This window comes from Coloeus monedula, assembly GCF_965178545.1.
Source record: "Coloeus monedula genome assembly, chromosome: 4".
Lineage (NCBI taxonomy): Eukaryota > Metazoa > Chordata > Aves > Passeriformes > Corvidae > Coloeus > Coloeus monedula.
In genome coordinates this window covers 15738704-15882155 of record NC_138784.1, presented here as the reverse complement: position 1 = coordinate 15882155, position 143452 = coordinate 15738704, and the positions used below count along the sequence as shown (strand labels likewise).

Below are 143452 nucleotides of genomic sequence, written 5' to 3'. Positions count from 1 at the left end.
GGTTTGTAAAAAAGCCATGGAATTTTATTTTGCTTTACTACATTTTCCATGTAGGGCACAAAGGTATTTTTAGAAATTATTTTTAAAACGTCTCTCAATATTATTTTTTAAAGGAAAGTGTGTAATCTGAGAAGGCAGCAGAAAAAAAGCAGCAGATGAAATGATAGATCAGTCCTTCATTGAGAGAGTGCACGTAAAGGCTCTTGATAACGGGTTTCACTGTTGGGCAATAGGAAAAACTGCATCTATAATTAGTAACCAAACAAAATTGCACAGTACCAGCTGCGGAAGTCTCTGCTCTGCTGTTCCCTTGGGGCTGAGGCTTCACATGCAGCTCAGCATATGTGATCATGTTTCCTGTAGGGAGAGGGAAACGCTGACATTTGTGGCTGTGCAAATCACCAAGGGGAGGAACAATAAAGGCTGACTCTGTATGAAAAGGGGTGTGTGTTTCCAGGGCTGCTTGTTCAGCATTTTCCTTTTCCTAGGCAATGACAGGCAAGATGATGATTTTGCTGTCAGGCAGGAAAAGCCTCCTCCATAAGCTTCGAACTGTTGGGTGCTGCGTGGCTGGAGCAGGAGGCAGGCAAACAGGTGGAAGGATGGGAAAGACCTGGATACTATCCATGGCAAGCATCTCAGCTGTTGCTAAGCCATCTCAGAAGGTACCACAGGGGCTGGAGGGGCACCAGAGCCGTGACTGCTTTGTAGGGCAGAGAGATGCCAAAAGGAAAACCAGCACTCAGAGAAATGCTGCTGCAGCAAGGTAATTCCTGGGGCCATTCCTGACTTGTGAGTGTTTATCCCAGGATATTTCAGGTGGTGCCTGTAGCAGCAGAGGAGTGGACCTGATGATTGAAGACATCCTTTTCCAGAAGCACGTTGCCAAAACAAAACCAAAAATGGCATTAAAATCGCACGGTGTGGGTTAAAAGTGTGTGGTTTCTTTCTGAACATGTTTTCAGTATCATTTACCTGAGTATTTTGCAGAGCTACTGGTTAGTGTTATGGAAGGTGTTTAGACCTTTGGGACACTGCTTTTGGTTCCATAAATGGAGAGATTTTATCCATCTGTACCAAGAATAAGCATCTGGGCTACTGCCTTGGTTTGTGACCACTGGGGCTTTTAAAAAGAACTGTTGAATTAAATTTCACTGATCAGGGAAAAACTTGGCAGAAGAAGAGAGTCTCATTAAGCTAAAATGAGGCATTTCATATGAGAATTGCTGAAGTTTGGAGAGGTTTTACAGTAAAAAAAACCACTGAGCACCTGATTGGCAAATGAGGGTTATTCATATAGGGGAGACAGTCTATGCTTTAGAGAATCTGACCTAATAAAGTGGTTGTTTGCTTTACTTCAATTTATTAGTTTAATGAACTACAGAAAAATTGCGAATTACATTTAATTGTACTCAAATCAAGTGCCCTAAAAGTTTTTCTTCTTAGAATGCAAATAATTTTCCAAAACCACTCAGGACTTTTAAACTGTTAGATCCACTAGCCCTATAAATGGAGGCACTTCTAAAATATGTACTTTAGACAGTCTGCTAGGGTTGTGAAATAATTTGTCTCTCAAATTAACATTCATTCCTTTAAAGAATATCTCTAAGTCTGTAAGAAAAAAAAAATATCCATGCAACCTGAATATTTAAACAAAATGATTCCTTCTATTACAGTGTGTATGGGCACATGATTATTGGAATGTGAAGTCCTCAGAAGTCAGCAGGGGACTTTAAACTACCATATAATCTTCATTGTGCCGGATGCTTTCACACCCTCACCTAATTCAACAACGAGGTGGAGATTTTTGTCAGTCACTAAAACTGAAATTTCATGTCACTTCTCTGTGCCTGCTGTCAGGTGCAGAAAAACATCTCTGCTTATTGGAAGCTTCTGCTTGGTGAATGTGCAGACTGGGAGTGCTCCTTGGGGGTTGTCCATGAGGGAATGTTGTGTCCAGATGTGGGGTGGCCCATCCAGGGATCTGGGGGAAGCTGGAGAGGCTCCAGGTGGACCTGGTCAACACCTGGAGCAGCTCAGAAGGTTAAGGAGGGGAACAAGAAGTTAAGGGCACAACCAATAGCATGCTACAACTACTTGTGGGTTAGTTTGGTGATGGACTTGAACTCTCCTTGGTTTGTTCTTCTCCCAAGGAAAGCTCTGTGTAGCCACTCATGATTCATAATCAGGCAACTCTCAAATTATCTGTGAGGGAACCAGGACACAAAAACTGCCAGAATCTTTCGCTGGAAAATGGATTCCCAGGTGGTATTTATCCTTGCTGGGATTTGGGAACCCTTTTCTACTTTTGAACACCTGTTTCGAAGCACAGGCACAGTAATAGCACCTGCACCTACCAAAGCCTGTGCACAGATAGTGCCATTACTAAATGCTCCTCAACACACTCTGGCAGAGCATCCAAGAATCCCCTCGTCCTTGTTATTCAGAGCCCCTGAGTGACAGCTGAAGTCCACCTGTAAGTTCAAGCCCAATCAAACAAAACGTATTTGAGTATAATCAGACATAGGAGTGGGAGACACTGGGAGCTATAAACAGAGAGGAAAAGATTATTTAAGAGATTTTGGTCCCTGTATAAGTGAGACACCATAACAAAGACACGTAGAAATACTGTGTGAATCTCTGGTGCCCATTTTTTAAAGAAGACGGAAGCACTGGAGTATGAACAGAAGAACATCCACAAAAATGACAAGCATTTTTGAGAAGTTAAGTATTTAAAGACGAAAGAGCATAGAGAAATCACTTAATTACCATGGCCAGTAGCTTCATGTGGGAAAATATCAAGAGTTAAAATCAGTTCAACAAAAAATTAATAAGAACCATCCAGATGTTAATGATAAATTTCATTGGAACTGGCCTGTCCAAAATTGAGCCTTTCCTTTAGGCAGCATGATCAAGGAATAGTTTTGGATGTCTTCTAATCAAGATTTGATGTCCATCTCCCTTCACAAATAAATTTTATCACTTTGGATACTGGCTAAAATTCCAGGCAAGCCTTCTTTGTGTTGCACAGGTTACAGCAGTGCAAACAACATCCATGGGTGCATGAACACACAGTCTAAGGTAGCATTTCATGTCATAGATATAATAAAGTGAAATCACTTTTATCTTTTGGATACCAGCCTTGTAAAAATATAGAAAAGATATTATTTTCTGTCATTTAAGTGGATGGATTCAGAGCATCATCATCATTATTAATCTCCATTGTAAGTAGAACATCTAAAAATGCTCATTACACAATGTTGTTTCCTTAAGGGATTAATTACTAACGAAAGCATGAAAATACCCTTAGTCTGATGCCACAAGCATTTCCTATTTGCTCATAATGAGAAGCTCTCATTCACATTAGCTGTGATCCAGGATTTTGTCCAAAAGCTTTCATGAATGAATTACATTTTTTTTCCAAGTAGTAGAAATGTTACTTCTTCAGAAAATTTAGTTTAAATCATCTCACCCTTAATACTGGCTTAATCCTTTGGGGTTTTTTTACAAATATGTGAAGTGATCACAGATTGATAATTTGGTTCTGGAAAATCACCACTGGAAAATTAAAGAGAAAGAGAAGGAAGTTTTTAGGAGTCATTCAGTACTTCCTTCAGTGACAGCGATTGCACTTTTGACTGCCACTAGTCTTCTGATTTACTGATTAATTTACTACTCCTTTCCCATGAACATAAACATTTATCTGATTTGTGGGCTAGGTAGTAATTCAGTGGAGCATTGTCTTGATCATGAGTCATTTAAAAAGAAATATTATGCTCTTTATCCAAACAAGAAACACTTTTTCTTTCTCGTTCTGTTACTTAAATCCTGGGACCAGACCTGAGCTGCTGCTCCTCGGCTGTTCTGATTTGGGAGCAGCTTGGCTGATTTGTACTGTGAGGATCTCATCCACTATTTCCAACTTCTCACCCTTCCCATACAGCGTTTTATAGCATTCTTCTAGTTTTACCCAATTCAAAAGGTGAGAGAGAAAGAGAGAGAGCACAAGAGAGCCAGCAGTGCGTGCTCAAGATGTTTTACCTGGGTTTGATGTCTCAGAGGGAGCGTGCAGCCTTTCCCTCGGCAGCATCGCCACGGCCGCATAGGTGACATCCCCAGCCATCTGAGAGCCTGTCCCTCAGAGCTATGGAAAGAGCAGCTTTAATGCAGTCATTTGCATCCTGTCTCAGCTTTTCCTGCCTCCAGAGCAGTTACACACTGTGCTATGGCTCTGACGAAGGCTGAGAAACACAACAAAGGAAGTCACTAAGTTACCTCTTTCAGAGCAGCTTCAATGGTGTTTTCAGCCACCATTCTGTCTCTTCTTGCCCTTCAGAATACAGGAGAAAATGAAGATTAAACCCCATCATTTTTACTAATAGAAAAAAACCTTGTTGGTCAAAGCCCAAAAATGGATTTACACAGGTATGAAAGGTTTGCTGGTTCTCATGAGACTAGAGAGTACAATTTGTGTTGTGGCTGTTTTGTACTCCTGTGCATGATCTTGCACAACCAATCCACCTGAAAGAAAGAGAAACAAGAAGCACATGTATCAGTATAAGATGTTTTGGGGTTAATGTAACTGCAACCACACAGCTTCAAAAAGGTAACTCAAATTCTAACCTGCTCCACCCACAAAGTACTTTAATGGTTTAACAGTCAAATTTAGGTGATATTGAGGATGCCTTAACACTAACTAAAACTAAAATTTAAAAAAATGTGATCAATTTTTTTTACAAGAATGTTTCAATACTTTACTGTAACAGTAGTTACAAGGAGCTGCTGTTCCTACATTGCTTGAACTATTCCCTGCTTGAGCCAACAACTCCACAGATGGAAAACCTGAGTTGCCTGTATTACCTTTAACTCCTCTTTCATTACCCACGTGTTTGCTACAGGATAGTTTGATGACAGTGTTTTTGTCCTCTATTTCAGGCCAGGGGGAAGCCTCACAGATTTTAATTGAAACATAAACACCTTCTAAAACCTAAAAATACATTTAGAACACTCAGACATGGAGTCCTGTGCTTGACATTTCCTGCTAAGAACTACGCTCTTGGTTTTGTGCCTTATTCCCACTTAGAAAATTCCCTCCAAGTTCAACACAGAAAACGTCTGCAAACCTACATGGGTCTGTTGAAAATAATGTTTATACAGGCTTTTGCAGGTATTTGTTACATTAAAAGGGACCTGAAAAAAAGTTTGGAGCGGTAAACTTATATTACTGATGTTTTCCCTTCTGATGTTCAATGCTGGTAACGGTATTAAGTGCAGGAACAGAAAGGTTTAGGGGGAAAAAAAAAAGAAGAACCTTTGATAGTAATGGAACAGATTAGTCAGAAGTGCTGCTCGAGTATGATTTATAAGCAACGTATCTAAATCATTATGGGTTTATTATCTGATAATAAATGACAAATCGATACTGTGAACTGGAGCCCGAATAAAGTTTATTTCACGGACACCTACATACCAGCCATATCACCAGGCCTCACATGAAACAGAACTTTGTCCTCTGAATCAGTTTTCCCCTGAACTTCTCAGCATCCTTTACAGCAGGATATTTAGACTCTGAAATGGAAAAAAAAAAAAAAAAAAAAAAGAACAGAAACCAACCCTGAACCAAACCCCGCACTCCTTATTTGGGTTTCTTTTTAAACTTTAGTCCATAAAGGAGAGCTAGAAGGCCAAACTCTCAGTCTCTTTCCATCACTGCACACACACCTCAGCAGTCTTTTCTCTCCTAAAGCAGTCACAACCATCCAGAGGTAACCGTGTACAATCTCGAGGCCGTTTCCTCTCCTCCTGTCCCTTGTTGCCCGGGAGCAGAGCCTGAGTTCCCCTGGCTGCCCCCTCCTGTCAGGGAGTTGTGCAGAGCCAGAAGGTCCTGTCTGAGCCTCCTTTTCTCCAGGCTGAACCCCCCCCCCCCTCCCCCCCAGCTCCCTCAGCTTCCTCTTCACAAACTGTAATCTGGGTTGAGTTTCATTTATTGTGTGACCCACCCTTGCCTTGTGTCTTTCAGGTTCTCCAGGTAGAGCCTTGCCTCAGCCTCCTCTTTCCTCCCAGGAGATATGGATTAATATGCAGAGCTTACAGAACCCTACTGCTGCTGAGGCCCATAAAGCACCAGGGCTTGCTGTGTATCAAACATCCCTATGTCTGGGGAGGGGGGAGTGGTGTTTTAGCCTGGAGTTTTCAGACTTTTTGGCAGAACATGGAGATATCTGAGGGTCCAGACTCTCTCACAGCACCTGCAAGGAAAGACGGTGGGACTGTTGTGTAGGATTTCCCTGCACATCATGTAGAGCTTGGCAGCCTGGAGCTTCAGGGGCTCCGTGGGGGTAGGCAAAGGGATGTGAGCTCATGTCACTCCCCATCCTGACGTGCTCCTGGGTGCACACAGACTCCCCCCTTCTAATTGCCAAGCCTGAGTAATGTCACTTGGTGATGTTCTGGTGCCTGCACAGTTACCAGCCCCAGCTATGCACAGTGGTGACAACTGCAGATGCCACCCCTTCTTGTGGGTGTGACAGCACTGCCTTCATTGCGTGTGGAGGCAAAGGCAGACTGAAAACAGCGACGTGGGCTGCAAAGCAGAACTCAGCCCCTCCTGCCACAGAACAGGCAGCTCAGCCCAGGACTCCAGCTGCCTCATAGTGCACATTTGAAAGAACTTGAACTGCTGGTCTGACAACAAAATGCACTTTCTAAAGGCTGAGCTGCAACACAGAGGCTTCCAGGTTAAACTGAGGGAGTTCCATGAGTAAATCTCCAGCTTAGATTTCAATTCTAAGCCTCTGCTGAGTCACAGCAGAGCCTGTTTGTATGATGAGGTGCAAAAGCAGCACCCAGAAGGCATGATCAGAGCTAGGGCTGAAACAAAGACACCTATTGACATAAATGAATGTCTGTGAGTGGTTATCCCACACTGCAGCAGGAAAAAAGATGTCATTGAAACATTTAAACTCACAGGCTGAAATTTATTTATCTATTTGTTTAGTCCTTCCCTGTTGTGCTCTATTCTGCCATACAGACATAGCCTGCCTTCCTTCAGGTCTAGTAGAGCTCCTGTCTCTTACCCTCATGTCTGAAAAGTCTGAGGTTTTGGGTATCATTTTAAACTATGGGTCTGTGAGCACATAGCAAAGAAGGACACCAATTCCAGGATGCAGTTGGAAGGGTAAAAATAAAAGGACTTGCCCAAGCCCATCAGCAGGCCAGGGGCAGGGGCTGGAAGACTGCTCAGCACTTCTATCCCTCAGCACAACACCGTTTTCTGTAGGTGTGTGGGTTTGGGCTGGGACAGAGCTCATTTCATTCACAGGAGCTACCATGGATTTGTGCTGGAAACAGTGTAGATAACAGGGATGTTTTAGCTATTGCTGAGCAGTGATTACACAGCATCTTTTCTGCTTCTCACCTCATCCCAGCAGCCAGCAGGGTGCACAGGAGTTGGGAGGGGACACAGCTGGGACAGCTGACCCCAATTGACCAAAGGGATTTCCCATATGGCATCATGCTCAGTGTACAAAGCTGGGGGAAGAGGGAAGGGGGGATGTTTGGAGTGCTGGTGTTTCCCAGGTCACAGTTACATGTGATGGAGCCCTGCTCTCCTGGAGATGGCTGAGCACCTGCTGCCCAGGGGAAGCTGTGAGTTAAAGCCTTCTTTTGGCTTTTTGTGTGTGTGCAGCTTTTGCTTTGTCTATTAGAGTGTTGTTATCTCAGCCCACAAGTTTTCTCAGTCTTACTCTTCTGGTTCTCTTCCCCATCCCCCAGGTGTGAGGGAGTGAGTGGCTCTGTGGGGCTGAGCTGCTAATGGGGTTAACCATGACAGCAGGCTGATTGCTGATACCTCATGGATTTGCCGAATGTTGCTTCACAAACTGTCAAACCTGAATCCAGATTCATCAGTTCTCTTTCTTCCATGTATTCCAGAGCTCTTTCTGTAAATACACACACATGTAGAGTTAGGCATCCCTTGGCCATTAATGCATTTATTTAATATCACAGTGCCTTTGGATAAAGATTTTCTTTCTGCTTATGAAATTGGAAGCAAAGCTGTTGTAAAAGTGTGACCATCTGTAAGTTCTGTAGATTGAATGGACAAAAGGTGGCTTTGATCACACTCCTTACAATTCTTCCAGAAGATATTTGAATTAATATGAAATGGCAGGAATAAACTACAATGAGCACTCCCTTCCACAAAACTCCAGTGCTCTCTGGCCTTATTTCTTTACAAGTATGTGACATCTTTATATTTTTCCCCAGGAGGCAGAAATGCAACTATGAATGAATTTTTCTTGAAAATGTCAAGATTCAGAAACTCTTATCACATTGGCCTCAGGACAGATTAGTATAACAATGCAGATGATACAGCCCCTAAATTATGATGTTTGCATAGAAGGGGTGTTAAACTAAAGAAAAGCTTGATGTACAAGGATCCAGCTTGAGCAACAAACAGTGAATCAGAGTGAGCAGTAAGATCAAATATTGCTTGGATGGAATTAACACACTGGAATTAGTCCAGCCTGGAACATTTGCTACCAGTGAACTGCAGCAGTGGAACTGGAGAAGGAGGGTTAAGTGTGAAGCAGGGTGTTAACAGGAGTGCCCTGTGTTGTGTGGATCTTGACTGTGGAAAGACAAGGAAGTGTTCCGGTTTGGCCAAATTTAGAAATATACCCTCTGAGAGAAGGCACAACCACCCCTCCCCCACCAGGTTCGGGAAAAAATAAATTTTCCTCGAAGGAAAGTGAAGAAGATAAAACTATTTATTTAACAAACACACGGGAAAGGAAAATAATGTTAAATGGTAAAATCTTTCACTGTGGAGGAAAAAACCTGGGAAAGTGTTCGAGTCCTCCCTTTGGTCTCCTCGGAGCTGGGGCTTGGCCCAGGGCCAGGCCCTCTGCACTCGGTGGAAAGTCCTCCCAATGTGCTCTGATGTTACAGCAATCAAGCAGTCCAGTAGAAAATGGGAGAAAATCTGAAATTCCAGAGAAGGAAAAGTTCAACTCTCAGTCTCTCTCCGGAGAACAAGAAACTGGAAAAAACTGGCCAAAAGCTGACTGGAAAGCCGCAAGCCGGGTGCTTCCTCGCTCCCCTGCCCCAGCTGGGGAAAAAAAAAAAACCTGCTATCTTTCTGTGTCCTTGAACAAGCTGCAAACTGCTTTGAGAAAGTTTTTGCTCAGGTTTTTTTTTTTTCTTCCCCCTCTCAGGCTCAGTTTAGAGGCATAGAAAGGCCCAAAAATTAATTTCTGGGCATAGGCAGCAATATGGGATACACATCATAAGGTCACCCCAAGACATTCCACCCCTTATCCCATATCGTTGGCTCAATGCCCAAACTCATATATTCTAATCCTACACACACATTAATACATATATATATATATATATATATATATACACACAGCTATATACGAACAGTGACAGTGACACTCAGCAAGCAGGGGTATACTGGCATTTCACACTACAGGTGGTTTTTACACAACAATCAGATCTCCCTGTGGTACACAACGCGCTGTTCCATCTTTCTGCATTACCCACCATGTGCAACCAGGTCCCTGAGCAAAGACAACCCCACGGACGGGTTGGTCTGTACTCAAGGTGGAATTTATCCACACAGTCTTTCCTAACAGACCTCTGACATGCACTGCTGGGACCTTATCTCCATCTGTTGTATGCAGGGATTCAGATTGGGCTGGACCAGCTCTATTGGTGGAACCTCGGGTGTTAACTAACCAGGTGGCCTTTGCTAGATTCTGTTCCCAATTTTTGAAGATTCCCCCACCCAGTGCCTTCAAAGTGGTTTTCAACAATTCATTACACCGTTCCACTTTGCCTGCAGCTGGTGCATGGTAAGGGATGTGGTACACCCACTCAATGCCATGTTCTCTAGCCCAGGTGTTTATAAGGCTGTTCTTGAAATGAGTCCCATTGTCAGACTCGATTCTCTCAGGGGTGCCATGCCTCCAAAGGACTTGCTTTTCCAGGCCCAGGATGGTGTTCCGGGCAGTAGCGTGAGGCACAGGGTAGGTCTCCAGCCATCCAGTGGTGGCTTCTACCATTGTGAGCACATAGCGCTTGCCTTGGCGGGTTTGAGGCAGTGTGATGTAATCAATCTGCCAGGCCTCCCCATACTTGTATTTGGACCATCGCCCACCATACCACAGAGGCTTCACCCGCTTGGCCTGCTTGATCGCAGTGCGTGTCTCACAATCATGGATAACCTGGGAGATACTGTCCATGGTTAGATCCACCCCTCGGTCTCGTGCCCACTTATAGGTGGCATCTCTACCCTGATGACCTGAGGCATCATGGGCCCATCGAGCTAGGAACAACTCTCCCTTGTGTTTCCAGTCCAAGTCTACTTGTGACACTTCTATCTTTGCAGCCTGATCTACCTGCTCATTGTTTTGGTGTTCTACATTAGCCCTACTCTTGGGGACATGGGCATCTACATGGCAGACTTTCACAACCAGCTTTCTTACTCGGGCAGCGATGTTTTTCCACTCTTCAGCAGCCCAGATTGGTTTTCCCCTACGCTGCCAATTAGCTTTTTCCCACTTTTCTAACCATCCCCACAGAGCATTGGCTACCATCCATGAATCAGTGTAGAGGTAGAGCTTTGGCCACTTCTCTCTTTCAGCAATGTCCGGGGCTAGTTGAACAGCTTTGAGTTCAGCGAGTTGGCTCGATCCACCTTCTCCTTCAGTAGCTTCTGCAACCCGTCGTGTGGGACTCCATACGGCTGCTTTCCACTTTCGTTTCATCCCTACGATGCGACAAGAACCGTCGGTGAAAAGAGTGTAGCGTGTGTCTTCTGATGGCAGTTGGTTGTATGGTGGAGCTTCTTCAGCACGTGTCACTTGTTCTACTTCATCAGCGAGACCAAAGTTTTCACCTTCAGGCCAGTTTGTAATTATTTCCAAAATCCCAGGGCGATTCAGTTTTCCGATACGGGCGCGCTGTGTGATGAGAGCAATCCATTTGCTCCATGTGGCATTGGTGGCATGGTGGGTAGAGGGAACCTCTGCTTTGAACATCCACCCCAGCACCAGTAGTCAGGGTGCCAGGAGGAGTTGTGCCTCTGTGCCGATTACCTCTGAGGCAGCTTGGACTCCTTCATAGGCTGCCAAGATTTCCTTCTCTGTTGGGGTGTAGTTGGCTTCAGACCCTCTGTAGCTTCAGCTCCAGAATCCCAGTGGTCGACCTTGAGTCTCACCAGGCACCTTCTGCCAGAGGCTCCAGGACAGACCATTGTTCCCGGCTGCAGAGTAGAGCACGTTCTTCACCTCTGGTCCTGTCCTGACTGGGCCAAGGGCTACAGCATGAGCGATTTCCTGCTTGATTTGGGCAAAAGCTTGTTGCTGTTCGGGGCCCCAATGGAAATCATCCTTCTTGCAGGTAACCAGGTAAAGAGGACTCACAATCTGGCTGTACTCAGGAATATGCATCCTCCAAAAGCCTATGGCACCTAGGAAAGTTTGTGTTTCCTTCTTGTTGGTTGGTGGAGACATTGCTGTGATCTTATTGATGACCTCAGTGGGAATCTGACGCCGTCCATCTTGCCATTTCACTCCCAGGAACTGGATCTCTCGGGCAAGTCCCTTGACTTTGCTCTTCTTGATGGCGAAACCAGCTTCCAGGAGAATCCAGATAACTTTTTCTCCTTTCTTAAACACTTCTGTTGCAGTGTTCCCCCACACAATGATGTCATCAATGTACTGCAGATGTTCTGGAGCCTCACCCTTTTCTAGTGCAGTCTGGATCAGTCCATGACAGATGGTGGGACTGTGCTTCCACCCCTGGGGCAGTCGGTTCCAGGTGTACTGCACGCCCCTCCATGTGAAGGCAAACTGAGGCCTGCACTCTGCTGCCAGAGGAATAGAGAAGAATGCATTGGCAATGTCAATAGTGGCGTACCACTTTGCTGCTTTGGACTCCAGCTCGTACTGGAGCTCCAACATGTCTGGCACAGCAGCGCTCAGGGGTGGAGTCACTTCATTCAGGGCACGATAGTCCACAGTCAGTCTCCATTCCCCAGCAGACTTGCACACAGGCCAGATGGGGCTGTTGAAGGGTGAGTGGGTCTTGCTGACCACCCCTTGGCTCTCCAGCTCACGGATCATCTTGTGGATGGGGATCACAGCATCTCGAGTTGTCCGGTACTGTCGGCGATGCACTGTCGAGGTAGCAATTGGTACTCTTTGTTCTTCCACCTTCAGAAGACCTACTGCAGATGGGTTCTCTGATAGTCCAGGCAAAGTGTTCAATTGCTTAATGCCCTCTGTCTCCACAGCAGCTATTCCAAAAGCCCACCTGAGTCCCTTTGGGTCTCTAAAACACCCGTTCCGGAGGAAGTCTATGCCCAAAATGCACGGGGCCTCTGGATCAGTCACAATGAGATGTCTCTTCCACTCATTTCCAGTCAGGCTCACCTCAGCTTCCACCAAGGTCAAATTTTGTGATCCACCTGTTACACCAGCAATAGAAACAGATTCCACCCCCACATGCTGCGATGGGATTATTGTACGCTGCGCACCAGTGTCAACCAAGGCATCATATTTTTGTGGTTCTGATGTACCAGGCCAACAAATCCACACAGTCCAAAAAACACGGTTTTCCCTGACCTCTACCTGGCTAGAGGCAGGGCTCCTCTATGCCTGGTTATCCTTCTTTCCCTGGGCCTGTATCTTAGAAGTTCCTTCATGGGAATTGGACATGCCATTGTCTTTTCCATCATTTCCGGCAGTTTGGCTACATGCAACTGGAGCTACTTCCTTTTTGGTAGATCCTCCTTTCTGAGACTTGCGCTCCTTCAATTCACGCACTCGTGCTGCCAGAGCAGAAGTGGGTTGTCCACCCCACTTCCTCATGTTTTCCCCACTGTCACACAGGAAATTCCACAGCTCACTTCGTGGGATGTACCTTCTCTCTGGGGAACGTCCGCAGAGAAGGCACTCTTTAATCTCCTGGTGATTCTTCTTCATTTCATCTTCCATTTTCTGCATACGTGTTTCCACAGCTGTGATTCTTGCATGTGTTGGGCCATGCACAGAGTCTGCATATGCTCGGAGCTTCACTGCCATATCCTGCACGGTCTCATTCGCACCATAGTCCGGTTTCATTATTGCTAAAGCAGAAGCGTATTCTGGTGGCCCAAGATGTATGAGTTTTTGCCACATGTATGGAATAACTCTGGCCCGGTCTGGACTCCTCAATCCTGAGTCATTTGTGAAGACAACCTCTACCACCCCTAGTTCTCTCAGGCGTTGGATCCCTTGTTCTATGGTCTTCCATGGGGTTTGCTGCTTGTAGAGATCATCTCCGCACATATATCTTTCAATCACGCCTGTCAAAATCCGTCTCCAGAGACTGGTAGAGTTAGCCTCCCTTTTCATCTCTTGGTCGATCACTGGATCTTGTGACAGGGATCCCAAATGCCTCGCTTCAGCACCGTCCAGCATCACATCATCACCTGCCGCATCCCAAATACGGACCATCCAACTTATTATGGATTCATCGGACCGTCGGGTGTAATCCTTTCTTAGGCTGTGAAGGTCCTTTATGGACATGGACTTAGTAATGGTTTCTGTGCCTGAGTCTGTTGGTGGTTTTGAGGTTCCTTCCCCTGCATCTTTTGAGGTCCCTTCCCTTGCATCATCCTCATCTTTCACTGGGCGATCAGTTTTGGTTGTGTGCTTTTTCCTCGTGACAGGAGCCACTGTCAGTGGCTTAGACTCTCCATCTGTTTTGGGCTGGCTGTCTGGTTTATCTGCAGCCTGAGTGACTGGGGTATCTGCAGGCTTTGCTGATTGATCTTCCTGCCTCTCTACCATTACCTGCTGCAGTGTGCTATAGGCATATGCCAAAGCCCAACATATTGCAAGGAGCTTATTCTCATTAGAATTGTCATTGTATTTCTCTTTCAGATATTTTCCCACCTCAGCTGTTTTCTGAATTTGTTCGGATGGGAAATCCGAAACTATCGGGTCAGAGAATTTCTTTAGGGTTTGGCCAATGTCCTCCCATTCCCCACACCACTCAGGATTTTCCACCTCTGGGTCAGGTGTCTCAGCAGTCACCCTGGAAATCTGAGCTCTTATTCTAGAGAAGCTGTGAATCATATAGAGGAAGATTACCAGATTAAATACCAGGAGGGTGGTCTCTTTAACATCCAGGGGATACTGAACATTCTCAAAAGATAACCTATCAAATTTAAAGGGAAGGGAAACCCCGTCTCCTCCTCCTCTAACAATCTGGGTGCAATTACTAATAAATTCCCAAAACAGGCTACTGAAGCTAGGACTGGGGTTAGGACGGAGAAACCACTTATCATACACACCTCGAACAGCTGCCTGTACCTCTATCAACTTCCTATAAATCATTATCACCGAGCACAGCAAAATAGAAATCCTGATTTGTCTCCCTTCTCTGTAAAATTTACATATCAAGGACAAGATTGGAGCAAGTTGTGGATAGGCAAACAACCCTAGGGACCAAAAAAGCACTAGTACCTCAATGAAGCCTAAGGACCAGAAAGACATGAATACATCGAGCCAGAGAGACATTATGAACTCAACCAGCATGGTGACTACTTTACCCCAACACAGAATAAGTAAATTCAAACCAAAATGTAATTAGCACAAGTTTTTTTTCACTTTCCTTCGAGCCACACAGTTGGGCGCCACTAAATTTGTTCCGGTTTGGCCAAATTTAGAAATATATCCTCTGAGAGAAGGCACAACCACCCCTCCCCCACCAGGTTCGGGAAAAAATAAATTTTCCTCGAAGGAAAGTGAAGAAGATAAAACTATTTATTTAACAAACACACGGGAAAGGAAAATAATGTTAAATGGTAAAATCTTTCGCTGTAGAGGAAAAACCTGGGAAAGTGTTCGAGTCCTCCCTTTGGTCTCCTCGGAGCTGGGGCTTGGCCCAGGGCCAGGCCCTCTGCACTCGGTGGAAAGTCCTCCCAATGTGCTCTGATAATTGAAGCAGTCCAGTAGAAAATGGGAGAAAATCCGAAATTCCAGAGAAGGAAAAGTTCAACTCTCAGTCTCTCTCCGGAGAACAAGAAGCTGGAAAAAACTGGCCAAAAGCTGACTGGAAAGCCGCAAGCCGGGTGCTTCCTCGCTCCCCTGCCCCAGCTGGGGAAAAAAAAAAAACCTGCTATCTTTCTGTGTCCTTGAACAAGCTGCAAACTGCTTTGAGAAAGTTTTTGCTCAGGTTTTTTTTTTTTCTTCCCCCTCTCAGGCTCAGTTTAGAGGCATAGAAAGGCCCAAAAATTAATTTCTGGGCATAGGCAGCGATATGGGATACACATCATAAGGTCACCCCAAGACAGAAGTAGAAATAAGAGCAGTATAGAAGAACAAGAAGTCCTTTTCAATCCTAAGTGTATCATCACTGAGAGGTTTCAGTAAAGAATCCCAGGATGGGTTAGGCTGGAAGGGACCACAGGGGGGCATCCGGTGCCACCTCCCTGCTCCAGCATCCCAGAGTACAGGGCACAGGATTGTGTCCAGACTGGAGTATCTCCCGTGAGGAGACTCCACACCCTCTCTGGACATTCTGTTCAGTGCTCGGTCACTGCACAGGACAGAAGTTCTGCCTCCTGTCCAGGGGGAACTTCCTGGGATCAGTCCCTGCCCGTTCCTCTGGTGCCATGGCTGGGCCCCCCGGAGCAGAGCCTGGGCCCTGCTCGGAGCCCTCCCTGCACACAGGGACACACAGGGCTGAGGGCCCCTCTCAGCTGGGGCTCCTCTCCAGGCTGAACAGCCCCAGCTCCCTCAGCCTTTCCCTGTCAGGGATGTTCCAGGCCCTAAATCATCTTTGCAGCCTCTGCTGGCCCTCCTGTCAGGTAAATTGTAATAATAGACAAACTTGCACCATTTACATCAATAACAGTGCACACAGTTTATCCTGCTATGCTGAGTAATTGACATTGGCTCTTGATTTTTCTTCTGTTAAAAATTGTTCTTACATAAACATGCAGCTAGTATTGCTCATGAACTGAGCGTCAGAGCTAATTAACTATCTGGAAACTGGATGTCTCTGAGGGCTGGGCTTTTATGATCTGAGAAGCTCTTCCCTGGGACATTTCAAAGAAATAGTGTTTAGCAAGAGAAGCTTGAAAGCCTTCCGGCACAAATGTTTGTGCTTTGTCCCTTGCACACACACACACACACACACACGAAACACCCACCCCCCCCCCCCCAAAACCTAAAAGAAAACCCCAACCAAAACTGAGATGGTCTCTAAGAACCCTTCCATCCTAAGGGTTCTAAGTGTGATTTTAAGTGTGCTGAACAAGAAGGGGACAGCAGATGGCCATTGTGCTTTGAACCAAAGCCATGCACTAGCAGGACTAGGAAAGAAACTGAGCAGTGTAAATTACACAGACAACTGAACTGTTTTTCTCTCCCTTCTCTCTTCCTCTGTCTTGCTCTGACAAACCCCAGAGCCTTCTAACAGGTAGTGCTAACACTGCACTTTCTCCTGTGCAAGGTCACAGTCCTCAAAACCACTCTTTCAACACACACACACTCCTTCCCACAGGGAGAACTGATTTGAGCCCCTCAGGCCTCTTTTACTGGATTGATGGACTTATTTTCATTTATCTTACATTAAAATCAGCTGTCTCAACTTCTGGGGTTTTTTTCAAATCCTGAAAATTGCTTCTTACTTTATGAAAAGAAGATGGTGTGCATATGTCTCCTTAAACAGCTGGAAAGGACATTTAAATACATGTATTGATCCTCAGTTCTGCTTTGTTCCTGTCCACTTGAGGAACTGTTGGCACATTTGAGCAGCTAAATGCCATTATTTAAATGGAGACTTGTGTGGCCTGGAACTACGGAAGCAGCTCTGTTGAAACCTTACAGTTTGCAGTATTTCTGTTGCACTCCAACAGGACAAGCCTGGGCTTTTTGTAACAGCAAAGATTTGTTTACTTGGAAATTCACAAGCAAGGTCTTTTCCACATAAGTGAAGTGAGCAGTCTAGCAAGCCCTTGGTGATCTTTTAAGTGCTTATCTGGAATATTTCTTTCTGGAAATTGAGGGTTTAGTAGCTGGTTTTTTTTCTTCATTCTAAAATGGTTCGAATGATTTCTGCCTGCTGTCAGATTCAGCAAGGTTCCACCAGGATTTTTTTGGGGTCAGGATTACATCCTGGCTTCACCTTTAATGTGCCTGCAGAGTGTCTAGTGGTGATTAATGGGAGTGCAGTCCATGGAGGATCAGCCCTGGAGCAGGGGAACAGTGCGGGGTGAAAGAGACACAGAGAGGAGCTGTTATGGGCTGACCCCATTGCCCCCATCACCCTGTGCCTCTGGGGTGGTGGGTGAGGAGAGGACTGAAGCTAGGAATAAAGGAGTGAAATTGAGGGAAGAAGGAGCAGGAGCAAGGTGTTGCTTGGATCTTTTTGTCCTCATTTCTCACTATCCAAATCTATTTTAATTTGCAAAAGTAATTCACTTTCCCTAAGTCAAGTCTGTTTTGTGCATGATGGTAACTGATACGTGATTTATCTGCTTTTATCATGACCCATTACCTTTTCCCTCTTATCTTCTCCCCTGTCCTACTGAAGAGCAGAAATGAGAGAGAGGTTGGATGGGTGTCTGGCTGCCAGCTAAGGTCAATCCATCACAACCATCTTACCAGCCTATATTACTTTACAATTTTCTTTTTTTTTCTTATACATCTTTGCTAAGCTGTGTGAAGTTCTAGTAAAACAAAGGCAGTGGATCCTGTGGTTATCTCAAGAAGCTCTTAAAAATATTAGCAAGAGACCACCCATGAGAATACTGACAGAAATTGACTCCTAAGTGGATTATCCTCCTGAATAGGAACAAACCAGTTTTAAAAAGTCAGGCACCTGGTAAATAAGCTGTTGCACTAAATCCCCTTTACATTCTCAAATTAGTTTTTGCAAGTTTGGAGTAGAAGTGAAAATATTGTCACATAATGACACATAAAGATAGCAGAAAGCCCAGCCTGGGAAAGGAGAACCACTCTTTTAGTCTGGCAAGAGTAACACCCCTCTCTTCTCCCTCCAAGCTAAGCTCAAGGCTGCTCACAGGTTGCCAGCAGAATTTGATACCAATGGTGCAAGGATGGAGGTCAGAGACAGTCCCAAGCCTTGACAATGCAGAGCACTGTCTCAACAGAAGGATGAAGATCCCAAAGGGGAGCAATCCAGGAAAACATAGGCATGCTTACATTTAAACATAATGTTCCCCTGGAATTTTCTGAGAAGGTGTGTACCTGCAGCTGGTGTGCAGTGTTTTTAGAGCACAAACCTTGTTCCTCTTAGTTTTGCACATTCAGAGAACTGGCTTCATTTTCCATCCTGCTTCTTGTTACTCAAACATACTTCACACATCAGATTTTATTTCACCAGAAAGAAAATTTCAAAGCCGTTCACACATATATATAAAATTCTGTATCACTTCCTTTTCTTTTGTGAAGTGCAGTACATGCTTTAACTGAATAAACAGAGAGAAATTCTGATAAATGCAAATCCTTTCTTGGCAACGTGGTGTTGTGGATCCAAGGCAAAAACATTGGGATTTTTCCTTTATTTCAGAAGGATATTCATACTGCTTTTACTGAGATGATACAGCCAGAGAATAATGGTACAGATAAGCAACCAGGCAGGAATAGCAAGAAGCCAGCCTACAAAAAGGCAGGTGTTGAAAGGAAGCAAAAAGAGAGAACTGTAATTTCTATCAGGCTGGCAACCTGTCACTAGTGGGGTTCCACTGGGCTCCATCCTTGGCCCTGTTCTCTTCAACTTCTTCGTAAACAACTTGGGCTCAGGACTGGAAGGGATCCTAAGGAAGTCTGCAGATGATCCTAAATTGGCAGTGTTAGCACAATGTGTAAATGCATTGTTCCTTTTGACATCCTATTTTGTTCTCCTAGCTAGGAAGCATCCAATTCCTAAATGCTATAATATTCTGTTAGGTCAGTGGTGTTCCCCATAAAATATAAAAATGCTATGAAAATCCTGAACCACAAGAACTCAGAGTTTCTGGTCACACAGCTGGTGAAGACTTTTTGCAATGTTTGGGCTCTATGTCTGAGAAATCTCTTTACATGGGTAAAAGCAGCCATGGTTTTAGCAGGTCTCAGTGGTTCGTTATCACTCAAATGTGTTGGGAAAATCAACCTGTTTAACTCTGGAATGTAATAACATTTACTTTCATGAACATCCTTACAGTACAACATGTAATAACACCCCACTTCTCAAAATTCCACTTCCAAACGTGTTTCATGTAAATGGAGATCAAAATTCCTGTACGTGGCTTTGGCACCATGTAAAGAAGCAGGAAGCTGCCTTGAGGTTTTATGATACAGATCAAAGGACACTAAAGGCGCTTTAATAGAATGTAGATACTCTCATATAGTCAGAACAAAAATAAAAGGAACTAAATTTTGCAAACCTTTCACTTTTCTAGTTCCCAGGGAAGCTCTTATCAGGCTACGGATGTTCACAAGTTCAAAAACACTCTTATCTGATATCACTGTACTCACAAAGCTGGCACCCTCTTTTTCCACCCTGTACTCTGCCTTTGGATTTCTTCTGCAACTTCCATCTTAATTTTGCCTTCTGCAGAGCAGCCTAGAGCAATGTGTTATGTTGTAGAATCATGGAATGGTTTGGGTTGGAAGGGACCTTAAAGCTCATCTCGTTCCACCCCCCCTGCCATGGGCAGGGACACCTTCCACTGTCCCAGGCTGTTCCAAGCCCCACCCAACCTGGCCTTGGACACTGCCAGGGATGGGGCAGCCACAGCTTCTCTGGGCAACCTGTGCCAGGGCCTCCCCACCCTCACAGGGAAGAATTTCTTCCTAATATTCAACCTAAATCTACCCTCCTTCAGTTAAAAGCCATTCCCCTTGTCCTGTCACTAACTTTCCCTCTCCAGCTTTCTTGTAGGCCTCCTTCAGGCACTGGAAGGTGTCCAGCTCTGAGGTCTCCACACCTTCTCTTTTCCAGGCTGAACAGCCCCAGTTGTCTCAGCCTGTCCTTGTAGAAGAGATGCTCCAGTACTCAGAGCATCTCCGTGACCTCCTCCAGACCCACCCCCACAGGTCCATGTCCTGTGCAGATCCCCAGAGCTGCACACAGGCTCATTTCCTAAGTACCTCCTTGTAAAGCTCTCTTCCTGGGAAATAGGTCCCCATTCTGCAGACACCTCTTATTCATGGATGATGTTAAGAAAAAGAATGCAAATAAAGTGTGAGGAAGCTCTTGGATGGCCTGATTTGAGCCACCAGCAAATGGTACTGTGCTTTCAGCAACCTTTAAGCCTCTGAGTAATATGAAAACAGTTGCTGCAGGAAGTGGAGGTAACTTCTACACATGGGCAGCTTCTCTTCTCTCCTTGCCAGGGCTGAGGTGAGCCCTGCCTGTCTCATCCATGGTCTTCCAGCTGTATCAAGGCTGGATGGCACATCCATTGGTACAAACTTAGAGGGGAAGCCTTGAGAGCGGAGATAAAAGTGTCTCTAGTCTTGATAAATACCCACCTCTTCTCTATACTCAGACTTTCCATTTGCAGCACCTTCTGTGTCACAGTCAGCACAAGTTCTTTAACTTGCCATTTATTTCCAGTTGGTGCTCTCTTTGTTGCAGGAGGAATCCCTACAAAGGGGATAGGAAGTTGGAATGTGAGACCCCAGGCACAGTTCTCACCGTATTTGTTCCTGCACTGTTATATGACCCCCCACACCCTGGGGGATTGCCAGGGGATCCTCCAGGAATCCTCAGGGGTGTTGGGGTTAACAGGGGAAGGAAGGAAGGTGTTGGTGCAAATAGCCCTGACACAGGGGGAAAAAAGCTGCTGCTTATGTCAGAGCCCTGCCCCAGCAGCCACCACCAGTGTGTTCTGCCATGGGGCAGCCCGGGGTGATACCATACCCAGCCATGGTATCACCCCATGCTGAGGTGATACCCATGAGACAGCTTCTACCTCACCACCTCCCCTTCCCCTCTGTGAATGAGGGACTGGGAGTCCTGGAGACCTACCTGGTCAGGAGGGTTGTGAGGTTCACCCTTTTGGGTTTGAGAGCATCAAAAGCTCAGAGGTTGTGGGCAGCATTCAGCTGCAGTTTCTGCACCCTAAAACCTCTGGACACAGTAGATCCCTAGAACCAAACTTTTAGAGAGTTTTCAGTTAGTGCCAGCAGGAACAGGATTATGTCCAGCTGACACTGAACCATGCCGTAAATCAAGTCCCTCCTGATGGGAGAGAATTTGCTGAAAGTCCTTGCAAGGAGAAAGATAAACTGAGACTTTTCCTTGAGTTTCAATGCTTCCAGATAGTTGTTTATTAAGTCTTATCAGAGGAACAGAGCCACTAGCATGACCCAGGTACAGCATAGAGCACAGAAAAGCAGGAGTGAGCTCTAGTTATCAAGATTTACACAGCTTTTAAAGATATTTTAACCAATAGTTACTAAAAACATACATTATTTTCACTTTCCTACCAATTATTCAGTCACCCTAGGAACTGCGGAATTTTCTATCCAATCATTCCAAACTACTTTTACTGCAGAACATGGAGTAGTAGAAGAAGGACAAGAAGGTTTAGAGAACAACAACAGTCCTCCATTTTTATATTTTTTACTCTTATCTATGTACTACAAAGAGAAGCCCAAAACCTCTAAATTTTTCACCCTGTGACAATCTTACATAGTAGTCTATCACCTAATTCACACCACTGTATTCTCTAGTTCTTGTCTGACTGTTGGTAATTTTTTCCAAGGTTTGAAGCTAAAAACAGTGTTGTTCAGGGGGGTAAGAACCCTTAAAAACAGGCAGAGAAATATTCTCGGCACTCTGGGTTCCTTAATCCAGCGACCTGTGAATAGAAATAACTGGCAACCGAAGACGTAATTTGAATGACTGTGGGCTTTGAGATTGATATCTCTCAGGAGTGAGTTCTATTTTTTAGGTTTACCTTGCATGGCTGGAAAATAGCTGCAATGGGGTATTTGCAAGAAGGAAGGGGTCTGTTTGAGTTCTTATGCAACTTACAAGAAAAATGACAATTCTGCTGGACTTCAAGGAATCGCACATGACTTCCCATCTCCCTTTAGGAATGTTTGGATCAGTTATTGCAATAGTTGCTTATTTAAAGCAGGCTTGTGCCAGTGTGTCACTGCTGCTGTTATCAGTCACTCTTACATAACTCCCTCCCCTTGTAGCTTTCTGTGCACGGCATTCTGTGTCCTCAGCACCTGATCCTGAGCAGCAATTTCAAGCAGAAGGAGAGTGTGTGCAAATATCACTCATGGCCAAACAGCTGCTTGTGCTGCCTGAAAGCTGCTGAGCTCAAGTGAAACCTCTCTTGTAACAATAAAAATGATCCCTGAAAAATGCCAGCATGGGGAAGGTAACAGAAAATAGCTCAGTTTGGCCCAGACAAACACAAACCAAGATCTGTAGTTGTACTTAAGTGCAGTTTACTCAAGACAGTTCTTGACTGTCTTTTTGTCTCAGAATCCCAGAGGGAACATCCAAGGTGCAACAGCTAAAAGCCCCAAACTGCCTTACAGCTCCTCCTCTCTCAAAGAGCCTCTTCCCAGGAACTCAGGGAGCGAGTTTCCACACTGCAAGTCTTTGAGACTCACTGCATTCCTCTTAGCATTCTGTTTGCATCAAAATAAATTATTTACGTACGTCATAAACCACCTGCACAGCTCTTGAAATGCAGAGCATGAGCTCTAATTTCAGCTGCACCAGTGGAAAGCAGGGATAACCTGAGTGCAATTGACTGTGGAAATTCCTGGGGGTGAAGCTGGCATCAGTGCATCAGACATTCAGGACTTTCTCAGCAGGTTCACCTCCAGTGTTTCCTGCCACTAATGGAACACCCCCCACCCTTATCTGAGTGCTCTCCTGTGAGCTATCGGAGCCAGTCAGGCTTTAATTGACTGAAAAACTCCTGAAAAAAAATAGGGGACTTTATTCCTTGTAGAATTACAATTTATATATCTTTCCATTCCTTAATATGCAAATAATATTAGTTCAAAATTATGCAATTATGCAATCAAAAATAAACTTGTAAATGACAGTTTAGGTCAGCTGTGCAAGGGACAGACCAGAATTCAGTAGTTTACTTTTTAAAATCCATATTCAAACTAGGACAGCATGGATTAAGAATAGGAGTAAGGAAAAAAAAAAAAAAAAGAACAAAGTGCTATGATGTTTCCTGCAAGAATATGATGTTTCCTGCAGTGTTAGAACTTCCAGTTTGTCCGCCCAAAATTTCATTAACCTATTTTCACAGGAAATATGTCTGAAGTACCACTGCTTCTAGTACTTCTGCTTCACAACCATTCTGAGTTTATCTTAATGCATTATAAAAATTTTTAAATCAATGTTTTTTGAACACTGTGCATAAAATACTGCATTACTTTTTGGCAGACACAGATGATTATTAATTTCAACCCAGCATCACACCTTGTTATTATTGCTGTTTATGATATACACTATAGATTGATCTGCTCAGACTCAGGAAGATCTTCAAATAGTTGAAATAAGGGTATCAGAGGAAATCTTGAATGTACAGCATCCAGTACTCTTGAATTTGCAGTATTTTTCTATACCTCTTCTAGGAAAACCTACAAGGGAAAAGGTGGTTAATTATCAGATGGGAAGGCCTCCACCCTCCTGAAAATACAGGATTTCTTACCCAGGGATACTAAGCTTGCATCTGTCACCTCACAGAGATTGCTTAATAGGAAAAAAAAAAGGGGGAAAAAAAGAAAATACTTTTTAGATATTATTCTCGGTGGCTTTTATTCTGCTTGTTCAGCTTTAGTCAGCTTGTCAGTTTATGCTCAAAAGCAGAAAATTTAAAGTGAAACAGTGGCCTATATCCATGGAGATTTATAGACATAAATGTGCTTGTATTTTTATTCTCCATAGTGGAGAGTTCAAAACCATGAAGTAAAGAAAGGTTTTCCCCTTCCTACTCTGCCCAGTGCAGGAATAACAACCTGCTATTATCTATTTCAGGGAGGGAAAATGTTGGGTTTTTTAGCCTAAGCCAGAGGATTTCCTTTAACTGGGAGCTATAGCAGAGCTTTAGGTGCTGGGACAGAGCAGGTTTATCTGCAGAACTGAAGGAATCAAACAGGTCAGTGTTATACAACTCATACTTTTGAAGAAAAAGGCTACATAAGCACTTCAAATTTTCATCTGTTTAAATGGAAGAGAAATTCTGATCTATTTAATGGTGAAGTAGAGACATCTAGTGACTATTTCGTGTTATTCACATGCAAAGGATTAATGCAGGAGGGAAAAAACTTCTTCCAAATTCTTGAAATATCCTTCTAATGATAGTACAACTTTATATGCTCTCCTCAATTCCACTGACAAAATAATTTTCCCAATTCTGTGCAATTATTAATACACAGGATGGAATACAGCAAGCCTCCAGAGGTTCTTTCCTCCTTTCCCCACGTGTTTCCAAAAGCTTTGGATGCTGCAATAAATAAATTTAGTCTGGCTTTGCATCACTGGCACTGAGAACCCAGTTTAGTGCCTAAGCACTAATACAAATCCCTTCCTCAGACTGTTTTGTTAAAGTAAAGAATCTTCCTCAGAACAAGTTGGCTGCAAACTCAAGCAAGAAATGTCTTTTTCCATCGAACCATTACCTGCATGCTAAGGGAAGGGAAAAATGCTGGGATTAGAAGGGGAAGGATGCTGGAACTGGAAGTGGGCTGGAATTAGACGGTTTTTAAGGTCTCTTCCAACCCAAACCATTCTGGGATTGATTCTATGCTGCTTTGGACAGAAATGCTTTAACCTTGTGATCTTCTGCTCACCCACTTAGGTGCCTGAATCTCAGGTGTTCACAAATTCTGCTTTCCAGCTGGTACCTCCACAGTCCTCCCACCTCCTCCTGAAAGGTCAGTCAGATACTGCAGCACTGTGGGACACTTCACATTTTCTCATTATATTTCAGGAGCCAAAAAGCACCTTTTTCCAGAGAGGGAGAGTATCACTTTGTCTCTGCTGTCCTTTCCATGAAAGAAAAGGACATTGTGGTTCTGCCCTGCTCTGCTGAGACCCCCCTGCAGGGCTGCATCCAGCCCTGGGATCCCAGCACAGGAAGGACAGGGAGCTGCTGGAGCCAGTCCAGAGCAGGGACACCAAGGGGAGCAGAGGGATGGAGCAGCTCTGCTGGGAGGAAAGGCTGAGGGAACTGGGATTGTTCAGCCTGGAGAAGAGAAGGCTTTGGGGTGACCTCAGTGTGGCCTTGCAGTGCCTGAAGGGAGCCCACAGGAAAGATGGAGAGAGATTCTTGACAAGGGCCTGGAGTGACAGGACAAGGGGCAATGGCTTCACACTGACAGAGAGCAGGTTTAGATTGGATATGAGGCAGAAATTGTTCCCTGTGAGGGTGGGGAGGCCCTGGCACAGGTTGCCCAGAGAAGCTGTGGCTGCCCCATCCCTGGCAGTGTTCAAGGCCAGGCTGGAGGGTGTTTGGAGTCGCTTGGTCTGATGGAATCTGTCCCTGCCCATGGCACGGGGTTGGAACTGGGCGATCTTTATGGTCCCTTCCAACCCAAACCATTCTGGGTCTAATACAGAGCCTTTTAGTTACCAGGATTGTGAAGGTCCAGCCTCAAAACATCTCAATTTTCAGTTGAAAATGCCAAAGTGTTCATCTTTCTTCTATGGCTGGTCCCAAGAGCACAAAACACTGCATTCCTTGACTTACCATCATGATAACTCCAAAGAACCACATTTTCTGCCTTTAATGAGAAAATTTGATTATCAATGTGCAGAGGAATCACGGGTCAAACTCAGCCCTGGTTTAATTCTGAGCTCAATAGTGCCCCAGGGATATGAGGATTAGCATGTGGTGTAGAGCTGGTTGAAGAGCAGAAGTTCCTCTGTGAGAAAAATTCAAAGCTTTGGTATCATTCTAGGTCACCAGAAACCCCAAAAATTTAGAAAAAAACCCCCAAAATTTAGAAATTTCTATGGGAAGGAAAATAAAAAAAAAAAAAAAAGGAAATGGGCCTTATAGTAACATCTTTTAACCCAACTTTTAAAATTAGTTTTATTCTGTGTGAAGTAATTTTTTTTAAAAAGCAGAAAAATTTGTTTCAAAAGTATTTAAATTAGTTTTTTCAGCAATATCAGATATTCTTCTGCTCCTCTCTATTTCGTTGCTTTCTGGTTTCAACTCTGAACTATTGAAGTTTGGGGGAAGTGATCTGATATTCACAAACCAAAGCAATCTAATAATCACAAAATGAGCAGTCTAATAATCATGAACTGAGTTTTCTGTTGAAATACATTTTAATGTGCAGTTGGTTTATGGAGAATATGGACAAAGTGTGGTGCCAGCTCAGGTTCTAAATGAAAATTGTGTGGGCTGGAGGTCACAGTTTATGAGAAAATTGATCAAAATCTCCATTTTTAATAGAACAAACACCAAGAGAAGGCACTAAGAATTAAGGATTGTTTATCAAAAGCTACAGGGTGAGAATTTACATTTGAAAAAAAAGGTTTCTAGTTTCCTTTCATTTTGCAGTCATCTAAACACTTCTTTTGACCTCATGTGGTGTGATGGGGGGAGGTCCAAAATAGGGGCTGTGTTTTCTTCAGTGAGTCCATTTTGATGGCAGATCTGAGAGCTGAAAGCAACTTTTCAAAATGGCCAGTGAGGTGCTCTACGCCGAGGTATCACACAAGGAAAGAGTGAATTTTATTTCAGAAGCTTCAGATACAGGTAAGAAAAGCGGGCATCTTAATATTACCTATTTTCCTTTGCTCATTGACACACTCTTAAAACTTTCACTCTTTCTTAAATCATTTGCAAGCAGCTGAAGTCATGTTGAAAGCCTTTTATATCTATGAATACCCACCTCTGTTTATTATAGATATGTATTGGCTTGGCAAATTACTGTTTATTGACGGAATGAATACTGAATTCTAGCAAAAGTGAAGATTGACCTTTAAAACCCCATTCTGGCTTTCAGTAAGATGGCTGAAACGGGCAGTTTCTGAACCACATTGATGTTCAGACATTGAAGATCTTTATACAGATTATTGGAATCTCATTGACAGTTAAAGTTCACTGAATGGACTTTTCTCTCCTGCAGTCCACTTATATTTTGTATTTTAATTTGATTCACTTTCTCAGACACCAGAAATATTTTTAAATTCTAAAGTGATAGGTCTGTTTCCATTTTTGTTTTTCCTTCTCTTTCTTTTTTCTTTCTCCCTTTCTCTCTCTTTCTCTTTCTCTGTCTCTGTCCCTCTTTCTTTCTCTTCTAAAAGTTCTAGCTTGAGAAAAATACAAGTCAAGATTCAATAGAAGTTTCTATAATTTTGAAAACTGTTAGTCCTACAATTTGTGTATGACCTACTGATGCCTTCAACTATAAAACTTCATTGCTTAAAAAATTTATTTTCAAAAAATAAAGTGCAAAATGTAGCCATTAATGGCTATAGGTAGGAAATTTATGTTTTTAAACCAAAAGAATCAAGTTTTACTTTTTCAATTCTGATCAAAAAACAGATCTTGGCTAGCTGTAAGATGATTTAGCTTGGAACATTTATTTTAAATTATAATATTCAGAGGTTACAATAGGAAAGAAAAATATGTCCTGAGTATGCCAGCAAAGCAATAGTTATTCTTAAAAACTAAGTTTGTATATTCACTCCTTGGAATAGAGTACGAAAAGCACCTGTACAGGTATGAAATCTTTGTCTTTCATTGTTAACTCAGCTTGCCCCTTAAATTATGTGATCAGTTCTCTGCAGAAGAGCTGCACTGCCAGGACAATCCTTGGAGCTCCAGTGTAGAACTATCCCCTAAGGATTTGTTGGAGATGCACCCTCATGCCCAGTACAACTCACTGTGAAAATGTCTCAAACTTTGAGAGCATAAGTCTGTTCCATTGATTTTTATCCTTTTCCTCACCTGTCCCTTAAATTTCCAGTTATATCTTACAGGTTTAAGTGCTTTCACACAGCTTTTAATTCACTTCAGTGAATCATGCTTAGAAATTGCTGTATAAATTATTCTGAGAGTCCCCTAAGCCAAGATCATAGTTCTGAAATTTGCCAGTATAAGGTGCTTGGAAATTCAGAAGCTAAAAAAATTTAATGGCCAATTATGAGGCTAAATAAGTAACCAAATTTCACACAAAATGCTTTTCTTATGTTTTAGAGTATTACAGCATGGTGTTTAACCTGTCATAATCTTTTTGAAAAAAAATATTTTCAACTGCAATATCTATATTCTTGTCACTTCTGTGAATCTTGTACCCCAAGGTGTGTTGGTGTCCCAGTAAATGATTTACTTAAATAGCATCCTAATACAAGGACTTCCACAGGCTGGTAGTGATATCTTACACGAAGAAATACTTTAAATCAATCTTGAATTTGGCACTTATTAATAGCACCAGTGTGTCCTAGTGAGATACAGCAGAAAAAAAATCACCTATCCAGATAACAAATATTTGTTCATGTTCTCATAGATATAAAATCATATCTATACATTCTTACAATCTTCATCTTCGATTCCCTTGTGTGTTGCATTGTTTTCATACTTGAGAGCACAAGTGCAGGAAACTGAGCCCTCATCTTCTGCCACATGCTGTTAAATTGTTCTGACCTCTTGGCTGCTGCCTGAGAAAGATGCTTAGTTCTGAATATGGGTTGGATTTGACTTTTTTTGTAAATCTAAGGTAGATCTCAGCAGCTCTGGCACCTTTAGGAGGTTGATATTCTTCAGGCAAAAAAAAATCTTATTTCATACACTATCAGTGAGCAAATTTTTTGAAAGAAGCTTGTGGGGAATGCGGCAAAACATGCAAAGCAGGCAACCCTGAAGGCGGTGCGTTGCAGTTGATATAAAAATATAGCTCCTTCCTTCCTTCCTTTTGCTGCCACACCTACCAAAAACTGCAGGGGTCAGTGACACATGTCCTGTCTCTCAGCTCTTTCTCTCTCCCTCCTGCTCTGAGAGTTCATCTCTGGATTTAATATCACAAAATGAATGATAAGCTGTGTCACAGTCCTCTGCCCCATTACACCTGCAGTCATTTTTCTACTGGTACCTCTTCCCTGAGCTTTTCTGAGTGTAAAATATTGCCGGTTTGGGCCAGCGGCCCTGTGGAAATCCCCTGGGCAGTGAGATGTCCTCTGGGCATACTTTTATGTATATGAATTTAAAAGCACTTCCTATGGGATGCAGCTCAACTACATCATAGGAGTCAGGTACCTAAACAATTGTCTTTGCCTTCCTTGGGCTTTGCACCCAGCACTGGCCACTGAGAGCCAAAGAATGGGCTGGTTTTGCAGTGAAAGAGATCTCTGCTGTTGCTGACGTGTCCAGTGGAAGCATCCATGCATAATGACAGACAAGCCTCCAAAGATAAGCAGAGCGCTGCTCTCACCAAACCACCCACTTTCTGGGTTGCTGCTCAAAATCCTGTTGCAAATTCCTTTCCCTGTCCTGTTTCCATGATCAAGCACTTCTGACAGCCCAGCAGACTGGAACTCTTCATTAGTGAGGCTGGCAAGGCAGGGAAAGTGCATTTTTCCAGCCAATCCCTCACCTTTGGGGAGGCCCACCCTGATGACGCTTTTTATGCTCTCTGTTGGTCGCAAAAATCTTGTAACACAGGATGAAGTACATTTTGTAATGGTTGTGACCATGAGTTTCACAGCCATAATTGTGGTTTATTAAGGAGTAAATACAGTAAAAAACTTAATTTAGCCAAAAGAAGTTGCCAGTGATCAACTTCTGCTTAAAGATTGACAGAATATATAAATGTGTGTGTAAGATCTGGAATGACAAGAAAAACCCAGAATTAATAATAGAGTTCAGTGTATGGTAACTGAGAGTCACCTAGAAGGATTTTTAAAAATTTTCTAAAATTTAATAAATTAATATTATTTATTTGGAATACTGTGCAGCAGAACAATTATTGCACAAACTCTTCTAGTAATTTCAGCCCTTTTTGTCCCTCCAGGCGATCCAGTCACATATGCTGAGGTGAATGTGAAATGGAGATCTGACAGACCTGACAGCACACCCAAAATTACACATTCAGGTACTGCAACACTGCAGGATATGTCACATTTTCTCGTTATATTTCAGAGCCAAAAATCACATTTTTCCAGAGAATGGGACACCATTACTTTCTCTCTTTGCTGCAGGGGATATCGATCCATTTTTCCCTGCTCCCCATTCCTGAGGGATGCTCAGAACATGCTTAAAATTAATTTTGCAGTGGAGGCACTTGAAAACTCTTCTGTTCATTTTAGCAACAATTTCCATGTATTGTTTTTCACTTCCAAATGAATTTTGGGTGAATGAACAGGCCAGCAATACTATTTAAAGAAAATTGAGTTACTTTTGGAAAGTAATAGCCAGAAAACAAAAATTTTGAACAGCTTTTTGACAATTCCAGAAAAATTGTGTCTATCTTTTCTTAAGTTAAAATTTTAAGATACTTTAAACTGTCTCAAACCGTGTAACCAGCCCTGGAAGAAAACTTTGTTCTGCAAAGTGAAATAATATATTCGATATGAGTTCTGACTCTTGTGTATGAGTGAAAATGAAGAAGAGAATATTGCACTCATGTGATGCATAAGAGCAATTAAGATCTATATGGAAACAAATGTTAGCTGTGGGAAATGCTCATGCAAACGAACATTTCCATTGGGGTTTAATTTGGCCTCACAACAAGGAAAAAGAAACTGAAAACTTCAGATAGTTTTTCTGAATAAAAGTGGCAGTCAGGCAGATAAGGGAGTGAGCCAGGTGGAGACCCTGTTACAAAGACAAAATTAATTTACTGGCTTCATTGAAATGCCCTCTGATTTCATCCCAATGAATCCAGGCTTGGACTGCAGCATGGAAAGTGTTGTCAGTAATGCAGTTTTGATACAGGGCCATCGACCTGTCTGGTTTTTGGCTCCTTTTACATCCCAGTCCTCACTTGCCTCCTTCCTTTCTCTGACTCTGGCTACACTGTCCAGGTTTTTAGAATTTTATTCAAGGAATATCAAAATCCATATATGCTCTACATATGGATAAATGCTACTAGGAGACCTCTGTCCCTTCACATTCTTCACTGGAACCTCTTTGAAACCACAGAAGCTGAATGTTTGTTCTGATTCTTGTTTAAATTGGGGAGCAGTTTAAATGGAAAGTATTAAGGAATGGGGATCAAATGAACACAGTGATCCTAGTCAGGATTAGAGTTGGAGCAGAAAATGATGGAGGCAAGGATTTAAAGACCAATTAAACAAGTGTGTCTTTGTTGTGCTTAAAAATTATGGTAATCTGGAAAGAGTCTCTACAATTTCAAGTTACCTATAAAATCTTTTTTTAAAGCCTGGATGGGACCTTCAAGCTTGCCTTGTAGGTCTTCAGTTGTGTAACCTCAGACAATTAGCACAGGACAGCACAACCACTGCAAGCCATTTTCCAAGGAGAAGGCAGGGTATATTCCAGAGCAGGAAGCACTGGCAGTGCTGTGTGTGCCCATGGCAAAATGCTGGCACAGCAGTGCTGGCAAAGCTGTGCTCTGCCACCGAAAGTAAGAGATTGTATTTTTAGGTATCTTCTCAACAGCTGTGAGGATAGAATCTAGGTCTGGTTTCTTCTGACCCTGAAAGTGTGTTTTTATGCGCACACATAGTCACACACAGGTTTGTATACGTATAAACCTGTAGAGATACACAGGTGCTGTATCTGTAGCAGGCTGTATCTGCAGGCCTAGCTAGGGACAATGATTTTTCACACTCCCATAACTCAGAACAAAAGCTGCCTTGCTTCTGCCCGCGGTGACACTCCTGTCCCTTGTCCCTTTGGCAGTGACCTGCTTGGAGAACTCGCCCTGGTGCTACGTTGTCTTCGCCCTGCTCTTCTCGGCAGTGGTTCTGCTCCTCACGGTCATCCTGCTGGTGGTGAAATGTTACAGCCGCTGAGGAACCCTGCTGACACACACGGTAAGCCCTTCCCAGCCCCGCTGGATTTCCATACAATTCCTTGGCATTTAGCACAGGAGGTGCAAGGAAGCTGCCAAACCGAAGGCTGTGTTGTTCAGGCTGGGATTTTTAGGCAGCCAGGATAACACTCACAGCAGGTTGAGCTTCAGTGAGATACTCTAACTGTCGCAGCTTTTGTCTCTTTTATTTCCAGATAAGTCAGCACAGGAAAGTTCTGCTTCAACAAAACGGGACATAGTGCTTGTTTTATTTTACATTATTTTGGCTGAAGAGACAAAACGAAGACATGCCATCAAGTCTGATCACTCTTCAGTTATGTCACCCCAGATCTCTGTTAAACCTCTAACCTCTCCATATCTGGACAAGACATATATTAATTTTATTTGGAATTTTCTTAATCCTGTAATACCAGCAACCATCCAGCTATATCAGTGCATGTATCAAGACATGGGCTCAAGCTCCTGCATCAAAAGGTGGATTTGGGCCTTGTTTAGACAACAAAAATGACCAGGTGGGGACATACTTTTAATTCACATCTGACTTGATTCTGCACTGATTTGCAATACAGATAATCTTTTAGATTGCATTATATTCAAGTGCAAAAACTCATGGACAAAAGAGGGAATGTGAAAGGTTGCACTGAGCTTTTTTATAAAGCCTAGGCTTGGACTTGATTATTTTTCTTCTGACAGCTGTTAATTGGATTTGTATGAAAGGGATATTGGAGGTTCAAGAAACTAAATGTTGCTAGTAGGGAAGTCTCAGTTTCATCTCCTCATTGGCTTAAATTACATTATTCTGTTCCACTTGTCCAGAAGAGCATCTCACAATATATTGTTTCTGTCTTGGGGCAGTAATTAATTTTTGTATTTGTTTGGGTTTTTCTGGTCCCACGTGCCACAGCTTCAGTTAAAACTGGAACTGAAGCACTTGAAGTCCAAATGCATTTGTTTGTAATTATGAGCTTATTGTCTGTTTTTATATTATTTTTGGATCTTATCCATTATAACTTCTTTGAGGCAGGCTGCAGAGGATTTGCAGACTCTGAGTAGGAGGAGTCTGTACAGCAAATATTTCTAAAATATTCCTTGTATCCAAACTTATCTGTACTTTAGCTGTTGCTGCTGTTGGTAATGTACCCCATCTTTATAATATATGCACAGAAGTCAATAAAGGGATTCAGTAAAGCACTTTTGCTGGTGTTTGTTCTTCTGTTAGTCAGACTGGAGGAAAAATAACATTTAATATTTGCATGAGTGTAACACCTTTGAGCTGTTGTTTTGGAGGTCTTAGCACCTGAAAGGCAACAACTTGCCCTGGGGAGACCACTGGGTAGGCTGCACAATATTGTCTATGCAATGTGAATTGTTTAAACCATGTTTCCTGGCCACTGGTTATATATATATGACATTATGCACATGACATCAAAAAGGTTGTATGTGACTGGAAATCTGGCACTAGGAAGTTGTCTCTCTCCTTTGTTTCTTGACCTTTTGCTTTCCCCTGCAGCTTCCCTGATTTCTTATATTGCAGTCTCTCTCCCGCTGGCTGCAGGCTCATCCTGGAGCTATGAGTGACACTCATTCCTGCTCTTCTGTCTTGGCTGGGTTAGTTTTCCTGGCTGTTTCTTCCTAAAGGTGTAATCTCCAGGACCAGCAGGAGTGGCAGAATCCCTTTCATTTGTCAGTTTTTGTGGGGCAGCCTGTTCATGGCACACCTATTTTATAGATCTTGCTACTTACCCTATTTTTTTTCAGACTTACCCTTGTCCTCCCCTCCTCAAAAATGTAGGACATAAAATCCATAAAGCCAGAAATTAGACCCAAGACACAAGCAAAAGCCTGAGACTAGACATTTGGAAATATTAGAATATTAGAAATATTAGATGGGCAGTGGAAGATAGAACAAGGTGAGGGTACACAAAGCAATCAGTGAGGTGTCAGAACCAAATATGCCAATATTACTTTTAATAATCTTATATTTTTTTAATAGTTGAATATGACTCTATCTCAGAGGAAGGCTACATGACTGGTATGTCCAGAGAGGTCCATTTCTTTTACTCTTCTGCTTGAAAATGTCTTCAGCCAACAGCCTCACAGGTACCCTGGGTCATACACCCCTCAGGTTTTTACGGTGTGTGATGACCTGCAGAGGAAAATTTTATTGATTTTATAGTAATTTCCTGAATATTGGCCTCTTAGCCTATTCCTTTGTGAAGTTTAAGGAGACAGGACAAAAAGGGTCTTATTGTTTCTGGCCTTTTTCATCATGATGTCAGGACTCCTAGTTCAGTCAAAAAAATTTCATGGAGGTCTCAGAGGGGCTGATTCCCATTCCCACATCCCATGACGTGGGACCTGGACAGGCTAGATAAATGGGCTGAGGGTATAGGAATGAGGTTCAACAAGGCCAAGTGCTGGGTCCTGCCCCTGGGTCACAACAACCCCCAGCAGCTCCAGGCTGGGGAAGAGTGGCTGGAAGGAGCCCCAGAGGAAAGGGCCTGGGGCTGCTGGTCCACAGCGTGTGCCCAGGTGGGCAAGAAGGCCAATGGCTCCTGGGCTGGGTCAGCAACAGTGTGGCCAGCAGGAGCAGGGCAGTGGCTGTCCCCCTGTCATGGGCACTGGTGAGGCCTCACGCCAAGTGCTGTGTCCTGTTCTGGGCTTGTCACTGCAAGATGGACACTGAGGGGCTGGAGTGAGTCTGGGGAAGGGAACGGAGCTGGGGAAGGGGCTGGAGCACAAGTCTGATGAGGAGCGGCTCAGGGAGCTGGGGGTGTTTAACCTGGAGGAAAAGAAGCTCGGGGGGGACCCTCTCACTCTCTACAACTCCCTGACAGGAGGGTGCAGCCAGGGGGGTGTCAGGCTCTGCTCCCAGGGAACAAGGGGACAGGACGAGAGGACACAGTCTGAAGCTGTGCCAGGGCAGGTTTAGCTTGGACATAAGTCGGACCTTTTTCATGGAAAGGGTGATTAGATATCGGAACGGGCTGCCCAGGGAGGTGGTGGAGTCCCCATCCCTGGAGCTGTTGGAAAGATGCACGTGGCACTCAGTGCCATGGTGCGGCTGACACGGTGGCGATCGTTCAAGGGTTGGGCTCGCTGATCTCCGGGGTCTTTTCCAACCCGAACGCTCCAGTGACTCTGTGCAGGGCGCAGGCGGTGGGTGCGGGTTTCCCCTCATCGCCAGCAGCCCCCTCGCCCCGCGCACCCCGGGGCCGTCTCGCTCCGCTCCCGTCTCCGCGGCAACCGGGCGGGCCGGGCGGGGCCGCACCGCCCCTTGGCGCCAGGCGCGGGGCCGGCCCGGCCGCGGCGGGCGGAGCGTCCCGGGAGCGGCGGCGCGGGCAGACCCGGCCCTTGTCCCCCGCGGTTCCCCCGGCGGCCCTACCGGCTCCCCCGGCGCCATGTGCGAGCCCAGCAAGCAGGACATCGCCGCCATCTTCAAGCGGCTCCGCTCCGTGCCCACCAACAAGGTAAGGGGCCGGGCCGGGCCGCGGGCAGCGCTCCGCCGCGGTGACACGTCGCACAGCCGGCGGGGCGGGGGAGGCGCGGGGCCCGCAGCCCGGCGCGTCCCTCCCGGGACAGCACGGAAAGGCCCGGCGGGTCCCCGGGGTGGCCGTCCCGAGAGCGGGGAGCCCTTCCCTGCCTGCCCCCCGTCCCTCCGGCCGGGGTCCTGCATCCCGAAGGGATGAGCCCCTGGGGAGGGAGGTGCGGCCCGCACCGGGTGCCTCAGGTCCGCTGCGAGGGTCAGCTCCGCTGGGCACAAAAACAAGTTCCCCACCAGCCACAACGTAGTATTGAGTGAGTGTTTCTTTTTTTTCCCCTCCTTTTTTTTATTATCCAACGGAGGGGCGCAGCCACTTCTGCAGTGATAAAAGTTTGTTGTTCTTTAATCTTAGTGGGCTTGTCCTGTGCTCAGGTGGGTTTTTCCGTGTTGTGAAGGTGTGGGCTGGGAAAGGTGCCTGGCCAGGTGACGCGGCACAAGTGCCTTCAGCTGCTCTGTGCTTCTTGTTTGTGTTGGCTTTGCGATGTACGCTGAGAACATACATGAAATAGACACCCACCAGGAAACTTTGGATTAGCGTTAAGAAGAAACACGTTGGGTTTGTTTCCTGGGAATAGGAATCCAGATGTCTGTCTCTGGTCCAAAACTGACTTCCACTCTTAGAACACAATTCATTACGACTGTACAGGTGTGGTTTCTCAGAAAGCAGAGCTCAGAGGTGAGCTCTCAGTTTCTGACAAAAGTATTCTTAAAACTTGCCTTTGCAATGGGGTAAAAAGTTTATCAAGGAAAGGTCCTAGTCCCAACAACGAGGGTGAGAGAAGATCTCTTACAAGCTCCTGAAATTCACTGGCACTATGTGTGAAAACTGAGTCGTTTAGGGCTATTGTGATGCTTTTTGTGTATTGGGATCATAGGAGAATTAAAAAGTACTGCCCCTGCCTGGCAAGCATGGAGCGCCTCGAGCAGTTCCCCTGTGCTGGTCTCCTTGTTACCCAGCTAGATTTAATCAGGTGGATATGGTACCTGTGGTTGCTCAGGTGTATCTGTCTCCTCATGTCAGATGCCACACAGAAATTCAGTGTTGACAAAGCAATATTAGCACGATGTGTGCTGCCACTCACTGTGGGCCAGTGGCAGAGAAGTGGCTCAGGCACAGAGAACTCGAGAACAATGCGGTGGTGCCCGGTCTGGTTTGACCTGAGAAGGCAGAGAGGGAGAGTGGAAAACAGCAGCTCAGATCTCACAGCTCTCCCATGCCTGTCTGTCTGACCATTCTCCTTAAGTAAAAGTTGTTTCTTCCATCAGTTTCTCCTCTCCTGTTTGATTACATCTTGTTTGTTTCCTTTCTGTTGTGTTCTTCTTAAGCAGTCTGCCTGCCCCTTTTATTTGTAAGTCTTTTTTTGCTGGGGAAGAAAGACATGGGAAAGTGCAAATATTGAAAAGGGTTCTGTATTAAAGGCTTAGTAATTTGCTTTAACTGTGCAGTTTATGTGTAGAGTTCGGGAAGAACTGACTGCTCTAGGCAGGCATGTGCATTTACACTGTTCTGGGTGCTCTGCAGTAGTTCTTAATGCACATGAGCTTAGGAAAAGAATTCTCATTTAAATAAATGCACAGTTTAATTTCTGGGTTATGGTGTGTTGAAAGTGATGTTTGAATAATTGTCTTGAAATTAACATCTGTAGTTTGATGTTAGTTCCCTTTATGAGGAGGTTTTGAGTTCTTGGTGTCTTTGGATGTTACATAATGTAGAGCTGCCTGGTGACAGCAGACTGGTGATCAGCTGCCTGATGACTTAACAAGCATGTTACAGTTATTAAGTAGAATGTATTTTGTACCCATAAAATTGTTCATAGTCCTTAAGCTACTTGATATTGTTAACTGGAGTGTTTGAGCTTTACAGCTCAGCTTTTTTGAAGACTTGCACAGTCAGGCTCTGCTGAAAGTCTCTTTTATTCTGTCATAGATCTGTTCCTCTGAGAATGTTGGTTTTTCATTCTTTTCCACATGGTTCTTTTCTTTGGTTGATGATGGTATTCCTGTCTCTGCTTGGACTCCCAGGTGTGCGTGTTGTGCTGGTGGTTTTTCAGTAGTTGAGTTTTGTTATTATTGTGGGTGTAGTTTGTGTCTGTTGGGTTTTGCCCCAGAATGGACTCTGCTATCTTGTGTCCCTGAAGTCATTTTGAGATCATGACACTTCCAAAGCGGGCAGTCCTCTTGCCTTCCTGCGGCCAGCACTGCAGTTCCCTCCCTGGCGTTGGCATTCCTGGCCAGGTGGCTGTGCTGTGAGGTGGCCCTACCTTTGCTCTGAGTCCTTGTGCCCATGTAGAGCTGCTTCGCAGCAGGATCAGCTGCTGGGATTATTAGTGCTGATGCAAGAGAAGAAGGAAAGCATATCTGGGGACAGTGGCTGGTATCTAAGAGGAGCTGCTTGGATTTAGATCACCTTGGCTTAGTGTGGCACTGCCTCCCGAGTTCCAGCTGGGTTAGTGTTCAGGCAGCTGGATCCACAGCCTGGGAATGGCAAGGTGTGGAACTTCAAAGTGTAGAGGTCTCTGTGTAACCCTGACCTCAGGGATACGTGATCTTGCTGAACCCACTCACCTCTTCTCCTTGTGCCAAAAATAGCATTTCTATCAGCTATTCACTACTGAATTTCCATATCCAATGACAATATTTTATTTATTTATAATGTAGATGTTTTGTGATTTAGTGACTGTTTACTGTGGATTATACCCAAATCTCTGTGCTCTCATACGAACATCTCAGTTAGGTCTTTGGCTGGTTTTTTCCAAAGTGACTCTTACTGAATCCACACTGTCACGAAGTGCTTTGACACAAAATAAACAAAAAGCATGCAAGCGTATTTTGAAAGCACTGGAGTATTTAAGCATATGCTTCAAGTTTATTTTTAATCAGTATTTTGATATTTTAGTCGCTCCTAAATCTCTACATAAAATACACTTTGTTTTTAAAATGGAAACAATTTCATGGGGTGGCTCTGAAATTGATTTTAATTTCTTCCCCCGATTCTTCGTAAAATTTATGTGGTGGGAAGCACTTTAAAAATTGAGAAAACTAAGCAAAATTAATCTAAATGTTAATGAAACATGCATCTATTTCTGTTGCATAACATTGATGGAAACAGCTGTTCCTTCTTTGCTTTCACAAGAAAATTGGATGTTCCTGCTTGCATCTCAATCCTGAAAGGTACATTTTTATAGCTGTGAATAATCTCCACAGGTGTCTGGTAGGGACTCCTGTGTGAGTGAAGATACTGAGCTGTGGCAGCCAACTCCGAGGTGATGCAATTGACTTTAAGATGTTGAAATTACAAGGTGCTTATAATTGGAGGAAAGGAAAGGGAAAGGAGGAGAATCTTCAGGTATGTTTGTGACTGACCTTTTAAAACATGGGTGGTTTTTTTAACCACTCACTCCAGATTCTTGTTTCCCATTTGTACTCCAGGGAATTTCCACAAGACTTACAGCTGTAAGTCAGCTTTGCTCTCCTGTATCAGAAGTGAGACCAGGGCTGCTTTGTTGGCTTTGGTTTCAAGCAGAATCTTCTCCTTTTTTGTTGTCCCCATCCTCCTTTGGCCTTGTAAGAGAAAGCCTGAAAATAGTCAATTTAAAATGAAGATGAGTCTCATGGTTTTTTAAAGGAACTGCTTCAAAGAATTGGGGGAAAAAAGAACAAGTTCTGATTACTTAGGCCGTGTGTTTTCTTAGAATATGGCATGAAGTCTTACTCATTCTTCTTTCTCCCTCACTCGCTCTGTGTCATTCTTCCACACGAGCTTATTTCAGGGACTCCCTCTAAGCCCTCCTGTTGTCACACATTCTGTGTAGCTTTCATTTCTGCTGTATGCCAGTGAATGCCCCATTTCCACCTACAGGAGTGGGATATATAAATAACATTAATGAATGTTGGGTCCCTGTTGAGAGGGAAAGGCAGGACTTGCACATGCAGAAGCTGTGATCTCCATGCTTTCTGTGTGTGTTACCTGTCATTACCTAACTGAAGCTCACCCTTAAAATGTTCAGTTGTTGGAAGAGTTAATGCTGGATCTGCTGGTGGACTGTGCTTGTGCTTGATAAATTTGGACTGCACAAGCTGAATCGACCCATATTAAACTGAGGAGTTTAGCTTCAGACTGCTCCTGGGCATGTAGTTGAAATTAATTTGGGTGGATGATGACTGACATGACTTGAGCCCAGACTCAGGGCTTGTTTGCTGTGGAAGTACAAAAAAAATGAGACAAAAATCTCTATCCACTTGTACAGAGGGAGTTTCTGGCAAGAAGACTTCTTAATTTTATTTTTATTTTGTTGTTCAGCTTGGCAAGGAAGTGCTGGAAGCACTGTGGCCTATTTATGGTGTTCAATATGTCCCCACCTGACTTGGAATAAACTTTGTTTTTTATATCTGCCTGTAGCTAGAACTTCCATTGCTATCTGAGGATGCATTAAGTTTATAGGAGGATGTTAAAGGATAAAGTTGCAGATTGGAATGCTGTCAATTTGTGTGTAAAAGCTTATCTCTCTGTGGAGTTATTTCTTATTAGATGGCTCTGGCTGTACCTATGGGTGGATGCTTTTACTATAAAAATACTTCTGTGCAGCCTTTGCAGATACCTTTGTAAAAGCATTGATCAGATAAAGTCCTGCCATACAGGGAGAGATGTGTACACATGGCATTAACTCAGGATAGCTGTCCCTGTTTGAAGTTGTGGTGTTCCTTGCATTTGATAATTGATTTGTATCAGATAATTTTTTTCTGCTTCTTGCTTTCCTTGGTCAAGGAAGCACAAAACTCAGAATAGCTGAAAAAGGACTTGAAAGTTGTGATCTGCCGACCTGCAGAGTGTGTAAGACATACACAGACACAGCTCTTGTTGTTTTGCTGAGTGTTAGAGGTCCAATGTGCTGGCAGAGGGTAGGGAATTCCTGGGTTTGTCCATGCAGTAGCTGTGGACCTGGTTGCTTTTTAACCAGCATGGCACAGACAGTGGAAAGGCTGATGTGGCAGTTGGTGTGTGATGAATCATGCAAGTGTCTGCAGAGGCTGCCCGGATAAGCAGTGCTCAGAGGCTTTCTTCACACAGCTGGATTGCCATGGCTAGCCCTGAAGGTCAAGGTTTCAATATAGGAAAGTAGATAACGATGGCATTAGTCCTGCTGATACCGTCTGGGGACTCACATGTGCAGCATGAGGAGAGCCTGCCCTCAGGAAGTATTTCTTAAACACTTTCCTATTCCAGCAGTGCTGGAAGTGTTGTGTTAAACATGTGTTTGAACTAGGCTGGTGGGAGTTCTCTGACCTGGTTTCTCAACCTGTGTACACTGGTTATAATTGGAAATGGGGAGGCATGGAGTTGTGTGGGCAGATTGTGTAACTCCTCTTTAGATGTTTAAAATTAGGATGTATGGAGTTGTCATGTCAACAAACGCTGTAAGAATGAGTTAATGAAGTTGGATCACTGCAGGGGTGTTACAGTGGTAGAAGGCCTGGTTATGCTCAAGTCCTGTTCCTGATCTTTGTTTGCTTTAAGGTGTGTTTTGACTGTGGAGCAAAGAACCCCAGCTGGGCAAGCATCACCTATGGAGTGTTTCTCTGTATTGACTGCTCAGGGACCCACCGGTCCCTTGGCGTTCACTTGAGTTTCATTCGGTAAGTACTTGGTGAGCTTTGACAGTAAAAGTCATCTTTTAATAGTTTTGTTTGTTCACATACCTGCTCAGAGAGGAAGACCCATTCTTCCTTCAACTTCTGATTGAAACCTTCTTAGTGTTCGTGTTGCTTTTGCTGTACCTGATAGCTTCTTGTGAATTGTGTTCAATTTGCTGGCTTTGCTTCCTGAAGCAGCTCATTGTGGTGGCACCTGACTTCTACCCTTCCAAGCCAAGCTGTTCTGTGATTCTGGTACTTGGGTAGTGCTCAGGCAGACAGCTGGTGCAGTAAATCTGCACCCTGATCTTGTCCCATTCCAGGTGAGTGTCCCAGCTGCTGACTCAGGGCCTTTTTGGGGTCTGATAAATAACTACAGATTACAAAAGAAAGGGGGGAGGGGAGAAACACTTGGCAAAAAACGAGAGTGATTTTAAATGGCTTTGGAGGTAACACTAAAAACATTTCTTTGTGTTTAGGTCTACAGAACTGGATTCCAATTGGTCCTGGTTCCAGCTGAGATGCATGCAGGTTGGAGGAAATGCAAATGCTGTACGTACTCCCGAGTGTTTGCTTTGCACATTGAAACTTGGTAGGCTTGGAAAATGTTGTCTGTCCTTACTGCCTCTCTTCCTGGGAGTATTCTTATTTTTCAAGTCCTTTTTCTTGGTTACAGCCCCCCCCCCCTTCATTTTTAAAGAATTCCTCTGGATGCTGGTTTCATCCTTCATTCTTGCAGCTTTTCCATTTTGGTATAACCTGAAAATGTTGGGTTTTTTTTCTTAGAAGTCTGTGATGAAAATCTCTGAAAAGGCCAGATCAGATTCCTTGTCAGTACATGTCTAATTTAGACAGCTGCTGAAAGATGGCTTGTAAACCAAGCTTATGGCCCCTTCCTGTGACCATCATTCCTTCCATGGCTCCTGAAAAAACATGCCAAAAGCCATGGAACTGCCAAAAGTCACCCTGGAATCAAGATCTGACTTCAGCTGAGTTAGCACTGAAGATAAGACATGCTGCATTGTTGGAGGGGGACTAGCAGTGTCATGGTTTGGTCCAATTCATATTGGCTGTTGCTTTCAACTTGATTTTTTTTATGTACTTATACAATGTATTTGTAAATTGAAATTCTGTTGACAGCTGTCTTTTCTCAATCTCCCTTTTTGTTTTCTTTTGTAAGCTCTTTGGCAATCTTTTCCCAGTTTTTTCCACAAATAACTGAGAGTGCTTCCCTAAGTTGGCCCACCCAGTGTGGGAACATGCAACTTCCAAAAGCAATTTCTTCTTTTCTTCTAATTAACTGAGTGCTTATCCCTTACCTTTTTTCATTTGTGCTTGGCCCTTAATGTTGTTGCTTTGAGAAGCTTCCCCCAAGCTTGCTTTCCATAGTCTTTTCCTTGACAGTTTTAACAATCTTTCCTTAAGTCTTTAGGGTTTTCATAATTTTTTTTCCTATTTACATACAAAAAATGCTGAGTTCAGGGTCATTATTACTTACTTTCCACTTTTGTATTTTCCAGTCAAATATTTTTCATTGAATTTGGCATGCAGCAAGTCACTGTCCCAGGCTTACAGATCTGAGCAGTTACATGGTGTCTTCTCCCTTTTTTTCTTCTGCCTGTCCTTGCTAAGTTACTCCTTTCCATGTTAGTACTGCTGTTATGAGTGCCCTCATCAAGTGTGTTATGCCATTTAATACATAAAAATCACAGTTTTGACTAATGAGAAGAGGGAGATTTCACATAAAAGTAGTTTCTTTTTTACCCAAATGCTTAAAAGCTTTGATTAAGTTATGTCACTTTTGCTGTGTAAAGGGTTTGAGGCAGTTGGAAAGAAGAGATGGCAAAGTCTGAAAAAGTCATCAGTTAATCTTAGAAAGCCTATTAGCAGAAGAGTAACAAAAAACCTTTGTTGTTTAATTTTGTGGGGTTTTGTCTTCCTGCTTGGATATCACTGTTTCCTATCATACATTGTACCAAGAGGTGCAATATACCCTCAACAACTCCCCAAGTACCTCAAATTCTCTGTGGTCTGGTTTGGATTGCTTCAGAGGATTAATACTCGGAGCTTGAAAAACCGGATTGGTAAATTGGCTGGACATTTGAAGTAAAATCAACACTTTCATTTTAATAGCACTAAAAAGCCATTCCCTTTTGGTTCCAGTTAAATACCAAATTCTAGTTTTACTAACTACTGGCGAGAAGCATTGCTAGGTTAACATCAATAATTTGTGTTCTGTAGTTGCCTGATGGTGCTGAATCCTGGGTAACAGTGGTCCTGAGCTTCCTGCTGTGTTTTAGATAGCTAGAAAATCCAAAGGGTCCTTATTCCTTTTGCTTTCAGATTAAATCTCTACGGTAATTGGAATTAGGGTTCTGAGCACCAAGTTAATAGGTGTATACATTTGCATGCAGAAATGCACACTCTTCATTTATTCATTTTATATAAACACACAAGCCTATAAACATACCTGGCCACATAGATGTGTGCATGAACACACCTTTCTTTTGAAGCAGGACCATTTTTGTTACACTCACTTTGATACTGTTGAACTTACATTGTTCTCTCCAGCCTGCCAGAGATGAAGCCAAGCAATGCCTTTTAGAACATTAGGAATGTGCTGTGAAGCACAGCTACTAGCAATCAATTTTACCTCTTCCTTCCACTTAATCACTTGATTTCAGAGCAAGGATTCTTTGTGTATAATGGAAGCTTGCGTTTGTGTATGCTCTTAAAGCATCTCACTAATGTATTGGGGTTTTTTCTGTTATATATAAAGAAGTTGCCAGAGTGGAGTTTTCTTTGTACTTTGCAGATTACTTAGACTCCATAATTTAAAAGATCAGATTTAGGCAGAGGAGCAGAGTCATTCGCTGCATTGCAATTTACTTTTGTGTCAAATGTCATTAGTTTTTAAACCTGTTCCTCACAGCATTCTCTGTGTTCTGCTTCCCAGTCTGCTTTTTTCCACCAACATGGGTGCACAACCAATGACACCAATGCCAAGTACAACAGTCGTGCTGCTCAGCTGTACAAGGAGAAGATTAAATCTCTTGCGACACAGGCCACGAGAAAGCACGGTACTGATGTGAGTAGTGTGTGTCCTGAGCCCTGGAGATTCCTGAAAAACTTCACCTTCTTTCCCTCTAAAGTCCCTTTAAATTTCTGAACAGTAATACAAAAGATTATCAGTCTTCAGATAACGTGGCCATTTCTCCATGAACCACGTAGTGGTTTTATTTTTGCTTATCTGGAATTGAATATTTAGAGAAGTACAGCATGAAAAATTGTAATAGAAGTAACTACAGAGTGTTTGTGATTTAAGTGGGATTTTTCTTGAACAGGTAAGTATGTATATTTTTGTTTTTTCCCTACAGAAATAATATCTGGGAAAATTAGCAAGTTATGTAGAACTTGATGCTCTCCATCAGAAATGCTGAGGCAGTTCATGCAAGCTGTCAAAACACTGTTAGGTTGTTGACAAGAGTTAAGCAAAGTATCCAGAAGTGATATCTGAAGTGTTAAATAAGTTCAGCAACAATTCTCTTCATACACAGAAAACATGTTTGCATTGCTTAATTCAGGTGGTTAAAATTTGTGACTGGTACACCTGAAGCTGATCAGATGAGTGGAAATTAAAAGCAAGAAGGCATGTTTTTTTATCTCTTACCTGTGCATCAAATAGCATGAAATTTAATGGATCATTCTTTATTATTCATACTATGGACAATGTAGTTCACATTATCAAGTTCAGAGAATATTTCTTTTGACTTAGTAAACAGCTTAAGATGTGAAATCTGTTCAAGTAAATACAATGTGCTGTATCTAAGCTTATGTTCAGTTCCCCAAATGACTCTTTGACAAACTGTGATGATCTTGTTTCAGTTACAGATTCCATGCAATTGTTCGATGCTAATTATTTGAAAAATTCAGTAAATACTTAGTAAATATTTTTAGTTGTGCGCTGCAAACTTAAATGATTGTGTGCTAGTTAAATTACTGAAGTAAATCATTCAGATAATTGCATTTATTACCAACCATCCCCTCCCCTGTTAAAAAATTCCTTTTCTGACTTACTGATAGAGCTGATTGTTGAGTGGTGAGGTGAGCTTGTACCTTCAGTATCCTTTCTGACAGAGGTCATTATTCCTGCATGGAGTAGGAGGAGCCATGAGAAAAGATTTGGATGTGAGTAATGTTGGAGTGCAGATCACAGGTTGGAGTCCTGTCCTGCATTCCTGTGGCACTCTGGAGCCCCCAGCCCTGAGATCTGGCTTTGCTCGAAGCTCTTGGCTGGTCCACCAGGAATACATGAAATATGTATGAATTTAATAAAAAAGGGAATGTCATCTACTGAACCTTGGATAAGGAAAATTATGGACAAGAAAAAAAATCAATGCATTTTTAACCTGAAAACAAAGCAGAGTCGTTTTAAGATTAATGCATTTGAAAAATACACATTCATGCAATTAACCTGTAAAATTCTGTCCCTTAATTTCAGCTGTGGACAGATGGGTGTGGAATGCCACCAGCATCACCTCACAACAAAGAGGAGGAAGATTTTTTTGCATCCCATGTTTCTACCAAGGTACAAATTACCTAATTCTTGTTTCCTTTCTAAACACTTTGGTTGACTGTGAGCTCTATGGTGAAGATTAAACCCTGAAAGAAAACTTTATCGAGGAAAGGTAGGTCAGGGAGTTAATATTTATCTGCTTTTCATTCACTGAGTCTCAGAATCCTTCCTGGATGTGAACCACTTTGTAAGATGATCATTTTAAATGACCCAAATAGTAGCTAAATGTGGAATGAAAACCTATTTTTTTGTAGACATAACAATTCCACTTGGAGCTAGGATTTCTTGCTTGGAAGTGCTCTGATATAAATATACAGTGTTATACCTTGGGTTTTCAGTCAGCAAAGTGTAACAGTTCTTAAAACATTTGTTGTGACCTGGTCACAAACCTGCCTCTTGAGGGGGATGTGGGAGGACTCACCAGGAATGTTGGGACGACTGCTCACAATCAAAAATGAAGTGTGTAGAAAATGGGAAGTGCAAGAGCTTCTGGTGGGGAGAAGGTGTGGTGATTGTATGTAAATAAATGATCCAGCATACAATAAATGAATGTAAAGCACAGTTAAAATGTGTATTATTTGGTTTGATGGTAAACATGTGGTAAACAGAATTCCTGAGAGGGGAAATAAAAGTGCTCAGGAGTGGTTTGAAACCATCTTGTTTTCCGTAAAGGTAGAAATTTCTTGTAATTTTAATAGCTGGCCTTCTGAGTACAGGTTTTAATCCTAAAAGCTGTAATCATAAGAATTCAGTATTAATAAAGCAGTGATGCTTAGGCAGTCTTTAGCTCAGTGCTCATATTTATTTGTTGTATTCTATTTTCTGTGCACTTTTGATTTTGTGGTTTTTTTCCCAAGGCGAAGGATACAGAGTGGGTGTTACCAGAACCAGTTTCTCTCCAGCAGAAAACTTCAGACAACATTCCAGAATCCTGTGAAGGTATGACTGATTCTTTGTTAACAGGAAGTTGCATTTTTCTGATTCTCTTCGTTTAGTCTCTTTTTACCCTGCTTTAACAGCTAAATAACCTAACCATGCTAATAACACAAGAATTTGGGGTGCCTGCTGCTCTTTTAGTGACTGGGAAAGCTGTGATGGAAATACCACACTATGGTGTATCTGCCAGGCACTACCCTGAGTACAGTGAGATGTGTTTGATGTATTTTAGTAACTTCATGCATTCTGAAGAGCCTTCTGATATTCTTACCCTTGTTATTCTTTACCTTTTAGGACCAGAACATGGACCAAGTGTTGATGGCCTTAGCACATCCCCACAGCCTGCATTAGGTAATGAATGAGAGCAGCAAGTGTAGGGAACCCAAATATCCCTTTGGAATGTCTGCCTGGGAAGAGCTGTGGAAACAGATTTTGCTCGCTTTTCAGAAATCTGAACATAAAAACTTGGACTGAAAAAAATCCTGTATTGCTAATGCAATAACTTCAATGCCCACACTCTTATACTTACCACTGAGCAGTTTATCATACTGTGAGTAAGGAAAAAAAGCTGATGGAAATAGAATAGAATCAAGTACATCAGTGATTTGTCACTTTGAGGCTTGTCCTGCAGTGCCAGGTGTCTGAGAATGAAGTGTTGATTCTCAGCAGCACAGGGGTAGTAAAGAAGTGCTGGCTGGGCCTAACTCAGTGCTTTAGGCAGGTATGGTCTTCTTCACTGTTTTTATTTGGGTTTGGGTTTTTTTAGAGCTGGAGACTGCAAAAAAGTTCACTGGATGCACTTCCTGCTTTTCTCATTTGCACCTTTAACACATGTTCTTCTAAAACAAGTGCTTTTCTTAGTTGGTTTGGACATCACAAGTTCTGTCTTATGGGAAGAATCTCTGTTCTGTGTATGCCCCTTTCCTCCCAAGCTCAGAGTAGTTTTTCTGTGTGCACAGGCAGCCAGTAGGAGCTGTTGATAATACTTGTGATATCTAGTGATGCAGGTATGTTTTATGTGTGTCACTGGTGGGTTTGAACACAGCAAATGCCTTTCTAGCCAGGAAAAAATTCATCTTGGAAGTGATATGAGGTCAGGTGGACCTCAAGTCTGACACAGAATAGCAGGTCCTGCTCTCCTGTTCTGTTGACTAGTGGGAATCTGCAACAGACAACTGAGCTGTAATTTTATTTCTGTTGCATATTTTCAAGAGATGCCAATCAAAGGTAGTTCCCCACATTTTCTTGGAGATAGTCACATCTCTATTCTGTAGCTCAGTTGAGTATCTCAGCCCCTCAGTGTGGAAAGACAATTAGAATAATAACTATTTTAAGGTTGATACTGTTGAAATTTTCTTCTGCAGTTCTGGAATTAATAAAAATTGTATGTTAAGTAATGTACATTTAATCTTTGCAGAGAACACCACCTTTATAAAAAAGAAGCCAAATCAAGCTAAGAAGGGGGTAAGTGCATATAAACAATGAGTAATTTTCACTGTATTACAGGTCATTTATTTTGAGATAGTTTAAAGGTAGTTTACAGACTTGCTTCTGTTGGGGTCTTAGCACTTTCTTAGCATCTGCTCTCTGCAAAAAGGCATGAAGAGAGTTGAGTGTCTCAGAATGATGGCTCAAGGAACAGGAAAACTGAGGAAGACAGCTTAAGTTTTGAATGTGTGCCTCTTGCAACTCAAGAAAACAGCCCTGATAGTCACCCTAATGCCACCCCGATTGTGGGCTGTCAGGGTGACAGCATGTTGCAGGGAGTCACTCCTTTTAGGTCTGGGCTACTATAGGACAAAAGATTTTGAAGGTTTATTTGAGCAGATAATTTAGATGAAATCCTGTGATTTTGTGCTGCCACTAGAAGGCCCTAATACCCAAGAGGAATTTTTTATTGAGAGCGGTTTGTGCGGTTCTGTTCCAGTGAGAACAACAGAACTGGGTTCACAGGTGCAGGTACAGTTTGTGATCTGTGTGTGCATGGCCTGGAGCTTTTACATGAAGGCTTTAAAGCAATAAAAGGTGAAGATAAATGCATTGTGAAATGTATTGTTGTTGCAGTTTTGTAGGTGAGGACTTAAACACAGAGGAGACTAAGAGCCGCAGTTTGAGGGCTGTGCCACCGAGTCAGCAACATCGTATCCATATTTGCAGTATTAAGTGGTTTTTAAATCTGATAATGGTTCCATTGCAACAGAATATATTCTATTATTCTTATACAACCAAAGAAACCAAAGTTGTTCAATGTATTATATTTATTTGAGCCTGCCAATCTCTGAACAATTAAAACTGCAATACTTCCATTTTTCTGTGGGACTTCACTGCAAAGCTAACTATAAATTTGTAAGAAGAATTAGTAGAAGCAGAATTTTTAAGTTCAAAACATGAAAAGAAGTATTTTCTCTGCTCCAGATTTTCCTTGCTGTCTGCACATGCTCCCTGACAGGGTGTAGTGTTTGCTGTTGCTTTCACATCTGGCTGTTAGGTCAGCTGAGGTGGTTGTCTCAGTTATAATATTCAGGCTTTTGGTTTTTTGTTTTTCAATAATTCCAGCTTGGTGCCAAAAAAGGTGGTTTGGGAGCCCAAAAAGTGAGCAGCCAAAGCTTTAGTGAGATTGAAAAACAAGCACAAGCTGTAGATAAAATGAAGCAACAAGAGGATCTTCATGGTAGTAAGAAAACTGAGAAGGAAGAGCCACTGTAAGTATGAATTAATTATGCAATGGTAAACCATGAAGCCTAATTTAGTGAGCTAATTGACAGCATTTTAAATACTACCACAGATTAGCATATGCCAATAAAACTTCAGCTCCTACTTTAAAAAAATGCCCAAACAGGTGGGGTTAAGATGAGCCAAGCAGTATTTCCCCCAGTGCCCTTTTTTTGGCTATTAAATATATGTTTCTACAGTTGATGATTTACTGTAGAAAATTAAGTATTAAGAAGACTCTTGAATTTTTTTTACCCTATGCTAGTTACCTAGTTTGTTTTGACGTGGTGAACTCTGTTTAAAACAGTCTTTCCAAGAGCATAGGGAATATTCAGATTAACTTGTACTTACTGGGTAAGAGCAGAGGGAGTTTAAGTATGTCTCGATTTGCCTGAAGCAATTTTCAGCTGATTTATACTGGAACTGCCTTCATTTTCCCCAAACCCCTTTGAATAATTCTGTGTGAGGCCTTGAATCTGTTTGTCCACCTTAATTAATAAATACTCAGCCCTAAAGCTCACATGCTGTTCCTGGTTCCTTCCACATTCCTCTGCTAAGTGCTTTTGGTTTTTAATATTTCATTAGTTGTCATCAAAATTAGACAAATAGATAGTTGGCTAGTGTACACTTCTACACTTCTACTAACGTCCTCTCAAGTGCTAGAGAATCCTTCCTATAACCTTTTAAGAAATTTTCTGAATTATTACATAATTACAGGATCACTTTTTGCTCATGGTACCAAGGCCTTTGATCTATAATCTCCTCCCCATTCCTTTTGCTCACTTTTATGTTGTCCTTGCAGAAATGAATGTTTTGGTTGAACTAAAAATACCAATTGCAAAGGGATCATTTGAAGTATTTTAACCACAAAATCATGGTTCTTGGTGATTGCCAAAAACTACCAGTGGAGAGACTCTGAAGTAACAACTAAATAATAATAAAAAGGATTATTCATGTATTATTATTCTTTATCAGTATTGTCTTTGATTGTATAATTTAGTTTGGAAGAAAGTCCCAAGCAGTGTCTTGGGTTTTGTGTCAGAAATGTATAAATCTAAATAGATCCAAGCCAGCTTTAAATAAAGTTCTGCAACCTTTCTGCAGTAGCCAAAACCATCTGAAAATGCCTGGAAACACAAGGGATGCACATAACACTTGAGTTTATGGATCCAGTCCCAGTGGAGGCAAGAGAACTGTATTTCCCTGAGATTATCATTTGGGAATTTTGACTGTAGGTGGCAGCAGATACCAAACTGAAGGGAAGGGTGAATTCTGCTAAAACTGTATTTGCTTCCAACTATTTTGTGTGGTGGTTTTAATTTTAAAAGCTTGAGTAATAAGCTTTCCTAAATTAATTCAATATGATTTTGTTATGTGGCAGGAATGGAAGTGATTCTTTTGTAGTTTAGTATTTAGAAGGAGGAAGAGTTCTGAGATTTGTAACTTTAAATGTGATTTTAAATTGGTACACAATTTCCTTATCTTCTGCTGTGCACTGACAAGAATAGATAGCTGAAATTACTTGTAAAAACTTGATCAGTATCCCCATTTGTTTTAATCAACAGCAGATAAAATTTTGATGTTCATAAAATAGATTTCCTGAGAAGGGCTGCTGATCTTTCTACTTGAAGTGCTGGGTAGATGTTACCAGTTACTCCTTTCTGCTTTGCAGCACGTCTACCAGCAGCATCCTAAATCTCATTTGCCTTTCCTCTGATAGTTCATTTGTACTTCATGCCAGTTGAGACTTAAGAATTAAAATATTGCTGAGTTGCTCATTAAGATCAATAAAAAATGTATCCCTTTTGACCTGACAAATTAAATTTAGGCAGTATTTCTGCAATTCTGTAACCAAGATGAAAAACCTCAAGTCTCTGCTGCACTGGTATGACTGGAAAATAGTAAGATGGTTTAGAGGTAAGGGATGGAGACATAGCTGGGCTAAGATCTTCCTTAAGGGAAGACTTTAGAAAATGCACTGCTGCAATAAATATTTTTAATATTCTACTAATCTTCCTGGGCTGATCATTCAGTGTAGCATTGGACATTTCTCTGGTAACTGTGTTTTGTTCCAGTGTATCATCTTTAAGGTTGGCCTACAGAGATCTTGATATTAAAGCAAGACAAGAAACCTTAAACCTCTCTGGTAAGAAGAAAGCTGAACTGGAGAGGCTTGGCATGGGATTGGGCAGCAACAGGAGGTATGTGAAGTTCTGGAAACTGTATTTGAAATACTCTGTGGTTTTATGCAGTTATCCCTCATTTTACTCAGGAAATGAAGAAATGGACTAAAGCATGTTATGGAAACTTGAGCAATATCAGCAAAAAACGTTCTCTTTGTCAAGGGAAGCTTCTGATATATTTAAGTTCTAACCTGCCAGACAGAGGTCAACCTAAATTGTGTTTTCCAGCTGTCAGAATGGGCTTTGTGTTCAGAAGTCCTGCCCCTGTTGGAGAGAACAACAGTTTTCCAAGGCTTTCCTTTATTTTGTTTAATTCCTCCTTCCTTAAATGTGTGTATAGCTTGGGCCTTCTCAGCAGGCTTCAGAAACTGGATTTGGGCTTTCATTCCTTTTTTCCTTTTAGGGTGTGAGCTTTGTCATCTCTTTACATGCTTGTTTTCTTCCTGTCCCCAGTGGTATTTCTCACTCAGTCACCTCAGATATGCAAACAATAGAGCAGGAAACACCCACAATTGCGAAGCCGAAGAAGAAGTACATGGATGATGTGGAAGACTCTTATTTCTCTTCTAGCTCAAGGTATTCTGTAAACTTTAGATTTTGGATGGACCTAGAAGCACATGCAGGTTCCATAATAATGTGCACAGTATTTTTGAAAGCTGCATGAAGGCAGTTTGAACCTGTGTACACGCCCAGCATGTTTTCAGGGGACATCTGAACCAGAAACGTTGTGGAAAAGTTGGCTTTGCCTCAGTGACAGATGGATTTGTGAAGAAGGGGAGGTAGCTTTGTTGGGAAGGTGGTCTGAACTACATGTTTGTAGATTTTATCTTGTCCAGAGTCTAGTCTCTGCTTGCACAGACAGTTGCCATATAAACTTTAATTTGCTGTATTCCAAATCCAGTGAATATTTTGTCACAATGACTTGTGTTCATTCCTTTTTTTTTTCTTTCTTGTGCTACTGTCTTCAAATTAAACAAGCATTGAAGTCTGATATTAGAGATACTACAGTTGCATCATTCTGCATGCCAAATGCAAAAACTTCAGTCTTTTCGAGGTGGTGTGTGTTGGGTGTGTAGTGTAGGTGTCTGCAGTCTTATTTCAGATGCTTTTATGTATCTGAACATAAAATGTAAGCAAAAACTAGTTGGAAAAATTTTTATCAGAGGATGAATGCAATGCAAATTATAAAATATTGCTCTTAGAGAAGAAAAATAATTAAATCTTACAGGCACTAATTTCAATGAACCAGCTGTTTCTGGACTGAGAGTATAAACAGGTGTTGCTTTCATGAACTGCCTTTATTGGATGCGTGCCACAGAAACATGAGAAATTGTACCTAATTGCTTGTAGACAGGCAAATAAAAGCACAAAGGCTTTTGTGTCACTACTTTGTAGTGCAATCACTGCAGCAGAAATACAAATGTGGGCCCAAGGAAAGTGGCAGTAGTCTTGTAATAAAACATAGCATTTCAGTGCTTGCCTTGTTTGCTCCCTGAACAGCACAGTTACTGCTCTCAGATTATTCATCAGCTACCAGCAGGCAAAGGATGAATTATGGAGGAGGCTTTTTGATGTGTGGTGGTTCAGTGAATAGAGGATAATTGTAACCTGGCTGTTCCTTGCTCTTCTTGTTCTGGTTAGAGCTGGGAGGATCTAATTGGAGTTGGTACAGAAGTTCATTCTCTTTAAAGAAAGAACAGTCAGATTTGGACTTGTTAAAGGTATTATTATCCTTTATTTCAAGCTGTGGCTTTGAAATAGAGGCGGAGTAGCTTTAGCATCATCTTAGTATGTGCCCAAAAGCAAAATAATCATACTGGATATTAGAGTGCTGATAAGTGAATTAAGCAAGCTAAAGGTCTCAAAGTTTAGACATATAATTGAAGCCTCTGAAAATCCTGAATTTTGATTTTTGCTTTTGCTACAGTTAATAAAATCTTTATTAGTGTCACAATGTAAAATGTTATTTTCTGTTAAATGCAGTTTGTCTTTCTCTCCCCACCCCAAATACTGAAGAAGTATTTTGCAAAGCGACAATAATGAGAGGGAAGGTTAGAGAAAATAAACACTTCTACTCAAATCAGCTCATGCAGCTGCTGCCCAATGCCATGGTTTTGGTGGCCACTGTGAGACTGGAAAGCTTCAAATCCTTAAAAACACCTTGATTGATTGTTATTATGGAATTTATAAAATTGCTGTGGTTTCTTTTTGTCTGTCAGGAGAGAGACTCTTGCTTTTTGGCAAGTTCATTCCAGACCTGTCCCTCATATTTTCTGTGCTCGGTGCTCAGACTTTGCTCCTGCAGGTGTCACATTTCTCACAAACTGCAAAAACCAGTGGCCTGACCATTCCTAGTGCAAACATGGAGAACTTTTCTTTTTTAAAAGTATTTTTCACAAAATGCAGGTGCAGACTTTAATATTCTATCTAGTTCTACTGAGTGATTCCTTTCTCCTATCCCCTCATGGTTTTGATCATCTTTCTCCCCATCCTGGTTATAGCCAAACTTCAGGTAAATTTCTTCAAGCACAAAGGGAAATCTTAATCTTTGGCATTTTAATAGTTCTTGGTGGTTTATTCTTTTTCAAATACTTCCCACACATGCTGAGATATGTGTAGGTAATCAAAAGGGGAGAAGATCAAATAACCTACCAGAACTGACAAACATGCTTCATTTTTTTTTCCTTTACTTTGTTTTGTGTTTTCCCTGCAGTTTTGATGTGCAAGAGAGGATTGTCTTATCAAATTAAGACTCACTTTCAAGAAATACGTTTTTAGCATTTAATTTTAATAAAATGTGCTGCAAAACACACAAGTTATTAATATTTTGATTTTAAAAAATATGGAGAACCAGGAACAAAGTCTTTCTTTCCTGTTCTGAGCTGTTGGATTCAACTGTACAAAGCTGCTAAAGCAGTATTGTGAAATCCAGATTATTCACTGACAATTGTCATTTTGGTGAAAACACACTTGCTAGTGAGCACTTATTATAGCAGTCATTATCTAACAACAAGCAAATACATTCCCACTTTTCAATAAGTAACAAAGCTCTGACTTTTCAATAGGTTTTTCTTTCTTCTTTTGTTCTAGGTACTATGATTCTTCAGATTTGAGGAGCAGCACTTTCTCTAAATGGGATGACAATTCAGATGCTTTTTGGAAGAAAGAAAATAATAGTAGAGACACTGATATATTGTTAACTTCAAAAAGCATGGGATTTTCAGACAGGTACACCAAGAAAACCAAACTGATTTTTGTCCAGAAAGCCCAAGTGTGTTAATGTGATTTGAGTCCTGGTCATAGTAGTTGGATTTTTTTCAGTCCATGGAAGGAGAATTTGGCCAGAACTTCCATCAGCAGTCAAGGGAACTCCTGACTGAACTTCTTTCATAAGCTGAACTTCTTACATTTTAAGCACTGTTTGTTGTGCTCAGAGCTGTTCAGTCCATGTACTGGAGGTAATTCCCAAACACTTCCAGCAAAAAAGGAAGTAGACAAAGCATGGGGAGAGACTCAAATATTTGCCCTGTTCTGAGCACGTACCTGCTTTGTTCATTGTGTGATGAATCAAAGGAAACCTTGTTAACAAATGAATGAAAATCTGGTGTGTTCAGCTCTGAGGATGCAGGTACTGGAGGCACAAACAGCAGGTCGGATTGTGATGATAAAAAATATCTTTCCTCTATGACAACTGTATTTTTATCTTTGTAACCAAGTGGAAAATACAAGAATGGGGGGGTTATGTGCTTGGTTGGTGTTTTCTGCCTCTGTTCCTTTTACTTTAAACCATACTTTTCATTAACCTGTAAAATACAGTTTGAGCACTTTAGTGCTTCTTGTTTGATTCCTTTCCTTCTGCCATGATGTGAAGGAAGTTTCTCTCCCTGATGCAGTTTGTTTTCCTTCCAGGCCTGCATCTCGGCGTAAGCCTGAATATGAACCTTCTGCAAACACAGATGAAGCACAGAAAAAATTTGGCAATGTCAAAGCCATTTCATCAGACATGTACTTTGGAAGGCAAGATCAGGCTGATGTAAGTAGGAAGCAGTGATAAGTACTTTTGAATGTTAAAATAGTCTTTGACTATAAAAATGGTGTTCTTGTGAATCAGAGAGAAGGCAATGAATAGTAAAAATTGATAGAATTAGTAAGTTGATAGAATTATGTCCCCTTGATTATTTGTTTGATAGAACAAATTCCTGATGATTTAGAATTTAGTTTTAGGGAATTGCAGTTGCACATAGGACCATACCTCCATCATTCTTTTCTGATAGAAGTGGTAGACTGTGATTCAGCACTCCTGAATTTTGGTAGAATCAGGCTTAATTACTTCTAAATACCCAAACTGATGCCAACAAACCACTGCTAAAACATCTTCCTGTATTTGTTACATAAAAACACCAATAATGTTGTAAAGCTAACCAAGTAAATAAATTGTTCAGTGAATTGCATGGAGTTGAATCAGCCTAGAATAAAAACAGATTAATACTGTGCTGCATTTTGGAGGTGAGATGCAGATTTTTAATGAAAAATTAACAGTGTAAATATTAATGTAAGAAATACAATTACTGTTTGCAGGGAACTTGGAAAAAGTTGTTTTAAAAGTGTCATGGGGTTGGAAGGGTCAGCAGGATGTTAACTGCAGTGCTTTCCCCTCCATTTCACATTTTTAGTTACTGTTTTTAATGGTTGCATAGTTTTTCAGCAATTTTAGGGTAACTAACAGCGAGTGGGACCCTTGGTGTTGCAATGATAAAAGTCACTCTTGGGTAACTCAGGAATGAGATGGTGACAAACTCAGTGTTAGTGAAGAGAAAAGTGAAATGGGCACAGCTTTCAGTATGGTCCACTTCAGTTGTAAATGTCTGTAGTCTTTCAGATTATCTGACATGACCTCAAAAGGTGGCAGCAAACTGCTGAACTCCTTTTTATTCTCAATTCTTTCCCAGTATGAAGCAAGGGCTCGGCTAGAAAGGCTTTCTGGAAGCACATCCATAAGTTCAGCTGACCTGTTTGAAGACCAGAGAAAACAACCAACAGGTACAGATCAGAGTGAGAACTGGAGCATGTGGGGAATGCAGGCCCTGACTCTGCTTCTAATCACAATTATCACTATGTTCTGCAAGCAAAATGCTAATAGCTCAAACAGGCATGGCAGGTGCAGTCATTGTTTAAAAACTAACCCCTTAAATTTCAGGTTTTGTGGGTTTTGGTTGTGTAAATTCAATGTTTTATACTGGGGGGGTGTGTTGCAAATAACACGACTGTTTTGTAAATAACTTTTATCAAAGGAAAACTAATATATTCCAATGAGGTAACACCTAAATGGACTCTCAGGTAGTTTTTTTGATCAGTTACCATAAGAAGCTCATTAGCTGTCATAATAATAGTGGATCTAGGAAAAATCATTAATAAAGTATTAGTGGACTTGAAATTCCCGTGTAATCTGTTGCACGGCATATCCATTCAGTGGGATATTAGCTTCTACCTCTGGCCTTGCAAAATTATTAAGGAAAATCTTCACTTGGTTTGTCTGTTTCAAAGATTTGCTGGAACACCTCACATTGGAGAGTGTAGTGCATCCAATCAGAAGGGGAGAAAGATTAGATTGACTGAAAAGAGGCCCCTTGTTTTCTTTCCAGCACTTCTTGGATTGTGCAATAATGTGCAATAGAAAAGGTGGGAAATACTGGAACATTTTATAGGCTTAATCAGTTGAGTTTCATTCCTTAACTTAGGAAGAAATTGGAAAGAGTTACTGAAGAACTTGAAATCTGTGACTAATTATTCAAATAGGAGGGAAAAACCCCAAAACAAGTGTTTAGTTTGATCCCCTGAAAGCAAGTTTGAATACACTGACTAGCAGAGAAATAACTCCTGGTACTAGTTGCTTGTGTAAAAAAACGGTTTAGTAATTTGAAACGTGAAAAGAAAAGTTAAAGAGGGAAGAAGATATCAAGCAGAAATCACAGTAAGTTGCTGTAGCCACTTGAAAGAGCATTTGCAACATGGTGTCATAAATTCACACTGTATCAAGTGTACAGAAACTTCCCTTCCTTCCTGTCTCTGTTACACCCCTCACCCCAGAAACTGTCACCTGGCAGTGGCCCTTCTTGGAGAAATGTTACTGCACTGACAGTGTGTCTGGTGTTGAATTCATGCCCAGACTATCATTAGTTCCATAAAATAAAGGCAATCAGGACACTGTCAACAAAAACACGGCTGTAGTTCTGCGGTCCTTGCCAGGATAAAACATCCTTTGCATCTAAAGTTGTTTTTATGAGCACTGACGAGATGTCAGGGTAGAATAGTTTGGAGCTGCTTGCTTTTGTACAGAATGCTGTAGGAGATTTTTAACCAAAGGGGGGCCTGAAAGAAAAAGCCTTTTTTGCATTATTTCAAACCTGATGCTTGTGAAAGTCAAGTGGCTGACTTGGAGGTGCTGATATGGAAGGAAACCACAAGAAAAGGAGTTGCTTTCCTGCCTCGTTTACAAGAACTTTTTCAGACCAACCAAACGTAACCAGCAAGTGATGAGAGAATTCTTGTGGCTGAGAAGTGGTTAGAGCTTCTCAGGTTATTTATATTTTCAGATTTTATTTCTGTGACTCTGATTTTAGTAACAAAAACGCCTGAAGCATTTGATGAGTGGAACAGATTGTAAGGAAGTCCAAATTACAGCTCAGAAATAGGGCTGTCTGAGAGGAATCTTGAAAATAATCTGTAAAGAGCATCTATAATACCTATAAACCCATGCTGGGTTGAAGGATTGGAGGGGGAATTTCTCTGAGTGTAAGAAGGCATCTGTGCTCAAACCAGCTTCTTATCTTAGGTGAAACAAATTATCTCCAGGATGGTCTGTCCCAGCCTGCTCAGGAGGCAGGTGCCTTTAATTTACCAGGACAGAGGAGCTACAGGTTCCCTCTCTGTCTTCCTCCTCCACCCCTGTTCAAAAGACTAAAAGGAGTCTCCATTTGGAAAATGGTCTGGTTTGGGATGGTTACTCCCTGGAGCCCCATTCATTCCCAAGATCTTTGGGGTGACCTCAGTGTGGCCTTGCAGTGCCTGAAGAGAGCCCACAGGAAAGATGGAGAGAGACTCTTGACAAGGGCCTGGAGTGACAGGACAAGGGGCAATGGCTTCACACTGACAGCAGGTTTAGATTGGATATGAGGCAGAAACTGTTCCCTGTGAGGGTGGGGAGGCCCTGGCACAGGTTGCCCAGAGAAGCTGTGGCTGCCCCATCCCTGGCAGTGTCCAAGGCCAGGTTGGATGGGGCTTGGAGCACCCTGGGATAGTGGGAGGTGTCCCTGCCCATGGCAGGGAGGTGGAATGAGATTATCTTTAAGGTCCCTTCCAACCCAGGCCATTCTGTGACTGATTCTGTGACCATGGTTCTGTGATTCTGGTTTACTCTGATTTGTGCCTTTGACAGTATCAGATATTGAGACATGCCAGTAATTATTTTCACCAATGAATGGGTGATGGTAATTGTTGGCATGTTAATACTTAGCATGCAGTTAGTTTAGAGTGCAATTAGAGTAGTTAATTAATTATCTTTGATTTCTGTTACTTGTAGACTTGCACCTTCCATAATAACAGCAGTGCTAACTCTGTCCAAAATATATTGACTTTAAGGAAGGCTGGATTGTCAGCGTTAGTCTGGAGTTTTAAAACCTAATTTATTGGCATTTACTGTAATTTTTGTGAAATTTTCCAAGCCTCAGATGTAGTAAGGCAAAATATGTGTGTTTATACAGCATGAAAATCACCCCTATGCATGCACACAAATTGAGTTCCTCACTTGAGCCACCTCTGAAGTGCATTCACCTTTAAATTGCAAGGGGATAACAGCTGTTGAGGATACAAAACAACATTGTCACAGACTGGAAATACAGAATAAATCATTTACTATCCAAACATGAATTGCTTAGCTGGGAATAGAGAGTGTAGAGGATGACACTCTTGGGTGGAATTAATGAAAACCTGAAAACAATCCAGAGGAAGATGCATTTAAGACACTGAGATCTCTGTCTAGTGCTCCTGTCCATATGTTGTACTTCAGGGAGGAAAAAAAAAAGTTTTCTATAAATATAAATAATATAATGCTTTTAATATAAAATACTGTTTTCCCCGTGTGTGTGTTCTCCTTTTAGGAAGCTACAACATTACCAATGTCTTGCCTTCAGCTCCTGATATAGCTCAGTTTAAACAAGGAGTGAAATCCATGGCTGGAAAACTTTCTGTCCTTGCCAATGGGGTCATGACATCTATACAGGTGAGTAAAAATGTCACAGTCTACTAACCATCAGTTGAAGTCTTTCTGTAGTGATTTACTACCATGGATCCTGGATTATCTTTAGGGAGAAAGAGTGAATTTGGTTTTGAGCTCTGTAGACCTCTCAAAGTAGACTGTACATCTTTATCATTTAAAATATAAATCTGTATTTGCTAGCTCACCTTCATTAGGATATATTTTTTTTCTTAAAACAAAAAATCCCATCATGAAAGTTACTTATTTTCACTCTGTTTTTAAACTCATCACAGTTCCTAACCCAGAATGGAGTAGTTTGGTTGGACCTGCAGTGATCATCCAGCCCAGCTCTTGTGTTGGTTCTTTAATTGACCTTTGACCCATGTTTTGCACAAAAAAAGACATCCTGGCCTCAGTGTCCAGCATGTTTCATGCTCCAGTCACTTGGCAATTCTGTATGAGGTCATTGGGAGCTCTCAGATGTTTGAAAATCAGGCTGATTATCCTGGAATTCAACCCTAAACTCCAGTTCTTGGAAGCACTGGTCAATTTTCTGAAAGTCTTGAAGAGGTCATCTGCTATTTAATTGCACAAATGGAAGTAAAACTGATTTCTTTCCATGGAAAACCCATTCATGTCTGGTTTGTTGTTTTTACTTTTCTAGGATCGATATGGTTCCTAACTGAAGCTAAAGAAGGATTCCTCTTCAGGCACACAAGTGGTCACTCTGCTGATTCAAATGAAGGTTGCCTTAAGACTGATGATGTTTTCACCTGTTTCTTAGTGCAGATTTCTGAGTCAGCCTCTTCTGAGTGCTGTTTCATCTTGACAGAGCAGAAATCTTGCAGCAGCTTGTTACATGACATATACTTTTTCTTTTTTTCCTTCTTTCCAGTCTTTATTTCTTAACAACCTTACTGTTAGATAAATTTGGAGCTTTATTTTATTACTGGTTCTGCCTGTGAGGCAGGAAAGAGAAAGAAGGAGGTGGTGTTTAGTAGACTGTAGCAAAATATACACTTAAATTAAACCTGTGCTTGCCAGGAAGTAAAAGCTCTTGAAGTCATAAATGGATGTGCATTAAAATGGTGGGGAATTAGTGGTTTAAAACAATATTCCAGCTAGAAGGTTCTGTGCTTAGATGTGAAGTGTGGAGAAGTGAAAATGTGGTAATACTAAACAGTGGATTTCACCTTGTTGTGGGAACAGTCTATTTATTCCAAATTTTGAAAGTTACAAAAAAATTGCAATATAGAATCCTTAAGTGCTTTTAAAAATTCTGTATTGTGTACAAATTTGAAAAAAAAACCTTGAAATACACTAAGGGCCTAATAGAGTAGTTAATTAAGTACTTGTTAAAATGTTCAGCACAATCTTAGATTTTTGATAAGTTATCAATTATTGAATAAGGAAATAGTGGGGCTGTGTTTTAGACAGTCTAGAATTTATTGCTGATGACATCCTGCATAAAAATTATTATGACCTTAAAGAAAAAACCGTACAACCAAGAATGAATTCAAGTTAATTCTGTTCTGTAATTTTCTTAATTCAGATTTGTAAACTGCTGATATCTAATAAAAACAATTGATATGAACTCAGTTTTAAATTCAGTTTCTATGTGTGGTCACCAGTATCCAGCTTTCTAAATACTGTCAATCTGTATTTTGTCTATACAGTGGTCTGGTAAAATTAGCCTTTAGTTTCAGGTAGCAAAACTTGTTTTCGTATTAAATTGCTGTAGTGATTTAGAAATCTAAACACTAAGGTTGGGGTAGAAAATAAACTACTGAACTGAGATACTGTGTTAAATAGAGTTAACAGTGTAGCTGTATTTGGGGTTTAATTTCTGCCTGCCTCATATCTAATTCTCACCTCCAGTAACTTGCTCTTGTGGCTGTTGGGTTTAGGTTTATTGATTAAATTTATTCATCAAAAAATTACCTTTCTTTTTTAAGAGAATTCCAAGATGAGCATTTGTTCTGCCTAATGGTACAGCTTTGCCAGAAAAGATTTGCTTCACTACCTCCTTTCCCACCCTATAGAGATGATTTTGGTAATGTAACAGAAGAAATTTGGCTTTCCCTAATTACAGGTAGCACGTTTTGGCTTTCGAAGTAGTCTTCATTTGAGTGTACGCATAAATTTATTACAAATAATCAGTGATCCGCTTTTTGGAGTTGTGATAATGCAAACAGCATCCAGTGACTTGCACAAGAGATGCTCCTCCAGTGTCTGGACTGCATATTCAGACATCTGAGGATGGATACAGATGCTTAAATTAGGGCAGGCCAGGGTAAGGTGTGTTTCTGTCCCCTCTTATGGTTCCTCGTTGGTAACAATTTGTGACATCAGCTACACTGCAGTAATTGTGTCCTGGTTTTATGCATTGTTGCACACCACTCAGAGATGGAAAAATACCAAAAAAATGTGTATATAAATGCTTTTGTGACAAGCTTCCAAAGGCAACTTGGCATTGGTCACCAGTTGTGTTTTGTTGCAGCTCTTCTTCCCTTAATTCCCTCTTCCCACCACTCTACATCTTGCTCTTCCCAAAAACAGCAGCAGCATCTGTGAACCATGCAAGTTAAGCTTCCCTCTTAAAATCCTGTAAGGACACTACATATAAGGGAAGGGGAAAGAGGATTATTTAATACTTTATATTTCAGGGAGTTTATTTTTGATGGTTAAATTGAAAGAGCTAAAAAAATGTTTAAACATCAGAATGAGGATTAATTCTGTACTCTCCTTCCCCAAGTAAGCTGTGAACGGAGTCTTGTGCTCTTGCTTTAATGCTGTCATTCTGCTCTGGTCCCACTGCTGGGAGAAGCAATTCCAGAGCCATTAAATTATTTTTTAGAAGGATTTTGCAGTGCAAGAATGAGCTGAGTGACTCCCCAGCACAGGAGACTGTAAGTGTTGGTGTAGCTGCGTGTATTTTCACACTGCTGCTGTCCTCGAGCCAGAGGAGTCCAGCTGTCATTCTGAATCAGGGCTGAAGGCCACCTAAAACAGGCTCTGCTTCTACAGAAATCGGGATCCATGCATATGAGACTGGATTCTCTTGATGAGTAACGGTGAACCAGACCTGGAGGGGGGTACAAAGCAGAAAAGTTGCATTTCTATTCTATTCTGTAAATATAAGGAGACAGCTGTCAACCTACTGGAGCTGATTTATCTATCCCCTGCTCTGCTCTCACAAACCCTTCAACCACTCTGCCAAACTCAGCACTGCTGCAGATCTGCAAGAGAACAGCAGTTTGTTCATAGGGGGCTTCTCCTAACACACCTTTCCCATCACATGTGCAGAGCAATCCAAGTGCTTATTTTACATCTCCACAAGTGTGGCCAAAGCTCCTGGTACACAGGAACACCAAATTTTAACAGTGTACCAATAGAAGGAAGCACCAACAGCTTTAACACATTATTCTTCAGTCAACAACTAATCCAGTTAAGTACTGTGCACTTGGATTGCTTGGTGTGGCAGGGTCAATGCAGCTTCTGTGCATCCTGAAGTACAAAGCATGAAAAGAAAATTAATTTTTTCCACAGAACAAAATGAAGAAAAAAAATTATGCCATACACTAGAAAATGCCTTATTAATTTTGAGCTTGGTGTCCTAGAACTCAAACATCCATTAAAAATAAAAACCACACAAGAAATGGACAAAAGCACCAAATATTGGACAAACCTTCAAACAAGCATCATCCTGGAAGATGGGTTTCTCCAAGTCTCTGCCTCATCCAAAGCCTCTCTCCATCCTCAGGGGTCACTGCACTCACTCTAGGGTACGTGGCAGGAAAAAGGAGCAAGTGGAGACTTCGTGGCTTCGGTGGGATCTTTTCTCCTTTGACTGCCACAGGCAGTGACCAGTGACTGGGAAATGCTCTCTGGGAACCCAGTGTGAGGTACAGGGACCGGGGGTGGACTGGTGAGCTGAGCTTATCAAGGATTTGCTTCCTTGACCGTGTCTTAAAGCCAGAACCGAAGCTCCCCCTGCACAGCGCCCAGAACAGTAACAACCTGTCACTTGTGAGGATGTTTGTTTGTGGGATCTCGTTTGTTTTAAGGCTTTTTGGGGTGGGGTGGGAAGAGCTGCACATTTTGAAGAAACACTGAAGGGTTCTGTGCTTTCCTGTCCTGCCCAGGTACAATTTGGTGTCAGCGTGGGCATCCCACTTCAAGGCTTCCTTTTCCAACGCTAACAAAACCCTCTGGGTGTCCGTGTCCATCCTGGTCCTGCTGGCTGCTCTCACGAGCTTCCTCACGGGGCTGTCCCTGCAGAGACCGGCAGATGCAGCCCCCGTAGGCACCGGGGACTCCTGGACGTCGCTGCAGCAGCTGCTGTGGCCCTACACAGGACTGCAACACAACGGCCCTCCCCCGGTATAACCCCGGCTCCCCTGCTGGAGCTGCGCTGCCGCCGCTGCAGGACAGGAGCTGAAGCTGAGATTTATTTAAGGTTACACGTTTCGATTTGTTTTGTTGGGTTGGGGGTAGTGTTTGGGGGGGAGGAGAATGTTTTTTCTTCAAAGCATGACTTGAAGTGAAAACATATATATATTTTTTCTCCATTCTGACAAAAGTCATCTTTAAAAGTAGCTAAAAGGGCCTCAGTTCTGTTGAGGTTTACAACAGAACAGCAGTTTTGAACATAGCTAACAATAAACATGTCTAGGTGGTCTAGCCACAAGAGAATAAAGAATTTATTTTGCTTGAACAAAGATAAAATGTTTGCATTTTAGAACCTGTTTCAATGATTTGAATAGAAAAGGATGAAATGTAACTTTATTGAAAGCTTTTGATAATAAAGTTTTAAAGGAAAGCATACAGTATCTAAGAGAATGCTAAAACTCTGGTAGCAAGGAGCAGCTGATACACAGAATCAATAAACAGGCTGCCAGCTCTTTCCACTTTATCCATGGCTTCCTTGCTGGCAAAATCCTTGAGCATATGGTAGAGTGTGGAGTGAAATTCAGACTCTTCTTCCAGCTCTTCTGAAAAAGCTTCACTGGTTTCAGTGAGCTTGAGGGTTTGTACTTTCTCACCATTAAACATATAATGAGACCAGTGGTTGTCTTTAGCAGAATATGCTTTAAGATGCTCACTTACCTAGGGCAGGAGACAATGCACTGTGAGGTGAAGCCTGTGCCATTGACAGAGCACAAATTGTAATATTTGTGGCACATGCATTGAACCTGAGAGTGAGAAAGCTGCTCCAGCTTTCAGCAGCATGGTGTTACCTATCTCCAGCCACACCTGGGAGTGTTTGGCTGCCTGGGAGAAGTTTTAACTGTGTGTTTAAGTTCACAGCTGGAGACAAATCAGCTCTGAGGCTGCTTAGTCCCTCCTTTGCAGTAGGGAGCAAAAGAAACCCTACAGGCAGGAAGAGATTTCCAGCTGTTCTCTAAAAAGCTGGCAGAGCAGATTGCTGACTCCAAGGGGCCTCTGAAGAGCATGAAGCTCTGTCACCCCAGCTCTGGCTAAAGCCTCCCTTGGTGACTTATCAGTTCCATTTCCTGCCACCTTAGCAAGTGTCTCTGTTGCTGAGACTTGTGTCCCCTGAGAGCTGTCTCAAGTGCAGTCTGTGACACTGAACTGAGGCAGGGGCTGAAGCCAACATGGCTGAGTTAATTGTTTCTGTCTAACTGGGGAGGGGTCAGTGCTGGTCTGCTCTGGAGGTTTGGTCTGACTCCACAAACCTTGAACACAACTTGCTCTGGCCCTGCTTCTCCATTCCACTTGCTGTGAGCAAAAGCAAAAGCAGCTGCAAGCAGAGCCATCTGTTCATAGGCCTTCCCTTCTGCCAGGGCAGCCTGCAGAGCAGAAGGACAAGTTAGACAAAGTAGATCTCACTCTCTTTCCCTGGGTTACAGCAATGCTTTACTCAGTCCCCTGGCTCAGCTGGCAGCACAGCAGGCCCCAGTGCAGGAAAGGGTGACCTGAGTGAAAAATGGGGAAAAACCAACAGGAAACTCTCTGGCACTCACCTTCCTGGGTACAGGGACATACTTGTGAGAGTGCTCTGCTGGGAAAATGTTCACTCCAGCTCTTTTCAAAGCTTCTCTGAGGGCAAAAGGACTCATCCATTGTCCTGTGATGTGGGAAAGCACCTCCTCCTCTTCCACCACTACTGAAGACAACATACACTGATTATCCTGTTGTACAAAGCAGTGAAAGCAACTTACGGTCATGGAAACCATTTTCTGCTTTAGGCTTCAAATACTGATACCTTTGCTATGCTGGCTGTCACCTACATCATCTGCTGCTCTGGGCTTTGACCTTTCATTTACAGATCCTGAAGGAGCCAGCTTTGTGTAGGAATTCAGAAATGACAGTGGTGTACTGATTTATACAGCAGTGAGCAGATGGATAATCATGTGTAGCTTGAACTTTTAGAAGAAACAAGGAGCATTAGTAGCAGGCTGCTAGGAATGCTTTAATTTCTCTTCTTAAAATTGGGAGGGGAGAGGAACAATTTTCAAGTCTAACAGGTGCAACAGGCTTGAATGCACCAAGGCACCACCACCAGCAAAACACTGACTGGAACTTTTCAGAGCAAATGCACAGATGCTGTCTCATAGGAAATAACTGAAATTAAATAACCAGTACAGTGCTTGGAAAGGAAAAGACAGAGATTCAAACTGCTCTTGTGGAAGCATCCCAAATTCCTAATCAGAGACACTGTAATAATTATGGGGGTTTTTAATTGCAAATGGCTGATAAAAAAATATTTACAGTACCTTAATTTGTATCTGAATAGTGGCAAAGACTGCAGTGACTGTGAAGAGCCCTTCATCCACACCAGTAGGCTGCAATTCCCAGGCCTGATAGGGCAGGTTCAGGTGAGCATCCTGGAGAAGGGCTACTGTATAAAAGGCACCCATCCCAAAGGTGATGCTCCTTTCCTGTGCTTCATAGGTTATGTTGCTGATGCCATCAGTTCTCCACTGCTGGCCTGGACAAAAAGGATGCAAAAATACAAAGATGCACGTGGAAGGCTTCTGGCAGTAATGCAGAAGTAAAATAAAACAACAACAACAACAACAACCAACAAAAAACCCAAAAAAACCACCAAAAAACAAAAACACACCACCCCAAAAATCCCCAAATCAATTAACATTGAAGTCCCCCAGTTACTTCTGGGCTCCAAACTGGCCCTTATCTTTACAGCTGCATTGTGACAATAGTCCAACTGAGGCATAAATTCCACTATTGAATTTATTTTAAATTTGATGTCCTGAGTTCATACCTGCAGGATCCCATCGGGCTACCACGGGCGCTTCAAAATAAATCACATTGTCAGGGAGCCTGAGGGTTATCTGTACTGCTGCCTGTGTGCCATCTTCAGCCTCTCCTGGGGAATATGGATACACCTCCAATCCAACATCCAGCAACTTTGGAAAGAGAGAGAAAAGGACAGATAAGGGGATTATCAGAAAATACAGGTGTTTTTCTTTGAGCTCATCCAACCACTGCAAAGTTTTTTAGTACACCATTTAAAAGGGTTTGCTAATGTTGCACATTTCCAACTACAGCTTTGAAGGCAGTAGAAGAGCAGCTACCACAGGGCCTTGGAACCCTTCCTGTGCTGCTGAAGGCACCCTCAAGGCAGTGCCACACAGTGGGCACAGCCATTTTTCCACAGATCCACAGCCTCAGAAAACCAGGAGCACCTGGGAGGCAAAAGAGGTGTAACTCCCCTCTGGCTGCAGAGCGTCAGAGGGAAGGAGAGGCCACAGGTGACTGGGAATGAAGAGCTCATCCCTCCTGGGCTGCCCACAGTCCTGCTTGCTGAGTGTGGCTGGGAATTTTGCTCATTAAAGGTTTCCAGCTCCACAGTGACAGCTGTGGGGTAGGTCAGCACTGCAGAGGACACCAGACCACAGGGACTGCAGTCCTCAGCCACCCTGAAGAGCCTGGAGCTGGACCGGCGGGGATTTTTGTTACCACTCTGCTTTCACCTTTCCCAGAGGAAAAAGGGACGATTTCCAAACCTTGCCTCGTTCCTTTGCTGCTCAGGACGTCGTGTCCAGTGCAGGTGACAGCGGTGACAAACCTCAGGAGCAGCTCCTCGGGCTGCCAGGCCGTGAGGGGCCGATCCCCTCCTCACTCACCTCCACCACGCTCCAGTCCCTGACGTCCTGGGCCTGAGGTGGCAGCTGCAGAGCATCGATGTGGTACACACCCCCCACGGGCAGCAGCTGCTGCGGATCGACAACTTCGGGTGCCTCTTCTCTGCCGCCCGGCTCCTCCTGCAGCACTGCGCCCTCTTCTAAAAAATTCACCAGACAGCAGGAGTTCACCTGGGGCTCAATCCCAGCCACATTTCCCACCTCTCGATTTTCACGGCGTGCTGGAGCGCTTCACACCGTGCAGCATTTCAGCCCCATCTACTGGTGTTCTTTGTAATCACTGACACGTGGGGAAAGGCAGAGAGCTGGGCAACGAAAAGCACTTCTTGATGCGGCGCTGAGCTTTTGCGTTTGTAGCCAGTGCCAAATGCTTTCTACAGGAATAAGGATTTACTGACACAATGAGTCCCATCAATACCCACAGAAGAATTTCACAAGCACAATAATACAAGAGATTCTGGACAGATTTAGCAAGATTGTATTGATATGAAAAGAAATAAGGCAAGTAAAATAGTAGATTAAAATAAATAAAAATAAAGCACCAAAAGATTATGGGCTGAAGGTGAAAGACATATGATAATTATGAGGAGCAAGAGGGGTTGAACATGAAACACAATTTTCAGATAACAGATAATTATGCATAGAGAAAAAAAAAGAATTATGCATATACCACATAAAGGTTTAATTGCTTGGAAAACGTTAGTAACAGGCAGAAACACCGTGGACATAAATGGTCATAAGTATTTTCTTTTATAACACAAAACCAGCAAAAAACCCCCCACCTAAAATGTCACATGGGATGGTACAGGGGGAGAGAAGTTACTGTGACAGGAATCTAGAAAAAAGTGTTCAATACTGTAAAAACAGCTACTGCAATTGTTATGAAATTTGCTTTGAGACAATGACACCACATCAAAAATGACAACTCTGAAAGGCTGTGAAGTGGAGCTAAATCATGCCAACAGTTTGCAGTTGTTTTACTTAAGTCAGTACTACAAGAAAACTCACTCCTATTAAACCAAAGGACAACACCACAGCACTGGAGAAATTTGTAACTCATGTGGGACACACAAAGAGTTTTATTTCCTAGAATTAGGCCCTCTTTTAACAAGGTGTAAGAGCAGGGATCTCACTTTAAGCACTATTTAGGCAATACTCAGTAACACCCCACACTACACCAATGCCTACCACGATATGCATTTGAATTATAATTTTCTGAGGAAGTAAAGCTCCCCAGAGCCTGGCAGATTCATAAAGATTGTGTGTCTCACCCATAAAGATAGGTATAACAACACACATATCTACAGAAACGTGATAAACATGTACATAAAAATAAATAATAAATAAATAAAAATAACTGTGGGGACAAACTCCATTTTCCTATCTGTCCTGGTATCTCCCCACATTTAACAATCATTAATAGAAATGTCAACAAAACTCAAATGTTATTAAAACATCCCTATATTTGTGAACTTTGCTCCATTCACATGGAGACATTGCAGTGTTTCCATAGATCATAGAATGGCCTGGGCTGGAAGGGACCTTAAAATCCAGTTCCAACCCCCTGGACACCTTCTACTATCCCAGGTTGCTCACAGGCCCATCCAACCTGGCCTTGGACACTTCCAGGGATGGGGCAGCCACAGCTCCTCTGGGCAACCTGTGCCAGGGCCTCACTCCCCTATCACAGGGAAGAATTTTTAACATATAAAATACTTAGCCTCAGTACTTTAGCAGTGCTGCCCATCAAAAATAACGAAATACCTTGTGATGGCTCGTCCAAAATGTCTGAATTCTTCTCAGTTTCCTCCTCTGTCTCTTTTTTATCATCGGTGTTATTGCTGTTTTCTTTCAATGAGGCAGCACTCTCCTAGATAAAAAGCAAAAAACATTTTTCCATTAGTCAGAGACAAACACAATGAAGAAGGTATCACCTCCTTCAGGGAGGCCCAAGGAGAAGGGATACAGAAACATTTGTACCAATCTTGCTACAGAGTCAAGGTTTTAAGAGAAATAATTTCTACCTAGCTAGCAAAAATATTTTGATTAAAGGTACGCTCTAATTTGGAACTGGATGTATAAATAGAGACAAAGTAGTTACTTCATTTCCACAGCAAATTCCATCTTGAGCTCCCCAAGTACCAAACAAGCACCCAACACCTTTTTAGCAGAGTGTGCACTCAGAAGTTGTGGCTTTGCTGATTTTACAGCCAGCAGAGTGGCACACAGAAAATGCAAGTTGGGGCTGAATCCAAACCAATACTGAAACTGTGCCAGAACCCCACCTGCAGCTTTGGCCTGTGCCTGGCCCATGATATTTATTCCCTTTCACACACTGTATTTACATACAGGAATGTGGGGGAACTCAAGACACAGCCAGACAGGAGGATGCTGAGAAACATTACCCTGGATTTCCAGCCAAATTCCAACCCAGACAGGGATTCATCCCTGCCATAGCAGACTCCTCTGCAGGCACAGCACCTTCTGTGCCCTGGCTGTGCCTGCCAGCACATGGGAAGAACACACATCTGCTTGAACAGGACAGGAGGTGAGAGGACACAAGCTGAAAGAAGTGGAGCCTTCAAAGGAAGAGGAAAATTCACAAAATGGATTGAGAGAAAGAGCACAAGACCTGGGAAAGAAAAAGAGAGGGAATAAAATGAAGGAGCTTAAAGGAAATCTGACAAATGTAGGTGAAAAATGCCAAAAGATAAGGTTTGTCATACAAAAAAAGAAAAAAAGGAACCAAGAGAAGTAGGATTTCAAGCACTGATCATTACAAAGGTGCTGGGGACTGAAAAGGAGAAAAGCCAAGATCGTGAACAGGGGTTCAATCCCTGTATGGATCCCAGAATTTAGTCACTTAAGAGTTGGACTGGAGGATCCTTGTGGGTCCCCCTCCCACTCAGAATATCCTGTGAAATCTGTGAAATTGCTCCAAACATACTAAGAAGGCCTAAATCTTGATATTTTGTCAGTTGTTTCTGCAGAAATTTTAGGTAGACAACACAGGTCATTTACCTGAAAGTCACAGGTGATACTCAAAGTGAAAACCCCAAACCCAGTATGGACAACACAAAACCAAGCAACCTCCATCACACCTAAAACCAACATATTCCATGGAAGAGAGCTGAGGAAGAGGACAGGCAGCCAGAAATAGTATTTGAAAAGCCCTCTAACAGCAAAGGGTCAGCACACAGACATGGAGCAGCCAGGTACCTGTACAGCCACCACCTGCTGAACTCTGAATCCTACTCTGCATGCTGCAAACTTTCCTAAAATTGGATTCCTGCAGGGATTTTGTGTGGCTGTCAGTTTCACAGAAGCAGAATCCATTCATCTGTACACATGCCAAAGATTTATAGAAATATCTTGCAATGGCACCTCATGCTTGATCCTACTCTTAAACCACCAACCAAATGCCAACTGCACGCCCTGTCCAGACTTCCCTTTCTACTTTCCATCTTTCAATTCCCTTGAGAAGATCTATGACACTGTTGACACAAGTTGCCTTTTCCTCTAAAACATTTAAGGATTTGGCTGTCCTGCACTGTGGCTGAGCCTCAAGTTAACAAGAGCAGTGTAGGAAATCCTTTGAGGAGGTTTTTTACCTACCTTTCTCTCCTTAGAAGGCGTTTCTTCTGCAGCAGGCACGCTGGGTTCTTCCCTGCCTTTCTCCTCCTCTTCTCCTGGTTCTTGCCCGTTGTCTTTTGGATGCTCAGCTGACTCCTCGTTGTCTGAGGCCTCCTGCCTTGGCAGCCCTTGGCACTGCAGCCACAGGGGGGACACGTGGTCATAGCGGGTGTGCAGCAGGCGAACGGCGACGCTGCTCAGGGCCAGGGATTTGGGCAGGTCAAAGCCATGCCCTGCCTCCTGGAACATGTGGGTTTTGAACCTGGGAAGGACAGTGACAACAACAACAACAGGCCCCGGTAAGACTGGCAGCACTTCGTTTGCTGTTTCCTCACAAATGTTCAAATCTCTTCTGGGATTTGTTGCACGGTCTGAGAAATGTTGCGGGATGTCACAGTGCTTGTGCTGGCAGCTGTCTGTAAGACCCTCCAGCAAAGCCACAACTGCGTCAAGGGGATCAGAAGCTTCAAAAGTAAGTCTTGACAGGATGGCAGTGAGGCAGAATCAGATGGCAGCTGTTCCAGAAACTACATTCCTGGTAAAACTCACTAATTTAATGGGAAAATCCCTGCACAGCTGTCTGTATTACATCATTCTCAGCACCTTTCCAAATAATTCAAATAATCATTATTTTTGGACAAGATAAGCTGGTCACAAGTTCTAAAAATCTTCTAGTAAAGCAACACTTAGTTTTTAAACGTTGGTTGAATATTTTAAGTGCAGCTCTCTGCTGGCCAAAAGGCTGTAACACTTAACCCATATGGGCTCTTCCTGCAGGTCAGTCTGACATTGCTCAGCACCCACTTATCTTACCAAAACTCACAGCAACAGGTCAAGCTGAAGTCCTTTTCATAATTTATTCCTTATATTTGTGGAGTGGGAGCTCCAAAATCTCATTTTGAAAATGTATCATTTAAATGGTAATCCAATAAAACCACAAAACTTAGATTCAGAATTGATATTGCATCCCAGGCTCTAAAATATTTTCTCTAACTGAGCACCAAGTATCATCCACTGCTTTGCAAGCAACTGGAACAACTTAGAAAATATTAAATGCATCAGCAAGAAACACTGCTTCCAGAGGAACTTCAATTCTCTGCATGAGCTTTATTGTTTTTCTTCCAAATTTGTTCTGGCAGTGACAGGGTTCTGCTGTTGCATTTTAAGAAAGAAATTTATATATCTCTAAACCACTGCTTAGCAACAGCCAGCACTGAGACACTGCAGAATGGATGCTACTCAATATTAAAAAAAAAAAGATGATGAGAAATTGATTCTTGGTGTTTACTCGACAAAGCCAGACCTCATTTCAAATTAATAATTTCAGTGTGCTGTACCTTGGTTTCTTCTTCAGATTGACCCAAATACAGAAAGTAGTATTTTTATCCTTTATGACTGTGTGCATATTCCCAGTCTCAGAGTCTTCATACATACTAGCTATCTACAAAGAAAAAAGCCAATTAAATCATGTGTTATTTCACTTTGATTTACCTACATTTACTTGAATAAATAAATTTAAAAATACATGTAAGAATGAAAATACACCAGACCAAGCCCAGCTGTGTTGTATTTATGTACTAAAGCACAACAGTTATAAACTCAAATCTGTTTCTTAAAATTTGAACTACATTCCTTTTCTTCCTCTGACTTCATAAATTGTGAGCCAAGTACTGCCAAGTAGGGGTTCTTCCATTGTTACCCTAATTCTCAGGATAAATTATAAAAAACAAACAAAAAAGGGATTTCCTGAGCAATAATGGACTCCTACCCCAGAGTCAATGCACAGATTATTTTATCATTTAGGCAACATCAAACTTGTGAAATGATAATTATATCAGGAGTTTAATCCTAAATTCAGTAAACAAGAATTCATCATTTCTTAATTTGCAAGGGGTTTTGACTGTGCACATACAACTGGTTCACTATTTCACTAATATTCCTTTGCTAAACATACTTATATATCTGATTAATATTCTTGAAATAGTAAGGTCACTACCTATACATGAAGCTCAAAAAACTGACTCTCCAGCACATTTTCATTTTCTTGAGTGCTCTTCACTCTTCCCAAGATTCTTAGTTTAAAAAATATTTTAATCACATGAACTTGTATTAAAAAAATGAGTACAAGGCAACCTTATGAACTGCTTTTCACATCTACATTTTTTTGGTACAGTCAACAAATTTCATACAGCACCTTTTGTTTTCATTATCTCCAAATCTCACAAAATTTCCCAGTAATTTAATCTTGTCAGACTTAATGATGAGATTTTTCCACTGTAAAGTTCAGATTTTCAGGAGTTTTGAATAATTAACAAGTCTGGCATGTGCTATAAACATGATTTGGAAACTCACAGACTCATCTCTGTGACAGTTTAAGACCAAACAAAGCCAACCATCATTACAAGACACTTGGAGTTAAACTTACGTGCACATATCACAAGTTTGAAGCACTAAATCTTACTCACTTTGAGGAGGTTCTGTGTAGCCTCATTGTACTTCCGATGAAGCAGAACCTGCAACTGCAGAATGAATTCCTGGTACTGGACTCGTTGTTCTTCTGTGATCTCATTTGGTGATGCCTCCAATAAAAGAAACTCCAACTTCTCAATCAACTAGAAGACATTTATATCGGAGAAGTTTTGACACCATCTTTAATGTAACGCGTGTTCTGTCATAAAAAATGAGGCAAACCTACTTCCTTTGTACCTAAACAGATCTTGGTCACAAAAATAACTTTTTTTATAGACAGATAGGAAATCTAACTCAGAACCAAACCAGCCCAATGCAACTTGTGTTACACATGCAACTCTCCCCCCACCAGTTTCTAGAAAATCTCATTAACTTTCTGAAAAACACCACAAAGTCAGCATAAATGAAACTAAAATCCTGAATTTACAGAGCAGGCACAGATTGCTTAAAATTGCTTCACAAGCTATCCATGCCTGGTGACTCCTGTTGGTAAAAATCAATTCTGGGAACTTCTGTTCTTACATGACATTTTACTGGCTCAAGTGTTACAAAATGAGGCTGTTGTCCACCAAAGCATTTATATCTGAGCTTGTACGCTCTGGTTCCAAATGGAAGGGAATATGGGTGTTGGAGTACTAAACCTCAGTGTAGAAACACAGCACACAAATCCCTTAAATGCATATTTAAAGTCAATACACATCTTCTTTAGGGTTAACAATAAACCTGTAATTAAAGAAAAATATAAAAATTAAAGAAAAACTTCTAGGTGTTGAGGGTTACAGCCTTTCAGTCATTTGGCCACAAGAAAAGGGAAAATAGAGTAAGTGGGGGCTGTTAAGTTTAAACTGAAATACACCATTTTAACACTTACCTTTAGCACCACTTCCCCCTTCTCCATCACAAGCTGAACGCCCTCATCTTGGTCTTCACGCCACAAGCTCATGAAAGTGTTCATTTCCTGGGGTACAGTGGGGTCAGGACTCCCATCACAGCTGAGGTAATGCTCCCACTGCAGAAGAGTTCAGAGAAAAGTGGATACAGCTGTGCTGCACACAGCTTTTACAAGAAAAAGGAGGATTCTAAAAGACAAATATATTGTAGTGACAAATTCACACCTGCATCTAAACAGGATTCTAACACCACCTGGTTTATTATCCCCCATGCCAGGAAAAAAAGGTTTACTTGGATATTAATGTGTTAAGATGCTTCTGCCCACCTCACACTTGCTATTTATACTTATTTATCAGTGGGTTCTGCTCTGCTCCACAAAAGCAATGAATTCAGTACCTGCCACAATGGAGGGGCTGGAATAATAAAATGACTGAGAAGAGAAACAAGGAAGGTGCAGGTGGAAGAGGCAGGTGGGTCTCAGATCAGATTCTGCCAAGAAAACTGAAAATTCCTACCGTGGCAATAAAGTTGATTAAGAGCCTCTACTACAACATGTTAAACTCCTCCTTTCTCTGCCTCTGAAGGAGATTTCCTGTCCCTTACCACCATCAATTCTCCGGTTACAGATACCTCTGGTAGGAATGTGAAATCCTAGATTAGGGTTTTTTTTAAAATAATTTTATTTTCAAATCAATTCTTGGTCATTCCTGTAAGTGGTGGAAAGAAAAAATCAGTGGCAGATTAAACCCACTTAATGCCAAACGTAAGCCTAACATTGGCTCACGGGATCAATTTATCACCCATAATGGAATTTTTTTCATCCATATAATAGGATATTAAGGAAACATTACCCTCCTGTTTGCTGTGAAGATTAACAACCCCCTGTTACTGAAGACTGCATTACAAAGGAAAATGGATCTTTTAAAGCAAAAGCACTTACAGGATTGCATTCCCAACCACTTCCATCAGCATTCCCACTGACTTCAAACAAAGCAACAATAGGGGAGTGCTGAGTGCAAACAAACTCCTGTATAAAAACTGATCAATTTTCAGTAGTAAGACATCTGATTTCTTTTTTTTACATCTTTGCACTTAAAAGAGAGCTTCACTTTTATCATCATGTCCTTAGAAGTAACAGCACTTTTTTTTGAGAAAAAGGATAAATTTCATGGTAAGTTGTAAACGCATCTCTTCATCTAAACTGGAATTGTTCAGAAATAGATGTGGAAACTGAGCATTTGGTATTATGTATTTCTTTTGCCATAAATAATCTTAACAACAGACTAACAGAAACTCTGGTATTTCCCATAATCTACCAGTGTTTAATCAGACTTATTTTAAAATCAACAGTTCTGTTTTGTCAAAAACATCAATAAACAGCAGCTAGCAATGACCACAAGCTGTAACAGGAAAATGCCAATTGCATTTAGAGAAAAGTTGTTATAGTGAGAGTGGAAAAGCTGTCAAAGATGCTGTGGTACCTCCAACTTTTAAATATCTCAAAACCCAACCGAGCACCTTGATTTAACTTCAGACTTTGCCCTGCTTGGTGCAGGAGGTTGAACTACAGGAATTTCAGAAGTCCTCTCTAACATGATTTAGCCTATGATTCCAAAGTTGTTCTGCAGAAGCTTTAAAAAGGATTAAGCAATACACATGACAAAGAGAAAATCCTTGTGTCCACCACCCTGTAGGATATTAAACCTTTGGTTCCTTACCTGACCAAATCCCATTATCAGACTATTACTGAGTGATGTGTCTGCAAGATTCACAAGAGCGAAATCTACTACTGTATTTCCACACCTTACCACTTAAAATCTAACTGGACAGGTACATAATGCCATTGGGTGATGATTCGACCTCCATGGATGTCACCCTGAACTGCAGACATCAACTTTTAGCTGAATTTTCATATGTTTCCAGTCCTAACCTGGATTTGTGCCACATCCTTCAAAAATCTGGCAAACCTCTCTCTCTGAATGATGACCTGTGATATCCAGGAACCACTGAAACAAATGTTCTTCAGAATTTCTTTTTAAGCCCTGGCAGAACTTTTTTTGGTCAAATGGTTAAAAGCAGAATGAATTAAAGAAATAGAAGAGGAAAAACAGATACCTGAACATCTGAAATTACAATTCCTCGTGACTCTTGGGGTAAGGTGTAGGGGATTGATATTTTGATCACCAAACAGGCTTCTCTTTGCCCACATTTCTTCTCTGTGTGTTCCAAAGTAAAGGAGCAAGCATGGCATGTCACTGCTTTGAGATGGAATTTCAAATGCTGTCATAGCACATACCAACATTCAAGAACTGGAAACTCCTGAAGTCTCTTCCTTGCCAAACCTCTGGGCAGATTTTGGCAAGAAAGCTTACCTTGGCTTGTTCTCTGTAATCCATTTTCCACTGCTGTGCAAAAAGAAACTTCTGTTCCAGTGAATTAAGTTCTGCTAGTTCAGACTCCCTTGCTCCTTGATACTGATAAAAAAAAAAAAAAAATTAAACAGAGCAGTTAAATATTTTGGCTTATTTCTTACTATTATTTTATATAGAAGAAACAAATTTGGGATATTTGAATGAGTTATTATTTAAACAAATTCAAAAACTGAAAACTTGCTTTTTTAATGAAACATCCAATTGAGAAGACTGTAGTGGTTTGCAGTATGTTATTGTCATCACATTAGCTGCTGAACCATATGATAAACATAATGTGACATATGATTGTAACCTCTCACTTGAACAGTTTCCATATCAGCATCCTGGAGCCAGCTCTCATGGGAGCTGCTAAAAACTGTAAGTATAATTTTGGAAAAAGTGTGCAAGATTATTTTATTTTTTCCCTTTTAATTTCTATTATTTTAAGTTCATCTTCTCCCTAGGAGGAAAAAATATTCTGTGAAGTACAAGAGGAGTAGACAAGAGTGACTCTTTAAAAAAAAAATTAGTTTGTTGTAAATCTCTTTCTTTTTTCCTTTTTAAACACAAAAATATTTATCTATTACCAATCAGTTTTTGTTCTGAATGCCAGTCTTATCAGAAAAATAAATATACCTAGACCAATACACACACATATATGTACAAATACAAATCACTGTATCTGTCCCAAGAGGTAACCAATTAAGGAATTTGTACCAAATATCCTCATGGAGAACACAAAAAACACATTCAATTGAAAGCACAGTGGAAATGGGAAAAAAAAAAAAAGGCATTTAATTGAACTGAAGAATTACATATCACAAAAGTTCATGTATTTAAGCTTATACAAACTGGAAAATTTCTTCAATCTTTTTCCCAACAATAAGTACATAAGGAAATTCACTCCTCCCACTAAATCACTCATGTTTTACAGGCCTTGTCTCAAGTTTAGAAATAGGATTACATTTTTTCATTGAGTAAAAAACTAACCTTTTCCTCAAGCTTTTTCAAGTGCTCTCGTTCAAGTCTCTCCTTTTCAAGCCTTTCTGCTTCTTCTTGTTCAGCTTGTAACTGGGCTTCACCTGAAGATTGGGAAAGAGATCAAGGGCATAACTACGCCTTCCTAAATAAAGTCTAAAAAATTATCTGGTTCTTGGCTGTAATGACAAAACCACCATAAAATAAGCAACATAAATGTTTATCTTCCACTGCACAGAAATCTCCCACATGAAGATTGATTTGAATGAATTTGAGTAGTACTAAAACACACTATGGCACTACCCCTATCAGTCTGTGAGGATAAAAGTGGATACAAGGACCAGCAAGTGCTGCTCTCTCCATCTATAGCTTCAAAGGACAGAGGTTCTCAATCCAAAGTCTTGGGTGAAACTCAGGGCTTTAACCCCAAATTCCTCTTCTCCTCTCCTCTCCTACAACCAGTGGTTTCCTATAATTTCAATTTTACAGCTGTTTTTTCATTGAAATCCTCTTCAAGATTTGCTACTCCACAGTTCTGGCTCTCTTTGCTGCCATAGGGACTAGAAAAACAGAGAGGATGTGAAAACTAAAACTGATTCAGCCTCTAAGCCTTCAGTCTAAGAGGTACAGCCTATGCCTCAATCCAGATGTTCCCAAACAGTGACTTGATGTCACTACCTACAAGTAAATCATGTCAAGCATGTGTGTTGCACTGAGGCAAGAGCAGCAGCAGTTTCCAAATCTGCCTGTGCTCACTTGAGCTGTCACTCCCACAGCACAACCTTACCAGTGATTAGCAGTCACTTACTGGCAGTCACAGCATGCCCAAGCCCCCACCAGGATGGATTAATGGCAAGTTAATTCTTCCCAGCTTCCTAATTGCAGTAGGAATAACTAGAGAAGAGAGTATTGCTCTGATGGGGAAGTGAGACACAGCATCAAGGAACAGGGAATTTGGCCCACACCAGAAAAGAGGGAGGAATCATTTGTGTTTGAGGAACACAGATAGCAATTCACATCTAGTTCAAGATGTCACTTTCTGTCCACTTAATTAAAATAAATGATTTGTCCATCATATTCCCTCTAAATGAAGTGCACAGTACCTTTGTCTTTTTGCTTCCTGTCCCTTCCTTTCTTTGGTTTTTCATCTTTAGTTTTGCCATTGGACTTCACGTTTGCAATAAGGGAGAAGAAAACAAATGTCAGTAGTATTTTAATTTTGGCAGTTCCATAACTCTGTAACTTTGCCCTTCTCATGTGATCCCTGAATTAAGATTTTAGACTCCCTACACAGCCAATGAAGCCCCCAGAATAGTAATGCACATCCTTGACTCAATTTTCTTCTCATTTTTATGATAAGCTCTTACAATCAGTATTTTATTCTATGCTAGACATTCCCAAACACAGCCACAGCAGCAGAGTATTAAAATCTTCTGGTTTAATGTAGAAATTGAATAACAGGCAGATCTGCTAGGAAAGTAGATGCTACAACTTCAAACATTTTAGGAAATACTGGAAAATGTATTTTGGGACAAGCCTGGCATTTAGAAGCATCTAATTCACAAGACAAAATAGCAAAGAGTTCTCTTTTCTGTTATAAAATCCTTACTGCAACTCCAGACAGTTCACTGTTCACCTCCAGTCTAATCCTAGAATGACTAAATTTTAAATTTGGGGTTCTCAGAAATTATCTGACCACTAGTCCTTCTTCACACACTAAGTGTGTTACAAATACTCTTATCTCACACTTTGATTCTGATTATCATCTATTCAGATATAAATAACTACTTGTTCACTTCACACTACTTAGCATGGCAATAAATATATACCTAATGCAACTCTGAGTGCAGAGATTACCATGAAGCTGGGTAACAAAATGGTGACAATTAAGTGCCACCAGAGTCTGAGTGCATCTTATCACATTTGTTACCAAAGTATTAATTTGCCAAAATAGTCAGTAAAACCCACACTTATACCCATTAGGATTTCAGGGAAGAATTTGTTCTTTTCACTTTGATAAATAAATGATTAAACTGAAAGTGGAAAATCTGCTTGTTTCAATTACTTGAAATCACGTTTTAGTCAACTTCTTTTCACATTCCTATGACTTAACAGAGCACTGAGAAGAGCGAGATGCACAGCTGGGGAGGGGTAGATAAATTCATTATCACTGAATTAAGAATAACCCACTGGATAAATTTATGCAACCCAGTTTCCCATGGACTTCTGCCTGTTGTCCCTTCACCTCCTCATTCTGTGTCCAGCCTATGACTCAAATAACAGAATCCCAGAATCATTCAGGTTGGAAAAGACCTCCAAGCTCATTGAGTCCAAGCTGTGCCTGATGCCCACCTTGTCACCCAGCCCAGAGCACTGAGTGCCACATCCAGTCACTCTCTGGACACCTCCAGGGACAGGGACTCCAAACCTCCCTGGGCAGCCCTTCCAGTGCTTGACAAACTTTCATGATGAAATTCTTCCTGATGTCCAACCTGAGCCTCCCCTGGCACAGCTTGAGGCCATTCCTCTTGTCCTGTCCCTTGTTCCCTGGGAGCAGAGCCCGACCCCCACCCCCAGCTGCCCCCTCCTGTCAGGGAGTTGTGGAGAGCCAGAAGGTCCCCCCTGAGCCTCCTTTTCTCCAGGCTGAGCCCCCCCCAGCTGCTCCTGGTGCTCCAGCCCCTTCCCCAGCTCCATTCCCTTCTCTGGACATGCCCAAGCCCCTCAATGTCCATCTTGCAGTGAGGGGCCCAGAACTGGACACAGGACTCGAGGTGTGGCCCCACCAGTGCCCAGCACAGGGGCACAGTCACTGCCCTGGTCCTGCTGCCACCCCACGGCTGGACAGTGCCAGGACACCGCCTCTCTGCCTGGACACCCGTTGCCAAGCCAAACAAGCAGTGGCTGCACTGGCCACGCTCTCCCCAGCAGCGCTGCAGGAACACTTGGCCTCCCTGCAAAAGGCACAAAAGCTCGGTGTCTTGGAGACGCCTCTTCCTCCTTCAAATTCAATCAGTTCTGGCCAGCTGCCTCAGGAAAAAACCAAAAAATCAGATAAAAAAATAAACGCAACAGTGAACTACAGCGTGTTTCTGCCTACCTACCTTTTTTTTCGGTTTTGGACCCTAAAAGGTTAGAAGGGGAAAAAAAACAGGAAAGGGAACATCAGACAACAGGGTATCAGCCAAAAAGGAATAATTAGAAAAATACTACTATTCTGTTCAAATCAGATGTGATCATCTATTGAAAAGCTATAAAGACAATAATTTCAATGTTGTAGAAAATTAGCCACTAACACATGACTGTGGACCATCTTAATTTATCAGGCTAGACCACACTTATGATTATAGAAGAACATCTACTTCTTCTCAATGTTAAAAAAGCTAATATACATGACATATGTAATTCAGTGTGGGGAAATTCAGTAATTTTTTTTTTTTCCAGTGTTTTCTGAACTCATCAGAAAACTACTGTGTGCTATTCCAAATAACACTAAATTACATCATGCAATTGCCTAGAACACAAGAGAAACACCACCAAGCTTTTTGTCATTCATGGGGAAACTTCTCTTGGAGAAACATGAATTGAAGGAATTCTCCAAACGACTACAGGAAATAAGAACCGATTCCACAAAGCCGAACATCCAATAGAAAATACTTTCTTTACCAATGACTTTTTCCGCACAACGTCTCAATACTGCCACGTGAATTTGCATAAATGCACAGGGATTCATGACCCCCACGGGAATATTCCCTGCGGGGCGGAGAAGGGGGAAGAAGGAGAAGGGAGGCTGAGAATGAAGTTTGTTACCACAGAGCCATTCTGGCAACAAAGTCTGAGCCACCTGCCGGCTGGCTCCACACGGAGCAACCACAGCAGCAAACCACGGCACAAGGACTTACACCGGGGCCCACACAAAAGATAACGCGTCCTTCAGCCGCTCCTTTCAGCCTTAAAAGCCTTTTCGCCACCTGCTGCTACTTTAGTAGCTACCAAGGAACATCCCGCTTTGCTCCCCCACCTCATCCCGCCCCTCTCCAGCACTAGCCCGTCCCCCAGCCCACCGCCGCCCCCTGCCCGCCCCACCATGTCCCGCGGCGGGCGGCGCTGCCGTCCCCGCGTCCCTCAGGCTCCCGAACCCGCGGCGCCCCCCGGCCCCGCCCGCCAGCCCCGGCGGCGCGCACGCGCAGCTCCGGCCGGAAGCGCGCTCCCGGCGCTGCCGTAAAGCGGCGCCGCGGCGGATCCGGGAGGGAGCGGGTGAGATCCCGGTCCGGCCTTCCCGGGATCCGCGGGGAAGCAGGGATAGCTCCGGCGGGAGCGGGGCGGGAGGCAGAGCCAGGGGGAGCTGGCGGCCCGAGGAGGCCGGGGGGTCGCTCAGCGGGAGCTGGATTGGATTCCAGTCGCTTGTGATTCGGTTTTGGCTGCCCCGTCCCTGAAGTGTCCGAGGCCAGGTTGGACGGGAGTCGGAGCAAGCTGGGATAGTGGAAGGTGTCCCTGCCCCTGGCAGGGGGCTGGAACCAGATGATCTTTAAGGTCCCTTCCAAGCCAGGCCATTCTGTGATTTTGTGTTTACAGAAATAAAAATCAGCTACTTTATCACTTATCCTTACCTTTTGCCAGTGCACACTGCACTCAAATTTGTAGTGCACTTAAACAGTCCTTAAAAAACCAAAATTTATGAACGCGACAGTTGCAGGAATATACATGTATGTGTATAAAATGGATATATCGATCTTTAAAATATAGAAATACGTAATACATATATATGGAGATATAATTCTATCAAAATATATTCTTATAAACACTGCTATATAAATACATAAAATATATAACTATGTGTTCTATTTATCTATCTTTACCACTTTATAAAGATACAGTCTTTTAGCTGACCATAGAAGCAGCCAGGCCAGTGTGTATAGAACTGCAAGGGTGTGAAAAAGCAGCCAGTGAAAGCACAAAGTGTCCCAGTAGCTGAAAGTTTTTAGAAATTTCTTGTTTTCTGTTTGAGGGGGGAGGGAAGAAGACAATGAGAAGCGAAATGGAATAAAAAGGAAGAAAAAAACAGAGGAGACAGAGTAGAACCAGAATTAGAGCAAATGGGGCTCAGTAGGATACAGAAGTTTTAGGAAGGCTGAGGCAGTGATTTACTGACTCCCACAGAAGGCTAATGTCAAACTGATTATCCCTTCAGGTAACAACAAAAAAGAATACCACAAGGACAGAGTTCACCGAAATGTGAGAATGGCCAATTCTTTAAGAGGTGAAGTGGTGAAACTGTACAAAAATGTAAGTTTCTTAAATGCCACCAGCACTTTCCTTAACCAGAAAACGAAGCCCCTTTCACCGTGCACTCAGTTAATTACAAACACATTATTCTTTTCTCTCCAAGCTCCTGTACCTTGGAAGGGAGTATCCCAAAGGAGCAGACTACTTCAGACGCCGTTTGAAAGCAGCTTTTCTAAAAAACAAAGATGAGACAGACCCTGAAAAAATTAAGCAACTGATTGCCCGGGGAGAATTTGTTGTAAAGGAGCTGGAGGCTTTGTACTTCCTGAGGAAATACCGAGCCATGAAGCAGCGCTACTACAGCGATGACAAGCCCTGACTGTGCCTGTAACCACACACACCCTGGAAAGGTAACAATAAAAGAGCTCTAACTGCAAAAGAAGTGAAATGTAAATCCTTCCAACCCCTCTAGAGCACAAATCAGGGAGCTGCTTCCCTGCCAGGAGTCGCTTGGAGGGTTTGGGGCGTGCAGTTTATGGGTAATAGGTCTTCCTCCACTTTTGACTGCTTCAAACTAAACCTTCAGGTATGAAATGATTTTGCACAAAGGAGTGGTTGCACAGCCCTGTTCTGTCTCACTTCAATGTTATGTGTTGAACAGAAACTCTTACCTCGTTGCTGTGTGTCTGAGTGTCAGTTCAAAGTGCTGTGCTTGTTGCTTGAAAGATGAACCTGGTTTTAAAAATCCTCCACACTGAACAATCCATTTCTGCTGGAAATGAACACCCTCTCAGAAGCAAAGTTCCCAGCCCTGGAGAGGGAGTGCTATGTTCAGTTCTGGTCCCCACAGTTCAAGAAAGACAAAAAGCTACTGGAGAGGATCAAGCAGAAGCCATAAACATGAGGGGTCTGGAGCATCTCTTATGAGGAGAGACTGCAGGAGCTGGGCCTGTATAGTCCAGAGAAGACAAGACTGAGAGGATCTCATCAATGCATGTAAGTATCTCAAAGGGTGCCAAGAGGATGGTGCCAGACACTTTTCAGGTGTGCCCAGCAACAGGACAAGGAGCAATGGCCATAAACTAAACACAGGAAGTTCCACCTCAACATGAGGAAGAACTTCTGTACACTGAGGGTGGCAGAGCCCTGGAACAGCTGCCCAGGGAGGGCCTGGAGTCTCCCTCTCTGGGGCCATTCCAAACCCACCTGGACACACTCCTGTGTCACCTGCTCCAGGTGACCCTGCCTTGGCACGGGGGTGGGATTAAATGGTCTCCAGAGGTCCCTTCCAACCTCAACTATTCTGTGATTCTGTGAAAGTAAATTTTTAAAGCTTTTAACCTCATGTGCTCAATTGCAGAGGTACCACCTTACTGTATCAGGGAGACAACTGTGGGGTCAGGAAAGGGGCGAGTTTGAACAATAGTGCTTTAAGCATTTGGGCCCTGAAGACAATTCCTGCTACTGCTGATTTCTGCTGTTGTGTAACTGCTGCAGCAGGAAGAGAAAACTTGATCTTTGCCCCTGGAAGAGAAGTTTGGACATGGCTGTTTGCTCCACACTGTCTCTGTAGGCCTTGGCTCGACTCACACTTGTGTCAGAGCTGATACTCTGTAGGGTTGGTTGGTGTTCCACCAACTAAATGACACTGGAGAGAGAAATAATCTTTGAAATATAGGTAAGGAATCACTGCAATAGTGCTGTTGGCAGTGGCAAGTCTTCACACTGTCACTAAGGAGTGTTTTAAGGTCACTCAAAGAATTGCCAGCAAAGGCATCAGCAAACCCGGGTTTATAATAACGTGAAAGTGTGACAAAGTCCATTCACAAGGTTCACTCCACTGTTTACTAGTGGTTAAAGCACACAGAGAAAAAGCAAACTAAAATCTACAATCAATCAATCAATCAAAAACCAAAATCAACCAAAACTTATCTCTCTGGAGGATGGGGATACAGAAGGGGTAAGGATGGAAAAGGATAAAAGGAATAAAGGAGATGCTCCCGTTGAGTCACAAAGTTCAGAGTGGACCCCCTTGCTAAACTGAGCCCCACATCTGACCAGTGGTTTGTGTGTGAAGGTTTAACAGCACTTAACAGCACTTAATCTTTAATTTAAAACAATTTAACTAAAGATTCATGTAGAATTTCCTATAAGCACAACAGACTTTCCTATAACTCTCATAGGCCTGAGTTACTTGCAAATCTACAGTACTTAGAATCTCTGAGATCACTATCCATTGTACATTTTCTGTAGCATATCCACACACACAGTCCTAAAGGAGTATGTACAAGGTATAAAATTCACCTGGAATTCACTGAAGCACTTACCTTGGATACCTTTGCATCCTCAGTGGCTGAAAGGTTGAGTCTCAAGCAAAGGGAGCATCATTCCACGCTGTTGTCTCTGCTGGTCCTCCAAATACAGCAACCAAGAGTTCACTGGCTCTGAGAGGCCCCACACAGAGGGAGACTTCTGATCACTGCCCACTGCAGTCCAGGAGAGCTCTGAGGCCCTCACTCAGGCACTCTTTATAGGGTCACAAGAGAGGTGGGTTTAGGCACAGCAATTTTCCATCCTGACCACAATCCAGGTCAGTAAATTCCTTTGAAATTTCGAAAGCAAAAATGCTGTTCCACTGGGGGTGTTCTTTAGGCAGGCAAAATAAGTTTCCAAGGCTGTTGGTTACAAAGCAGGAGCTCTTCAGACAGCACCAATTCCTGGGAACTGTTCCTGATGAGCTCCAGAGGAGCTCAGCCCAAGTGCTGCTTGTTAAGGCTGAGGCCTGATGAGCATTTCTGAGATCACAGAGGCCTGAGGAGGAGGGAGGGGGGGATGCAGCACCACCTTCACAGAATTCTAGGACAGAATTTAAGTGATGGCAGAGTACAGTACCTTGTGATGAAATGCACGTGCTCCAGTTTCTACCACCACACTGATAAGAAAAATTCCTTCCTCATCAACTGAGCTCCTGTGCACTTCCACCTGCTCTGAGCAGCTGCCCCTCTCAGAGACAGGGACACCAAGGGGGGCAAGGACAGCAGCTCTGTGACAGGCAGCACCAGCAGAAGTACAGGAAAGAATGGAGAGCAACTGCCAAGCACACAGAATTCGTGGGATGCTCTGTTACCTGAAATTCTTGCGGAGGAGAAGGACACTGGGACAGACGCTCACAATAACTATTTTTTATTACATTACAATAAATAGGAGCAGTACAGTTTGACAAAAAAATGACAAATTCCAGATCACCTCACAGCACATACTCCTAAAAACATTAAAAATTTTAAAACAAACAGTGGTCTTTTTTTTTTTTTTCCCGTTTTTTAACTTAATGTCTGGCATGACCAACATTCCTAGGTCACACAACCAAATTATGGAAAAACTGGATCACACTGCATATGTTCCACATCAAATAAAGCACAATGTACAAAATGTGCATGTTTCAGTTTACACTATACAAAAATAGTTAAAATACATTCCAGGTAAACATATTACATTAAGAAGTCATTCTAGTAAGAAGTTGGCACTCAAGAGGAAAAAGCAGAAGTATTTTCAACATGAAAACACAAGACAGTGGAATAAAGAAATGTTAGGAAAGATTTACCATCTATGTAGCTTTATGTAAACTTGAGACACAATGATTTGTTTTACAGTTTGATGGTCTTCGAAGGTAATAATTGTATTGCTTCATAGTCTAGACAAGAGCAGAAGATTGTGTGTGTCAGTATTTACCCATTATCCTGTTACTGTAACAAAGCCCACACGGCAAAAAATTAGCAAAAACTTTTCAGGGCAATGAAGCTGGTCATAATAATTCCTTCTGGAGCAAACCAACGATCCAGGTTTTTAGCAGAGTTACATAAAGCTACTGCAAGAAGGTGTTACTCCCTGACACATGGCAGTCTGACGTGGTGACGTGGGCAGTGACTCCGAAGCTCGCTCAGGAGCTGCTCTCAGGACACACAGCACCCAGGGATGTTCTGTGGAAGCATCTCAAACAGGGCAGGGCAGTGATGATGGAGCAACTTGTGCAAGCTGCAATCCAACATGCTTCACCAAATCTCAACAAACAGGAAGACAAAACTGCACAACAGTGGCAAGGATGGGGTTGGGTTGGGGTTTTTTTTCAAGTAAATAAGGGCTAATCTAAATGGATTTTGTACTAAATTAATTAGACTGGCAGCTACAGCTCACTTCCGCTGAAAAGACCCAACACTGGTTCATATATAGCTTTATAGTAGAGCTATAAATCCACTTTGATGAATGAGACATTTCAGCTACAAATTCTCCTGAACAGCTTTTAGTTAAATTAACATCAGCATTTTAGACCAGCCCTAATTTGACATGCAGTGTGACTCAGTTACCAAAACTAAAGTAACCTTAAAATTACTTCCATTTGCTCAAGGCTTACAGCCCACTTTTGCTACGTTCTTCATGTATAATCAAGAGTGTATAAAATGTGCAAATAACTGTCTCCAACACCTTTTAACCTTGGAAGCTCTGAAATATTTTGTGACATTAAGAATCTGTTCTTACTCCTTATTGGTCCTGACAGTATAAATTCAGTTCTCCTGTTACTGTTTTTCAGAGTATTTCATAACTACATTTCATGTTGAAGCTGAGAGGAGTGGAGGGGACTGGATTTTGGTGAAGGATGGGAATGGGGAGGCACAGGCAGGGAAAGGCCTGATTTGTCCCAGACACAATGAAATTAAAGAACATGGAGCAATCCAGACACTCCGTGTTCCCTGCCAGCTTTGCAGCTCTCCACCTACAACAGTCACTCTGATATTTTTTTTTCTAGAAGCAAAGTAATACTTTTTACAGAAATGGTCCAAGTTACACAGTGCAATTTTTACATACCTGTGTAAAATTTCCATGGAATACCTCAGGTTAGGGCAATGCTGCTATTCCCTATTCCAAGTTTTCCAGTGTCCTGAACTATCCTACTTCAATGTCTTGTGTTCTATTTTTTGGGGACACCAGAGTCACACCTTCCAGTGTCACTCTGCAGCTGAGTCAGCTCCTGTGAAGAAGTGCACCTTCAGGGACCAAAGTTCTCCTGAAACAAACAACTCCACATTTACAGGGAAACACCAGGAACTTTTGGAAACACTGGAACTACTGGCTCATACTTTAGTGGATATCTAGGCTACTGCAGTACCAAAAAGGAAAAGCTCCTGCAAAAATCCTGCATTAATTCCAATCAGAAAAAAAAAAAAAAAAAAAAAGTGGGGGGGGAAGTGGGAAGGGAAGAACAAAAATCACAAGAGAACTTAATCACAGAGAAAGACAACATTAAACTCTTGGTGTAGCTTCATGACAGTCTAGACACTGGAATGCCACTCACCAACCATTGAATCAGTACTTCACAGACATCACACAAACAACACTGACTCTGGAAACCATGTTCTATGCTGACAGATTGTGCAAATTCCACACCATTTCCATGGCATAGTGGATTTCCAAATTATTTGCATGAAGCAGCTAAATTCAACTTGTTCATTCACTCATTTGATGTTGCTAGAATTTAAAATTTCTCCCCTATTTTGAAAAATGGGCATCTGGAAATATTTTATGCCACTCTTTGGGGTAAAAAAAGAAAAAGAATGGTTTTACTCCACTATGTATTTTAGGATTGATTCTGATTTAATTCTTACGGTAAATTCTGGGTCCATGTATGAATTAACCTAAGAATTTGAATCAACTTCTCTGTTAAGGCATTCTAGTATTTCCTAGGGACACTCAGGGTGAAATCCTGATCCTGCACAAATCTACTCAAAGCTTTGACACAGAGGGATTTCACCTTGCTCTTCAGACACAAAAAGTCAGTGAAGCTCTTAAAGCAATGCATTAACAATAGCAAATCAACCTAATTAGAACTTTTACTTTTTCCATTGCCAGGTGTGCATTGTTGTACTTTTAAATTTTTTTTCTTTTTTTTTTTTAAATTTTTTATAGAAAAAATAGAGTATTTAAGGAGCGACCATGACAAATTGCAGTGAATTTTTTTTTTTGAAAGTTTTCTCTTTACATTCATTAAAGTTGATCTGAAATGCTACAAGACTAGATGCCTAGAAGCAAAATCTACAGGAAGACTATAAAGGCTTCTGGTCTCTCTCTATTGCAATCAGTCTAAAATTAAGGAAAGGCTGAAATGAAAGTTTCTTTTGCTAACTAGTCCTTTTTCCCAACCAAATTTATAAACCCAAAAATTTAGAGGGGGTGTTAAAATGTGTAGAGAATCATTTGTTTGCTTTGCACACAGAACGGAAGTTCACAATCAGTAAGAAAAATAGGAAGTTAGCAACTGTGCATGCACCAAAGAGTCCTAAGACAGTTCTCAGGTTTTTTGTGTGGGGTTTTTTTTTGTTTGTTTTGGTTTTTTGTTCCTTTTTTTTTTTTTTTTTAATTTTCACAGGCATTGCTAGTTCAAGAACCAACAGTCGAAGAATACTGGCACTTTAAGAGGAATGAAGTTTCCACTGTCATTTAAAACAAGCATTCAGGTAAAGCTAACAGGATCATGAAGCAGAAAGTAAAGTAATGCTAAAACAAATGCTAATAATTTAGTGTAATGTACAAAATTACTTCAGTACTTCTTAAGAATAAGGATAAATTGTATTTACATAATTATACACTTTGTCTTTGTCTTCTTTTTCTTCTTTTTACCATCTTTGCTCATCTTCTCTTTGTGTTTTCTGATTTCTCGAACTAATGTGTAGAAGGCATCATCAACACCCTGAAAAGATACAGAAAGATACAAATTAGGATCAGGTACAGACTCAGAGGCTTGCTGAGGTACTGCCTGTGTCCTTCCCTGGCCACGTGAGGGGGGCTCCATCAGCACATTTTGCTGCCTACCTGCCATCCTTTGAACAATGAATACTGGCTGCAGGATTAATCCTGTTCCTCTCTGGAATTCTGAGCAGCACTGACACAACCACCTGAGGAACTGCTTTGGTGCCAGCAGGAGCTGACACCCACTGCCCTATTCCTCAGCTGGTCCTAAACTGGGCTTAGGGCATCCTGCAGGTTACACACAGGTGCCCCACGGGTGAAATGCCATTGCTGATGTGGGAAGGAAGGTAAGAAAGTGTGTGCTGCCCTCTCCTCTGTCTCCAAGAGCACACCTTGCCCCACCTCAAGCTAGTAAAGTATCACATACAGAGTGTGTATTTATGCAATAATACCTCACAATTAGGTATATATATTATAATATATATATTATATATATTATATTATCATAGAATCATAGAATGGCCTGGGTTGGAAGGAACCTTAGAGGTCCTCCAGTTCCAATCCCAATGCTTTCCACTGCTCCAGGTTGCTCAGAGCCCCATCCAGCCTGGCCTTGGGCACTGCCAGGGATGGGGCAACCACAGCTTCTCTGGGCAACCTGTGCCAGGGCCTCACCACCCTCACAGAGAAGTTGTGAGGCATTAATAACTATCTTTATTTATGCTTTAACTATCTATATGCAGCTCTGGAATGTGAATTCTAATATTTGTACCAATAATTCAATACCAAAGACATAATATGGCTAATCCACATATTCAGATCATTTCTCAGGCACACTGGTGTATTAATCGCACCACAGTTTTATAATCTTTACACATGCAAATCAATCAAATCAATCCCATGTCCCAATGATAAGTTATTTGATAAATCATTCTAGTCAACTTTGAAAGATAAGGACACTTGGAACACATTCTCTCTGGTGCTATATAGTCACTTAAAATCTCCATGGCTCCAAGACTTAAGCTACAGACACAAAAGCTGAAGTTTGTTCACACTGAGTAGCGTTTCATTATTTTCAGGGGTAATTACAGCTGACCAAAATTAACTCTGATCAAAAGAGACCAGCATATCCACAAGCCTGATATGGACCACTACCAAGTACAGTGTTGTACAATGTACTTTGTTTCAACTTACTTACATGAAACAATTTATGGCCTTGCTCTCAGGTTGCTTCAAAAAGTGCCCATGTTGTCAGTATACCTTTACATTTAATAATTTGAGTACAGGCACTTATAAAATCATTAAGATGAAAATTTTCTTGATTCTTTGCTGCCTTACTCCTTATATCTTTTAGATAGATGAGAAATGTTACTGTATCAAAGCAGCCAAATGCATCACTAGAAATTCAGCCACACAAGTTTTCCTTCAAGTTGCCAAAAAAAAAATGAGACTCTGCATTTCCTCCTCTGTGCCTATTTCAGTAAAGAACTGAAAGTGAACTCTGAAAAAAACAAAAAGCCAAAAATAATCGAATTCATTACTGTTTCAGCCAAACTCCAAGTGGTGATGAAACTTAATATGCAAAGTCCAAACAACAGGGAGGTGTGAAATAGCGTCACTTAAAAAGCAGCACTCAATATCAGTTAAATGTACTTAAAACCTTCAAGTTCATAAAACATTTACACACAACTGATGTTCAAAGCCCTTGGCAGTGTATCTCCCAATATAAATAGCACATTTTTCCATATTCCAAGACCTTGCAAACAACTTGTTCTACATTTGGAGGCATTATTGACCAATATAAAATTGATGCAGCATGCCTAGTGGGAGAATAGCCTTATTTCTGCAAAAGGTCATGTCACTCATTAGTTTATGGAAAATTAAAAATACTTGGTATTACTTTAGAGAGAACTAGTGTATTTTGCTAACAGCTTCAGCATTAATGCACAAAGCGAATATTTAGCAATGTTCAAGTAGGGAAATGGTATAGAAGTAGCAACATTTCACGATTCCACTGCAGGTTTCAGTATTAAGAAGGAGGAGGACAGCACTAAGAATCTATCAGAACAGACAAAACAACAGTTTCATTCCTAAAACACAAGAACCATATAAGAACAACCCCTGCCCAATGTTCTTCTACAATACTGTTCACACTGCCTTATAGAACCACCTTTCAGAACTGGCTTTCAGTTGGTGCCTTCAAATGAGACACACTTAAAAGCTGCAATTTAAGTCTTCAAACGAGCAACCCTCCCTCATTAAACTTGTTTTAAAATAAATGCAGAGAAAATAACTTGAACAAATTAATACCCAGATACTATAATGAAACTTTAAACACATGATGTCCCAATCAAGGCTGACATTTTTAGTCTACCTAGTAAGAGGATGATCTTTTAAATGCAGCACGTTGCAACATAGAATGGTTTGGGTAGGAAGGGATGTTAAAGATCATCTCCTTCCAATCCCCTGCTGTGGGCAGGGACATTTCTTGCTAGACCAGGTTACAGAACTGACTTGGCTTTCATCCTTGCATTGACACCTCTGTAGACCAAGCCTCACTAATTATTGATTATGTTTGGTTCTGCCACAATTTGTCTTCAATTCAGGTCATTAATAGAACATGACATACAAAACTGTGCTTAGACCATTTGTGAGTTACAAGTGGAGAACACAAGGTAAAGAGGAGGTCTTTCACTTTTCAGCCTGCCCATTAAATTTTAAATGTGAGTAGTGGATACTCTGCCTCCAGAAGGTCTCTGAAGGCATCAATACTGCGAGATCAAAGGCTGCCAACCTTTCCAGTCAGCTTTCAGTAGGAAGGGACTGCAGGCAGCTGACCTTCCTCCCTCTGACAATGCACTTATTGTGTGCAAGCCTTTGGGAGAAGTTAAAATGCACTGAACGAGAGCTTTAAATCCAGGCTCAGATTAGAAACTCACAATTCCCTGTGCAGGCTCAGAACTAAACTCCAGAGCCTCACTAAAGGTGCACCGGCAGGCCTTGCTCCTGGGCCTTGTTCTTCCAAAGGGCGGAGGGAACAGAAACAGCAGAACTGATCCCACAGAAACAGCCTGCTCCTGGCTACAAGTTTGCTTTTGGAGCCCCACGTGGTCCCACGGCTTTACAGAAGTCTGGAGATGTCCCTGCATGACCACAAGCATGCATGAGACTGGGCAACAAACCCGGCTGGCAGTAACAAACACCAAATTCATAAGGAATTTGGAATTCCTTAAAATCCCAGCCCGAAAAATAACCATTAAACAGGTTCTAAATTGTAGGAGTTCTTTTCAATATTTTTTTAATGCATATATACATACACACATGTATCAGTCAGGAGGAACAGAAGTTATCTTTACACCTCTGTAGTACTATGGAGGGAAACTGTCAAACTGCACTTTGAATCAAGAATTTAGGCATTTTTAAATTCAAATATAGAACTTTTCTAATTCAAACTTTTCCCTATTAACCCAGCTCAACCTGAATTACATTACCTAGATGTCTGCTTGTGGTGTGCTTTTTATTTAAAAAATCTGATGCTTTCACAAAGAGTTCTTTGGAGGATTTCACATGGAGTTTTGGAAATTTCTCCCTGCTAGCTGGAAATTACAAATGGAGCAAAAGATGTTCTGTTCCTTCTGCTTTACTGTGTAACAGCCAAAGGAATGAAACTCTTGGAAAGCATCAGCAGTTCATGGCAGTCTGGGTAGTCAAAGTTTTCAGTTTCCTTGTGCAAGATTAATATAACTTAAGAATGCATCCACTGGCAACAAGAAGATAAACAATATTCCAAGAGGGAGAAAAATACTCTGAACCATCCAACTTGATTATTCACAGAATACTATCATTGCAATCTGTGTTACAATGAATATTTTTGAAGTCTAAAATCCCAGCTGTAAGGCTCCCACCATCAGGTGCTGCTCTCCTTAGCCACCTACTACACATCACACTGAAATAATACATTTTTTTACTGACTGGAAAGTAATACAAGCCAGGCTGGTTTAAATGTCAGACGTCTCATTCCACTCAAATCACTACTGAACTACAGCTGTGCCATAGTAATTTTGGAATATGCTTCCTCCAGCTTAACTCCCTAAATACAAAGTTGCTGAAATGCCTATCAATACCATGTAGAATTCACTTGGGGATAAAGACAAAAGATTCCTTTTCTAAGTGGACTCCTGAAGTTCCAGAGCCTTTGATCCAGGACTACGTTGTAAATAGGGTGCAGGGAAAAAAAGAAAACAACAAACATCCAAAACTCAATAATATCCACTGCTGACAACAGATTTCCCTCACGGGAAGGAAAAAAAAAAAAAACAAGGTGCAAAACTCCCAAAAAATACTTTTCTTGGACATCACCAGAAAGCAAGCAGGAAGCTGGTAGAAAGCAAGCATGTGTTCACTGAGACATAAAAAAGAACCTTACAATCTGCAAAAAAAACCTCCTTCCACTGAAAACCACAATTCCCACCATCCTATTCTCATTCTCCCAACAGGAAGGGAAAGCAGACAGAACTTAGGATCTTTCAAGTCCCAGTATAAAAAGAATAAATTCTACTTTGTGGTATGGTTACATCAGTAACACACCAAGTAACTGCAAAGTTGGTTTCCAGAAGGCTACAGGGCTTAAGCAATTTAATTCCTATTGCTCTCATCAAAAGTCATCTTGCCCAGATTCTCTTTGTTGTTTTTGACAGCAAGGGGAATGATAAAAGAAGGTGTTTTGATGGCATCAATTTTAGTGATACTTGGATGCAAGACTGGGGAGCTTCGTGACTGAAGTTTCCAGTTTCCTGCAGGAAACCTGTGATGCAAAGAGCATCACAAAGTGATTGAATCATGTAATTAAGGTTGGAAAAGACTTCCAAGAGCATCAAGTCCAACCTCTGACTGATCACCACCGTGTCAACTAAGTCACGGCATTAAGTGCCACATCCAGTCATTTCCTGAACATCTCCAGCGATGGGAACTCCACCAGTTTCTTTAGAAAAAAATCCAAACTAAATAATTACCTCTGAGCAGTCATTCATCACTTAAAAGCTGAGACTAATAAGCCTGAGCAGATCTAGTAAAAACTGCTATGAATCAAAATTTCTCCCCCAGAAAGAAAAATAAAACTCCCTCACTGAAAGGAACATTCCCAAAATGTGACAATCTCTGGAGGATACCACCCAAATTCTAGTATTTCTCTGCCACATACTCTGAAGTACAAACACACACCTTGAAAAATGAACAGTTTTTCTTTTACACAATGGATATTTCAGGTCATCCTCCAGTTGGACAAGTATGTAATGAGTAACAACCCACTGTCTGCACTGGTGCAGTAAGAGGTGAAGAATTAATGGGATAGGAATAACTGCAAGGAGCTGCTCCAATGGTTTGTTCAAAAAGCCCTGGAAGTAATTTAGACAAGCACTTCTTCCGTATCAGTTTCTTCCGTCCTCACCTCCTTCCTTTTTTCTTACAGTGAAATATATAGATAAAAAAATCATTTTATGAGAATTTGAGTATTGGGCTTTTCTGGTGCTTTCTTGTTGGTTTTGGTTTAGTCCCCTCTCTCCTCCAGCGTTCCTTCACTGTTGCTTAACCCCCACCTCTTGTAAAGGCTCTCAAAAAAAGGTGAAACCTTACTTTGTCCAAATCTGGATCACTCGTGGCATTACGGTTGACAAAAAAAACCCTAATGGCTTTCTAGAAATGGTAAGGGTAAAGTTTTTAAGCTGGGGAAGAACAAAAAACCAGCATGGCATAAGGAAGGACCTGAGAATTAAAAAATCCTGTACACCAGCCAAATACTGTTTTGCTGGATTAGGAACCTCCTATTTTTGCATGTGAGGACTACAAATGTCATAAACTTCTCCCCTCAGTTCATCAGCCTGAAGATTCAGCCAATATTCACTTCAACAGCATCTGCAATATATTCCTAATAAAACTCCTTCCTCCTAACTTCTTCCCACTCAGAACGGTGCCTCCATTTCCCAACTGGAGAATTCAATATGCAGTAATGACTTCTTGTTGATCCATTTATCAAAACCCCATGAAACAAAGCAAATCCATATTCAGGACACTGAAATGTGATTAGTTTTATATCTGCAATTATGTCATTGATTAGCCACAAAAAGTCTGATTGGCAAGACACCCTCAATCAGTTTTATTTGGCAAGTGATTTGCAACACTTACCCTGTTACATTACAAACTTACCCTGTCACATTACAAGGCATTTTTTAATTTTCACGCACCCTGGAGTCTTTTCTTCTTTGCTGATTTTTTTCACTCTGTACTGTCGGATCTCTCGCACCAATGTATAAAAAGCATCCTCCACTCTCTGCATTGTAAAACACAACTCCTTAAAAATCACCTTGTTAATGATTCAGACAAACTGGGACACCCATGGAAGGGGAAAAAACCACAACAAAACCACTGAAATTATGAGCTTTACTTGAGAGAAGTATATGGAGCTTCATTTATGTATTTAAAATGCTGAGCTTGCTCACCTGCTGCTTGATAAATACTTCTTAATTCAAGCTTAATTCAACATTTATTGATTACCAATTATTGTGAATATCTATGCTTCAAGCCCTGCTTTTCTTCTTTGCATGGTAACACTGGGCCAAAAAAAGAGTAAGACTTCTTTTCTTCCATTGCTGAAAATGATACTGCTTGTGTTACTTAATCTATTCCCACATTTCTGTGGGCATGGATGTATTCAGGAGGCACAAAACCTTATTAGATTGTGAACTGGGGGGTGCTTATAAACACACAGTTAAACCACCCACTTGCAGTTTTGAGCCAAAGTGAGAACATGTTACTGTCTGGGCAAAGAAAAGCAAGCTCCTTTATGTTCTGTTCTTTAGCTAAGAAGGGGAACTTTGCAAAAATCTGTGGATCAAGCTAACAAAGTATTTAAAAGTCCCTCCAGGTGATTTCGTAAGTGGTTATAAAGAAATAAAATTTTCAAAAGTACTAAATTTGGAGCAGTGTTGTTTTTAAAGCTACTTACTTTAAAAAGCAAGCACTGTGCTATTAAATTTAGTCAAAGTGATAGGTGAGCCATGTCAGCAAATGTTCATTATTATCATCTTTAAGAGCTTGGTTACATCAACAAGACACACCTGATCTGTTCTTCTGGGCCACACTCAGCAACCTCGAGGGTCCCATAACAATAATTAAATGCAAACTGTATGTGAAGTTCTGCTGCTCCAATTTTAATCTGCTGCAGAAACGCTCCTCAGGTGTTCCAGGGATGACACAGAGCTACATGTTTTACTTCTCTGGTCTCACACCTTATTTTTCTGCAGATCTGCATTTAGGCCACTTGGATATGACACCATAAGCATTAAAAAAAATAAATATATGGAGACTGAAGACATCTTTAACAAAATACAATATAAAGAGATACAGCACCAGCTCTAAGTTATAATATTTCAAAATTAGTGTATCTCAGCATAAATTTAAGAATTTAAATCAATCTATGAGGATGTTCTTACTAGAACAAGATGAAAAATGTTCTACTGCAGCTTTTTAAGGGGAGAGCAAATCTCTCCTCTGCCTTACTATCAGTCTCAGTACTTGTCTCCTCAATCAGATCAACAGGGTTGTGAATTTAATACCAACTCATCATTTGAAAATAAAACCAGAACTGACTGATGATTGTGGTAAGCAGCACAACCACTTAACCACCAAAACTTATTACTACCAGTGGACAGTCTGGGCTTGTATTTGGCAGATTTTCCATAAATTTTCTCTCCAATTCATCTTCATATTATGCACTGAATAACAAAAAACAGCCACCATTTACTGCCACAGTTACTGAGCCATTTTGAATTACCTGTGCCACAGCCTACCACATTAAACACTCATTTTTAACACACTGCTGCTTATCTGAGGGTTCTTCTGAACTACAGCCTCTTCAATCTGAAGATTGAACTAATTAGATTTATTTCTTGGATTGTATTTCCCTGTATATACATAATGTGCCCTCCTAGGATGTAGGAAAGTACGGCCAAATCTTACATTCCAGGTTCTGACAGGTTGCAAAATGTAAAGAAAGGCACTAAAACCAGGCAAAATCCAAGTAAAGCTCATACTTCCATGTTTTTCTGGAAGGAATGGAAGTTTCTTTCTTAAGTGGAAACAGCAAACATTGATCAGCTGCTATGTGCCAAAGTACAGGCTGTACAAGAATCAACATTTTTGCACATCTACTGTTTTGCAGTAGAAAGATGTAATTTGATTATGGAGCTTTCACGTGAAAAAATAGGTAACAATTCTTGAGTCAACATTTATTGCCAACTTTCCCATCACCAGTAGGAGCTGTAATTTGCTTTAGCAATGCAGAGAGATGGAGAGAAACAGAATGAGAAAAGAAACGGCTGTTACTGCCACCACCAAGAATAGTCTTATGAACCCTGCTGAAAGAGATTATTCTGAAAGAAAATCTGTACAGACACATATTTGCTTATATTACTAGCACAAAGTGACATTTTGAAGAGCCAGATGCCAATCCTATAAACTTAAGTCTTTTTAATACCAATTTAAGACTCTCTAGTATTTTTTCCTTCAATAAGCAATGACCATATATGTAACATGGGATTAACCAGTTCTTTTAGCTGTCAGAGCTGGAAGCAAAAATACCTTTGGCAGTTATTAAAAACTTCAAAATCTAAACAGCCCAAGGAACTCAGGACATTGAGGCAATGTTTTTGAGGTGCCTTTGCCTCCTGAATGACGGCCAAACACTCCATTTAAAATATGACTATGTGCAAAGAAAGGCTGTTTCAAACACAAACTATCCCAAAGAGGAATTTTCACAAGTTCCACTTCTGGAGCATTAAAGGAACCTTATGAACGTTAGCCTTGACAACTCAAAATTGTTCTGTGTCCATCCTTAAACACTTTATCACAGCCAATCTCCTAAAAGCAACCAAAACTTTCTTTCCTTGGAGTTTTGTCCTTGGGGGAGGACTAAGCTGTTCCAGAAAACTTCTACCTTACAACAGACAAGTGACATGAAAAAACTCAACCCCCAGTGTAAAGTCTGACCAACTAATTGAAAACAAGGCTTTAACATGAAACCTGTATGCAAGAACTGGATTAAAAATGGCTTGGAGTGATACAGTATCATTAAACAGATATGACAAACCCCTAAAAAAGCAAACTAAGTTATCAGTTAGCCATGAATTTTAACTGAGATCTAGCAATGAATTTCTGTAAATACTGCCCCAGTTACTTCAGCAGACCAGGCACAGGTTCTCAACTTACTTTCATCACAAGGTTGGGGCCTAACCCACATCAGACAGCTGAAATAACCAAAATGCTTTTTTAACAGCATCCTGGTGGTTTAGGTCAACTTCTTCATTCCACACTTTTAAAGTGTGTTTAAGCATATATTCTCAATAATGAGACCTCAAACTTTGGGAAATCCTTTACTGTGCTTGCAATAATGCCCATTTATCTGCTTTTCCTGTGAATCCAATACCAGAAGGAAAGCTGCAATGTTCCAAGGGAAACAAAGCCATACAGTCAAACCACACTGGGGTGGTTTGGCCTTACCCTGTGTAACTTCCAGGCAAAGGGAAGCCCAGTAAAGAATGGGGGATGCAGCCTTGGTGGGGATAAATCAAGTTTGTCCCTCATCTCTCATTGATATTATTGATAATATTGGGAGCTACATGCTCATAGACAGGGAAGAACTTGAATATAAAGCTTATGTCAAACAGAGAAAAGCAAAAGCAGCAATCAAAATAAACCCAAGCCATTCATTCCCTTCTCCACAGGGATTGTGAAAGGATGAGTAACTGCATGGCCTTACGAAACCACCAGCACTGCCACTTGTTTACATTCAGAAACAGGATTATCACGGTTTTTCATAAATTACATGATATTAATTTCAGTCAGTGGTCTAATTAAAAATAGTAGTAATCTGTAGCCTTATACCGAAGTTGTAGGGTCCACTAAGGCAAGGTTTCACTGAAGAATTCAATGATTTGTATGAAAATTCACAGAAGGACTTGGCTTAAAACACAATCTTCCTGCAGTGAGTTAAAGTTTGCATCTTTATTCTCAGTCAAAACCCAAACACACTAACCTTTAGAACAACCTATTTCTGTACTCCATTTCAATATTCTTCTCTTTTCTGTCCTTGCCTTTGAATTTTTGGAAACCTTAAAAACTTAGTTGAACTAAGACATCATCCTGCATGAGCATGCAATGCCATCCTCCTAAGAAAGTGTCTTGGAAACCAAAAAAGTCTACTCCGACAACTACTTCCCATTTCCACCTTCCCTGTTTCCTTCTACAGAAATATTCCTGATTCCCTCTGAGCTCCAGCAGAACTGGGCACAGGAAAGGGCAGAGGCAAGAAAATGGTGCTTTTCGGCAGGGCATTAGTGATGATGTTTCCATGTGGTGGAAGGTGAGGACAGGAATGGAAAAGAAGGTTCTTACTTCTAAACATTCATGGCAGACTTCCCACAGACTCCAGAAGACCACTAGCTGCATCTGTTCATACTTGGAAGTTCTCCATGAGGACAGAGAGGACCAGAGTTTTATTCCTATATTGACTTTTAGACAAAGAGTGAATAAAACTATAGCCCATGGGCCATATGCAGCTCACAAAATGGTTTGAATCACCTAACTTAAAATTACTTTTAAAGAAAGTGTGTGTGTATATATATATTTATATACATGACAGTGGGGCTGAAAAATCATTCTATGCACATACACGCTCATGTATGTACAATCACATACACTAATATTTAGTTCCTCTTGCTATAGTTAAATTCCAGTTCTTTCTCCAATGCCCTTTTTGCTTCTCAAAAATATTTACACGGCATCATAGGAAGGAAATTCATAGCACAACATGCTCTGAACAGCACTGGGAAAGAATCAGCAGCCATCCCTAGTGGTGCCAACTTTTACAATCCAGGTTTAGAAACAGGTTCTAAACAGTCTATTGGGCATCTTTATTTTAAAATATCCCTTTTAATTGAAATAGCTATGCAAAAGGAGTATTTCCCCAACAAAGCCTGATGCTCTGTAAGACAGCCTGAACAAAGTAAAATCTAGATGTTAGTACAACACTTCTATTATTTCAAACCTTAAATGTAATTTCAGTTATTTTTTCACCCTCCCATCTCCGTGACAGCCACTAATACAGCACCTTCCAAACAAAGCTGCTGTCACTATTCAGTCCATTTATATGCCCCCTTCTTCAGGGCACTCGTGTGGCCTAATTTATTCTCAGTCATTCAAGTTTGGTAATTCTGCTTTGGTTTTTTTAATCCTACCTAACAGAGACTTTCTTTGTTGCCAGAAGTTAGCATTGCTGTGTGAAGTTTTACTAATTAGCCCAGGTTTCAACTTGTCAAAAATTTGGGTGGGTGGAGCAAATTTGCACTAACAAAATATTCATTTCTCAGATCCAAAAATGCCTTACAAAGCTATGAGGAAATTCTGCCAAGTGATGTAGCTGGATCTCTTTCAAAATTCTGAGCAGTTACTCAAACTGCAGCGTTCTGCCCTTATTTACCCCCTGAACTCCTGATTCACAACCTGCACATAACACTTCTGATTATGCAGAGTAGAAGCCACTCAGGCCTGATCTAATTTGTAATGACAGTAAAATCTTTGCTCTTTAAAGAGAAACCACCAACCAGCATTTTTTAAAAGATTGCTTTCTTCCAGAAGTACTGAACCAGTTCCACCTCTATCTGTAGAGTTGCTCTTCTGAAAGCTCAGATGTGCCACTCTGTCACCTGAGTCCTCACACACCCCCAGAGAAGCACTGAAAGACCAGTGGGCTACAATAAACTAACAGTGAGCTCTAAAGTCTTAAGGAAAGTATCATTTTACACAAACAACTAATTCAGGAATTTCAGAAAGAGCCTTACGGCCAATTGCTTAGGTGTATCAAGCATGCCCCCCTAATTAGAGAATCAATGCCTCAAGGAAAAATTGCTTTGTTATTAATGAAAGCACCTGAACCAGAAGAAACTAATTAGCTGCTTGTCTGTTTAATCCTCTTGCTGAGGGGAAAAAAAGCATTCCACCTCTAAGCAGAAGTGCTTTTATTCTACTAAAACCTCTCACAAGGTTGAGAATGCTGCAACCACCTGGCAGAGGAGAGCAACAGTAGGCCAGGTCTCACTGAGTCTGCCCAGTTGAAGCCAATCAATCACTCATCAATAAACAATTACCAATTATCAGCAAGTTGACAGAAAGAAGAGACACCCCAAAGATTTCCAATCTGCAGAAATGCATCCATTGATATGACCAAGCAAATGTCAATGCCTGGAATAATTAACACTATGGTAATTCAGGTGAGAGCTCTGCCTTTGCATCTGGGAGGTTTTGAGCTTTACCTGTCTTGTCTTTGCTGATGTTTCAATGAAAGGAATTCCGTAACTTCTTGCTAAATCCTGAGCTTGTTTTGTGTCTACTGTTCTGGAAGGCAAATCACATTTGTTTCCTACTAGCACCATTGGGACATCTTCTGAGTCTTTAACTCTCTTTATTTGTTCCCTAAAAACAAAGAAAAAGAAAAGATTGCATTTAACAAGTATTAATAGTCTATATTGTAGACTTTAAAACAGTTAAAACATTCAATTAACAGAGTCCAACATCATTCCTTATGTTAATTTATTGCACATGCACTGTTGGAAGCCACTAAAAAATAAACTGACCAATCCTGTCACCATCAAATTTAGCATCTTACTAAACAAAAACAAACCAACCAACCAACAGCCTGGTATTTTGCAAACTACTACAGGTGTTAATGACATTACACTGGGGTTTTTAAATTTGCCAAAACACTGCCAAAAGCTCTTTGTCTGCTGTCTTGATTTTGGTTTGGTTTTGGGGGGAGGCTGTGATTTTATTTTGTTCTTTAACTAAAGACAGCACTAAAAATTCTGCATTTAGACAGGGGGTTTGAAACTTTGAAGACAACTGGTCTGGCTCTCTACAGAGAGAAATTTGGTAAGAAAATCCTTCCAAGCACTAGTTAGAAAGCATCTTGGAAGATGTTACATGTACTTGTGAAGAATCTAGAATAAAAGTCATTAATTTCATTACTTCTGCCTTCCCAAATAATCTAGCAGTGTGTTCCTTAATATAGACACTGTTTCCAGCTCTTTATGATTGGTCAGCTTCAAGCCTGGAAGGTCACCCACAGGTCTGCCAATGCACAGAAGGAATTCCAGCACTCAACTCCCCAACTCCCAACACTCTTTGAAATAAACTGTGAAGGTCTTCTTATGCAAACCTGCAACTCTCTTTAAAAAAAATTCCTCAGAAAAACCTCTATGCTCCTCCTTCCCCTTACACCAACATCTTTCTTGCCTTTTTCCCTTCTTCCTCTAAAACCACAAGAAACCCATCTGTGATATTATTAATTATTAGAAATACCTAACTGTGGATAGATTAACTTGTGTTTGGGACTAACCTTAGGTTGATGCTGATGAACTCAGTGATCTTTGGTGGGAATTGCATTGGCTTCTAATAGAATACCCAGGGAGAATTCAGGATAACAGTAAGGTACCAAGTTATAAATGATCTGCTACAGTAATCACCAGAAACTGCTTCTATTTCTAGATTAGTGTACTTGACAAAGAAAGCATGAGTTGGAATTCTTAAATAATTATTTTTATATTATGAAGAAAATAGTAAGAGGTTGGTTTTTAGTGTCATTTAGGAGCTCTGGTGTTGTGTGTCTGTCCTTCTCAGGCCTCAGGGCTCACACAGGTTACTCTTCTCACAACATTCCCCAGGCACTTCCCCCTCCAGTCCCTAACAAAACCAGCAATTGACATTGCTGTCTGTATAATCTCAACAGTTTCAGTTTTTCCATCTTAGCAAACAATTTTATCACAGAATTTATCTTTGGGTAAGTCTTGACTTGGAATACTAAGTCACATTAGTTTACACCTCATTTATGAGCGAGACATTTTCAGATTACCCAAAATTCCAGGTAACAGATGCACAAATAAGTTGCAGTATTGTTAATTATCAGATTTTCCCTATTTCATGAGAGATCACTAAATTATCCAGAGGAAGAACAAGCCCCCTGCACACCTAACACAAGAGCTGGTTGATTATCTCTTCATATACACACCTATAATGGTGAATATCTTCAAAAGACTTTGTATTGTTTATGGCAAACACACACAGGAAGCCTTCCCCTGTTCTCATATATTGGTCCCTCATTGCACTGTATTCTTCTTGACCTGCTGTATCAAGAATATCCAAGAGACAGGTTTCTCCATCAATTACTACTTGCTTCCTGTAGGAATCCTAGGAAAAAATACACCTTGGTTAACCACAAACAGGTAAGGTTTTGAACATCAGTAAATATGGAGACAATCAAATTATTTACTAGCAATAAGAATGACTAAAAAGGTTTGACTATGCTTAACCTTACTCAATCTACTAACTTTTTTTAAAATTACAATTTACCCTCATTCTATGCCACAAGAACGCACAAAATAATAAGCCAGAAAGAACACACAAGTAAGACAACTCCAAAAATCTATGCCACTGAGAAGGAAGAGAAGAATAAAAAGCCTTCAGTATTTGGGACAGGAAATCTGTGTTGTATGCCTGAGCAGGTGTTTATAATGCTATCTGTTATGTTATCAAAGTTGAGCTGATACATTTGAAATTCAAGCTTTTTAGCCAGGACAGACCAACAGAGCCATATTAAAACCCTGATGGGTTGGTTCATGGAGATGTCAGAACAAATTATTTCAATGCTATCGAATCAAAGCTTTCAGGTCACTGACTCAAGTGGCTAAAATCTGTACAGAGTCCCACCAGCCAGACTGTATTACATCTCTATTTTGGTGCTAGGCCTCTATGAGTACACAGCTTTAGCAGTAAGAAGGTGAGCATTACATGCCCAATAACTTCTGTGAACACCTCTGTGTTTGAAATAAAGCCATGGCAATGAGCTTGGGAAAGGTGTCATCAACCTGCACCATGAATTATTCCCAGTAAGCAGCTCTTGTAACAAATAACAGATATGAACACAAGCTCCTGCTATCACCTTTCATCTTCCTTAGCTAGAGATTAACCCAACATTGCTGCTGTGTTCTATCTGACACTATACAGGAGTGAACCTAAGCTACTGGGAAGGGAATTAAAGAATTAAAATTGCAATTTTAGCCAGCTGCAAGGTGAATTCAGAACAACCTTCCTTCCCTTGCATCCATTTTAGGGCACAGTATACCTACTATTAGGCACTTCCTATCAATTTGTGATTTTACAAAAGGCTCTCTTCTTTCCTGCTGCTCATGCTAAGAAACAAGCAGGAGGTAATTGTATAGAATCAGTATCTTAAACTAAACCAACTCTGAAATCTCACATTTACTCTTAAATCCAGGCTCACAATATCAGATAAAACAATACTGACTGTTTATCTTAAAGATAAAAGTTTGCATCCAACATGATTTTGGAACTATTTATTTCACAGAAGTGGAAAATCAGTGTTCAGGTAAGAAGTGGGTAAGTTACTTTAGAAACTTATAAGGCATGTTTAAATATTGATACAGCTGAGAAATACACAAGCTCCAATGTGTTTTAAAATAAAATTAATATTCTATCTTGCTGCTTAAAGTGGAAAAAAAATTACAAAAAAACCCCAAAACCTAAGGATGTATCTTCATTCCAACACTTCTATTCAAGAGCAGATCCTCCATGTCCAAGATACCTTTATCACAGTACTTAGCAGAAGTTCTATCATTATACCAGACATATTTACAAACATTTCATTTTCTCTGCTTGCAATTTGACTGCTGGTTCAAAAATATGAAAAGCAGTTCTTGAAAAGCCTGTACTATTCCTTTCCATCCTAAGGACTTCAAAGGGAAAGAAATTCCCCTCAACCGAGCTCTAAAAAGCTTTAAGTAATTTTCATCAAAGAAGATCATTTTTAAGAGAAAAGAACTGCCTACCATGTTAGCAGCAGCAGCAAAGATGCACCAGCAAAAAGCACAGCACAGATACAAGAATTATTATTCTGAGGTGCTAAGTTGCTTTGCCACTTCTGGGGAGAAAAACTTTGTGACTACCTAGTGAGGGGATTTGAGGCAGAAGGAAAAGAAAGATGTGGGAGAGGAAACTGAGGCTTATGATTTCCAGACAAGTGAAACAATAAATATTTTTATTTTCGGCCTTTTTTCCTCTCCCCCTTGCAAAACATCAAACATGAAATCACATTTGTCACTAATAAGTAAAAACAAAATGCAAACTAGAAATAATGCAAACTAGAAGATTAATTCCTAATTCCTACCCAGCTTCAAATGTGAAATTCCAGTTTTTCCCCAGCATACAGACTCAGCATATCTATGTAATTTTTAAAAATTTCACTGATCATTTAATATGCTTTTATTGGCCCTTCGCAAGCCAGAGAAAACAGCAAGAATTATGTTAGCAGAGGAATAATTCCATTTGCTCACAAGCACTGATAAGAAAATGTGATACGAAATCTCAGCTCTACACTACATATGGAATTTAGCTAAAAAGAAAAAAACAACCAGTGCTTAATAAATCCCATCTAGGCGAGTAATTATTACTCCACAAAAGTCTATTATACCAGAGATTTAATGTTAAAACATCACAGCTCCTGAAACTAAGCTATTACTAAATATTGGTGCTTGTTTCACAAGGGCACCGGTCATTTAAGAACACAGACTTAAATATCAGTATTCCTAAATCAGCTGAGGGATTTGGCTAATCCAATTTCAAAACCTCTGACAAGCATCTAGGAAAGCTGCTCCTTCTCCGGGACGTTTAAAAGACGACACATATTTAGGGCTGAAATGTCCCGAAAGTGTAAAAGAGCTAAAAAGGACAGAAATCCAAGTGATCACAAATAAGATTTACCCAGCCTCGGCCGGTAGAGGGCACTGCCCCAACTGCTCAGGCCAGATTTACAATGGTTACTGCACATTTAATTTAAAATAAAACACTTAAAATTACTTGGCTATAAATCCTTGCTCGGACATCTACTTCAAATAAAGTACTGGACTGTGAAACACACATAAAGCATAGAGATCTGAACAACTGCAGCCACCCAAACATTCATTTTCAGTCCTCTCCCTGCCCTGCCATCTGCTATGCTTGGATTTAAGTAATAAAACACTCAAGCAGGCCCTGAAACTTGACATTTTCCAACCAGGTTATTTGCTGAATCACCAGGTTTATTCCACAAAAAAACCAGCAGCAAAATTAACACCATAAAGACACCTGCGATTAGGTAATTAGTGTGTTTTTTCCCTATCACGTCTTCACAACACGAGAATTTTACAAGTGTGGAGTTTCATTCTGTTAATCACAGGAAATATTTAGAATTATTCAGTAACTGTGTAGTTATGAAATATACCATGGACAAGAAACACTAAACTATCTTCTTCTCTGTCTACCCCAACATATTTAGCTTGATTATCTTCAGGGAAAAGGAGTATTTTGGTGTATGGCAATGAAAGAAACAGTAGTAAGCGACAAACAACAGTAGTGACACTACTGAATTATCCTAATTGTTTACCAGTCAAGGCAATTTTAGCCTTATCTCCTCATACTGTCTAAAACCCACTCCACTGCTATTGTTCTCTGATCAGCATCACAATTGCACCTACACAGGAAGCACCATCACACAACCCTTCTCAACCAAGTGGGATTCTGTCCAAGCATGAACCGGAGCATTTAATCCAATTTTTTTTTTTGCCACTCCAAATCATGGCCTGCCCTTGTTTGAACTGAATTATTGCTTACCCACATGTGGGCACACACAAGGCCAGTGACCAGGAGGATGAAGATACAGTTTCCATCCTCAAGGTCTCACAATTTACAAGATAAGGGGACCTAGTAGACAAGAACTTCTAAGAGTAGCAGAAATTATTGCTGCTGCATGTGACAGCTGTGAACCCTGGCAAAACCTATTAAGTTGCTTCACAACAAATTTGGTGTCTTTCTTTTAAGAAGAACACATGGATTCTGGACCACTGAATTTGTGGCTACCCCATCCCTGGAAGTGTCCAAGGCCAGGTTGGACAGGGCTCGGAGCACTCTGGTCTAGTGGAAGATGTCCCTGCTCATGGAACATGATGATCTTTAAGGTCCCCTCCAACCCAAACCAGTCTATGATTCCATGAATAAAAGACACAGTTCTGGGATTTTTAGGTTCATTCTATAAGGAATTGAATTTCCATTTTATTGTTTTACATTAAAAATGTATTTGTTGTCCATCAAATCAGTCAGCTGGCTGAACAGCAAAATCCTTCGAGTGCTCCAGGAATACCAGCATTTAAGTTTCTGTGTTCCTAAACTGTTTACACAGTGACAACTTATAAGATGGACCTGCACAGGACTTTCTACAGCACCTAAACACACCTCTAACCTAAGAGAAGCCCAGGTAATTATGAACAAACACGAAAGACCAACAGCCTCCAAAGGTCCTTTTGCAGGAAAAACTGAAATCCCAAGTGGCTTGCTCCTCTTAGGAAGTTTTGTGTGATTTTAAAGAGTGTTGGGGGTTGCTGTTGTAAGACTTCCTATCTTAGTAACTGAAAGTGCTGCTCTGCTGGTGGAAGTCAAACACAGTTTTCTGCACAGGTTTAGTCTGCAAGACCTTCTGCAAGCAAGATGTTATTTGGCCATGCAAGAGACAGACAAGAGGACACACAGGCACGTGAAACAACCTCCACACATCTCTGTTTGGGCTCAGGCCCTCACTAAATTTCTGTCACCTCAGGGCACTGGCTCCTTTTGCTTGTGTCTCCCTGAAAATCACTACCTACACACTTCCCAAGTCTCCATTTTAAGCCCAGATTTAAACCCTTGTGATTCCTTCAAGTGAGCCTGGAAGTGCCTCGCTGGATAAACATATAAATGAAGTCATGAGATGCAGAGCTTCAGCGCTGGGAACATAAAAACCTGGGGTAAGTTATGGTGTCATTTCTCCTTTTATAGAGTCTGAGGTTATTAAATGCAACGATCCACAGGAGATTTCAGACAACACCGGTATTTTTCTTATATTTAGAAGGCAGAGCTTGCCTGCTCATTATAAACCTTTAAAACAGCACACCTTTTAAAGCTTACATACAATTTCAAACTTTAAGGTACTGAGCCATGTATTTCAAAGAATCCATTCCAGAAGCTATCTCCTAACATTTTCTCTAGATAGGGAAGCATGCACTGGTGTGTTTAAACAGAGAAAAAATAAAACAAAACAGGCCCCAATTTTTGCTTCATGCACTGTAACATTCTAGGTCACATTTCTCACTGTGTAAAACAGATCCCAGCGATAGGAGCTAAGAAAGACTGGCATTTCACAACCACTGATTTCCTTCTACTCAAAAGAAAAATGTCACATTTTTCAATAAAATGTCACAAATCTCAAATTTAAGAGGTTGCACAAAGCTATGAAGAGTTTCACCATGCATTTTCAAGTGAGTTTGCAAATACTTTGTCATGGAGATCCTAAACACACGCATCCAGACTGCCCAAGGATTGATGGCAATTAACACCACGCTTTTAATTGCTCAAAACTACTAATTTTTTACTGCAGCTGTTGTTCCACAGCCAGATCAAGAAGCACAGCAATTCTGCCTCCAATGCAGGCCATTATCTCTGAGCTCTTTTTACTATAAAGCCTTGTCCTTGTGGTAAGTGTCCAAAAGCAAACAAACACCATTATTAACTGATAATCTCCCCTCACAAAAAGTATGAGATGAAAGTGTTTACCTCTATTGTGGGGTCATATTCATCCACAAAGTGGTTCTGGATTAGCTGTATTGTCAAGGCGCTCTTGCCTACACCACCAGCTCCAACCACCACAAGTTTATACTCTGTCATTTTTTAGCAGACCTGATGACAAAGAAACCAACATTAAGCAGAGCTGGGCTCCCACTAACGAGGATGCTGCCGGTGCCTTCTCATTCAGCGTCAGGATCCTCTACTATTATCGGGAAGCAGCTCCCTCCCTGCAAGACAAGACAAAAAGGGATGAGGGAATGCTGTTCCTCAAATATTACACACACAGGGAATGTAGAGCGGGCACTCGGCCGACAGGCAGCGGTCACACAGAGATTAAAAAAACACGAATGAGTAAAAAAAAAAAAAAAAAAAATATACTAAATAAATTTAAAAGGCACTGAATTCCGGGAAAGGCCAAAAGAGTATTTCGTGCAGCGAATTAATCCGTGCAGGGATTTAGCTCCCCGCTGCTTCCTCCAGGCGCCTCCCGGAGCCCGCCCGGGTTTCCCGGGGCGTCCCAGCTCCCCTCGGGATGAAGCTCACAGCCGGGAACGCGCCTCCCGTGGCCGGACAGGAGACAGGGCTAGCACGGCTTCCCCCGGTGGCTTCCCCTACACAGTTTAGGGTGGGTTTTATTAATTTTTAGTTGCCGGGCGAGCCGTGCCTGCGGGACCCCCGCGGCTCCGGGGCATCGCCCGCCCCGCCCCGGCTCCCTCTGCCCCCGCCAGCGCCGCGCCCGCGCCACCCCAACTTTCCGGGTTTAAGGATCTGGGAGAAGGGGTGAGGGAAAAAAAAGAAAAATCCATGAGGGCTCAGGGAGGGGTAGGGGATGTCTCGGACGAGAGCCGGGTCCCGCAGGGCGTTGGCCACCTGTCCCCTCCCGCCGGGAAGGACCGGGAATGCGGCTCCGGGGGATGCCGGCGCGCGCAGCGGGGGTACGGGATAGGAGAGGGAAAGGGGGACAGGAGGGGGAACGGCGACGGGGGAGGAAGGGGGCGCCGGCTGCGCTTCCAACCTCGAAGGGAAAGCGGGGAACGAAGGAAGGAAGAGGGTCGCGCCGGCTCGGGAGGGTGGGGATAGGCGGTACCTGGCTGGCGGTGCCGCGGGAGCTCCCGGCACCCGCCGTGCCCGCGCCGCGTCGCGTCCCTTCCTTTCCTCTCCTTTCCCTTCCCGCTCCGCGTCCCTTCCCTTCCCGTCCCGGTGCGAAATGGCGGGGGACGGGCAGGGCTGGGCGGGCGCTGCCCAGGGAGCCGAGCACCGATGCACGGATGGACGGCCGCGATCGATGCGCTCGGCGCTCCACTGCCCCTTGCGGCAGCGCCGGCGCCTCCCTCCCGCTGCCAAGCGGGGTACCGCGGGTTCGAGACCGCATCCGGCCACTCCCGTGTCCAGTCCTGGCATCCTCAGGATAAGGGGGACATGGAGCTCCTGGAGCGGGTCCAGCAGAGGCTGCGGAGATGATTTAGGGACTGGAAAGGCTGAGGGAGCTGGGGCTGTTCAGCCTGGAGAGGAGCCCCAGCTGAGAGGGGCCCTCAGCCCTGTGTGTCCCTGTGTGCAGGGAGGGCTCCGAGCAGGGCCCAGGCTCTGCTCCGGGGGGCCCAGCCATGGCACCAGAGGAACGGGCAGGGACTGATCCCAGGAAGTTCCACCTGGACAGGAGGAAAAACGTCTTCCACAGATTGCCCGGAGAGGGTGTGAAGTCTCCCTCACTGGGGATATTCCAGGGCAGTCTGGACACAATCGTGTGCCCTGTGCTCTGGGATGGCCCTGCTGGAGCAGGGAGGAGGCACCAGCTGCCCCACTGTGTCCCCTTCCAGCCTGACCCATCCTGGGATTCCACGGGGCCAGAGGATGTGGGTTTGGGACCGGGGAGAGGCTCGGAGGAGACATTTGGGAAGAGTCCGTCCTGGAAGTGCACGCTCGAGGGTGGTGAAGGGAAATGTGTACAATTCCAGCATTTCCTCACCGTTTCCCCCTTCCCTCACTGCCCATGGGGACCCTGGAGGGGAAGAGGCACAAGAGCCTCCATAAGGGACAGGCTCATCCTGAGGGAACGTGTGGGCTGCCCAGCCAGGCAGTGCCTGGTTACACATAAAGTGATTTTATCCATCATGGAAATGTCAGCAGAGGCTTTGTGGAACTGCTGCGATACTTATAAACCAAATAAAGTTGGTCAGCTTTCAAAATAAAATGCAAGGTTTGATCATTAGCTCTGAATAAAAGTTAATAAACACATTGGTTTGGGTTTTTAAACAAGTTAACAGATGCATAGTAAGCCATGATTTCTTATTAAAAGGCTAAACCCATAATTCCCTGTAACTGAAATACAGACTCATGGCCTGAATTGGAAGGGCCCTTAAAGATTATCCAGTTCCAACCCCCTGCCATGAGCAGGGACACCTTCCACTATCCCAAGTTGCTCTGAGCCCTGTCCAACCTGGCCTTGAACACTTCCAGGTATGACCCCCATTTCACCTCTCCCACAAATTTAGGTGTCAGTAACCTAGTAATTTTTGTGTTAAAGGTTATTAGGTTATTTCCCAACAACCTCAATTAAGAAAAAAAACCTCACAAAAATCCATGTGACAGAACAACATGAGATCATCTCGCAAATCAGGGTTATTAATTAGCTGCCTCACATGAGCAGATGTAAAACCCAAAAGTCAGACTTGCTTTCAAAGAACAAGTACCCTGGTGGTAAAACCACAAGCTTGGGATGTGGGAAACCCTGAACCCACATAGCCACAGCTGGGATCAGAAGAGTATCCGGAAAGCAGCTGTTGTTGGCAGAACCTTCTCCATGAAAACTTCAGGTCATGATGACAGCTTGGGCTGTCCTATCTCCATATGATCTCAAGGAAATGCGCAAACAATCCTTTTGCATGTCGTGTAGAAGGAAAATGATTTGTTAGGATTCTGGAAAAAGCAGAACGCAAAGCTGCTTTTTTTGTGCCCAGATTTTGTTTATAAATATCTATTATGAAATTGCTTTTTGCTGTCTTTGCATGTAATTTAGAAATATCTTCTCGTGCTCATGTGCAGAGTGGTTTGAAAACAAGACCAAATAAATGAGCTGATCAAGAACGTTAAGTGCCAGCCCATTCACTGCATTGATATGAAAGCTGGTGATAGTCAGCACAAGTGATGCAAAACCTCTTAGATTCTGTGCAAGTTTTTTTCTATGAGTTACCAACTTCATTTTAGTGATTGTTGCTTCACTGTGATTTGCACAGAGAATTCTGAACATGTGCAACACGATGCACACCCTCAAATCCCAGAACACTTCAGCATGCTGGAGCTAAATACTTCTGTTAAGTTAAAGCATATTTTCAATTCAAAGGTTTCTTCACAATGGCATTAAAATAGTCCAGTCCCTGTCTTCTGGATCCTCCATGGATATGGAACATTGAGGGCAACGCCAGTCACAGCTCCTTACTCCAACAAGATGCCTCCCTTATGATATCAAGCACCAGGCCAAGTATAATCCCACATTTACGGTACTCAGATTTGCCCATTCCGAAACATGATACAATGAATTCAGTAACATTTTCACTTCGAGAATATAGGAGCATTCCTCACCTGTCAAGAGTTGCGGGCTGGGGTGGCAGGACACGTAAAATTCAGCTCCAGCCTGGGGGTAAATAGTAAGATTTCCCTGTTAACAGAGAGCATCAGACAAGCTGGGACAAGAGTTAATTTTCCTGTGGCTTTTCCTGGCACTGAACTCTATGCAAAGCAGATGCAAAGCCAGTGTAGTGTTACCACAGAAAGGTAAGTTTTGTGCAACTTCAGGTTTGCCTGCTGAGAATTAGGAATATTAGTAAAGGGTTGGTTTTTTTTTTAGATAGGCCAAGGGTGGTAGTGATACCCACATTGCCAGACATGCACCAGCATGGATTCAGTCCTGGCCAAGCAGTGATGCTTCCCTCGGTTTAACCAGAAGTCATTTGGGATCTACCAGCCTTCAGGTTTTACCCTGCCTCTTCTCCCCCCAGGAAAACTAAAACTTTTAAGGAAGTCCTGCCAACTTCCTTCTGCTGCTCTCTTGTTGAGATCACCTACAGAAGATTTTTCATTTTAAGTTCTATTTAGAACAGTACAAATGTGCTTGCAATTTTTCATCTGCTGACACAGCAGGATACAATTATATTCCCCAAGACTTTTAACTCACTAACTCTACTCTAAAGACAGGATCTACAAGACATTTATAGGACAGCATACAGTGAACTTACATATATAAATATTTGCATCCATAGATAAATATCTCTACATGTGCAATTCAGAATATGTGAGTTTATATTAAAATAAAGGCTATAGTTCTCATGGGATGGTGACTTTCATGCCCTGTCAAATTTCCTGTAGCTGTCTGGGGCGCTCCAGTAATGTTACATGTATAGGTTGAAGTTTAACAAAGCTGAACTCACCCAGAATATGAACACAGCATGTATGGGCTCACGCTAAATGTGAACGTAGTTTGCCCCATCATTGCAAATCTTTTTCAAATTGTCTGATGGACCCCAAAAGATCCACAAACCCTAAACCAAAAATTACTTTTCAAACCCTCAGGTACATGAAGCACAAGTCTAGGTCCTGCTTCTTTGGCTTCAGTGGCAACTTGGTTTGCCATTACCCACTTCAAGCACAAGAGTAGCATGCAGTCCTGCAAACCTTCCTTCTTTTTTTAAACATGTAGGCACTAAAGGAAACACAGCTAATGTATTTTTCTGCAATAACGTTAGATTTGGCTTGAAAATAGCATGCTAAGATACATGGTATTTGTCAAAGGTTTGACTTTTGGTTTAATTCAGATGTCTCTGACTTTTTGAATATAGTTCTCTACTAAAAATGGGGTGAGGAGAAAGGAACAGTTCAACTGTGAACTATTCTTTACAAAACTGGATGCTTTTGCCATCCCACTAATGTCATCTGGCATTAATTAACATAGCATTGCTCTAATTATATTGTCAGCATACAGCCACCAAATTAAAATACAAAAAGAATCATTAAAATTTCCCAATTTAGCTTCGGCATTTCTTTTGAAGCATGATTTTTCAACTTTTGTGTATGTAGGAAACCATCCAAAGCCCACTGAAGTTAATGGGCTTCATCCCAATAGGGCCTAGAAATGTTTGGAAAAATCATTGGAGTGTCCAAATTGCATCTCCAAACCAAGAGATTCGATGCCTCTTTTCTGTTGTTGGCACCAGCAGCTCAGCACCCAAAACTGAGGGTGCAGGGCTGGTGGGTCCCTCAGGGGAGTGAGGACCATATTGTGGGGAGGAAAAGAGGGCATTAGGCACAGTGGAAGTCTACCATCCCTCTGCTCCCTAAAAGGAAGACTAGGAAGAAGGACTTAAGTAGATCTCTCCTGCCTGAGACAGCGTGGAACAGCCCGGGGGCTGCAGCATAACATGTCTCCATCCCAGGTTTGTGTGTCACACCAGGATCAGCTGCTCCCTGACACTCTCCTCGTGAGTTTTGGAGCTCTTTCTTCCAGTGAGGAGGGCTGTGGAGGAGAACTGGTGCCTTGGCAGAGTGTGTGCTCTCAGGCAGGGCTCAGAGGCCTTGAACAAACACTTGGGTTCCAGCTAAGTCCACCCTGCCTCAAAGTACCCTGTCTGTAGGTGAGAGGAATCCGTGTGTGAGGCTGATCCAGGCTGAGGGTGAGCCCAAAGTAAAACACTGGTTTGATTTTGCCTTTTTGCATGTCCTAGAGCTCAGTCCCGCTCTCAGTGTATGGCATTGCTGCCAGTTGTTTGTGCCTGGCCTTACACATTAGCACTGACTGCCCTTCAGCATCATTGGCCTCAGCATGCATCCCTTGGCATTACTAAAATCTTTGGGATCTAGCTGATTTCTACCCCACCAAGAGCTTCACCTCTCTGGAATTGGGAAAAACTATACATCGCCCTGAGATGATCAGAAACACATGGAAAAATATTAAAATGGTTCATAAAGAGAAGGAAAAAAAGAAATATTTTCTTTCCAAGTCTTTTACTGCTGAATTTTTACTTCAGGGGAAAAAAAAGAAGATGCTTGTCAGCACTTTGGAAACGACATTCTTTTTTCCACCTCAACAGTCCTTTGCCTATTTTGCCTAGACCTGTTAAGCCGAGCATGTTGCTACAGCTCAGGACAATGCATGGAGAGCTAATATTTTTCAAAGAAATAAAAAACTTTCCAGAAGCAGTAGCAGCTCATGTTTTTCTTGGACAGGATGCATTTCCCTAGCTCCCCTGGGAAACTCGAAGCAGAATCCCAGGGTAGCCCTTCTCACTGACTGCTGTGCTTGGGCGTCAGCTGTTTGGGGAGTATGAAGCAGACTGGGAAAATCAGCCTCCAGAGATGCTGGACAACTTGAAGACTTAGGGAAGGCTGGGAGCTTCTGATCCCAGTGATCCACAGACCTCTCAGAGCTTGGAGCCTGAAAAGCCAAGGCACCCAGGCTTGCAGTTCAGGGAGCTAAGTGCCTGGCGGCTTTGGAGCAAGCAAGTAGTTTAAATTGAAATCACTAGTTCCACACAGAAAATTCCAGGTGGCAAATCCGTGTTTCTCCATCAAGGCCATCATCTGGATGCAGCTGTTTGCCATCAGAAGGCTGGTCAGCACAGGGCTGTGTTAATTCCTGCTGGGAGCCCTGCATGCAGAGGGCAAGGAGCATGCTGGGCTCATCTTATGTGGCCTTTCCCATGGAAAATGGGCTGCTGCCACTTCCATGAAGATGTGGTGTCTTCATGCTGTGGTACCTTCATGACCTGTCAATGATTCTCATTCACTGCTGTCCCAAAGGCTAAAAGATGGCCCATGGAATGGTATTTTTGGCCTGTCCCAATAATGCAAAACTGGATTCCCTGTGCCCTGTGACTTCTGTGTTCGTGCACACCAGTGGCAGAATCTGTGTGGGCAGGGCACATAAGCAAGGCCACTAAATAGAAGTGGTGGGATTTTACACAGGGAGAGGGGCAAGGATACACCCACGTTCCCAGTCATGGGGAGCTTAAAACACATCTGGTGTCTGAGCAGATCATTCTGTGAACTGAAACTAAGTTTGAATATACAAATTTTGTGCTCATTCCTCTTGGTTATGTAGCATATTCTAGTAAGTGGTAAATGGTCTGGGACAACACCTGTAGCCAGACCCTCCACCAGCATAAAGGAGTGAAGTGTGAGTAGAGTGATACGAATGAACCCTCTTGCAGCCAGGTTTGGGCTTCACAAGGTTATATTTGGAACTAAGTTTTGGAACTCAAATGTGTGGCCAGAGGGAGAGAGGATCCTGCCATCCCTGCAGTGGGAGACAGGGATGTGTAACTAGGACAGAACCTCTGGTGAGCTGAACAGTTCATTCCTGTTGCTGCCCTGGCACAAGGAGGCATTGGACAGTGGTTGCTTCTGGGTATGGCCAGTGCCAACCAGATTGATCATCTGTATCCCAAATAACCGAGGTCTTCCTTGGCACAGCAGCTTCCACACACTGCCAGAGCCGTGGGCAAAGAAAAAGAGGACAACACTACTCCTGCCTCTTCCCATCCTGGTCTGCTGTCCTCACTCTACACCTGGGGCCAGCCTAAATAAATTATATGTGTTAATATGTATTTTATATCAACCTAAAAATTTGGCTTTGTTCTTAGTTTATGCTTTTGGTTGTTACCACAATACAAGCAATAATAACTTAAAAAACACAGGAAGAAGCAATGCCTGTCTGCAGCAGCAGCAGTTTGGTTACCTGCTTCCTCACACACTCCAGGGCTAGAATTTCAAGAAAAGCTCACTGTACTCGAGATTGCAGGTCCTGCCTGCTTTGCCATGCAGTAATTCAGTTTTCATTAGGCTTCATTTCAGGAGACTCCACTGTCCATTCAGCAGCTTACACATGCAGAACTTTCTGGGAGTGGCTGCATTTACTCCAGAGTTTGAATTAGAATAAATGACAGCAAAAAGTGTCTAATGGGGGTGAATAAGTCCACAACAGTGTGCAGCGCTAGGAAATGCATCTGGAAGCACTGCAAGAATCATCCTAGAATCTTAAGATCACATAATGGTTTGGGTTGGAAGGAACTTTAAGGCTCATCCAGTTCCACTCCATGCCATGGGCAAGGACACCTTTCACCAGACCAGGTTGCTCCGAGCCCTGTCCAACCTGGCCTGGAACACTTCCAAGGATGGGGCATGTGAACACAGTGGGAAGTATTGCTGAGCTGTAACACCTTTAGATGGTTCCAAAAAGAAAAGAAACTTCTGTTTAATCCTGGTGTCAGGATTTTTAGGATTGCTTGCTCCTGCAGAGGCAGCTAAATAGATCCTGACACAGAATACCAGGGAAGGAAATGTACATGTTTATTTTGGAGTGTTTGGATCACTGGATAGAAAACCTATAGGAAAATGGAAAACATGCAGCAGTAATTTATTTCTAAAGGGATGGGGGAGAAGAGTAAAGGAAATTCCCTCACAGGCTGCTTGGAGCCAGGTTTTCAGCTGGTGTAAATCTGAGGCTAGGTTAAAATTATTGGAAGCAGCTCGTGTCCTATACCAATAGAAAGCAATACAGCAGTGGTGACTTGAGGCCCTGAGGAGCTGGCATTACCAGAATCCTGTATCAGGGTCTGCCCAGGGTTCTGTGCTGGGATCAGATCCAGCTCCCATCCGGAGCGGAGCTGTGGAGACAGGTGGGGGTCTCTGTCCCTTGTTAGGTGTCCATAAATGTGTCATGTGTTACATGTCAGCCTCTTCCTCTTCCCAGCACCCTGTCAAGGCCCTCCCTGACCACATTAAAACACCACATGAGCTTTGCAGCAATGATTCTCATTCTCTTGTCCTTAGGTCTCAGCTCTCACCAGCTGTGCAGACTGGGAGCATGTTCTTCGTGACCTCCTCAATACGTTTGTGTTATCAGCTATTACATCTTTTACCACACATCATTGAATTTGATGCATCAAGGCTTCTACACAGCTTGCCCCTGCTCTCTAGGAATTCCACAAATAAATCACTGCCATGCACTGCAAACTGTCAAAGAGTTGCTGACATGCTCTGCAGCAGAAAGGCACTGGATAACCTTTGGCACCAGAATGCTATTTTTAAGTGCTTTAATAAAGAGCACCATTGTATTTGAAAATGTACAGCTATGGTGAGAGGAGTTAATAGTTTGCACATGATGCATCACACCCAGGATAAAATTCTTCATCGAAAAGTTAGAAATCCCAAGCAGTAACCACACACACAAAATTGTTAAGGATACTCAGTGGCTTGAAGCTCTTGCCTCTGTCTGAGCTTTCTGAGCAGCCTTTGTGAAACTGAGCCCAGATTTATAAAAGCCAAGCTTAATGATCCAGATGCTTTTCCACACCACAGGGTCAGAGCCTTGGGCAAAGGTTCCCCCCATTCACAGTCATGGGTGGGGGTGAGAAAGGGGTGCTGGATGTGTCCAAACAGCTGCTTCTTGGTTTTGTGAGCGCCCCAAAGAAAAAGGACACCAAAGCATCTGTTCCTTGGGACAAAGCCGTGGTGTTTCTGCAAACGGGAATTGACTGTGTGCTGTTTATAACCACCCTTGTGGTAATCAGCAAGTGTCTGTATGTTCTTTAAATAGACACATTACCCTAAGGAAACACTCAAGTCAGCACCTCTGCATCCTGCTATGAGAGAGGAAACCTGACCTACAAGGCACCAAAATTTGCTGTCTTTTGGCTAAGGGGCAGAAATATTCTAGCTAAGGCCTGACTGCTGCTTGCTTTTCTTGGAGAGTTTGCTTGCTTCGGCTCTCACGGAAGTCGATTTTACTCTGGGGTGACTCCAGTTAGAGTTGCTCAATAATTACACAATTGGCAGTGAGAAAAGAACCAAGCCTCAAGGAACTGCTTCCTAAGTAAAGCAAGAAGGATATGATTGAGTAATTGATCAGTTTATAGATTCCTCATTTATTCTCACTAATTGCTGTTTAATATGGAAATATTTCCAAAATTTTGTCCCAGGAAATTGCTGCTCTTTTATCTGATGCTCAAGTCTGACTGTATGAATAATTCAAAACTAGACAAGACAAGCCACCAGAGAGTGTGTTAAGCAAAGTAAAGATAGAGTTGCAGCTGAGTGGAAGAACAGAGGAGATGGTCTTCCTCCTTCCTCAGTACCTGCAGAGGAAAGTTCTGTACCACAGATTGCTAAAACTGATGTGCTGCTTCAAAGAGAGAAGACTGAGAGGGGATCTCATCAATGCATATAAGTATCTCAAAGGGTGCCAAGAAGATGGTGCCAGACACTTTTCAGGTGTGCCCAGCAACAGGACAAGGAGCAATGGCCATAAACTAAACACAGGAAGTTCCACCTCAACATGAGGAAGAACTTCTGTACATTGAGGGTGGCAGAGCCCTGGAACAGCTGCCCAGGGAGGGCCTGGAGTCTCCCTCTCTGGGGCCACCTGGACACGCTCCTGTGTCACCTGCTTCAGGGGACCCTGCCTTGGCAGCAGGTTGGACTGGGTGATCTCCAGAGGTCCCTTCCAACCCCAGTTATTCTGTGATTCTGTGAGAAGGAATGTCCCCTAGAGACTTCTGAGGAATTTCTCTAAAATTCCCATCAAGCAGCACTGCTGGTAAAGCTTAGAAATCTGTTTGGGACTCAGGAAAGGAAGATGACAGAGGGCTGCAAGATGTCATTGTACAAATGGTGTAGTTCACCAAAAATAAGACCCTGAAGACTTACCCCTGTCCTCACCCTACAATTATGGGGAGGGAGTGACCGTGGAACACAGCTTTTAGGACACCATGGAATATATTTGACCTCCAAGCAGTTCTCAGAGCACCTTGTCATACGTAATTAGTGAGGATGCTGGTGTTTATTTAGGGCTTGTGGTTGTGAAAAATAGAACAAAGAGATTTGGGGGTTGGGGGGGTGGGGATGGGCAATAATCAAGGCCATGAAATAATTTCTCTGCTTTCTATGCTTTTTCTCTCAGATTTTCTATCACAGAATCAAATCAAACCTCACCTTATCCAGTTAGCTCACTTAACTCACTCTTTTTTGACAGCGCATGCTGTACAAGACTTTTTCCCTACATTCCCTTTTGTCTACCATCCTTCCATTTGATTCTTGCTGTATCATCTTAGAGCTGGAAGATCTTACAGTTTCAAAGTGGTTTTGAGAGTCCTTTGTCAGACTGACAGAAGGCAGCAGGGAATGAGCTTACCTTGCTATTTTCCTCAATAGTTCTCTTTAAGATGAAAATTCCTCCTTGGCACATACAGTCCTAAATGAAAGAGCAATTTCTGACTTGCTTGCTTTTTGATTTTCTTCTTTAGTCTGCATATGTCTCACAGATATTTCTCCAGCCTCTGCTCCTTATGGGCCAGTTTCATCTTACATCACGCCTCCATTTTTATCAAAGCTTTCCTTTTAACAGGGAGATGCTCTGTAGAAAAAGTTCAAATCAAAGTTTCCCAGACCTTTGTGAGAGGAATCACCCTGCGATTTCTTTTTTTTTTTTTTTTTATGATGTTCAAGTCAGTGTTCTGGGATTTTTTTTTTTTTTTTTTTTTAAATTTAAAAGAAATCTTGGTTGGGGCTAAAATTAACGTTACTTTTTGAAAACATAAACTCGTAGTAGCACCTGAACTTTGCAGCTTATGCTCAACTATTCCTTTAAGTGTTCATTAATAAAATACTTAGCGAAGGCAGAGAAATAATTAGTATCATTTGACATCACAGGCAGAAATGGAGGTTCTGTGTGGCCAAACAGCACAATTAGAGAGCATTACAGGAATCTAACTCGACTGACTCTCTTTAAGCCTGCTCTGCAGCTCCTTTGTTTCAAGGCGAAACAAGATAAAGGCTGGTTAGGTGAGTAATAAACTTATATCACTGACATTAATGTGCACTAATCAGATAGTAAAATCTTATTCAAAAGCTCTATTGTGTAAGACACTGTAAAAAGGCAAACAGAGTTCCAAACTGGCAGCTCCATAAAGGCAAAAGGGAGAATGAATCCATTTAACAGAAGATTAACATGAAGCATAGTAAAGTCAGTGCTGATATTTCCATGGACTTCCCTTGATTGCAGATCCCAGGTGTCCATATGCACATGTGTACATGTATGTCCTGCCTGTATTTATATATGCACACATTTAACTGAGATGGAAGTCTTGCAGTGGCACTTTAGAAGTGCAGCAGTGCACGAGATCATAGACTCTTAGAATGGTTTGTGTTGGGAGCGACCTTAAAAACCATCCAGTTCCAACCCCACTGCCATGGGCAGGGACACCTTCCACTATCCCAGCTTGCTCCAAGCCCTGTCCAACCTGGCCTTGGACACTGCCAGGGATGGGGCAGCCACAGCTCCTCTGGACAACCTGTGCCAGGGCCTCCCCACCCTCACAGGGAACAATTTCTGCCTCATATCCAATCTAAACCTGCTCTCTGTCAGTGTGAAGCCATTGCCCCTTGTCCTGTCACTCCAGGCCCTTGCCAAGAGTCTCTCTGCATCTTTCCTGTGGGCTCCCTTCAGGCACTGCAAGGCCACACTGAGGTCACCCCAAAGCCTTCTCTTCTCCAGGCTGAACAATCCCAGTTCCCTCAGCCTTTCCTCCCAGCAGAGCTGCTCCATTCCTCTGCTCCCCTTGGTGTCCCTGCTCTGGACTGGCTCCAGCAGCTCCCTGTCCTTCCTGTGCTGGGCCCAGGGCTGGATGCAGCCCTGCAGGGGGGTCTCAGCAGAGTGGGGCAGAGGGGCAGAATCCCCCCTCCCCTGCTGCCCACGCTGGGGGCTCAGCCCAGCTCAGGGGGTTCTGTTCCAGCACACACAGCCAGGGCATGTCAAGTTCTCACCCACAGCACCCCTGAGTCCTTCTGCCAGGGCTGCTCCATCTGCTCATCCCCAGCCTGGATTGATCCCAGGGGTTCCCCTGATTCAGGTGCAGCACCAGTGCTTGGTCTTGTTGAACCTCATGAAATGCCCATGGGCCACTGCTTGAGCCTGTCCAGGTCTCTCTGGATGCCGTCCTGTCCTTCAGGTGTGACAACAAACCACTCAGCTTGGTGTCATCTGCAATTTGCTGAGGGTGCATTTCATCCCTGATTGTACCAAAAAAAGAACCCACATTTCTCTTGGCAATGACATCAATGCCTGCTGTGTTTAATTGCTGTCACCCTCCTGGAATGGGTTGGTGTCCTATCAGTTGTACTGTGACAGAAACAGGGAGTGAGGGATGATCTATCCTGAGCAGAAATAGAGGATTACATTTTAGGAAATGAGAATAACAACGTGTATTTTCATCCAAACAAGCTGTTCTATGAGGAGGGGAAGGGATTTCACTATTTGTATTTTCTGGGGTTTAGTGTATGCTGAGGTACTCAAATCCTATACTGAAGGCATGAGCTACAAAGGTTAAACCTAGCAAAGCACAGTTTTAGCAATGTGGGGGCAGGGTAAGAATGTATCTTTTCTCTCGCAGCATTTCAACTAGTTCTCACAAATTTTTGAAATATTTTGTGTGGCATTTAGTGAAGCCACATCAAGACTCCCTCCTCAGCCCTTAAGAGATGCTATTGTCTTTTTCAAACACGCTTTTTCAAAGCATACTCCTTCGCTGCTAAACTCATGATAAAAACCAGTGTGAAAGGCACAGAGAATTTTCAATACATTAAACATTCCATTTGTGTGGCAAACAAGTAGCTCAGGAACTCGAGGAAAGTAGCCAGTGTCACGAAGTCTCATGAACAGGGGACAAGTTTTAAATGATGCTGAAGGAAGGTGGGTGCTCTCCCTCAAAAAGATTGACTGAACCCAGTGTGAAGTGCTCAGGTCCCTGAGAACTTCCAGACACAGGGGTTTTTGCTTGGATTTAGCTTTTATTTGTGAACACTTACTCCCTAATTGCCCTTTGGCCTGTTGGGGAGGAGGCTGGCTCCTACAGAAAAATGACTGTACCTTTTACCCAAATCCTATTTCCCAGCCTGTTCCTAGCTTTCCCTGGCCTAGCAGGAGTAATCTCAGCCTCAAAACCCTATCCAAACTTCATCAAATACATGCACTCTGCCTACCCAGCTCTCCTACTTAGTTTCAGTAGGAAAAATTCACGCTGCAGGTTCCGTATTGCTGTGTTTTATAAAGTTTGTACAATGTAAATGTACCGGGTCTTTGCCAAAATGTGCCCTACTTCTGACACAGCCACAAAATGAGGGGGGAAAACTGCTCAGCGCATGGCACACACTGATGGCTCTGAAATGTCTTTGTGTGAAGGAATTTCTATAAATTATGTATAAACCTGTTTTTGTTCATTTAAAGGCATTTCTTCTGGTGGCTTATTGTCTCGGGCTAATGTAAGCAGTTATGCCACCCTCATGCGTTTACAAGTCAGGCTATGAATAAATAACAAACTGTTTATACTTTCATTTTCAAATTTCACATCCTACTGGCACCGAGAATGTATAACTTGAAGGTTGAACCCAGGAATACTATAAAGGAAGGATGCACATGGCTAAGTCCTAGGTTTATAACATCTTGCTTGCAGATATTTCCTTTTTGCATCTAATGGGAGGCAAGGGAAGATCCATGTTTCAGTTTATCTGAACCACCAAAGTTTACAGTGAAGGAAAAGAGTGGGTGGGAGAAGAGGAAAAGGGAGGGGAGGCTGGGGAAAAAAAAATCAGCTGTTGTCTATCTATATTGTAAACACAGAGTCCTCTGATCTACTGATATGTCATTCATACCAGCAACTTGATACCTTGAAAATATTTTGCATGGGGCTGATGATGTTACAGAGAGTTTTCCTCCACCTCCTTTAACAAACAGGGCCATGGGATGATTTTCCTCTCTTAGCCTGAGTCATTTCCTCTTCCGTCGCCTCGAGCTCTTTCAGCTACAACTGACAGCAGCCACCTCTCCATCAGGGGAGCTCTCCAAGTGTCCCTGCCCAGCTGCAGCTCACAGGAATTCCGCATTTTGGGGAATTCCACTCTTTGGGGAAGCTGTTGTGACACTTGCCAGGGTGTCAGTAGAGTTATTGTGGTTGAACTGCCCACGTGGACACTCTCATTCTGCCTTTTTTTGTGGTTTGATTTGATCCAGTTCCAAATGAGCCTATGCTAAAGGCACACGGACATATCTACATGGAAAAGTAGCTTCAAATACCTTGTAAGAGCTTGTATTCTTCCAGTGTAGAGATGGTTATTCCCACCTTAATTACCCTCTGGAATTGCCTACTGAAATCTTGGGTAGTTTGACATAAAAAATTGTTTCTATTATCTCTTTTATGCTACCAACTGCAAGTAACTCTACCCAGCTATATAAAATGAGAACTTCCCTGATTTCCCTTTTTCACAAGCATTCTGAAATGCCTTCAGTGAGTGATATTTTATAGATTTTACTGAAACACCACAGATAAAACAGAGATCTTTTTAAGAAAAGATCATGCTGATGAGATGTTGCTATAGAAATACTTTAAATATAAACAGCTTTAAACTTCAGCCATTGTGATGGAGAAAAAGAAAAGACAAAAACTTACAGGTCTTACGACTCAAGAAAGCTGCTTCAAACCAACAAAGATGGCTCTTGAAGAGACCACAGATCCAGTCTTTCCTCTGATGTGCCCTTTTCTTCTCCCAGAGTCCCATCTGAGCACACTGTAGGGAGCAGAAGCCAAGCCAAGTCTTCCACAGTTCCCACGGGAGCACGTCCGTGTTTTTGGCACTTCAGGCTGAGCCTGGAAGCAGTGGGGTGACAGGAGCAGGTAGCAGGCAAGGAGAGCCAGCGTGTGAGGCAACAGCATTTCATCAGGCAGGGCTGGAGGAGCCAGGACAGAGGCAGGGCATGGTTAGTGAGAGCCTGGAGCTTCTGCAGCATGGTCAGAGGAAGGGGTTTGGGCTTAGGAAGGAGTGGAGTGTGCTGGGGGAAAAAGGGCTTTGGAGGAAAGACAATCCTGGCAGAAGGGAGGGGTGGAGTGGGAGCTGGAGGGCTGAGAGGCTCTGAAGGGGTAGACCAGGGACAAACCTCCTTGTGGCAGACAACCAAAACGAAGTACTGGTGGTGGCTGGGAGATGCAGGAGAGCTCTGAGATGAGATGGGTGGGAGCTGGGATGTCTGGGGCTCTGAGAGAGTTGGATTCACCAGGGATGTAGTCCTTCCCAGGCATTCCTAGTTACACTTGGGGTCTAATAGGGGTGACCCTATCAATTACCTTCACCTTCCTCATCCTCATGTTTGCTGTGAGGAAGGCAGGAGCTCAGCTCAAAGCTCTGAGCTTGCTGCTGGCAGAGCCACTTTGAACTCAGAGGGTTTTGACAGCAGAGCTGACAGCCCTGGCTACTGCAGGCCCTGGGGAGCTTTGAGGGGTGCAGAGCTTCCCCCAGAGCCGTGTGAGCCACAAAGCTGCTTCTGAATTCAGAACTGAACATGAGTTAGGCTGGGACACTCTGAGGAGAGCTTTGTGTGCTGGGAAACCACTGCAATCCAAGGGGATTCAGGCTGTGAGATGCCCAGGACACCCCCTCCAAGGAGAATGTCAAAAGAGTGATGCAGATCAATTCCCATCCACAGACCTAAAGAGTGAAATCTCTGTCCCACAGGGCTGGAATTGTATTTGCAGAAACACAATTCTAGGGACTCCTGAGCAACAAGTTAAATGCTGCTGCTGTGATTGTTCAGGAGTCCACATACTCATCACTGTATTTGGCAACATCTTAAGTTATTTCTCATCATTTCATTTAGAGCATGGAAAATCATTAGAGAAAGAACTGAATGATAAGGTCCTTTGAGTTGGTTTTATGTTGAGAGCTTTATCTTTTAAGAATCTGAGTTATGACATTTTTAAAAAGCATTTGTCTCTATATCAAGCCTTTACAAGAGTTGGGAGGGAAAAGGAACAACAGACATTTCATCCTTAAACATAAAGGAATCATGTGGATCTTGGCTTAGTTCAAGTTAATTTCTACTTAGGTGATAAATCTATTTTTCATAGATTTGTAACTTGGCTATAAAAGCATATTTGAAGCCTTGAATGTTGGCAGTCAAAACTTGCAGGTCAGGAGAATATTTTTAGCAGTATTTTATTTAAAAAAAAAAAAAGAAAAACATAAAAGGTTGTTTTCAAGTCTACAAAGTTAAAGGGAGAGTTTTAAAAAGCATGGGTTGGGTCACATTTTGACACCCATGTTTGTTTTATTTTCCCTTAAAGAAAAGAAACAAAAATCCCATCCAACACGCTTCCAGCCTGACAGATAATAACAGACATTTCAGATTGATCCTTTTAAAAATTGCTCACAGGCTTTTTTCATATCCAAGAGTAAATAATCCATCTCAACTAATAACCCATAAAAAGCTGAAATCAAGGGACTACTGTGAATTTTAATGGCTGGGTTTAATGAGCAGTTCTTCAGCTTGTGCGGATCATTGTAACTCCTGGAATGGCAACAGCACTACATCAGCCAGCACTCACTGAAGATGTGGATAGTAAATATACACTACACTCCCTCCCTCAAAACACGTGACTAATTCAGCAATACTGAGGCAGTAATTAAGGTAATTAATACATTGGAAGGAATGAAGACCCAATGAGAGGAGACCAGTCAGCTCAGCATGCCACGTACGAAAAGCATCAGGACAATTTTGGCCACGCGTTCTGGGGCAAACACCTCGCCACAGAATCTTGCGTTTCACAGTTTCCTTCAGCCTCAAAATTACAGAGGGGCTGAGTCAATCCTGCCAGGATTTGAGTTAGTGGTTCCAGGGAGACCTGGAGCTGAGACACTGGCACAGCTAAGCTGGGGAGCAGAGAAGGTGTGGAGCACACAGAGCAAACAGGAAGGTTCATTTCTGGCCTTTCACTCACACCCTCTTGTGTGTTTTTGCTACACAGTCTCTCTTCTGTGATTTAGGCTCCCTTTAACATTGTGGGCCAAATCCAGCTCTGGCTGCCAGGGTTCACCTCTTTGTGCTGTCCCTGTATGGCCAGGAGTGTCCTAAAAGAGCAGCTGCTGTTTTGTTGACACTAAGAGAAATCCAGATTTGGTATAAGGATGATTCATCCACCTGCTCCCAGCTCAGACCAGGAAACTCTTTAGGACACTGTCTGGGCCAGACCTAAGGCACCCCCTGCAATGGAACAACTCCTATGAGACCATTTTGAGAAGTTATGGCATTAAATACTCTGGAGCCAAATTGATCCCAGCCCTGCAAAGTTAAGAGGGAACGGAAAGATGACTTTGACAGATTTTAGTGTCACCACAGATTCTGTTCAGCCCATTTGGGCCTGAAATCTAGTTCTTCTAAGGTGACCAAATCAACATTGAAAAGCAATTCTCACCCCAAAGGAGGTCTTTGAGTTTATCTTCAGGTGTTTTATATCCAGCAGTGACTTCTGTAGTCCCAGTTCCTACCTTAGCCTCTGTCCCTCCACCCTTGCTCCTTCCACCCTCATCCTCCCTTGCTCTCTCCTCCCTGGCTCCTTCCTCCTGTGGCTGGGTCCCCCCCTCTGGGCTGCACACACCCTCCTAATGATTTCTGCACATCTTCCAAGCACACATCCTTCCTACGGCGTGTCACAGGGCGCACCTCCCCTGCTGAACAACCGGCCTTTTCTTCCAGCTGCTGTCCACCGGCTGGGTCCCAGCACCTCACCACAGCCCAAAATAGAACAGAGCAAGGAGGGGGGCAGCTGGGCAAGGTTTGGGTTATGCTGGGCTCAGTTTCACACCCAACAAAGCCGTGGGCCAGCAGCTGGGATGTTTGCAGCCTGTTTGCAATTAGCAAGGTAGCTGTGCTCGAGGAGGTGGATGTGTGCTTTCACTTAAAGGTAGAGCTCTGCTCATCATTTAGGGGGAGAATCTCACCACTCAGCTATTTCAACCAGGCTTTGAGCTGCTGCTGGAGCTCTTTCAGCTCCAGCCTAGGTATTATATAGTCCCCCTTGCTGCAGAATTGGAGCACCTCCCAAGTATTTGGAAACAGAAGTCGCAGCAACAATCTCCCTCTCTTACTTGGCAGCAAGAGGAAGAAATACTTGGCGTAACTTATGCATTTGTTTGCATATTCGTGGGTGGGATCAAGTTATTTGTTGATGTGTATATGGGAAGAATTAAATTTCTCTCAGTAAGTTGAAAATATTTTAGCACAAGGAAAGATGGCTTCAGTGGCAGTTTTCCACATACGCACAGTGCAGCTCAGTGATCTGCCTTGTGTCCCCTTGTGTTCCCTAAGTTTTGCCCAGAGGGCAAAGGTGTGGTCAAGGCCACGATCTGGAGCTCATCGTTCTTGTTAATTAGCTAATGGGGTCTCCTCAACATGAAGAACTTTCTGTCCCTTCCTTTCTGCTTCCAGGCAGAGCCACAGCACTGCTTTGGAAACACTTCTGTGCTCTGGAAAGCCTTTTGAGAGGGCCGAGCAGCCCACCCACGTGGCACAAACACCAATTGTTTGTTTGGAGAAGTCTCTCTCTAATAGAACATTCTTCACCCCACACCCTCTGTCACCCAGACGGGGCTGACTGCCCTGGGATGTAGTTCCTATCAGGAGCTTGCTGCATGGATCCCAGATATGACTGTACACGACGTGCACTCATCAGCTCACACATCTGTACGCTGAGGGAGGACACACCTCAGAATGAGGTCAGCACGCTGCTGAGAAATACAGTTTAAAGCTTCATGGGTTACCAACTTAGCAGGGATCAAGCCCAGAAGGTGACTGAGCCTGGAGAATCAATAGGAAATGATGAAATTACTCACGGATCAATATTGGGAGGGGAGGGAAAGGGTGGAAATGGAAGAAGTCAATCCAGTTGCCTGCCTTAAATATGAACTGGAGGTAAATATGGTGGGTATAAATAAATGTGAGGAGAAATAGGAAAGCTGGAATTTCTTCCCAGACTGAGATTTTTTACTCTGAACACAATCTAAAGATATAGGATGTACTCTAGGACTGAATGTCTGGATGTATTTATCAAGAAGTTTCTCAGCTGGAAAAGGATAAAGAGCGAGGGGCTTTTTCTCTCTGGATGTGTTCTTGAAGAGAGTAGATAATATTAAATTTCTTTCCTTTCTGTCCCCTGTTTAGGCAAAAATAAAAGGCATTGTTTCTTATTGTTCTGTTGTTATTAACTAATTTCTCAACAAAGATATGACATTTAACATACATTTCCATGATAGTGACATTGTTTCACTTCTTGAAGCTTCAGATTTTCTGTTGAAGTGTCTCTGGAATAATGTAAAACTTGGGCAAAAGGAGGTCTGTAAGTAATGGGCATTCTGGACTTAGAGGCCTGAAAAAGCCAAACCTGATCCTTCTCACTTCGAGTTAAGTCAGGTGGAGTGTAGCCATCTCCCAGCCTTTGGAAAGGTGTGAGGTACCACCCCACAGGAATGTTCCGTGTAACACAGTGTCCTACAGATAGGTGATGCAACAGCTGAGCTGCTCCTGGGATGTTGGATGTTAATTTGCCTCTGTTGCAACATGCCCCACTCGGCCTGTCTGGCTCCTTGTCCCTATTGCCACAGCTCCACTCACCTCCCCAAATCCTGAACCTGAGGCTTCCTGGTGGGTGTCTGCTTTTCCTGCACCTGGCCTAAAACAGCTTAGGCCTCCCATGTTGCCTGCTTTGCTACCAGTCCCTTTCTGCCACACAACCAGATGGGTGAGCTGAAGGTGCTTTTGTCTGTCCCAAATTGTGAGTGACCAACCAGGGATGAACTTGACCTGGCAGCCTCTGCATGGTCACATGCAACCAGCAGTACTCTCAGCTCATTAGGGCTTCTCCTCACACCATCAGTGGCTCTCTGAAGAGCTTTCTACAGTTTTCAGAGTCTGGTTTATTGACCCCATACATATTCCAGCATGGTACATCGTGGTTTGACTACCTGGTCTTACAGGTAATCACTTCTCCAGGCACCTCCAGAGATCATCTAATCCTACCATCTGCTCAAGGCAGGATCAGGCTTCTCAGGACCATGCCCAGCTGGATTTTGATTATCTTCAAGGTCAGAGACTCCACAAGCTCTTTGGGCAACTTGTTCCAGTGTTTGATCACCCTTACAGTAAAGAAGACTTTTTCTGTTTACGGTAGATTCTCCTGTATTTGCCTCTTGTCGTGTCACTGGGAAAACCCTGGCTCCGTCTCCTTTATATCCTCTTGTCAGTTCTCTATGCACATGGATAAAATCCACCAAGCCTTGTCAGCCCAACACTCTCAGTCTTGTAGGACAGATACACCAATCCCTTAATCACCTTACTGGCCCTTTGCTGGATCACTCTGTATTTCCATGTCTCCCTAATGCTGGGGGACCTCAGGACTGGATCCAGCGCTCCAGATGTGTCTCACTAGTGCTGAACAAAGAGGGAAGATCACCTCTTTGAACCTGCTGGTAAAGCTCTTCTAATGCATCCAGGGAGGCTCTTGCCTTCCTTGTCCTGGCAGAATGCTTCTTTTTGAGACTATTTTCTGCTAGCAAAGGTGTACACCCAAAATACACAGGAAGAACAAAACTACTAGAATTTTCCCTTCCTGTCACTGAAGCACTACGGTTGTCACTGGACTTATCAGGAACAGACTGTGATTCATGCTCACTGGCAAACAGGCACGGATCCTACGCAATTCTACCGCAATCAGAAAATCTCTTCCATGGCTCTGGGCTGCTGGCACTATTCTGACTATCATGATTAACACCAGCCACCAGGAAACACTTGTACCAGGGCTCCTGAATTATGAGATGTAAACAGCCCCATGTGGATCACTGGAGTTATACTGGAAAGCTTCTGGCTATGCTGCAGAAAGGTTTTGAGCTGCTGGGCACAGTGACAGAATTCCAGTACCCTCATTTTAACACTCCCACTCATGCAGGTAGGGTTATCTCGATGGGAGACGCTTACCTTGTAATTGCCTTTAGCATAAGCAGAGTAAGGTAAAAGAAAATCAGGGCAAAATAAGCTCAAAATATAAGCAATCCAAAATCCATAACATCTTGAAAGATTTATGAAGGCAGTAGTGACAAAGAAGACAGAAAAAAAAACATTTATCCTGTGATGAAATCCTTAAATCCTCTTCCTCTCCTCCTTCCCCCCTAAGCTGATAAGCTGTAGAGCCACTCTTAACCCACATGGTCAGACTGGATCCCTGTGCGCACTCCTGCCTTCAGGCAGCATGTACAGCTGGTACAACCACATCAGCTCTGTAGTTTCACCTTTGTGTGGAATTTGTCTGGGAATTGCTCAGATCCACATCTCACACTTCTCCCACCTTGGCCCTACTTCCTGGTTTCAAGCCTCACCTCCTGAAACTGTACCTTTTTTTTGGAAATACCAATCCCTGTGCCAGGCCTGATGTGTCACAACTGTCTCTGAGGAGGTGTGAAACACATTTTCTACCTGACAAGACCAAGTGCAAATACTCAGTGAGCAGCATTTCCCTACACTTGAACTTATTTTTCACTTGAATATGCCCATGGCAACCACACTGAAGGCAGATACCTGTCTGAGAGGCATCCTGGCTGAGATTTCACTTGACAGTGATTAATTACTTCAGACAATGACATACATGGGAAAGCTGAGCAACAAGTTCTGGGTTTGGGGATGTTATTTGCAGCTGCATATCGTAAATTTGCCGGGACAAATCAAAACCAGCATTATGCACCTAAATTTAACACTGGTACCTCCTTGTTAATGTGAAGTGGAGTCTTGTTTTTGCCCCCTTCACACACCTGCAGTTGCATGACTGGGCAAGATGCAGAGCAGCTTCCTCTCTTGAGGAATTTCTTTTCCCCATAATAATAATAATAATAATAATAATAATAATAATAATAATAAACACTTATATAGTGCTTTTCATCCTTGAGGTGCCTTAATAGTGTTAATACAATTAGCTGACTTAATTTTCCCTCCTCCTTCCCCCTGAACCGAACAGAGCAGGCAAAATGAGGTGCCAAAGGAAGTGTGAGAGGCCCTGGCATCCATCCCTGAGGCCGCTCCCTCTTCGAGGCAAGTGATACAAGACCTCCCGTACAATGCCCCACTCCTCCAGCTGCAGGGTTGTGAGCACCTTTAAGTAGCAGCTTTTGTTCTTTATCACTCAATGCAAACAGCTTCTGGGAAGGGACACGCTCCTGCTTACCTTTGCTCCCTGCGCCACCATCAGCGCTCCCCAAGCCCAGGCAGGCAGGGAACAGGTGCCAGGGTTGCATTTTTGAGTCACCCTCGGTATAAAGGCTGACTCATAATTGCAGTGAAGGTAGAGTCTGCTTTCAGATCTTCGGGGAGAGACGTGAAAACCGATTGTCACGTTAAAGAGAGGCTGTCAGCCCTCTTGGTCTCTAAGGAAACAGGGTTTGACAGTGAAAATGGATAATGATATCATTTCTGAAACATTTTTTAGAGTTTATGACTCCTAGACTTTACACAAATCAATTAAGCTTCCCTCTGCAGCCGCTACAGAAACACACCTAAAAAATACACATTTATGGAGGAAGTCTCTCAGTCGTCCTCAGGGAAAAAAGTTTGCATTTAAGTGAATGGAAGAGAACAGGCACAAAACCCACCCATTTTAGCTTAGATTGAAGTCAGAGCTGATCCAAAGCTATGTCAGGCACAGGTGAGTCTTCAATATGTGAAAGTTAGTTCATGTTCAGGCACTCCTGCACAGTGTGTGCTCTGTTTGCTTTCATTACTGAGGATGGTCTCCATCTTCAAATTTAGAAAAGATTCTTCCTTCGCTAATGAGCAAGGAGGGAAATGAAGTAGAATGGACTTCTCAGGAGGCAAATGAATGTGGCAGAACGAGAGACCTTTAATTTCTGCAACACGAGGCCTTTCCTACCTTTGGACTAGCGGCACTTCTCTCCACCCCTTTCCCTTCTCTGCAGCTGGCAGCTGGGACCGGCAGCTGGAGTCCAGCTGGAAAGGTCATTGCTGCATTAACCCCTGCTGGGCTGATTTCCTGCCCTTCAGACCAAAGGGATCCTGGACTGCGAATATCTGACCGTACTTTGGTGAAGGACTGGGAATTTCTGACTCTACTTTGGTAGAGGAGTACTAAATGACCACCTGCAGGGCTGCATCCAGCCCTGGGCCCAGCACAGGAAGGACAGGGAGCTGCTGGAGCCAGTCCAGAGCAGGGACACCAAGGGGAGCAGAGGGATGGAGCAGCTCTGCTGGGAGGAAAGGCTGAGGGAACTGGGATTGTTCAGCCTGGAGAAGAGAAGGCTTTGGGGTGACCTCAGTGTGGCCTTGCAGTGCCTGAAGGGAGCCCACAGGAAAGATGGAGAGAGATTCTTGACAAGGGCCTGGAGTGACAGGGCAAGGAGCAATGGCTTCACTGACAGAGAGCAGGTTTAGATTGGATATGAGGCAGAAATTGTTCCCTGTGAGGGTGGGGAGGCCCTGGCACAGGCTGCCCAGAGAAGCTGTGGCTGCCCCATCCCTGGCAGTGTTCAAGGCCAGGTTGGATGGGGCTCTGAGCAAGCTGGGATAGTGGAAGGTGTCCCTGCCCATGGCAGTGGGGTTGGAAGTGGATGGGCTTTAAGGTCCCTTTCAACATAAGTCTTTCTATGATTTTATGCTCTTGGTTCATCCAAAATGTAGGGATGAGTTTATGTCCAATCCCAAGGGAGCTTTACAGGTTAATGGGCATGCACAGTACTCTTACACAGCACAATGTCCAAGGATTATCAATCACTATTTTTAAATAAAGGAAATACAACTATCCCCATTGTATAGAAATATCAGGCACAGGAAGTTGTATGTAAACTTCTTAAATGGACATAAACATCTCTGTCACAGCTGCAATCAGAACCCAGGTCACTGCTCCAACCTCTTGTTTCTCTCTGCTGGGTGTGTTACTTCAGATATTTCACAGACAGACCGTTTCAGAGGTTAGATTTTCTAACTGTTGCAGAAGAGCACCATGATTACTCAGAAGACAAGAGCAAAAATACAGACTCACATTCCCTCTTGATTACCTCATCAAAAATGCACTTGAGAGTGCAATATCTACTCCCCACCTGGTAACACACCAGGTAACTTCCACTAAAGGGATCAAAGAGTCCTGCCAGGGAGCAGATCTGCAGCAGAACAATACGGCTCTGGTGAAGCAAGAACCACTTCCTCTCACTACGATTATTATGCCGGATCAGTTCCCTGGGAGACAATCTAATCAAGTGATCAGTTTGATCAGAGGTTTCTGTGAAGGTTTTATATGCCCCTGTCTGGCAAGAAGAGTTTATTGCCAGCCAAGTTCCGGCACGTTTGAAAGATTGAGAAATAACAGATTCCAGGAGCAACAATTCAGAAGAACTTCTCCCAGCAAAGGCCCAGATCCTGCAATCAAAAGCAGGCAAGCAACTCCTACACTTACAAGCCACTAGTGATTGAAGTGAAACTTTGTACTTGGGACAGTTCTTGCCCATGTGCTCCCATTATTAAGCTGAGCCAAAGGCTGCACCTCCCAGCCAGGGACAGATTCCCAAAGAAACAGGAAGGCTTCAGGGGCAGGATTCACACCATGCACCTGTATTCCAGCCCCACATGAACTGTGTGTGCCCTTGGCAGAACAGGAGGCACCTTCCTTGTATCTCCTAATGAGGTCTTTCTCAAGAATGACTGCTCCCTGTTTTCCTTTGTCTTGCTTTCCAAAGCTTTGTGCATTCATCTGATTGTCTCACAGAACCCCCTCCTTGCTGGTTTCCATACAGTCCCCTCCTGCATCTACTCCTGTTTCCACCGTCCTGCTAAATACTTGGACGTTATCTGGAGACCACACCAGTCTATTGCCCTGCAGCATCACCCTCACCTTCATTACTACAGCATCTTTCATGCCAAACAGCAGTGTTTCTGCTATCATGGAACATCCCACAGACAAGGAATCTAGTATTTCACCTTCAGTGCTTAAACACATTGTCCCATTTTGTTCTCTACTCTTCCACCATTCTGCTGATGGGCTGAACCTGACTCTCAAATTAACAAAAAACAAACCTGGGGAAGTTGAAATCTAGACCTGCAGCTGAGATCACCTCTGAAAAGCAACAGTTACAACAGCAGCAAGACCTAAAAAACTATTAGACTTAAATGACATATCCAGCCTTGTGGGTGTCCAAAGAACTGACATGACTTTGCCTCAAAGTCAAGGTCACAGAGCTTGCCTAGTTCACCATTCGGGTGACACCAGAACCGCCACAGTTTTGGCAACTCCTCAATGGAACAGAAGAGTCACCACAGAGCATCCCTGAGCTCTATAATCTTCCCCTCCAACTGCATCAAGCTCTCTGGGAAACATTAGCAGCTTTAGTGCTAAACTGAGGGCTCAGGCATGTCCTGTTGAAGTCCCACTGAAGAGGTTCAGACTCTCATTCCAAAGAAAATTTACCTTATGGGTTTTAGGAAGCATGTGTTCTTTTTACATTCTCAGCCAGTACATGTAAATTAGGCATAAAACAAAACTCTAAATGAGTAGAAATCCTTGCATCATGTCTGTTCACAGCTGCTAATTGTGAAAGTGCCAGGTGTTTGTCCTGGACTGTAATTAAAAATGAAGCCAGTAGAGTTACAGGAGAGCAGAAGTTTCTGTGTGGATATATGGGAACAAACCACTTATTTCCAGCACAGCTCTCCCTGGGAGAAAACCACTTTCTGCTACATCACCAAATGAGAACCCATCTGCTGGTGTTTATCATGTAACGTGGAAGCACTAAGGTGTCTGTCAGAAATACGGGTGTGACTACAAACCTGGCTCTGCAGATCCAGGGAAATTCAGCTCTGTAATGCCTCTACCTGGGCAATTCCCTCTGGATAGGCAAAGTCCCCCTAGGTCCTGTGCAGCACTGGAAACACAAGCACTTAGCACTCATTCTAATGGCCCTGTGATGATTTCAGCAGAGTGCTGCAGCATGATTTGAGCCCCCTGAATCGATTTTCCATGGTCTATAATCTTTGCTGTAAACAGCCTGCTCTGCAACTAAGGAAGCAGAAAGGGTTTTAATGCCATCAGTTTCACCCTCAACACCCTCACATTAAGCTCCAAGAGCTGAAAGAATTTCATATGATTTGTTCCAGGCTTGTATCAGACCCTACATCAAGACACCTCCCTTGTTCTAGACCACCACAGTAGCCTCTCGTGTTTGGCTCTTCGCAGGACCAGCCCTGTGTTCAGCCTGAATTAAACCAGCTGGAGGATTGCGTCCAAAGGAGCAGGGAAACCATCTCAGGGTAACCTCTGCCCTCCCCAGGCTTGGCATGTGCCCATGTTTGGAGCAAGACAGAAGTTCCACAGGCTGCTTTACCTTCCCTTCCAGCACAAACCCCAAGGAAAGCCAGTTCTGCCGTGTAATGTCCCCTTTGAACAGCTGCACAGCCTCCAAGGGGTCATAGTGCTGGGGAGGGGTGAAGTGCTCTCTTTGTTTCTCATTTCCACCCTGCAGTCAAACATCCATTCTCTTTTTAGCCATCCAAACTATAACAAAATCTCCAAAGGCATTTTCCCAACCTTCACCCCCAAATAAACCACACAAGAGGATGCCACAGGGTGCTAGAAAGGCTTTGAAGCCCCCATGAGAGAACTTTTCTGTGATGTTCCCTCTCTTATCATGCCTAAATTATGCTTCTAAAAAACAACAGCATAAGAAAGATAAGCCATAACCTTTTGCTTCATCTCCGTTTAAAACTGAAGCCTGTGAAAAGCTGTAGATAAGGTCTGACATAAATAAAAGGAGTTGCCAGCTGGGGCTGAACTACGACATTTGGATATCTTTAAAATCACAGGACAATACCATAAGTAAAAGAGCATTTAATAAATGAGAAATCATCCCTGCAATGCTCCAAAACCTCAGAAATACAGCAGGTTTTCTATAACTTAAAATAGTGGGGTGGTTTTAGTATTATGTGGAATACTCTGAAATAATAACTGTGCAAACCCGCTGTGATGCAGCAGATGATGAAGACTGCTGACTGGAGTAGCACTGTCACCATGTGATAAAATTCCAGGGGAAATTTCCTACTGTCAGAACAGTCCCTCCTCCCCCTGCTTTTTTTTTTTTTTTTTTTTTTTTTTTTTTTTTTTTTTTTGCTTCTGTAGCATCTCTTTGGAAAGAAAAACTGCCCAAAGTGGCCACTGCAGCTACTGAAAAAGACAAAAAAGGACAAAAGGCTGAAGAACAGAGAGCCAAATGTGGAAAAACAATCTCAACTTTTGACATTTCACATAGTTCTGCCTTATTATTTAAAAGTCTGCAGTACCAATGTTTGGATTTCAGAAGTCCTCAAAAACATTCAGTGTTTGGATCTCAGGTTCTGGTTTGAATTAACTCTTATTTTCAGGCTCTGTTTTCCCTTACCATTGGTGTAAGTACATTTTTTGTAGTGCCTCATAATGATTAGCACACCTTGTCGATTTTTTCGTTTGTTCTCTGTATGGATATGAAAAAACCCTCAAACCCTAAACTTTCAATTGAGAGCAAAGAAATGTTTCATTAAAAAAAAAAAAAAAAAAAAAGAGAACAAGGTTTTGCTTCCAGAGTCCTATGTCCATCTATGTCTAACAATTATTTTATTTTGGTACATCACAAAACAAAAACCAGTATTTCTAAATGACCTGAAACATTTAAATATTTACATGTGTTGAAATTTTTTCTGGTGAACTCAGAACCAGGGCCCTGTCCCCACCAATTCATTGGAAGGATGGAAGGGAGAGAGGAAGGAAGGAAGAAAGGAAGGAAGGAAAAGTCAGCTCAGCTTATCCTGTGATACAAAGCGAACCAAGCAGAAGTACCCTGTGTCTGATTCTACAGCTGTGAGAGCCTCTGTGCTGATGAACGAGCTGTTAATGGACTGAAAGTGGGACATCAGAGTGTTTCCAGCAGCACCCCACTGATCTCACTGCACCCTTCACAGGGAGAAGGGGCACTGCCCAGCACCTTGGGATGGTGTCCAGACTCAATGAGGCTGATTTTTTTTTTGCAATCTCTTGAGAAAAAACCTGCAGAATAACATTTTGCATCCTCACAGGTGGGCTCTTCCAACAAAGATTTGTGAGGTGCTGTTCCAAGCTGCTTCCCAAGAGCAGATCATGGAATGGCCTGGATTGGAAAGGACCTCAAAGATCATCCAGTTCCAGCTGCTGTGGGCAGGGACACCTTCCACTGTCCCAGGGTGCTCAGAGCTCCATCCAACCTGGCCTTGGACACTGCCAGGGATGGAGCAGCCACAGCTTCTCTGGGCAACCTGTGCCAGGGCCTCCCCACCCTCACAGGGAACAATTTCTTCCCCATATCCAGTCTAAACCTTCTCTCAGTTTGAAGCCATTCCCCTTGTCCTGTCACTCCTGTGCAGTGAGTGTTCCCCACATTGTGCAGCAGGGGAAACCGAGGCACCACAGGCTCAAATCACTTGCCCAAAACAACACAGTAAAGCTGCAACAGCCCAGCAATAAAGCCCACGAGTTATGAGATAATGATAGGAACTGTCATTTTCTCATTATTTCACAGTTTGATGAGGGATAACACATTACAGAACAGCAGCTGTCCCTGTCATATTGTTAGCCTTCATTTTTTGGATGTGTGAACACTTTACTGAAGCAGTTGGGAAGTGCTGAGTTTTGTTTCTGTGTCCCATGCCTGTGTATTTTTCATGCAAATGCCAGCTACAAGGTGGTGTCATAGTGGGGGCTGAGGGCAAAATACTTATAACACACTGAGCTCATTCAGTTAATCTTTTTGTCAGTCTTCACAGCTTTTTTGTGGTAGGTTTCTGCAGGCACTGGAGGTGCCTGCAGTGCACTTCCTCCATTGTACACGTAAGCCGTTGCTGAAAATTGATTTCAGATTGGATTGTGCAAGAATCTGTGCACCAAATGCATGCACACAACCCAGCCAGGCAATGGGAAGAGTGCTCAAGGTGTTCAGTCAATCAGAGAAAGCAGGCAGTGTTTTGGACAAAACACTTCCCGACCGTGTAAAACCTGCTCCCCGTCCTTGGTGTGCCAGGGCATGCGGGTGGTTTAATGCAGCTTTTGTCTGCTCTGCAGATCTGCCTTTCCCTTAACTACTGACAACAGCTCACCAGGCTAAACTGGGGTTTGCACTGGTGGGGTTTTGCTGTTGGCTGTGAGCTTTAGTAAGAACTCTTGGCCAAATTAATTCCTGGCAAAATTCTGACTTGCTCTGCAGTGATGCAATCACCCCCCTCCAAATCCTGTTACTGGTAGCAATTCTGACACCTGTTTAAAAGTCCCTGTTTTGATCACTTACAGCCAAAATCAATCCTGTGGTTCCCTTCTGGGACTCTGCAAGAACCACTAATGTATTCAGGGCTGTACCAAGGGTGGGGCAGAAATCAAGCCAGCTCTAGATATTCCTCCAACAGAGGCACAAAATGGGGAAAAGAACAAAACACAGCAGCTCCTCATGGATTTGGACGTCAGTGGGAGACAAGCAGGGGAGAACAGAACTCCTCATCCTGCCCCAGACAGGAGTATGCCTTGCTGCAATCCCAAATATCTCATACCCTGAACTGAGCAGACTGAAAGTTCTTGCTTAGCTGATGGATAGGAAAATGAGGTGAGCCTTATTTGATGCAGCAGGGACCTGACTGCAAAACTCCCAAGGAAGTTGTTGGGGTCAGGTTCAGAGCTGCAGCTTTCCTCTGAACAGCAGGGATTCAGCTTCAAGGCATCAAATGAAAATGCACAGAGCTCGGTCCAGTGGAAGCTTCACATGCCTCATCTCACAGGGCCTATTCCTGGAATGGGATAAGGAATGCCCAACAGATAGGCTGATTACCTGTCTGCAAGAGGAACATCAGGAAACTTGGAGTGAAAAAAAATGGAACTCATAGAAAATGAAACTCCAGAAGAGGCACAGCCAAACGGGACGGTGTGACGTGAGCATGGACAACTCTGGAGTTCAGTGGCAGCTGAACAAGGGACTTTTAGGTGACCCTTCAGTTCCACTTAAATGTTGTTGTGGCCCCTAAACCATCTGTAACCCTCAGTCTCACCAGGAGAATGAACTCCCTGGCTCTTCCTTTCTGCCCTTTGCATGGCTCCGAGTCCCCAACACAAGTCCCCTGCAGGGGAACCTGGCACTGCATGAAATGGGCATGACCCAGATACCTGAACATGCATTTTTGTACTAAGCAAGAGGTTCCTTGTCCTGGAGAAACTCAAAGCTTCTGCCCTCTTACAGATAACATGCGTGAAGGTAAAATGCTGAGGCCACTGGCAAGGAGTGCAAATGACTGGAGTCTGAAGTGTGGCAACCTACACCCCAACCTACCCAACAGGTTTTGGTTAATTGTAAAATAAATGAGCCCTGGCTTTAAAAACGCATTAACCCAAAACACTGCTCCTCACTTACTTGAGAGAGCTTTTGTTTACTGGTATTGAAAGCACCGTATGGGAAACTTATTACAAGTGCCTATTCTTAGCTGAGCAAACGTCACAGCATTGTCACGGCAAAAAGGGATCTCTAAATGCCATCACTGAGGCCTGTTGCCTGAGATTCTGATCCTGCTGTGCTGGCACATGCCCAGAGATCCTTTAGGCCTTGAACACACAATTGGTGAGCTTTTCAAAGAGTCAGGCCAACAACATCTAATCTCAAAGAAGCTCCTCAGTCTCAGAAGAGACGAGAAAGAAGGACAGTGCAAAAGTGTTTGTAAATAGGACATGTCAGTGAGCCCCAACGTATTTGCAAATTCCATACAAAAATGTATTATCCACTTTGTCACTGCGGGATCTCTCCATGAGGGTCCATAAATTGGTCTGTGTTACTAATACAGGACACAGGATGAAGTACAGACACAGCCTTTGAACTATAAACTGGGGTCTAAAGCAGATTAATCAGGTAACTTTGGGACAGCTTTAAAAAGCAAGCTGCAACTTCGAGGGCTGCAATTTGGGGAAACCCACATGTCAAAACAGCTCCTTTCCTTGGTAAGTACTGAAAAATGTGAACCACTAGCTTGAGGCCACTTTCAGCCAAACTTCCCCTCAGTTTTCCCATGTATAAAACAAGCACAGGGTTACCTTGCATTGGGTTTTATGCTACAGACCCCTACTTAGGAGGGAAAAAATGAAACTATGCCAGAAGAACTATTTTGAGTCTCTTCATATGAGAAACAGTTTGCAGAACAGGGTTTAGAGATTACTGTATGGCATATCCTATAGACAGAGATGTAATGCTGCAGGAACTAAATGTTAGCTCTTTAATCCCAAGACATATTTACACAAACATGTTCTATTTCAAAACCACCTCTAAATTATTTCAGGCAAGCAGAGAACACTCCCTCCCCAAAGTGTTAAATTATGTACAGAAATTGCAATTCCATTCCAGTAAAATGCTCATTCTGCTGCTAGATTTATTTTCCCCTCCTGATTAATTGCATGTGCTGGAAAGACCGCAGAGTCCCCGACAACCTGAGGCCATTTTACCAAATGCTGGTGAGGTCATGTAAAAAAGCTGCATAATGGGTAAGGCAGGCAGCTCTCGTAACACACCACAAGGCTGGGATGACACACCTTCTGTACACTCTGACACCTTTCCAGAGTACAGTCCTTTATGAAGGAGCAATTTTAGTCCACTGGCTAATAAGGCAAGACGAGTTGCCCAGGTTGGAAACATGGGAGGAGCCGCTCAGAAGAATGTGGCTCTCAATGCACTGAATTAATAATTAACAAGACAGACAGAAGGACAGGAAAAAAAAAAAAAAAAAGAAGAGAAAAGAATGAAGTCATTGAGAGCCACATCTCCAGGAGGCCCAGATCCGCTCTTGCAATGTTGCTGTGGAGAACTGTCCACTGAGTGTGACACCCACCCTGTCTGGGTTCCTAGCCTAAGTGAAAAAGGCAACCACCTTCCTCAGCAACTCCCCTAGATTTGTGTTTCCTGTGGGATCCTACTCTGCATGCCCTCACTGCTGTGCTTCCTTGGCACTGTCAGGCAGATGGCAAGCCAAACTCCACCACACAAAGTCCAGGTTTTGTACTCTGACTCCTGCTCGCAGGCTTTAACGCTCTCCTACTGATAGGCAGGACTCGAGCTGGTGGAAGGATCTGAAGATTAGTGCAATTTACAGGTGGAAAAAAATCAGCAAAACCTACATTAAAGTAGCCTGAGTGCTACTCAAAAAAAAAAAAAAAGGCTTGAATACTGCTTTTTGTAAGGGTATGATGCATTTTGGATCTAGAGGTGATTTTTTTTTTTTTGGCTGTGAACTTATGTCATCTTCTGAATCTGGCTGTGCTGGTAAAATCTGTTACCACCCCAAGCCCCTCTGCTGGATGTTGGCCTCTTCCAACTGCTTGTGGAGCAGTTCCAGTGAGCACTCCTCCTTTCCCTTCAGATGAGCTCAGACTGACTATTGCAACTATTCAAACCAGCCTGCCTGATTTTTGCCTGAAAAGAATTAGGATGTACTTCCACAGACT

The 143452-nt window shown here is 42.6% G+C and overlaps 5 protein-coding genes across 8 annotated transcripts in view; 2 read left to right on the top strand and 3 right to left on the bottom strand.

Annotated features, from left to right (window-relative positions):
- The window catches only part of LOC309572131 (natural killer cells antigen CD94-like), a gene marked incomplete at both ends in the record, with an annotated part of 7614 nt that extends 3491 nt beyond the window's left edge, over positions 1 to 4123 (bottom strand). The window contains 2 exons of the mRNA XM_082280167.1: positions 280 to 357; positions 4042 to 4123. Of these exons, the coding sequence (XP_082136293.1) occupies positions 280 to 357; positions 4042 to 4123 (160 nt within the window). The remainder of the gene's footprint in view (positions 1 to 279; positions 358 to 4041) is intronic.
- Positions 4124 to 35370: 31247 nt separating this feature from the next.
- ARFGAP3 (ARF GTPase activating protein 3) lies at positions 35371 to 61350 on the top strand. 3 transcript variants are annotated; one of them, XM_082280965.1, is made up of 16 exons: positions 35371 to 35485; positions 41075 to 41193; positions 41670 to 41721; positions 44147 to 44278; positions 45692 to 45778; positions 46624 to 46705; positions 46997 to 47053; positions 48120 to 48166; positions 49259 to 49404; positions 51490 to 51615; positions 52051 to 52173; positions 54688 to 54825; positions 55507 to 55630; positions 56547 to 56637; positions 59754 to 59875; positions 60516 to 61350. In XM_082280965.1, the coding sequence occupies exons 1-16, from the start codon at positions 35417 to 35419 to the stop codon at positions 60531 to 60533; spliced, it is 1533 nt and encodes a 510-aa protein (XP_082137091.1). In that variant the 5' UTR covers positions 35371 to 35416; the 3' UTR covers positions 60534 to 61350. The 3 variants fall into 3 exon arrangements, with proteins under 3 accessions (XP_082137091.1, XP_082137090.1, XP_082137092.1); XM_082280964.1 differs by having other exon boundaries at positions 41670 to 41742; XM_082280966.1 differs by lacking the exon at positions 41075 to 41193 and having other exon boundaries at positions 35383 to 35485; positions 41670 to 41742.
- Positions 61351 to 64532: 3182 nt separating this feature from the next.
- On the bottom strand, positions 64533 to 82541 carry LOC309571979 (dynein axonemal intermediate chain 7-like). The gene is made up of 16 exons (XM_082279918.1): positions 82449 to 82541; positions 81467 to 81487; positions 79469 to 79532; positions 78378 to 78469; positions 77349 to 77450; positions 74957 to 75094; positions 74082 to 74228; positions 72954 to 73057; positions 71599 to 71878; positions 69748 to 69850; positions 67966 to 68123; positions 67101 to 67245; positions 66592 to 66806; positions 65839 to 66006; positions 65551 to 65664; positions 64533 to 64960 (listed from the first exon to the last, which is right to left on the bottom strand). The coding sequence occupies exons 1-16, from the start codon at positions 82449 to 82451 to the stop codon at positions 64685 to 64687; spliced, it is 2130 nt and encodes a 709-aa protein (XP_082136044.1). The 5' UTR covers positions 82452 to 82541; the 3' UTR covers positions 64533 to 64684.
- A 36-nt stretch (positions 82542 to 82577) lies between these two features.
- On the top strand, positions 82578 to 84030 carry ETFRF1 (electron transfer flavoprotein regulatory factor 1). Of its 2 annotated transcripts, none has more exons than XM_082280448.1 (3): positions 82578 to 82619; positions 83554 to 83648; positions 83752 to 84030. In XM_082280448.1, the coding sequence occupies exons 2-3, from the start codon at positions 83604 to 83606 to the stop codon at positions 83965 to 83967; spliced, it is 261 nt and encodes an 86-aa protein (XP_082136574.1). In that variant the 5' UTR covers positions 82578 to 82619; positions 83554 to 83603; the 3' UTR covers positions 83968 to 84030. The 2 variants fall into 2 exon arrangements, with proteins under 2 accessions (XP_082136574.1, XP_082136575.1); XM_082280449.1 differs by lacking the exon at positions 82578 to 82619 and adding an exon at positions 82686 to 82813.
- Positions 84031 to 86434: 2404 nt separating this feature from the next.
- Positions 86435 to 111245, bottom strand: KRAS (KRAS proto-oncogene, GTPase). Its single transcript, XM_082279917.1, is given in 6 exon segments — positions 86435 to 90255; positions 90258 to 90327; positions 102689 to 102848; positions 104440 to 104618; positions 110067 to 110189; positions 111166 to 111245. Coding segments are annotated over 5 exon segments (588 nt in total). The 5' UTR covers positions 110178 to 110189; positions 111166 to 111245; the 3' UTR covers positions 86435 to 90187.
- Positions 111246 to 143452: the final 32207 nt, after the last annotated feature.

Excerpts from the sequence above, each read along its gene's own strand:
- LOC309571979 (XM_082279918.1), bottom strand. Across the intron at positions 71,879-72,953 it reads AATCTGAAGAAGAAACCAAG|GTTCAAAACCCACATGTTCC; the intron begins GTACAGCACACT and ends TGTCCTTCCCAG. Across the intron at positions 66,807-67,100 it reads AGCCCGATGGGATCCTGCAG|GCCAGCAGTGGAGAACTGAT; the intron begins GTATGAACTCAG and ends CTTTTTGTCCAG.
- ETFRF1 (XM_082280448.1), top strand. The coding sequence starts at position 83,604 with ATGGCCAATTCTTTAAGAGGTGAAGTGGTGAAACTGTACAAAAAT. Across the intron at positions 83,649-83,751 it reads TGGTGAAACTGTACAAAAAT|CTCCTGTACCTTGGAAGGGA; the intron begins GTAAGTTTCTTA and ends TTTCTCTCCAAG.
- ARFGAP3 (XM_082280964.1), top strand. The coding sequence starts at position 35,417 with ATGTGCGAGCCCAGCAAGCAGGACATCGCCGCCATCTTCAAGCGGCTC. Across the intron at positions 54,826-55,506 it reads AGCATGGGATTTTCAGACAG|GCCTGCATCTCGGCGTAAGC; the intron begins GTACACCAAGAA and ends TTTTCCTTCCAG. Across the intron at positions 55,631-56,546 it reads GAAGGCAAGATCAGGCTGAT|TATGAAGCAAGGGCTCGGCT; the intron begins GTAAGTAGGAAG and ends ATTCTTTCCCAG.